General features: G+C 39.1%; 2 protein-coding genes across 2 annotated transcripts; both read right to left on the reverse strand.

Annotated features, from left to right (window-relative positions):
* Positions 1–35,673: 35,673 nt before the first annotated feature.
* On the reverse strand, positions 35,674–100,999 carry lrrc69 (leucine rich repeat containing 69). The gene is made up of 9 exons (XM_028817785.2): positions 100,777–100,999; positions 89,909–90,035; positions 81,343–81,415; positions 64,810–65,005; positions 59,913–59,984; positions 45,982–46,083; positions 44,976–45,155; positions 38,237–38,379; positions 35,674–36,762 (listed from the first exon to the last, which is right to left on the reverse strand). The coding sequence occupies exons 1-8, from the start codon at positions 100,954–100,956 to the stop codon at positions 38,269–38,271; spliced, it is 1,041 nt and encodes a 346-aa protein (XP_028673618.1). The 5' UTR covers positions 100,957–100,999; the 3' UTR covers positions 35,674–36,762; positions 38,237–38,268.
* Positions 101,000–109,685: 8,686 nt separating this feature from the next.
* otud6b (OTU deubiquitinase 6B) lies at positions 109,686–140,785 on the reverse strand. The gene is made up of 7 exons (XM_028817787.2): positions 140,611–140,785; positions 140,118–140,269; positions 135,282–135,380; positions 124,567–124,879; positions 123,091–123,152; positions 113,695–113,801; positions 109,686–111,666 (listed from the first exon to the last, which is right to left on the reverse strand). Exons 1-7 carry the CDS (start codon positions 140,678–140,680, stop codon positions 111,582–111,584), a joined length of 888 nt encoding a protein of 295 aa, XP_028673620.1. The 5' UTR covers positions 140,681–140,785; the 3' UTR covers positions 109,686–111,581.
* Between the last annotated feature and the right edge of the window lie 3,394 nt (positions 140,786–144,179).

Genomic DNA, 144,179 nt, shown 5'->3' on the forward strand with positions numbered 1-144,179 from the left:
TACATGCAAGTTATCGCAAATATACTAATAACCCAATTGTGCTTTACTCACTCAGAACATGGAACCAAATTAGAAAGCAATTTAAGATGGAAAATCTTCTATCTGTGGCACCCCTGCAAGAGAACCACCTCTTTCAACCCTCGCAAACATATCCAGTTTTTAATATCTGGAAAAGATTTGGGATTAAATTGCTCAGAGATCTTTATATAGACAACATCTTTGCATCCTTTGAACAATTACATTCCAAATTTAACCTTCCAGCTACACATTTCTTTCACTATCTTCAAATTAGAAACTTTGTCAAACAGAACCTGCCTGATTTTCCTCATCTCGTACCTTCCACCATGCTGGAAAAAATACTGCTTAACTTTGAGGACTTAGACACCATTTCTGCAATATATAAAATTTTATTGGAGTCCCTTCTTTTTAAAGATCCAAGAGGACAATGGGAAAAAGATCTCTTAATTAATATATCAGAAAAGGAGTGGAAGGTAGCAATGCAGAGAATTCACTCGAGTTCTATATGCACAAAGCATAGAATTATTCAATTAAAAATTATATATCGAGCTCATCTGTCTCACTTAAAACTGTCCAAAATGTTTCCAGGGCAAGATCCAACCTGCGAACGCTGCAACCAAGCTCCTGCCTCACTGGGTCACATGTTCTGGGCCTGCACCAAATTAACTTCATTTTGGACCAAAATTTTGAAGTGCCTTTCAGACAGCCTTGGTGTCACAATCCCTCCTAACCCATTAACAGCTGTGTTTGGTGTTCTTCCAGATGGATTTGAAATGGATAAGGACAAGCAAACTGTGATTGCATTCACTACACTTTTGGCACGCAGACTGATTTTGTTAAATTGGAAGAATCCTAATTCTCCTCTAATAAGTCAGTGGGAAACCGATGTTTTATATTATTTGAAATTGGAAAAAATCTAATTCTCAGTTAGGGGATTTGTACAGAATTGTTTCAAAACCTGGCAGGATTTAATCAATAATATTTTAGAATAAGAAGAATCTTCTTTTCCTTCTCCATTTATCTTTTTTTGCCCTATTAAACTCAATAATTTAGGCATGTTTACAAGCCTTAAGTATTACTCCTTTGGCCATGCTCTCCTTCTCAGGGGTGGGGTTTGATTTGCTTTCAATCCTATTTTTCGTAAAAATTGATCTATATGTACGGAATGATTACAATAAAATTAATTTAAAAAAAAACAAAAAACAATATCTAGTACACTGTCTATTAAAGCCTCTGAGACTTTTGACCCAGTGATAGACATACATTTATTTGCTGGTTTATCTTTTATCGCTCTATTACATTATAACCAAAGTGAACCCTGTCTCCATCAGAGCAAATATGGAATATATCATATGGCTTAAGATGGGCGGATTAGATATATGTTAATAGCGAGGACCTTTGTGAGGTATGGGTCTGTTGCCGTGATTTCTGGGAGGGTGCCATGGAAAAAGACGCGGATACACTCTTAAAAAAGAGCATGAAAAGGCAGGAAGAGAAGAAGAAAAGAACAGAGCCCAAGTTTTATGGCGGAGGGGACAGATGTGAGTTATCTGAAGCCAGGAATGAGATTGTTACATGTGGAGCACCGAAGTCCTGTACAGTTTGATGGTGGCCACCTCCAAGAAATTCTGATATACTCAATGAAGTGGACTGGCCAGTTGAAAGAATCGAGATCTGAGTGATCAAATAACAATGTTTAATTCTGGGATAGCACGTCTGAAGAATGGAAAACATTGTGGGATATTTTATCTTATAACGAAACAAATATCAGTGGACATTGTGTGATATTTTGGGCCCATGATTTTTATATTATTTGTATACTGTATATGTTGGAAAAGCAGGTGGGTGGAATCGGCACATGTCGGGGGAATTTGTGTGATTTGTATATATGCCATTAATTACATTTTGATTCTCTGCTCCGTTTGTCTAGGTTATTTTTGTATAAATCAGTTTTATTAGTTGATGTAACCTTTCGGCGCAACATGAAGGGGCCCAAAGGCAGTTTGGGGTTGACATGCAATCCGGAATTAACACATCACTATATACATGGTGAATCATAGCAGTTAGGACCGCTACAAAATTACACCTGACTTGGCTGATGAAGACTGCAGGTCTTGCCTACCTTAATGGCTTTGAAGTATTTTTTTTAATATAAAATACAATACAGAGACATGGAGTTAGATTTGACTGGCACTCCGCCTCAAACTAGCTATGGTATACTGAAAGGGAAATTAGACATATTTGAATGACTACTGTGTATATCAGAGACCTATTGCTGGTACCTACCTTGATGCAACAAAGTAGTGGCTCCAGTTTTTATAAATTTTATATTTGGAAATCTTTTACTTGACTGCCAACACCTCCCTTCTTCTCCATATTCCAAAATATAACTAAACGTTTTCTCCAAACAGCAAAAATAAAGAAAGAAAACACAGAGTGTACCATTCATACCAGTCACAAAGTTTAAGCTGCCAGGTTATTACTTAAATAAAGGAGTGATGTTCAAAAATTCAGATGATACTTTCCTGTATCATCCTGTCTGAAGAGACAGGGGGAACAAAAGAGACAAAGATGGGTGTTCTGTCTAAAAGTGCATAAAATTGAAATAAATATAAATTCTACTAGAACACTTTACCATTTATAGAGTAGACAAGGTAAAATATGCAAAGATTATTGAGGCTGAAATGTATTAATTATTGGAGTGAACCAAATTCTGTTAGCAGATGTATCTTTATATTGTCATTACTATATTAGAAAGGCACTACTAATGCATATTTTGAGCCATTAATCTCATAACCTTACATTAAAATAAAAATGATTTCTGAAATTGTGCCTCTCATATCCCATTTCACAAAGTATATTCAATGTCTAGATTATAAAATGATGTTTAGTTGCAAAAACAGAAGTGTAATTACTAAAGAAAAAACAGGTGTAATATTCTTGATGTTGCAATGGCAAGGATGTACCACAAGATGGTGGCGTACACTACAAATGTCCCTAGGCTAAAATGAAAAGGTTTGTAGTCTTAATGTTACTGAATGTACAGAAATATCTCTCATAAGGAGTTCTACATTTTAACTTTACAGAAACAAACTGTTATTATCTAAAGAAAATAGCAACAGTAAGCTGTTGTTACTTTTTTATATTATCTAACACAAAAAAATCTTCAATTTCTCTCTAGCACTGTGTCTATAGGCTCTTTAGACTTGTTTGGTCCATTATCAGTGACACTTTGATTTTTCCATTTAGATTCAGATGTCACTCCTTTAAAACCTGAGTGATCTATTCCGTTAACATCTCGACTGCTGTGGTGTTGTTAAAGATTGTGCCATTTATAGGAAGTCTGTGTGAGTCTGGGAATCTGCCTCCATTTTAGGTTGAAGTTACCAGGTTTCTAGCTCTTGAAAATGGACGGCCTGAGAAGATCACACACTATGGTGTCTGCAGCCCTTATTTACAAACTGATAACTGAGACACTGAGATAATGGCTAAGCACACATCCATTCTTTTTCAGGGTTTATTTTTTTCATTGTAAGATCTCAAGAAGTCAGAAGGATTTTTAAGCAACATAAGGTACACCAATCTCCAACAAGCCTGCTGTGCAAATGTTTTGGGTAAATGTACTGGAGAAAACACTACCTCACCACAGACTTCACACAGAAGCCCCTTCTCCTTCCGATCTTGAACAAAATAAAGGCCCAAGTATGGTAATGCTGTATACTTTACTAATGTGTCATCACTTACAGAGAGGCACTTTCTTTCTCTTTTTTAAATTGGGTTTTATAAGGCATTTATTGAAATGTTTTCTTTTTCTTTAATACTCCATCCAATCACTTTTTTCCATTTTACTTTCCCACTTGATCACCTTGGGATGATAAGAAAGTCTAACACAAAAGTTATGGATGAATGGCAGAAACTTACCTCTATATATAAAATCCAACGTCTGTCTGTATGTCTGTCTGCCTTTCATGAGAGAACTACTTAACGGATTTAGATTTCATCCATCCATTATCCAACCCACTATATCCTAACTACAGGGTCACGGGGGTCTGCTGGAGCCACTCCCAGCCAACATAGGGCACAAGGCAGGAAACAAACCCCGGGCAGGGCGCCAGCCCACCGCAGGGCACACACACACACCAAGCACACACTAGGAACAATTTAGGATCGCCAATGCACCTAACCTGCATGTCTTTGGACTGTGGGAGGAAACCAGAGCACCGAGAGGAAATTTAGATCGGGTTTTTTTTTTATATATATAATTTGCTTGAACATTCTCTCATTGTGCTAAGAATCATAGTTTGCTTGCAGGAGCGATAGATTCATGCTAATCCAAGGCAGAGGCTGCAGGTTGAGGGGAGGGGGAAGCATGACGTCAGGAGTAGGGAGCCGGGCATGGCCACCCTCACAGTCCTGTTTCACTACTACTGGGGGACAGCTAATCAAGAATAAAATAGAATTCTGTATTTTTCTTGCAATATAAAAGATCTTCAGAGAGAAACAGGGACGCTATGCAAATTATATAACATTAATAATATTACAATGCAGAGCAGTGAGTAAAACAGAAAGGATAAGACTCAAGAGACTCAAAAGTACCAAAGTACCACCTGCCAAGCGAAGGACAGAGAGCTGCAGAGACGGAGCAAAAAAGTATGACCTTGTATAGAGAAGAGCAGCTTGCTTATTGATCTCGTGTGTGATGATTCAAAAAGAAATCCACTTTAAGAGGAGCATTAATGCAGTTCAAGCACTGGGTGAGTGCTACTAGTGTTGCCAAACCAAGACTGGCTTAAAAAGCAATGACTGTCCACAGTGTGAGAGGCACTCACAATGAAATCACCAACAGTGGGAATGGGTGGTTTTAAGATGAGCCTGCCATGATGTTCAGTAGAGACTGAGTGGCTCAAAGGAAGAGGGCAGATCTTTAAGACGTCTACCTCAAAAGTTGAAATATTAATTGATAATGCATTGCTATAAAATTTGCAAAGCACCTATGTTCTAGACTATCATGTTCTAGACTTTTCTAGCACCTTCAACACCATCCAACCTCTGCTCCTTAGGGACAAGCTGACAGAGATGGGAGTAGATTCATACCTAGTGGCATGGATCGTGGACTATCTTAAAGACAGACCTCAGTATGTGCATCTCGGGAACTGCAGGTCTGACATTGCGGTCAGCAACACAGGAGCACCGCAGGGGACTGTACTTTCTCCGGTCCTGTTCAGCTTATATACATCGGACTTCCACTACAACTCCTACGATTCCTGCCACGTGCAAAAGTTCGCTGACGACACTGCTATCATGGGATCAGGAGTGGGCAGGAGGAGGAGTATAGGAACCTCATCAAGGACTTTGTTAAATGGTGCGACTCAAACCACCTACACCTGAACACCAGCAAAACCAAGGAGCTGGTGGTGGATTTTAGGAGGCCCAGGCCCCTCATGGACGCCGTGATCGTCAGAGGTGACTGTGTGCAGATGGTGCAGACCTATAAATACCTGGGAGTGCAGCTGGATGATAAATTGGACTGGACTGCCAATACTGATGCTCTGTGCAAGAGAGGACAGAGCTGGCTATACTTCCTTAGAAGACTGGCGTCCTTCAACATCTGCAATAAGATGCTGCAGATGTTCTATCAGATGGTTGTGGCGAGCGCCCTCTTCTACGTGGTGGTGTGCTGGGGAGGCAGCATTAAGAAGAAGGAAAGCAGGCTCTATTGTAGGCATGGAGCTGGACAGTTTGACATCTGTGGCAGGCGCTCAGCATCCTATCAATTATGGAGAATCCACTGCATCCACTAAACAGTGTCATCTCCAGACAGAGGAACAGCTTCAGTGACAGACTGCTGTCACTGTCCTGCTCCACTGACAGACTGAGAAGATCGTTCCTCCCCCAAACTATGCGACTCTTCAGTTCCACCCGGGGGGGGTAAACGTTAACATTATTCAAAATTATTGTCTGTTTTTACCTACATTTTTATTACTCTTTAATTTAATATTGTTTTTTGTATCAGTATGCTGCTGCTGGAGTATGTGAATTTCCCCTTGGGTTAATAAAGTATCTATCTATCTATCTATCTATCTATCTATCTATCTATCTATCTATCTATCTATCTATCTATCTATCTATCTATCTATCTATCTATCTATCTATCTATCTATCTATCTATGTTTTCATAATGTTGAAAATGTATATTTCCTTCCCTGGCTCCTTCATTACTTTTGGAGCAGTTGCTGCGAGAAGAAGCAGAAAGCAGGAAGCTCTTGGTCATCCTTCACCCATTTTAAGTAAAAGAATATCTGGTGTCACACACGTGCACTTGGGGGGAGGTTGATGGACTCAGATGATGTTATTTCTCAGCCAGACTGGGGCTTGACACAGTCATCTGGGGCCTCATGTATAACGCCGTGCGTAGAACTCACACTATAACATGGCGTAAGCACAAAAGCCGGAATGTGTGTACACACAGAAAAATCCAGATGTAGGAATCTGTGCGTATGCAAACTTTCACGTTCTTCCACTACATAAATCCTGATCAGCGTGAAAAGTCCTCACAGGTGGCGCAGTGGTAGTGCTGCTGCTTTGCAGTAAGGAGACTGTGGAAGATTGTGTGTTCGCTTCCTGGTTCCTCCCTGTGTGGATAGCGCTTTGAGTACTGAGAAAAGCTCCATATAAATGTAATGAATTATTATTAAAAGTAACGCATGTGCACGCACCTTCTGTCCCGCCTCAACTCCTCCCAGAATTATGCCTCTTTGAATATGCAAATCGATATAAATAGCCTTCTGTGAAAAGACAATGGGAAAAGCACGGGGGAAACTATAAGAATTTCAGCGAATACCAAGTGGAGGCAAAGGAAAAATGTACTATTTGTTGGTTTAAACAGTGGTATAATCAACAAAAGAAAGTTGATCGAGTGACATAGTGTCGGAGAAACTCGAAAGCTCAAGTTTACAAAGTCGCACAGTGCCCGAAATAAAAAGGAAGTTGTCAGATATCAAAGTCGGCGTGAAAAGGCAACTCGTAGCGGACCGTCTGAGTGTCATATGAAAGCTTATTAGGGTACAGAGAAAAAAAATAGGCACACAGTGGGGAAAAAGCACAAAATGTCAACTTTAATCTCGAAATTTCCACTTTAATCATGTAGTTTATTTTGTCATTAAAGTAGAACATCATAAACTTCATCTTAAAATCATTTATTTTACTAGTTTCTCAAATCCCATTGTAAGTAAAGTAGGACATTAAATGCTTTGTTCTGTATTTGATCTTCTATGTGCTCTATGTGTGTGAATCACTACGTGCTTCAATTCTTTCTCTTTGTCCGACAGGACACAGAATCCATTACATTCGTGATATTACAGCTCTCTGAATAATTAAAATACTGAGATGTATATGTGATATCTTTTTCATGATGATAGCATGTTATGTTTCATGATGAAAGCATGTTATTAAACATGGGAACACGGTGGCGCAGTGATTGTTCATATGTCACGCAAGAGGCTTGCTGCGCCATGTGCGACCTTCGATGAAATAATTTATTGTAGCAGTACTGTCTCTTTCAAATGTACTAACCTCCAATTCCCGTCCTTACTTTTCTTTCTCCGAATACCCAATCGCCACACAATCAGCTCTGTAACAGACGTTAAGCCATCTGTAAGCTTAGTACGCTGATTCTTCAAAACTTTTAAGGAACATTGAAATATCTTCGTAGTACATGTTTAATTATTCTATCCGCCTATCCTTCCAGTGTCGCGTCAGCACCAGCAATAATACAGCGCAAGGCAGGAGCTATCCGTGAACTAGGTGGCGCTGCGGCACCATGTCCTCACATGTTTATTTATTAACAATACTGATTATTTAAATGAAGTTAAAGTTTTATCTGCATGCTATAAGCAACATATTGTGCTGCATTTCATCTTAAAAATGATATCGTCATCATATGTAAATATGCGCTTTAAAAAGTGGCGCAGGTTGTGCAATATTATAACTGTAGTGCAAGTTTACAGTGAGGTAATTGTACTTATAAGTACAAACAGTTCTACAAGGAGCACTTGATGGACTGATTGAGTGCGTTTATAGTTCTTGGGATGAAACTGTTTCTGAAACGCGAGGTCCGTACAGGAAAGGCTTTGACGCTTTTTGCCGTGGCTAAGGTAGTGTGTGCTTCATGCTGTATACCGATAATTCTCTTTCCGATCAGCTGCTGCTGTGATTCCCCACTCAGATACAGTGATATAAATACTCCGAGTGGTGCAGTGAGAGTAATATGGAAAAAGATGATCCGCTGTGGCAACACCTAACGGGAGCAGCTGAAAGAAGAAGAAGATGCAGTGAGCATAACAACACTAAAGCAGTTATGGTATTTGGAATACTATGGCTATTCCCTGGACCATTATATTGCTACAGGTTAATTACAATCAGATGCATTACACTAATAAACAATATGCAGTTAATTTCAGTGTATTTATAAAGCCACGTCAGGAATGTGGGTCTAAGAAAGAAAGGGTGACCACACAGGAACAGTAGCACTGCTTTGACGCTGGGTGCAACCAGTCTGCAAAACCGAGTGGTGAAATTGTGTACGCCAGGGTATGAGGTACTGTGAAAATGTGCGTGGCTTTACGCCAAGTTTAGGTTTTATACATCGCGATTTGAGCGTGGAAACATTCATACGCAACATTTCTGTGTGTACGCACCGTTTATACATGAGGCCCCTGATCCTTTCTCCTTTTGCCCCTCTGCAGACCAGCAGAAGAACGAACCACACAATGACATTATGACCAACCCTCCCTCTGATGACATCACTTTCATCCCTCCTTGATGATGTATTCTTCTTCAGAACCCACCTACCAAAGGCATCACTTCCACTTCTGGCTACCCTGATCCATCCCCTTCCCTCCATCCATCCATCCATCCATTTTCCAACCCACTGAATCCGAACACAGAGTCACGGGGGGTCTGCTGGAGCCAATCCCAGCCAACACAAGGCACAAGGCAGGAACCAATCCTGGGCAGGGTGCCAACACACCGCAGGACACACACAAACACACCCACACACCAAGCACACACTAGGGACAATTTAGAATCGCCAATCCACCTAACCTGCATGTCTTTGGACTGTGGGAGGAAACCGGAGCACCCGGAGGAAACCCACGCAGACACGGGGAGAACATGCAAACTCCATGCAGGTAGGACCCGGGAAGCGAACCCAGGTCCCCAGGTCTCCCAACTGCGAGGCAGCAGCGCTACCCACTGCGCCACTGTGCAGCCCCCCTTCCCTTTTAAGCCAAATAAATGTCTCTGTATCAACCCTGTTACCTCAGTTCTGTTTTGAACTCCACTTTGTAAAAATGTATTTCTTTTGCTGGTTTCAGTATACAGGGTGGCCATTCCCAAACCTTTTTACATCTCCTGCTTTCCTTATTACACTGTGAATATCTGCTTGCTCTTTGCTGCCACACACATCCCATCCCATGTCACACATGTCTATGATTTCCTCTGCCAACAATGAGTGAAACATCTGTCACCAAGCCTGTGTAGTGTCTTGGTCCATCGAGTAGATGCTGTAGTTAATAATCAGCAGGCACGTAGCAAAGTGCTTACGACACTGGGGTCCCTTCTGCCCTGTCAGTATCAAACAGTTTGTATTGCAAGAAGCTGCAGCAAAAAGTAGATGGAAATTTTCAAGGATGCAAAACTAGCATTTCCTAGAGATAGTGTCAATTTGTATTTTTCAATAATAATATTATTAATCAAGGTGTCCAATGAGGCATAATCTCTGATAAAACTGAATGTTGACATTGTCATCTGAAAGGTTTCATGTCAAAGGTATCACTCTAATGATTTGTAGGCATCAGAAACCACCATCAGCAAGACAGCTAATCTGCATCTCTATGGAACTTAAAATGCAACATTTGAAATATTGAAATAGCATTTTAGAGTTTGCAAAGAATAGCAGCCCCTCCAGTGACAGTCCAAGCCAGGGGGAGTCTCTAGCACCCTAGTAATGGAAGAGTACATTCATAAAAACGATGGCTGCTATTATTCAGACAAAATTATGTATTTTTTGCTCTTAATTAACTTTGTTTCAAAGTCATTTTGGAAGGTTTTAAATGTCACAAAATCTCCCCTTATGATTATTTTTATAAATTACCATCTCTACACATAATTGTTAATTAATTATAGTGTTTGATTTACTGCAACGCCATTTTGTTTTTGCATTGGCACATGTTGTCATAGGTGAGACGCTTTAAAAGCCAGCACTGCATGCTCATTGACAACAGGAACTGCTGCTAGTAATTCCAGTTTGTTTACCTCTTTTTCAGATCTTCGGTTTAAGAATTATAGTGAGCCATTTCTGACAAAAAGTTTGATGAGCGTTTTTGTTATTGGTGCCTGCTTCACTTGATCTTGTGGTTTTGTTGCATTCAAGGCTATTCTTTATCTTCTGATCTCTTTTCTTCCAAATTCTTTTTGTAGCAGGGACATTTGGGTTTAAAAAAGCTGGTGGGCTTTGCCTATGCAGTGATGCAACTGAACTGTTAGCTCTTCATTTTGGCATTTATTTATTTTTTTCTGCCTTTTTTCCACTGTGGCAGTACAGATGTAAGTTAGTGAAAAAAACAGTAAAGTGTTCAACTCAGTTGATCGAGCTGCGCTGTGGGACATCCTGAGGCTTTGCGGGATCCCTTCAATGTTGCGGGATATCATGGCCGGCCTGTGCACTGGTAGTGTGAGTGCTGTGCAGAGTGGAGGCAGAACCTCTGCGTTTTTCCCAGTTGATACTGGGGTTCGTTAGGGTTGTGTTCTTGCTCCTACTCTGTTCAATGCTTGTATGAACTGAGTGTTAGGCAGGGTTGTGGGATGCAGTGACTGTGGGGCATCTGTTGGTGAAGAGAGATTCACTGATCGCGACTTTGCCGACGATGCTGTGATGTTCGCAGGGTCAATGGAGGCTCTGATTGGGGCTCTCAAGGGACTGAGCGAGGAGTCTGAGTGTCTGGGGTTAGGAGTGTCCTGGATAAAAAACCAAGATCCAGGCCTATAATGACCTCTTGGGCACAGCCATCAGCAGTGTGTCTGTCTGCAGAGAGAGTGTCGACCTTACCGAGAGGTTTACTTACCTTGGCAGTGACATTCATGTCTCTGGTGACTCTTCCTATGAAATCAATAGACGGTGTCACAGGTGGCTGGGTGTGCTCGGCATTCAGCTGCCTATAAAAGGGTCCGCCTCCCGACAATCCAGGCTGGAGTCGGGTGAGGAGGTGGACGAGGTCGGAGAAGGACGTGGGCGAAGATAGGCCTGAGAGTGTGTGAAGAGAGAGGAAGAAGAAATACTGGACTGTTGGGAGACTGTGGGGTGTTTGGTGGCGGTGCACATAGGACTTGTAAATAGTAGAGTTGTGAATAAACGTGTGGTGATGGACTTGAACGTGTCTTCCTGTCTGTGTCCGGGCTGTACCCTTTCACAACGGATTGGGAGAGCATGGGGGGTCATGAGGTCGCTGGAAAGGGGTGTGTATCTTTGTAAAAGGACGAAGGTCCAAGTCTTTACAGTCATGGTGCTTCCTGTCTTGCTATATAGTTGGGAGACATGGATGCTATCCAGTGACTTTAGACGAAGACTGGACTCGTTCGGTAATGTGTCTCTTCAGAGAATTCTTGGGTACCAATCGATTGACTTTGCTTATGGAGTCCCGAGTGAGGCACATTACCTGCATTGTGAGGGAGCATCAGTTATGTGGCACCATTCTCCAAGGGTGATCTGGCTCGCAGGAACTTCATTGTTGAGGACCCGAGCAGCTGGACAAGGCCAAGGGGACAACCACGAACACCGGACCGCAGCAGATAGATGGTCATTTCTGGAGGGTAGGACTGGACCTTGTGTCTGACTGGGGGGTTGCCAACCAGGACCTTGAGCTGTTCTGTCATGTAGTAGGTGCGGCAATGCACTGTTCCAGTGCATGCTCCCCAATCTGACCTGACCTCACCTGAAAAAACAGTATATACACCATAAGCCTACATTTAATCTAATATGAAATAAAATGTCTTATTATAAACCTCATATCTGATGACCAAAAATCAGACCTGTTCACTAATTCATGCATTTATCTCTAGTAGGATTGACTACTGCAATGCGGTGTTCACTGGATGTTCAAACTGTTCTTTATACAGCCTCCAGTTAATCCAAAATGCGGCTGCGAGAATTATTACAAGAACAAGAAAATACGAACACATAACTCCAGTTCTTAAATCCTTACACTGGCTCCCGGTTAAGTTTAGGGAAGATTTCAAAATCCTTCTTTTAACATATAAAGCATTAAATGGTCGAGGTCCGGCTTACTTGTCTGAACTTATCATGACTTACAAACCTGAGCGCACATTAAGATCTCAAGATGCCGGTCTGCTTATGATTCCAAGGATTAATAAAATAACAGTGGGGGGTCGAGCTTTTAGTTACAGGGCCCCTAAACTGTGGAATGGTCTGCCTGCTACTATAAGAGATGCCCCTTCGGTCTCAGCTTTTAAATCCCGGCTGAAGACTCACTACTTCAGTTTAGCATATCCTGACTAGAGCTGCTGATTAACTTTACAGACTGCATCTCTGTTGTTAGTCATTAGCACTTAAACATAAGTAACATGACAGTTATAATTGTATAATAACCCTCACTTATTCTGTTTTTCTTCTCGGTACTCAAATGTGGCACTTGGTGCTATGGCCCACCTGCCAAGTTGTTTTGCCTGCCTAAGGAAAAATCATCCCAGATGGAGGATCGCAGGAATCGTGGGAAAGAGGGGTCCTTTCATCGGATTGGCTGGCCCAGCACTGTTTCAGCCGTGGAATGGCCAAATGGGGGAGGCAGCATGAAGTATGAGGTCTCCAGGACTCTACACAAATCCAAATCTTATTATGGGATATATCATCTACTGTTAAATTCTGCTATGTAATTCTAAAATTTATATTTTTTATTTTTTAGTATATTGAGGAATGTTCTGTTCTGTGAACTGCATTGTATTGTATTGACCCCCTTCTTTTGACACCCACTGCACGCCCAGCCTACCTGGAAAGGGGTCTCTCTTTGAACTGCCTTTCCCAAGGTTTCTTCCATTTTTCCCTACAAGGTTTTTATGGGAGTTTTTCCTTGTCTTCTTAGAGAGTCAATGCTGGGGGGCTGTCAAGAGACAGGGCCTGTTAAAGCCCATTGCGGCACTTCCTGTGTGATTTTGGGCTATACAAAAATAAACTGTATTGTATTGTACTGTATTGTTGGGTTTCTTTGCACTTCAGAATAGCTGGGAGCTACAAGAGTTTAACACTATTAGCTGTGCCTAATAAAAAACACAAGAACAATTTCTTTTAGCATAACATATCTAATCAATTGTTATTCAGCTAGTGTATTTAATTTAAGATGTCAAAATGTGAAAGTGTCCAAAATAAGGAGCCAAGATCTAAAAGTCTCAGATGTGCTACTTTTAATTACACTACTAGACACAGCAAGAGCACCTCTGTCTGTGAAGAAATGTTTTCAAAGATATGTGTGGAAAGCCCTTAAGCAACTATGTTCTAATTGAACTACCTGTTAGACAAGAGCAAACTGGCTTCAAATACTTCATTTCATTTTTATGAAATATTGCACATTTCCAGGTATAACATTTATAAGGTAGTTGTCAGTGTGTTTTGCAATGGATCAGCACTCTCTGCAGGGTTGATTCCTGCTTTGTGGCTGATGCCGGTCAGATAATGCACTGGCCAGCTGTGACCCTGTACTGGAATAAATGTGATCATATAATAAATAAATGAATGAATTACTGAACAAGCTGTAGGTTTGAGATTAAACAAAATTTAGGTTTACTAAGAATAAGAAGTAGAAAGTAATACCTAATTATAACAGGCACTAGAAAAAAAAAAAGGACAGCAAAGCTATAGAGAACAAGTAAAACATAAGCCTCTAGTGTTACTGAGTGGATTCATTAACTTCTCACCATTAGATGCATTTTTCACACCATGATTCAAAAAACAAATTTCCTACCACTATACTTTCTTGAATGCTGAGTGTTCACAATGGTATTTTAATTTCTGGGGAAGCTACTGCTCTAACATGTAAGAATTGTGATGTCAATGAAACAGTTCTGGGCTATATTGTTCTTTCCCATTTCATTCTTCATACATCTTTAAGTCCAGGAAGATGACATCTTTGAGGGTCTATTTCTTCATTTTCTATCTCGTTTTTAGTCCACTTTATACAAAGAAACAGGACAGTCTTTCCATTTATTCTTTTATAATTGTTTTTCAATTTGATCTCCAGTATGTCATCAACAAATGTGGATGTTTTATATATGGTCCTTTTAGGGCACTGGCTCTCAAATACAGTCCTGGGGACCCCCATATGGCTTCAGATTTTTGGTCCAACCATTTTTACTCTAATTTATCTCATTTAATTAAGTTTTTTTATTTCTCTTATTCTGAATTCCGAAAAGCACAGCGGTATGTTTTTACCTTTGTAAGACATTTAGAATATCTGCATTTTTGCTATAGCTTTAAATGCTTAATTCTCTTTTTGATGTTTTCCTAAAAATGTGCCTTTCTTCTGTGTAATATTTAATGGCAGAGGGATGACACTAGAATTGACCATTTATTTGTATGCTGATTGGTGTAACTAAAATGCTTTCTAGATATTATATGTAAATGAGCTTAGCTGATTAAAGGAAGCTATTCTGTCTGCCATGTTGCACTGAACAAGAGCACCATTTGGTGTAAAAGAGTGTCCAATCTGGAGTTTGTTTATAATGATGGTTCAAGACTCATTTGTTTTCTACTAAGTATTTTTCACAACACACTTACTCCTGATACTGTTTCTTCCGTTCCTATTTTTTATGATACTTTGACTTTACAGAGATAGATAAGGTAAAAGAAGACTGTCAAAGTTGACCTTTTTTCCAGTTCAAACAATTTGTTGTCTATATGTGGTTCTGAAGGTTCCTTCCTGGTTTTCATATATTTCTTTATCAGCTAATGTTTTTTAGGGTGTACCATAGTCTGTGAGCATTTCAGTAAAACAGCTGTGGTAACACTTTAAGTATCCATTATAAGCTGGTACTAACAGTGTAAATGTTATAAAACATATTATAAGCCTTTTTTAATATTGTATAAAATAGTAACAAACTTCAAGAGTCCATATTATAAATGATTTATTATTATTAATAACATAATTAGTAAAATATTCATAGACTGTTTAGAGCTGGTTTATATTGACGCCTAAACTAAAGTATGACTACAATTGTTTACCTCTCTTTCTTTTCAGATATGTTAGCTGGTCATCTGTTCACTCGCTTTGCAACTCATTATTTTTTTGTTGGTTAATTATGAGAAAAAAATTAAGAATTATGAATCTTGAAAAGCAAGTCTATTAAAATCTAGGAAAAGAAGTCTGTAACACTGACCTGGACCATCTTCTTCTGTTTGAATATTGGCACAACTAGACCACAGAAGATACCATGTTGCTTGAGCCTTGTAATATCCTGGCACATCTGTCATACCAGAATCTTGTTCATAGACCAGAGCCCAGCATTAAGAACTGATGCACCATTAAAGATGATCACCAAATCTGTCACCTTGACACTTAAAGTCATTTTCTGCAGCTGCATTTTGGACCTCCTAATTAGCAGACATGGACAACATCAATTGTTAACAATGGCTGTGAATCCCAAAACTCCTCCAAATCCACTAATACTTTTGGAGGATAACATCATCATAGACTTGACCATTAAAAATGATGAGACCTACCGAGATAGTGGTGCCAGGACAACAATCTCACCCTTAATGTCAGTAAAACCGAGCTGGTACTCAAAGGCACAATACGACCTTTCAAAGATCAGGTCCGTTTGTCCTGATGGTTCAGAGTATTCATCAATTTGCTAATGACTTGTAAGACGTTCACCTGCTCAGCCTCACAGATGAAACGTTTTACTAGATAGTATTAAGGTCTACGTTAAAGCTCTGGTGGATAGGGTCACATGTTATGGCAAGTTGTTCATGGACAGATAACTTAATATTTTCTAGATGGTCTGCCAACACAACTGTGCTGATTTCAGCAGACTCCACGCAGTACATTTTTTGCTGAACTAGAAGGTTCATGTAATTAATGTAATTAATGTGATCCAGAACATGGGATGAGTAGAAAACACTTCAGATTTAAATTGTATTATTTGAGTGTTTCTAAAAGTAGATGGAGAAGAGGATACAGACAACAACAAATCAGGCATCCATCTATAACTGGAGGTCAATTAATTACTATGACATAAGACCTACAGTGCACCACTGCATGTATCAGCATTATAGATGAAAAAGTGGTGTTTGGTTTTTAGGGGTATATTCAGGACAATTGTCATTATTTAGGCCAGAATTGTTGATGGGAAGATAAAACATATGGAGCAACCAATACTAAAATGTGAAGCAAAAATCAAATTGCAGATCTCGACACAGAGGGCGGCACGGTGGTGCAGTGGTGGCGCTGCTGCCTCGCAGTTAGGAGACCTGGGTTTGCTTCCCGGGTCCTCCCTGTGTGGAGTTTGCATGTTCTCCCCGTGTCTGCGTGGGTTTCCTCCTGTTTGCTCCGGTTTCCTCTCACATTCCAAAGACATGCAGGTTAGGTGCATTGGGAATCCTAAATTGTCCCTAGTGTGTGTGCTTGGTGTGTGGATGTGTGTGTGCCCTGAGGTGGGCTGGTGCCCTGCCGGGGATTTGTTCCTGCCTTATGCCCTGTGCTGGTTGGGATTGGCTCCAGCAGACCCCCATGACCCTGAGTTAAGATATAGTGGGTTGGAAAATGATCTGACTGATGACTGACTTAGACACAGAACATGGAGTACTACCATCTTACATATTGCAAACAAAATGGTGTCACAAGTAATAACATAAATCATGTGATGGCTATCAGTACGACAACTGTAAGCAAGATAGCTGTGCCTATGTAAATAAAACAAAACGAAAGGGTTAAAACAGCAAACTACTGTTAAAAAATAATAAAAAACCTAAACAAACAGTAAAAATTAATGTTATAAGCCAGAAATACATGACAGTATCATTTTAGTGGAAGAGTGAGACAAGAGAAACAGAAAACCAAATCCAATCAAGTCATTAAACAGATACAGTCAGTTTCACTAACGTTCAAAATAATAAAATCACAGGGCAATTCAAGTTCTAAGTCTTTAAATAGACCAGGAAGCAAAAAAAAACGAGTAAACCAAACAAATTTTGAACCAAGCAAAAAGCACAACAAATCATAATTTTCAAGTGTTTACATGGAAAAAACAAAAAGTAGACTCCAAAAGAATCATGAACTCACATCAGACACAATGTCTTGCATTTGTAATTGATGCCAGCAGCTGCAAGTCGTCACACCTGTGCCATGTCCACATTTCAAAAGGGGAAGTATGAGTGCAAGAAAAAGGAAAGAGAAAAGGGAGAACAGAGGTTAAAGGAAGAAGGAAGCAGGAGGAGAAAAGAGCTGGTGGAAGTGAGCAAGCAAATGGGAACAGGCTCATGAGAGAGAAAGCGGTCAGCAGGGAAAAGACCCCCAGAGGAGAAGTGTGTGGCCGACACTCGGTTGCGGCAGTTGGAAGAGATTGCTCCAACTGAGCAGTTTGGAGAAGCTGGAGAGACCTGGAAGGTGAACGGCTCACCGCATAAGGCCAGGAATGCAGTAGGGGTGGAGGAGGCTTGGGAAGTGAGCCCCAGCATGAGCGCCCTGGCCATTGGGGACCCAGGTCTTGGTCCAGTGTGGGAGCCTGTACGTAGCCATGGGACAGAAGGCAACCAGACGTGCATCTGCTGATAGGGCAACTCCTCTGCTGCGAGGCCCATGAGAGATAAGCAGAGGAGCCGACAGATAAAAGGTGAAGGCACAGTTTTGTTTTTTTTTAATTCGTTTGATCCTGCCAGTTGATTTTAACCTTGTTTTTTCAAGGATTTGTTATTTAATTTTTAACCTCCACTGGATACTTTTTTAATGGACTATTTATTTATTTATGCACTGTTTTGAACAGTTGTTTTTGATTTGTTTTAACAAAAGCACCTAACACTTTTCCACCATCCTGTTGCTTGGAGTGTTTTGTCCCCATTTGCCATGCTCATCTGGTTATGTTATCGATGGTGACAGGTTCAAGAGGCTCCCGAATCTGGAAAAGGGGACATAGTGCAGGACCCACACCATCACACAGTTTCAATTGGATGCATTTTATAGCCAGATCAAGACAGAAGAGAAATGATTCAGCTCTCTCATCCATTAGACTTTATTGCCATAAAATTAGGAATTTGTATGGACAGTCAGCTCCACATTATTGAGAGCAGTCTTCAGTATAATTCATGACAGCTAGTTTCCTTATATGATTTATTAATTTGAAATTGCCATAATAGAAAATCATAACAGCTATTACAACTGTTCTCAGAATTTTATTTGATTTTAATACAGTTCAGAGGTAAGTGAATAAAGAAAATTTTCACATTACCCACTCAAGAGATTAATGCCATAAGCCTTTTTGAAGTACATACATTTAATTTGTAGTATTATATTATAAGTTGCCTGTTATTTTAATAAATGAACCTTTAAATATGTCTTTGATAAGCATGAATCAGATTTGAAAATGTGTCTTTCCTTTAGATTGATAATAAATCCTAGACTACTTGAGCACGCCGTTTCTCAAGGATGCAAGAGAAGATTTAATTGGGCAATGAGTTTTTGACCATCTAACACCAGGCCTGTAGCTACTAAGGCACCCTAGAGTATCATGAGATGTGCCCAATACTTTGGGATGATGCTGGAGTGAGCAGAATGCAAAAGTAAAGATCACTATGCATCACTGGGCCATCACAATCAATTTAAGCTTCATAGCCATACAGAACCAGCAAATATTACTCAGTTAAACCACAAAAAGCCAGGGGAAAGTTACAAATACAATATCTTCAATCTGTTCTTAGAAAATAGAGGTGACATGTTATATTTCAAAAACAGACAAAAACTGAATAGAATTAAGTGAAATAAAAATAAATGAAAACGTTAAATACAAAGAGAAAATCTTAAATGAAATGTAGAAGCCCATCGTCATATGAAAATAGTGGACTGATTGAAATAATGCACACAAGCATACAAAGAAATTCCCAAATTCTGGGAAATATTATTTTAAGATAAATTATATTTATCTATTTGGCAATTGCATTTTAAAAGGGTAAATATAATCTAAACACATCAGAGCGTAACAAAGGTAAAATTCATATTAACAGATTCCTCAGTAAAATAGAATTACTGCAGTTCAATAAACTGAGGAGCTGGACAAACCATTAAGACTCGTAAAAATTAGGACACACTTAGCCTCTTTGGGGATGACCGCTTAGTCAGGTGCTCTTCCCCAGTCACAATTTTATGTCAAATTTGTGCACACAATTAATAACCTAAAGGTGCTACTTTTTCAAAGGTTCATCTGCAAGTATAAATAATTATATAAATAAATATAAATATTTTCAAATTAGAAGTTTTTTGTCTTGCATTTACTGTTTTACAAAAGGGATAAAAGCAGCAAACCAAGGCTTACAAACTGGGTGACCTCTTGGACTGCAACCTCAAGAGCAGGTCTCAACCAAAAAGAATTAACAATTTGTTTCCTCCCTGATTTCAGAAGGATTACAGTGGCTAATCAAAAGGCTTGGTTACCTGTGGTGATGAAGGCCAAAGAAGCCAGTCTGCAATCCATCTTATTCTGCTCATCATTTCAAAGTTGAGCTTTGAGTCTGCACTCCAACTATAAGAATGAGGACATCTGTGCTATAAATCTCATTTCCTCTGATGTGTTTATCGGTTTGTTCCATATCTCCATTAAATGACTTTTTTGGAACGAGAGTATGTTAATTAAAGAAGAGTTTATAAAGGTTTATTACTTTTATTAATATTGTTAAGGGTATTTCTTCTGTAGGGCAGCATGGTGGAGCAGTGGGTAGCGCTGCTGCCACGCAGTTAGGAGACCTGGGTTCGCTTCCTGGGCCCTCCCTACGTGGAGTTTGTATGTTCTCCCCGTGTCTGCGTGGGTTTCCTCCGACAGTCCAAAGACATACAGGTTAGGTCGATTGGCGATTCTAAATTGGCCTTGGTGTGTGCGTGCGCGCCCTGCGGTGGGCTGGCGCCCTGCCCGGGGTTTGTTTCTTGCCTTGCACCCTGTGTTGGCTGGGATTGGCTGCAGCAGACCCCCGTGACCCTGTAGTTGGGATATAGTGGGTTGGATAATGGATGGATTTCTTCTGTATTGGTTCATTGTGCATTTAGTTTGCATCTTTGTAGTTTTAAGTAATTTTTTAAATGTATACTCATATTGTAACGCCGGACCTCTGATGAAACGACACAGGTGAAGTCCATACAGCAGCAGAGCTGTAACCAATGAGTGACATAAAAAAGATCCAATTGATTCCAGGACAGCTACCTGGAAGTGACTCTTGAAGGGCCTCTGCTATATTCCTGGTTACATCTACTGGGGGAGAAGCCGGGAATATTTGCAGCCAAGATCCAGACCATAGTAAGATGCTTCTATCCCCAGTTTTCCTGTATGGCCCAGTACGAGCTTGCTCCCTAGCTATCTGGTTATTACAATATTAAGGCTGAATATGTGTGTTGAGTTTTTTTTTTTGGATATGGTTGCTATTTATGAGTTAGTGGTTGTCTCACTGTATACTGGGATTGCTTTACCTGCAAAAGATCAAAAATTGGAACTGCAGAGAAAAACTCTTTGAACCTGGTTTATGCAGCCTGTGTTGATTGTCATTTCTCTATTTATATTGTTGTTTACTCTTCTTTATATTTCAGTCCCATACCTGGCCATTCCACATCCTAGTTTCATCCCAGTCCCAGCCACTCCTGACAGAGATCCTAGCTGTTTCCCAATGCATTGTCCCACTCCTACTCAAAGATCAATTCCACTCCCAACCGCATAACCACTCTCCCCACAAACACCGTAGTTGGGGTGACTAGGGTGACCAGGAGTTCTTGCAACTCAGTCTTGCATGTGTATCGTTAAAGCAGAACATAGAAACGTTCAGTACTGATTCAATTACGGATTCATTTACTATTTCATGTATAACTCTATATATTTTGTACTCATCTTTGACAAGTCCGATGGCTGCATCTGTCAGCAAGTTAGACCGAGTGATTAAAACCGATGTGCATGTGCCCTCTATACATGGGTACTGCAGTCTGAGCAAATCTCCATCACTCATCATATACACTGCTGCTACAGTATTTTTGGTGTTTCTTTTATTAAATAAAAAAAATATTAAAAACACTCCAACTTTCAAAACTGTTCCCACTATCCCAAATGTATCAAACAACTATATCATGTGTAAGTTTCCCAACTCATTAAAAAAATGCTAACAAAGCAATGTTTTCTGTCATTTAAATATATTAATAGTATTTGGTTTAAAAAAATACTTATTTTGCAACAATTACAATGAATAGAAAGGCAACTTTTTCTGTTTATTAATAATGATACATTTTATTCCTATAGCACCTTTAAATGTTTTAATAGTGACTTTTCTGACTTCTTGGCAGAATTTATGCCAAAATATGACCAAGTTTTAATTGTCGGGGATTTTAATATTCATGTCTGTTGTACTGAGAAACCTTTGGTGAAGGACTTTTTAGATTTAATGGATTCTTTTAGTCTAATTCAGTCTGTAACTGGTCCCACTCAGGAATGTGGGCATACGCTGGATCTTGTCTTTTCTCGCGGTGTATCTGTTCTTAATCTGGAAATTGGTGATGCCGTATTTTCAGACCATATGCCCGTTTTATTTGATTTTGTTCCTCTCTGTCAATTTACTAAACCGTATGCACCTGTTTGGCGCTGCCGTGCTCTTAAATTTTCCACTTCTGCTCAGTTTTCTGCTGTTTTTAATTATGAAGTGACCTCACAGCCCTCGGTGTCTTCCAATACTGAGGAGCTAACACTTCATTTTAATTCTGCTTGCCAAACTGCTTTGGACTTTGTGACTCCATTAAAAAACAGGAAACTAAAGCCCTGCTCCGAGCCGTGTTTAAATGCTAATACCCGTGCATATAGACGGGAGTGCAGGAGAACTGAGCGGAGGTGGAAAAAGGACAGGTTGGAGGTTTCTTTTGAAATATTGAGAGAAAGTTGGTTGTGTTATCAGAAAGTTTTGAAAGCTGCAAGATCAAAATTTTTTTCTGAAGTTATTGGGTCTAACTCTCACAACCCCCGTGTACTTTTTAACACATTGAGTTCTGCACTTAATGTTCATGAACCTGTCTTTCTGGAAGCCTCTAGGGAAACTTGTGATAAATTTCTTTACTTTTTTTTTGAAGAAGGTTGTAAGCACTAGGGCCCTCATTTCACCACCTTCTCATGATCCATTCATTTTAATACCCTGTTTGGCTGCGTTTGACCACTTCGAGCCTGTCACTTTGTCCTTTTTAAAGCAGCTGGTTTTCAGTATGAAGCCATCTGGCTCCCCCCTTGATGTTGTTCCTCCTCAACTTCTTAAGGAGGTCTTTTCTACCTTGGGTCCATCTATTCTTACTATTATTAATAGTAGTTTAACCTCTAGTGTGGTGCCTTAAAATTTTAAACATGCTGTCGTGCAACCACTGCTGAAAAAAACGGGTCTGGACCACTCTGTTATGTCTAACTTTAGGCCTATTTCCAAGCTACCTTTTTTGTCCAAACTCTTAGAAAAAGTCATCTATACCTAACTGAAGTCCTTTCTGGACGACCATGCAATTCTGGAAGTGTTCCAGTCTGGGTTTAAAACTCACCACAGCACTGAGTCCTCTCTGTTAAGGGTTTTTAATGATATTCTTTTGACAGTGGACTCTGGTGACTGTGTATTACTTATGCTTTTGGATTTAACAGCTGCATTTGACACGATAGACCATGAGATCCTCATCTCTAGGTTGGAGCAGTGGGTGGGCCTCACAGGTTTAGCTCTCCAATGGTTTAGGTCCTATCTTTCAGATAGAAGTTTTTGTGTCAGTATTGATGATTTTACTTCCACCTCTGTTGCCCTCCCCTGGGGGGTACCACAGGGCTCCATCCTGGGACCTCTTCTGTTCTCCTTGTACCTGCTGCCACTCGGCGCTATTTTTCGGAAACACGGTATTTCCTTTCATCTTTATGCAGATGACTGTCAGGTGTATTTCCCTCTGAAGCGCCAAGGTCCATGTTCTGTCCAGCCCCTGCTTGATTGCCTTATTGACATAAGGAGTTGGATGGCATTAAATTTTCTAAATTTTAATGAGAACAAAACAGAAGTCATGCTGTTTAGGCCCAATAGCACCAGTGGGACCCCCTGCATCGACCTTTCCACTGTGGCTCAATTTGAGAAATCCATGATCACAAATTTAGGTGTAAAAATGGATTCCACTTTAAAACTTGATAGCCATGTGAACGCAGTGGCAAACTCTTGCTTTTTCCAGTTGAGGCGGCTGTCAAAAATCAAGCCTGTGTTGTCTAAGCGCAACCTTGAAACAGTGATACATGCTTTTATAACATCTCGTCTAGATTACTGCAATGCACTTCTTTTTGGAATTAGCCAGGCCTCCATGGCTCGCCTACAGCTGGTGCAAAACGCTGCTGTTCGATTTTTAACTGGCACAAGAAAGCATGAGCATGTTACCCGAATTTTGGCTTCCCTCCACTGGCTTCCAATTCGTTTTCGAATCCATTTTAAGATCCTTGTATTTGTTTTTAAATCTTTTAATGGGTGTGCCCCTCTTTATTTGTCGGAACTGCTGCACCCTTACGTACCGTCTCGCTCTCTCAGGTCAGCAGACCAGATGCTTTTACGCGTTCCCAAGGCACGATGCAAACTCCGAGGTGATCGTGCTTTTTCAGTTGCAGCCCCAAAACTCTGGAACGATTTGCCGTTGCACGTTAGGCAGGCTCCTTCGCTAGCTGCCTTTAAATCCTATTTAAAAACACATTTTTACTCTCTGGCTTTTAACCCTGTATAGTATGTTGGCTATTTGTATACTTTTTATACTTTCTATTAAGAATCTCTTCAGTTCTTATGTATTTATGTGTTGTTTTTCTTTGTACAGCACTTTGGTCAGCCTTGAGGTTGTTTTTAAAGTGCTTTATAAATAAATTAAATAAATAAATAATAGTATTTGTGTTAATGTTAGTGAGATTTACTTTATATTGTAACTATATATTATAAACAATTTGTTATATAAGACTTGGGATCTGAATAAAATATGCAGAAGTATGGCTTTGACAGTTAAAAAAAATGGTATTATTTAGTATGGTTTGTTTGCAGGCTTAAATGTTAAATTCCACTCATATCTAAAAGGTTCATGAATTCAGCATGTATAGCACAAGTGGGCTCTTAAAATAGCAGACTCTACAAGGGGTAAAAAAACATATAAATTTGAGTAAATCTGTTTGTGACACTTATTTTGTATAATACAATCAGAATATATAACTCTGTATGACTTTTAAAACATTAAAATGCACAGTAAAATATAGTCTGCATGGAATTACAGTGGGGTAAGCAACATCTACCATTAATGAATGGCATTAGCAATATTATTTTTGTCTAAGATGTTACACAACAAGCTTCTGACAATTACAACTGAACCACAAGATATAACAAGATGAACTGTCCTAAGCTCAGCTATTCTATATCCCTAGATGAATAGTATGTTGTTCATGGTATTTGGCTTCAGCACGGAGCGTCTTTCTTCCAAATTCCTTCCACATATGCTGAACACTTTTTCACACAGAGTGCTTGAAGCTGGTATGGCTTAGACTGAGACTCAATCCAGAACATCATATGACATCTAATTTTTTTCAGAATGTAATTGTTTTTTTCTTGTTCTCAATACATCTCCCTGCACTACAGTGCAGCTATTTTAAATAAAACACTATCCTTGTATGCACTAGACAAGATGCAAGCTTGAACCTAGCTGAGAAGAACATCAGTCCAAAGCTCAACATGAACACGAAGGTAAGTTAATACATGTATGAAAAAAAACCCACAGTACCTCAAGCAGTAGTCACTAGTCTGCCTTTACCACCTACTATGCAAATCCTCCACAATGCATTTAATAATTCATTTGAATATTCAATTTAAAGAAAAAGACAGATGCCACTTGCGAGAGCTTTTACAGTGAAACAGCACTGATTAGAATATCAATTAAAAATCACAACAGTAACATGCTGATAATTTATTTTTCAGTTTTCTCATCAGTTTTTCTAACCACCCACTCATAACTTCATGAATACAGTATACTTGGAATGTCCTTTCACTAACTGTAAAAATTAGTACCACTCTACAAAATTAAGAGTTAGACCCTCAGTGATTTCTACTGGAGTGCAGTCCTCCAGCCTGAAGTGGACTATCACATCTTGTTTTAGGGCTGGATACAAAGGTCCCTCTTGGAGTTTCATTATATAGCAAGTGTTCTGTTTGTTGCTGCTGTAACTCTTAGTCTTTCATTTATGCTCTTTCTGTTATGACCGTAGATGATCTCAATATCGCTATCATTTTAACATGCATAGTTTAAACTCCCTGTGTTGTTGGTTGTGCTGAATATCAATATTGCTCTTTTGTACAAAACTCATAGGCATCAGCATGTGCTGAGGCTTACTAATTAAATGATATTACACTGTGGCAAGTTCATGTGCTGCTACCAAAACTTTTGATGTTGTGATTTTATTACAGTGTGATTTACCATTTAATGTTATTGTTAAACAAGGTGATGGAAAAGTTTGCTTTGCATAAATTCTCAATGAGCCCTGTGGAAGAAAAACACCTTCATTATGTGTTACTCACCAATCCCATTTGCCCAACCTTCTTCTCGTAACTCAGTAAAGATTTGCTACGATACTCCAATTACACAATCTGCTTGGTCATGGATGCAAATGTTACTACTGTATATATATATATATATATATATATATATATATATCTTATATATAAATGTCTATGCGGTCACTTCCAGTCCAGATGACATCACTTCCAGTTCTGGTTCTGGTCACGATGACGTTTAAAGCCGCCATCTTTACAGCCTTAAAATTGGTTCTGTTTTGGACTTGAACCTGAACATAACTCATCAACCAAGCCCATTTTGCAGCCAGGGCACAATATACAGGTAGCTACCCTAAACATTTTTCTTCTCATTAATCTTGTGACAATATATACTTTATATATCCCACACTTGATCACTGGACCATCCTCAACCTAAAACATATTCCTCCATCTTCTAAAGTTCTTATAGAATTTCTTAGCAGCTGGAGTGTAATTCACTGTTATTGTGCCATTAATTCCTCTGTAAAGTAATACTTAATGTGTCATACAGACATACTTCATTTTAGATTGTAACTTTCTCAGTCCATGTTTTCGATTGCCAACGGCTTTTGATTTCACTGTTAGATCATAAGAGCAACATGAATAACTTGCATCAATAGAGAATGAGAATCAATACAACATTGTTGCAAAATGTCCAGTTTTTATCTTTCTTAAAAACAAATTTAAAAGAGTTCATAAATTCGATAAGTATCAATTCCGACTCAACTCTCTCAGTTGTATGAAAGTAAACCAAGCAACTCATCAGTGCCAATTTAATCTTTTTTTTTGGCTGTCATGCTAATAAGACCATATTTAAAAATACAATACACCAGATCTAATTATGCAATTGTCATTATGCTATAACTTATTAAGTTTATTACATAGAGAATTCACAAGAAAATCTTTTTGTTGCCGATAGATGATATTTTGAACAATTCTTTTGTCTTGCATTGTTTTCCTGCATTGCATTAAAAGTTGCATAATTAGATCTGGACCACCCTATACAGCATCTTTGCCTTTAAAAATAATCTGTGGAATTTTAAAGAACTGCACTCTATAGTGCATGATCCAGAATTGGATTTCCAATCTCGTAGTTAAAAGTGAATTAAACTCCATATTAAAGAAACAAGCTGAATTCCAATTACATATAAACTTGAACAAAAATAATTTCAGCTTCATGTCCTTCATGCTACCTCACTTTGTGTCTACCCAAAATGAATTATGTACCACAACTTCTGTTAAAACAAATAAACTAAATATTTAACAGCATCATAAAGAAATCAATTCTGAAGAAGATATACAATAAATTAGATATGGAGAATGATATCAGTTAGGATATTCATGTGTTAAGTAGACAAATCTCATTTTGCACAGATACACAGTCTGCATGTGTAAACCATGCTGGCATCATACAGTTTCAGTGACATATATGCACTTAAACTGACTCTGTCAAACACCACTGTACCTCCACTGCAAGTGTTTCCCTCTAAGTGCTCTTTAAAGTGCAATCTGCACAATTCCACTGATTTCTGGGAACTGAAGTCTTCTTGGTAGCACTACTACAGGTCTATCCCATTAATGAGCTTATTTATAGAACAATATGCAACAATAATGCACTCTAAGAGCCTAACAAGGCTGATGATTTCACTTTGCCATTTTACAGGTCACAGAAAATGCCTTAAAAACTTATAGAACCTGGGAAGAAGATATGGCAGGCTTATACTGTACAGAAACCTGAACACTGTCAGTATCACGGTTACATTCTTCTTCATCACTGAGATGATACTCCATACAGGCAAGCACCAACAACCCTGTGGAGTACCAATTTATTACTTTTCCAAGAAAGCCTATGCCTTCCTTCTCAAACTCACCTGATTTACTGTATATGCTACTCAGACCTCTAGCCTCAAACCACCTACACCTGAACACCAGCAAAATCAAGGAGCTGGTGGTGGATTTTAGGAGGACCAGGCCCCTCATGGACCCCGTGATCATCAGAGGTGACTGTGTGCAGAGGGTGCACCTGGGAGTGCAGCTGGATGATAAATTGGACTGGACTGCCAATACTGATGCTCTGTGTAAGAAAGGACAGAGCTGACTATACTTCCTTAGAAGGCTGGTGTCCTTCAACATCTGCAATAAGATGCTACAGATGTTCTATCAGACGGTTGTGTCGAGCGCCCTCTTCTACATGGTGGTGTGCTGGGGAGGCAGCATAAAGAAGAGGGACGCCTCACGTCTGGACAAACTACTGAGGAAGGCAGGCTCTATTGTAGGCATGGAGCTGGACAGCTTGACATCTGTGGCAGAGCGACGGGTGCTGAGCAGGCTCCTATCAATTATGGAGAATCCACTGCATCCACTGAACAGTATCATCTCCAGACAAAGGAGCAGTTTCAGTGACAGACTGCTGTCAATGTCCTGCTCCACTGACAGACTGAGGAGATCGTTCCTCCCTCACACTATGCAACTCTGCAATTCCACCCAGGGGGGTAAACGTTAACATTATTCAAAGTTATTGAAAGTTACCTGCATTGTTATCACTCTTTAATTTAATATTTTCTTTATTAGTATGCTGCTTCTGGAGTATGTGAATTTCCCCTTGGGATTAATAAAGTATCTATCTATCTATCTATCTATTGTGATAGAACAGGGGTGGGCAAATTCATTCCTGGAGGGCCGCAGTGGCTGCGGGTTTTTGTTCCAACCCAGTTGCTTAATTAGAAAACAATCCTTGCCAATAATTACATTTCATGGCTTGTTGGTGCTTTAACTCTGCTAAGTCAAGTCATTCTCATATCCTAGATTTTTTTTTTCCATTCTAAGGATATCATCCAAATACTTTGAAGTGTAAAACGGATGGGTAATTCTCAGTCCTTCACTTTTTTCTCTTCTCTTTCCTTCCAAGTATTTAATTAAACCAAATAGTGCACGATAAATACACACAGGTGTAAAGGGTAACAAGCAAAATGGATAACTGCTGGTTTCTTTTGTCATTTGCATCTTATTGCTAATAAGGAGTAATTAAATACCAAGAATGCAGCTGTTTAAGACTTAAATAAGCAATAAGGGTTCATAATCTTAACGAGGGAGATAACTAAAATGAAGCAGAAGTGTTTCTAGAGCAATTAGTGCTTCTTATTAAGCAATTGGGTTGGAACAAAAACCTGCAGCCACTGCGGCCCTCCAGGAATAAATTTGCCCACCCCTGTGATAGAATGAGGTCTCCGTGACCCCTTGAACCCTCAGACCAGACGTCAGACACCAGATAAAAGTCCAAATAATGGTTTATTATTAGTAATAATAATAATAAATGTGCACAAAGCACCCTCCACTCCACAATACTCAATAATAATAATAATAACAACAATAATCAATAACCAATCCTCCACTCCCAGACGCGTTGCCACCCTTCCACCCAGCTCAGCTCGACATCTGGGATTTCCCATAGTCCTTTTATAGTCCTGATCCGGAAGTGTTTCGTCCTCTCTGTCCACGTGACTAGGAACACTTCCGGGTCATATAAAAACTCTTCTTCACCCCGGAGGCACGTCATTTCTTCCTGTCATGTGATCATGACGCACCTCCGGGTTATAGGGCACATAAGAGTCCGACAACCTCCCTACAGCGACTCCTGGAGGCCCCCATGGTATCCAGCAGGGCTGTGCATATAAACTACAGAGTCCATGATGCCCTGCTGGAATTCGGGGCACGTTTATGCTGTCGGGAGAGCTCCTCCTGGCGGCCTGGGGGTGAGGGCCGGAGTAGAAAGCCGGCAATCCTTCACACTATCTATCTAGCTTTGCCCTGCCTGTTGTTTCCTATCATCCAGCCTGTAAAGTGCTTGCAGATATTTAACTTCCAGGTCTGCCTATTGAGCTTTCTGCTACAATATTTTCTTGTAAGCCCTGTAATACACTGAGTAAATTAGAACATTATAACATTTTAAAAATTGCTTTTCATTGACTCCCCACAGTTTTGAACTTCAGGCTTCATCCAAGGTGTTTATTAGCAGCTCTCAGACTCGATGTGGCTGCAGGTTTGATAACTGAAGTTCTAACCTAAATAAGGAAGTTGTTATTTCCCATGTTTTGTGTTTTGGAGTCAATGTAAAAATGACAAAACTAAGTTTGGTATTTTTTTGTGCCAAGCATTTATGTATATTAGGATACTTTTGTATACTTTTTAAACTTGGTATTTAAGATTTTCATCATCAGCACAATTTTCATTCTTCTTCTGGTTATGTAATCCATTATTTTACTGGCTGAGCATATTAGAGGGTCTGACACGGAAGTAGTAAGCATTCAGTGTTGTTGGCTCTAGTACCTGCACTGCTTGTTGAAATTTCCATTATCAGGATGCAATTAAGGTAGTATATTGCACATAAAAAGGAAACTTAATAGCAAAGCAAAGTATGAGAGTTAACTACTTAAAATACAAACATTGTGAATGACTTATGAATGTAAAAATCAAATTGTTGTGATTTTCTGAATGAATAAAAGAAGAAAAAAACAATGAGATTACTCAATGATAAAATGACTTATTGATTATGAAACTGGCTGGAATAATAACAGCTACATGGCTTACCCAGTACTGAGCTAAATTGGGTTAAGTCAAATTGTAAGATGGGGCAACAAAACAACAAGGTGCCAATAGTCAAGTCTGATAGACCTATTAAATAAACACATTTTAAAGAAAGCAGAGTGTGTTCTCTTAAGGAAAATTCACCCCACCTGCCACTGTCCCCGGAGCAGGTTGCCCTGTGTCTGAAGAACTTTGGGTGCTTGACACCAGAAGCAAGATTCCTGCAGGGAAGGGAGGACGCAGGGTGATTGATTGGAGGATGGCATAAATCATGTGTAATGTTCTTGTTCATTGTTTCTGGCACTAAAAACTATTCTGAAGCACATCACTCAAAAGTGCAGTTCTGGAGTTAGGTCCTTACAATGGAAGGTAGAAAATACTAAAAGCTGAGACTGAGAGTGAAATAGCTTGTTCTATTGCATCAATCTGTTGTTATTACATTGTGGCTTAGCATTATATTTTACTTTTATAAATCAAAATTTTTGGTTTTCAAAATTGTTGAAAATTAATGGGTAGGCTAGGGTTCAAAGGTTTAATAGAAATGGATATCTTATATATCATGGGTGCCATGATTTTACAAGTCACATGCCACTGGGTCAGGCATAAAATGGTGGTGCTCTTAAATGTCCAAAAAAATAAAAGCACATGTGGTTAAATACAAGATGCTCTAACTATGATATTATGATACTGATTATTAAGTTTTAAAATTGTGTGTATACATAAACAATTACTTCTGCTGAACGATATGAACGTCAAATGGTTCAGACATGATCAGCCTGCTTATGATGCCCCATCTGTACTGCCATTTATATCCAGCCTGAAGACTCATCACTTTAGGCTAGAATACCTTGATTAGAGCTGCTGATTAGCAGTTCACATTACAGTTCTGTTTGTTAGTCATTTTCACAATAACACAAGACTGGCAATCATTATAAATAGTTACTGACCCTCATCTTTTTTATTTCTGTTCTTGGAATTCTGCTGTGGCAAGTGGTGCCATTGCTGTCTTACCAGTTTGACAGTCAGATCACCAGTACTACAACTTCCTGCATGGATACTCACAAGTTTATTTTCTCCAGAAATGATGACTAGAATTTATAATTACCTTTCCTCCATCACCGACTGGCTATACTTTAATTGTAATGTTAATGGGCTTGAATTATCATGATGTTTTATTGCTGCTCAAAGTAAAATTGCTATATTTTACTATGTGTGTAAACTCTTTTGTGTATTTGTGTATATAAATTATGATTGAATCCAGTTATTTGTATCATTGCATTATAGACAGTAACCTGTGCAAGCATTCTGAGGACATACTCAATGAAGAATGCAGAACTGAACTGTCACCTTCTGGACAGTCTGTCTCTTGCTTACAATAATAATTTTTTTTATTAATCCATTTTCTAACTTCTTGCCCTCATCAGGTTTGTGTGTTGTAAACTGGTGGTGCCACTCTCTGCAGCATTGGTGCAAGTTGGTAGCAACACTGGATGGGGTGACAGACAATAGTAGGGCATAACCACACACCTACACAGAGTAAAAGCAGAGTTGCAGAATTACCTAACTAGCATATTGCTTCAATGTGGAAGGAAAACCAGAGTATCTAGAAAAAAGGTCATGCAGACATGGGGAGGACATATAAATTCCCCAAAAGCAGTGCTCAGGCTTGACATTTGAACCAGATGTTTGAAGGTACCAGTACTAGCCTCTTCACCACTGAACTGTTTAATAATAATTATCATTATAATTTTCATTAAACACTGACATATATCTTTACAGTGGAGAACTTGTCCCTGGGGATTTCCCATAAAGTCACAGCGATTTGTATGCTGCTCATTGTCTTTACTGTATTGAAACAACTGAAAATTGCACATTTCTTGGTAACACTGTTCCTAACGACTTTATGTATCAGAACACCAAAATTTACATTTATGGTACATTTACTGAAGTCTTAAAAAGCATAACAGACAGATCCCTTGATATTTTGAGAATTCTTGTATACACAGTACTTTATAGAAGGCCACATTCACAGTCTTAAATTGATCTTTTCCATTTTAGCAAACATTATATTACATCTGTAAAAGACAGTAATATGAAATTCTATTGTAGAAATATTGAAATTCAAAGTGCTATTTTCCCATTTATTGCTTTGTCCTGTTTCTTCCTAATAGCCATTTCTACATATAGTAAAATATCCACTCTCTCTTAACTTACTGATGATGTTTGGGGGGCCATGGTTCTTCTAAATAGTGTACGGTATGTGCAATTTCAGTCACCACTTGACTTAATTTAAAAGAGCTTTATAATAGTCAACAATTCTACAAATAACACAATTTGTACCTCAGGCTGCTTACAATGAAGTGACTGTATGAGTCCCATTACTGCTGCATTCAGTATATGCACCCTGTAGTTATAAAAGCATTTTGTATTCATCCCCACATTCATAATATGCACTTTCCATTATGACAGAATCTTTTGCTATTATTACATTTATGTGTCACCCTTTTGCACACTGTGAAAAATTACAGTGCATGAATTCACAAGATGTAGCAAAGAAACTTCAAGTATAAAGGGTACAAATGGGCTAGTCATGAACACAACACAACATAACAAAATCTAACAAAATGATATGCAATTAATGTTAACTTCAAATACAAGAAAATCACAAATACAACAAGAAAGGTGACAACTGCTGTTGAGATGAAATTGCATAACTAACAGGAGGATGTTATAAAATTAAAGTGCTTTGTCGAATCTTAGTTGCAAAATCTCAAATTCCAAAGACTGGAATAAAATGCAAAATCGGTTAAAATTACACCTACCTATCTATCTTAATGTCCCGGAAAAGAGTAGCATCATAACACAGTTACAGGTCCAAAGCCTGGGTTTATATACTCTAGATGGAGTTTGCTAGTTCTCTATATGTCTATGTGGGTTCTTCTTGTGGTTTTCTCCAATAACTCAGTGATGTGCAGGTAAAGTGGATTGGTCTCTCTAATCCTCCCCTGTGAATGTACACGAGCCAAGTGTCCTTTCTGAGGTTGGTGTGATGAGTGGCTCATGGCACAGGACAACTTTTGATATAAATAATTGCATGCAAGGCTTCAAACAGATTCGGGTTTGTGCAGGCACACTTTGTTCCCCGGTTAATTGGAGTACCTGATGGACCGTGCCGAATGCACGTGCTGAGGTCGGCAGATCAGTCAGGTGCCTTAATTGCTCCTTGGGTGGAGTGACATGTCACACCTGCACCCAATTAAACTGGCCAGATAAAAGGAGCCTACATGAGACAGAAGGGAGAAATGGAGACAGCGAAAACAGCTGTGAGAGCAGTATCAGGTGGAGAGGCAAGGTCAATCAGTCACTGAAAGGCAGCATGGTCGTTGGCCCTGCAAAGGATCGGCGTTCCAGGGGCGATTCGTCCCCACTGCATTTTTGGTGGTGGAGTGGGTGCAAGTGAGGTGAAATCCTGCCCCAGGAATCCGAGGTATGACAAGGGAGTGTGAAGGACAAAGGGAGGATAACTGGCCCCTGGCAGGTGCCACTTGAGGCAGCTAAGATGGGGGTCAGGTGGTGTGGGCCTGCTGGTGTCCCCGCCATCTGAGCAAGCAATGGGTTAGCCAGGGAGACGAAGAAGGAACTGTGCTGGGCTTGTCTGATGAAACATTAAGGACCCAATGTCTTTGTTGGTTTTGCTCTCTTTTTAAAGTTGGATTTTAACTAGCGGACCATCACACAGATTATATGGATTATTTTTTTAAGGATGTACGTTGTGGAACACTGCACTATTTGACTTTTATTTTATTTTGATAATTTTAATAAAAGCACATGAGCACTGTTAACACTCTCATCTGCAAGGCTCATCCTATGTTTTGGTATTGACTGTGGTATGTTCAAGGGGTTCCTAGAATACAAAAGGAGCATGGAGTCGACCTGCATTGTCACAGAATGAACTGCCTGCGAAAAAGGGAGATTCACAGTGCCAGTTTCTGCTAAGCGTATAAATGTGTAGATATTAAAATAACAGGTAATGAAGACAGGAAGACTTTATTGTTTTATCTTAATGATTCTTTGATTTTTCCTGTTATCATCCCTTCCCCTTGCATTTTGGTTTAATTAAATCTCTTTTTATATAATTTTAAAATTGTTTTTAGCAATTTTATATAATTTAACAGAATGAGTTTCTAGGTCTGGGTACCTTTAATGCTATACCATAGTATTTAAGTTTTAAATACCATACCATATATATAAGTTTGAGATAGATAAGCTCTAATATTTATGAGACTGCAAAATAAAACTGCCAAGTAATACTTTCACAATAAAATTTATTAAAGTAAAGAAACAAATAGGAATGCATAATGAAAGTTCATCCATTCCATTTAATCCATTTAAGGGGTTGCATGGTTTAGAGTTTGTTCTGGTAGCATTGGGTGCAAGGTAGGAAGCATCTCTAGTTAAGGTGTATGCTAAAGATATGTGTCAATTCAGGAATTCACTATGTGCGTTCGCAGCTAAGCACTGCCTAGTACTGGTAAACCTGGGTCCTTTGGTTTACAGAGATTCTGTTGCATCTCGGTGTGCCATAAAGTGAGAACTGCCACTTGTTCCGAGGACTGGACAGCTTCTAAGCTGCAGCGGCACAATTCAGTGTGTACAACATCAAGCAGTATATGTAAATGTGATGTGCATTTATTAGACTTAGTTTCTCCAGTGTCTTTTGGCACATTGGGCAGCAAGCATTCAACAATGAGATTCACGTACTCTAACAGCTTCATTCCATTCAATATCAACGGCTCTGAGGTCTTCACAGCAGGTCTTGACTGGACGTCTTTGTCTCCTCTTCCCTTTCTTAGGCTTTCAGTTCATCGCAGTCTTCGGCATGCGGTTGTTGGTTTGTCTGAACATATGGTTCGGAGTGGTGGCTCTGAGGCTAGAGATCTGCACTGGCAATCGGAAGGTTACCGGTTCGAATCCCGTCAATGCCATTAGGGACTCTGCTCTGTTGGGCCCTTAAGCAAGGCCCTTAACCTGCAATTGCTGAGCGCTTTGAGTAGTGAGAAAAGCGCTATATAAATGCAAAAAATTATTATTATTATTATTAATTATTATTAAAAATTATTAGGTACAATCAACAGACACTGACTAGGTCTTACAGCTTTGGCGGGCCACTCTGTTGGAACACCTCATTTTTGGTAATACAGTATGATCATGGTCGAGTGTTCACCTTTAATGGAATACATTGAGACTTTGGGCTATACCCTTTCTCAATCCCCATGTGTAGGAACTGACACCACAACGCTGCTGTATAATTGAACTTTAGTCACGCGATTTATTAATGCCAACAACCAGATGTGCACTACCAGTAATAAAATTTCATTGAACTGAACTGTAATTAATATGTCTGTATCAATACTGTACCAGCAATCACCCTTTTCATACTGTAGTGTGTTATTACATGGCCTTCGAAGGGTCTGAAGTAATATCCTGTGACTGTGTAGTACATCTTCTTCCAGTAACTTAGCAAGTGTGACAAATTTAAACACTGTGTACCGCTAATACAGTGCCTTGATGCCTGAGAATTACAGAATACACAGGAAATAAAAACAAGAGATCCGAAGCACAGATTTGTCACAAGCGAGAACAAAACTTTGAATCAATAAACACGTATTACCTGTGAATGAGTTCACACATTTCTGAATTAAAAAGCTCAGGATCAGAATGCAAGTTATGTATATCTTGGAAAAAATTGTCTATATATTTTTTTTTAACTTTTCTATTTAACTGTAAAACACCAGTGCCAATAAATTAACATATTTGTTTAAAAATTCTTGACTATATAATATATCATCCATTCTTTGTATTTGAGTATCTAAATAGCTAATGCAAACATAAAAGTAAATGGCTGATACTGAGCATTTTTACAATATTAATAAAGAAAACATTCTATCTTTAACATAAAAAATACTTTAAGAATTACAAAAAGAGACTCATTTTGCGTTGGCTGCTGCAGTACCTTAGAAGCATAAATGGCAGACAATCAGCATCATTCCTTTTTGTGTACAGATTATGTTTAGCTGCATCTCTCCTCCACCCTACCTGATTCATTTAAAATACTCTCCCATCACTTTTGATGCAGCACATCTTTACAATGTTTCATGGGAACTATCAGCTTTGGACTGGAACAAGACTAACGACTAGACTACAAACTCTTTAAACATCCTGAACTGTTTCATAAAATAAGGCTCATGTGAACACCCCAGGGCCTTTTAGTGTGCATTAAACATCTCTTGTCCGATGGTCAGCAAGCTGCGTCACTGAAAAACAAGACATACACAAAATAAGCAAATTTTGTCAATTCATGGAGGAAAAAATGAAAAAGCAATTTTTTAAAATTCAAACACTGTAAATATTTAAATTATAATTAATACCAGTTTTATATTTTACATTAATACATTTACATTTTACATTAAGTTCAATGTATGGTTTTATAAGTTCAACCATAAAACTTATAAAATGTATTCTAGTCAACAAGAGCTGCAGTGGCTTCAGGATTTCACTATAGACAGACCAATAACTATGGTATTAATTTAAGTTAGTATGTGTCCCCTATTATATTATTGACAATATTTGGTGCACTTTCAGTCCTAGGCTGCTCAAGTGAGTAGGTATGGATATGTACTATTAGTATTCTTAGGACTGTAGTTTAAGAAAATGTTTACCACAGAATTACTAAGGTCTTAGAAATTGACATCTTAAAACTTTTCTGAATCTTAAATATAAAATCACCTATTCATAAATTTTCCAAGCCTGCTTTTTCAATTATGAGCTTGTAGATGGCGGAAATCTATCCTTAAAGCACCAGAGCTATGCAGAAACTCACCCATGCATACCATACACTTCAGAAACATTACTTAACCTAGCATACATATCTATTACAGTAAATCATCTAATCAATTTACTTCATTAATCAGTCAATCTCCTTAATCAATGAATTTAACATACATATGCCATCTACTTGGAGGAAAACCCATATAAACATGTGGACAATGTATAAAATTCATACACCAAGTCCTGAACAAAAATGAGATCCTTGAAGGAGTGAGGTATAAATGTTAGCCAATGCACCACCATATCCTATTTGAAAAAATAACTCTAATCTGAACCCACCTAATCCAACACTTTGGGATGTGGGAGAAGTCTGTTAACACCAAGAGAAACAACTTATGATCATATGGAGAACAAACAGCCTGAACACAGAAAGTGTCTGGACTAGAATTTAAAACAAATGTGTTGGATTTATGAAGCACCTGTACTACCCACTGTACCCGTGTACTGCCTCTGGACAAAATCAGCTTAAAAAAATAGAGAATCAGTCACACACAAACTAAACCAACTTTATAAAAGCATGTCTTTGGACTATATACTGTATGTGAAATCAGAAGAAATTCCTTTGAGGGAAAGTCATAAGAACACAGGGACTGCAATTCAAATTCTATACAGAAGGCGCCCTGGCCAGATTACAAGTGTTGGGAGGCAGAAATACTATGCAGTTACTAGAACATAACATGTATGGCTCCATCTTAATGATTGAATGGTTGACTGTAGTAAATGTATTGACTGTAATTGTTTAACTTCATGCTACAGGTGTGGTTTTCATGGCACATTTTGTGATTGAACAAAAAGATGAGCAATGTTTTTGATATTACAATACATATTAGATATATGCTTCGGTCAGTTATTATTTCAGAATAAACTGAATAAAAATCAAACTAAATTAAAATGTTTTACCATAAATGCCAGACACCGAATGCATTTTCTTTCTATAGTAATGCAACTCCGTAATAGCCATGGCCCTGCTGGTTAAAGCAGTTATAAGAGCAAAGAAGCACTCTGACAGGTATGACGTGGTTACGACTAAGAGCCACAAAATTCTGCAAAAAGAATACACAGATGAGTATTAATTGGAGTGATAATCAGAATACAATGAGTTGCAGCTGGAGATTGGATTTAGTGATCAAGTCCATTACTGTTCCACCTGTTAAAAAGGATGAGAGAACAATTTGATCAAGAGTGTGGATTTCACTATCAAGACAGATGAAGGCACACAAAGAGAGACCTTGAAAGAGAGTTGCACGATGTAGCAGCTATAAAACTTAAAGATTAATCTGCAAACATTTGTATAATCGTGTTTGATAGCAGTAAGAGCTGTAAATGTATGGTACTGTATTTCTAAAAGTTAGCTTTTTTTTCAGTTTTATTCTCTCAGTCACGTTCACGCTCTCCCTCGCCCCCTCATCTGATCTGACTCTAACTAACAGCGTCAGTATAAATTCACACCCAATCTGATGCTGTTTGTTTTCAAATAATATTCCATTAGTGCGACAACGTTTTCTGATTGGTACTATTCAGGTCATAAAATGATTTCTTCAAAATGTCACATATATTTGTCTGCTTCTTTTTTGCACAGTACTGCGTTGACATCTTGCACCAGAAGGCGTGAGCTTATTCAGTGCGAGCAGAAGCATGCAGGTGGCCGGTTGCTTAAGCTATAACACGCTTGACTTGACGGCGATCAACGCACATGTACTGTGCAAGGCATGCACGGGGGCCACTGAGAAAAGAAGAGTGTTCTTTGCTCACCTTGCAGAGGAACTTCGTCATCGCTTCTTACAAGGAAAGGCAATGGATAAAGCAAAAGAGGATGCAATATCGACAAGCTTCTGTTCCAAGACCCCCGCTTCCCCAGCCCCTTCAGTGTAATAGTAACCACAGCACAGTGAGAAGTGTGTACATTGCAACAGGTACACGTCGTAAATGTAGAAAGGACGGCCCTTAGTTGTGTGTGAACTGTTAACATTTGAATCTGATGATTGCCTATAGCGTGAACCTGACCTCTCTGTACTATTCTTTCCTCTGCATGTCCTGCAGTACAAAAGAAACACCCCAATGCACCCAAAAGTAGACACTGGCAAGATGAAGAAAAACAAAAACGCGGTCACTGATTACAGTAGCCTCCCGTTTAAGTACGCACCCGTTTAAGTACGCATCCCGGTTAAGTACGCATATTTTTCTCTAACATTCTGGGTTCAAGATTTATTAGTTAAACATGTCATGAATCATCATTTGGCGAAGGTTTTGAAGTTTCTTGCGTTTGGCTTTGAGGGAGACAGCCCGGATCTTGCTCTGAAATGATTCAAACGATTTCTTAAGATCATCGAATGTATCATCAGCTTCAATTTGAACTTCAGAGCAGAGCAGCTGATCCTCGATGTTGAGAACCTGCTTGTAAAGGGATTTGAACCCCTGAAATACAACTCCACTTTCTAAACCGGCACTCAGGTCTTGAGGATCAACGTTGTCATCATCATCATCCATCACTGTTTCAACAATTTTCATTGACTCCAAAAGCTCTTCAACATCTTCCAATACTGCGGCAGCATATTCTTCATTGTTCTCGTCATCAACGTGAACGAAGTCCTCCAGTTCTGATGGAGCGATAGATAAATTCAATGTTTCCAAAGCCTTCGCAACTTCAGTGCCCACATCTTCAACATTGCTATCAGCCTCCACTTCTGGTTCTAAAGTCATTAGTTCGGCCTTGATGAAAGCATTTTTGATCGAGCTTGGCAAAACAGAAACCCAGGCTTCTTTCACATAACTTGCAGCATCAAGTAAAAGACCCCTGCAGCACCTCGTCGCAATATTCGTCCCTGATCTTTCTTTCGACTTTTCGCCTCCTCGTCAAGTTCGTAAAAGTCAAGAACATCCTTGAGATACAAATATTTGTATCACTTTTTCAGAGCTGCGATTATTCCCATGTCACAAGGCTGTTTCCAGCTTGTACATTTCGGGGGAAAGAAAACTATCTGAATATTGTCACGTTCGAAGGCTTCAAAATGTCCCGGAGCGTTGTCCATCAGCAACAGAACGTGACGTCCGGTTTGCTTTTTCACTTCTGGAAAAAACACCTCATTGAACCACTTCCAACAGGTTTCTACATTCATCCAAGCTTTTGCTTGATTGAAATAAGGAACTGGCCAATGTCGGTCCTTAATACAAGCTGGTTCTTTGGGTTTTCCGATCAAAGCGCAAGGAATTTTGTGAGTTCTGGTTACGTTGGCGCAAACGATTAGAGAAACTCGATCTTTCGCTTTCTTTTTGCCTCTGGTGGTTGAGATATCCTCGTCTGGCATAAGAAGACTATATCTCGGAAGCAATCGAAAAAACAAGCCGGTCTCGTCCATGTTGTAGACATTTTCAGGGTCATATTTCGCGATAATCACGTAAAGGTTTTCTAAAGCAGCTAGCAATTCCGGATCGTTCTTGTTGACTTCTGCTCCCTCTCTGTGAAGGAGCATCTTCTGCAATCCACGCCGAACTCTGAATCGACTTTACCATTGCCAAGATGCCTTAAAATCTGATTCCAGAATTGACAGGCTGGAAGCAATGCTTTTTGCTTTGGCAATGGCGAGGGATGGCAATACAGGAAGGCTGGCACGACGCATGCTGTCAATCCAGACATAAAGTATGTCTTCAAGCTCCGTAAATCGTCCAACTGAAGCTCGAAAAGTCTTCTCCTTAGCCTCTTCAGTCAACAGGGCAGATCGTTCTTGGATCGCTTCACGATTCTCCCAAATCTTTCGGATAGCGCCTTCACTAACCTTGTACTCTCGCGCTATGGCCCTCTTACTGGGAGCAGACGTTTTGCTTAGCTTCGAGATGATTTTGCAGCATTGAAACTCATTGAGACACTTGCCGTTTGGTTTCTTTGACATCGTAGCGAAATGCAAGCTATTTGGGAGTGGCGGCTAAGTACGTGCAAACTTCGCAGGTTCAAGTTTTGTTTGGGAGTGGCCAACGTAAAGTACATACCTACCGGCTAAGTACGCACAAACTTTGCAGGTTCAAGTTGCGTACTTAAGCGGGAGACTACTGTACAAGCGCAAGACAGCGTGCGAATGAATATGAATAATGTGAATAATGTTGCATCAATGCCATGTTGTTTATCGAAATGTACTATACATGTCATAAAATGAGTTATTCCAAATATCACATATATCTATGTCTCTGTTTTTTTTGTCAGTGCAGCTTTGACATCATGGACCATAAGGGGCATGCTAATTCAGAGTGAGCAGGAACACTCAGTAAAACTGAATAAAAAAAAAATTCAAGTGACGGTGAGATACGAAGAAGGCAGATTCACCAACATTTGTGTGTCAGCTTTTAGCCGTCCAGATCAGAGAATTTCCAGTTTGATTGTCTCAAAACACCACTCACATCTACAGTTATTCTTAGTTTCAGATAAAAAGTAACCTCGTCAGATTTGGGGTGGGGGGTGGGTGCTGTATCGTGATTGTGACTGAGAGAATAAAAGTGAAAAAAAGCCGATAACTTTTACAAGTCCTATAAATTTACACTGGCTGTTACAGACACAAATAAAATGTATGTTTTTATTGTATAATATTAACAATAAGAGCAGCTCACTACTCAAAATAGTAAATTTTCCGGGGAGCTGGTTTCGAACTCACAACCTCCGTATTATAAGTTGGCAGTTCTAACCACAGCAACATGGAAACTGTCGTATTGTACTTGCACGTTTTGTGAAAGTGTTTATTTCATATTTGGCCATCAGCCTTCACACATTATACAGTTCATGTCTACATTTTGTTATTTATTACTAACACGTGAAAAACGTTTCTGTTTTAACAATGTGTTTACATAGATTGTTGTAGACACAAAACACACATGAAATTATTTCCCCTTACAATTCTGGGTAGCTCACTCCCAGATAATCAATCTAGGCAGAAACTGGGAGAACTTCTTGCCTGTTCTGAGGTGGTGGGGGGGATGGTATAGCAGGCTGCTTGCTGCTTGGGCTTATCGACACATTTAGAAGACAAAAGACACTGACGGAGAGGTGCGAAGGGATTTCAGGTGGGCCGGAGTTTTTTTGTTGGCTCTGGTAATTCTAGTGTTAAAGAGTAAGGTCTAAGTCAGAATCTAACAATATCATTCTAAATTTAGATAGATAGATAGATAGATAGATAGATAGATAGATAGATAGATAGATAGATAGATAGATAGATAGATAGATAGATAGATAGATAGATAGATAGATAGATACTTTATTAATCACAAGGGGAAATTCACATACTTCAGCAGCAGCATACTGATACAAAAAATAATATTAAATTAAAGAGTAATAAAAATGCAGGTAAAACCAGACAATAACTTTGAATAATGTTAACGTTTACCCCCCCTGGGTGGAACTGAAGACTCGCATAGTTAGGGGGAGGAACGATCTCCTCAGTCTGTCAGTGGAGCAGGACAGTGACAGCAGTCTGTCGCTGAAGCTGCTCCTCTGTCTGGAGATGACACTGTTTAGTGGATGCAGTGGATTCTCCATAATTGATAGGAGCCTGCTGAGCGCCCGTTGCTCCGCCACAGATGTCAAACTGTCCAGCTCCATGCCTACAATAGAGCCTGCTTTCCTTCTTCTTAATGCTGCCTCCCCAGCACACCACCGCGTAGAAGAGGGCGCCTGCCACAACCGTCGGATAGAACATCTGCAGCATCTTATTGCAGATGTTGAAGGACGCCAGTCTTCTAAGGAAGTATAGCCAGCTCTGTCCTCTCTTGCACAGAGAATCAGTATTGGCAGTCCATTGCAATTTATCATCCAGCTGCACTCCCAGGTATTTATAGGTCTGCACCATCTGCACACAGTCACCTCTGATGATCACGGGGTCCATGAGGGGCCTGGGCCTCCTAAAATCCACAACCAGCTCCTTGGTTTTGCTGGTGTTCAGGTGTAGGTGGTTTGAGTCGCACCATTTAACAAAGTCCTTGATGAGGTTCCTATACTCCTCCTCCTGCCCACTCCTGATGCAGCCCACGATAGCAATGTCGTCAGCGAACTTTTGCACGTGGCAGGACTCTGAGTTGTATTGGAAGTCCGATGTATATAAGCTGAACAGGACCAGAGAAAGTACAGTCCCCTGCGGCGCTCCTATGTTGCTGACCACAATGTTAGACCTGCAGTTCCCGAGACGCACATACTGAGGTCTGTTTGTAAGATAGTCCACGATCCATGCCATTAGGTATGAATCTACTCCCATCTCTGTCAGCTTGTCCCTAAGGAGCAGAGGTTGAATGGTGTTGAAGGCGCTGGAGAAGTCCAGAAACATAATTCTTACAGCACCACTGCTTCTATCCAAGTGGGAGAGGGTTCGCTGTAGCATATAGATGATGGCATCCTCCGCTCCCACCTTCTCCTGGTATGCAAACTGCAGAGGGTCGAGGGTGTGTTGGACCTGTGGCCTCAGGTGGTGAAGCAGCAGCCTCTCTATGGTCTTCATCACATGTGACATCAGAGCAACAGGCCGGAAGTCATTCAGCTCACTAGGATGTGATACCTTTGGGACTGGGGTGATGCAAGATGTTTTCCAAAGCCTCGGGACTCTCCCCTGTTCCAGAGTCAGGTTGAAGATGCACTGTAGAGGACTCCCCAGCTCCGACGCACAGACCTTCAGCAGTCGTGGCGATACTCCATCTGGACCCGCTGCTTTGCTGGCACGAAGTCTCCTCAACTCTCTGCTCACCTGCGCTGCTGTAATTGTGGGTGGGGATGTCTCTCCTATGCTGGTATCAGCAGAAGGATGGGTGGAGGGTTCAGTACTCCAAGGTGAGAGTGGGTTAGGGTGGTCAAACCTGTTAAAAGAAGTTGTTCATTTGGTTTGCTCTCTTCACGTCTCTCTTGATGGTGGCACCCCGCTTGTCAGCCAGTGATGATCTTCATCCCATCGCACACTTCCTTCATGCTGTTATTCTGCAACTTCTGCTCCAGCTTTCTCCAAAACTGCTCCTTCGCCGCCCTGAGCTGGACTCGGAGTTCCTTCTGCACGTGCTTGAGCTCATGCTGATCACCGCCTTTAAAAGCACTTTTCTTCTGGTTTAAAAGGCCCTTGATGTCATCTGTAATCCATGGCTTGTTGTTAGCAGCGTACAGTTCTTACTGGAACTACAATGTCCATACAGAAGTTGATGTAGTCAGTAGTGCAGTCAACAACCTCCTCAATGTTCTCACTATGTGATCCCTGCAGGATATCCCAGTCTGTAGTTCCAAAAGAGTCTCTCAGAGCCTGCTCTGCCTCAAGGGACCACTTCCGGAATGAGCGTGTGGTTATAGGTAGAATTTGAATTTGATACCACATGAAGAAAGATCATTAAAAAGATAACTGCAGCAGCATAATCGAGAATCAATAACATATAACAAAATACTATTAACTATAGAAGTAGGGCTAAACTCTGTCAATGGTTCACAGTTTTAAAAAATGACTGTGTCCAAGATGGGAAATTCAGAGCACAGAATACCATCAAGAACAACTACACTCAAGGAAGATCACTGAAGGTGAAAGGATAGGGGTGCTACAGCTTAAGATTATTTTTGTTGGTCAGTATCCAATAGATGGGCTTGCTCCTTCTGGCCTAAATCACTAGACTGGAGAAAAGTTGACCAACAAAATACCTTTTTCAGATTTTCAAACTTTACACATTCAAGCCAAATGTTCAGAAATCCTTGACCACACAGAGCACATCGACCTCCTTGCGAAAGCAAAGATTTCACCAGTGGGTACTGTGCAATTAAATCTCGAATGCAGGACTGCCGGTTTCTCAGTTCCTTCATAACAAACCTTGCAGCAATCTCCTAGCAATTAAACAGAAACACAAACATCTTAGAATGCAATATTGTCTATATCAATTAAAAACAGGCTATTTCAACCTAATGCTTTTTTCACTATTCAAACAAATACAGGTTTGCTGGATCTTGTCTAAAACCCAGATGAATTATTTTGAAATTAAAACACATTTGGAGCAACTGAGGCAAGTTTAAGTATTTATTATGGCACATCAAGTGTGTAGTTTTATATGCTGGCATACAATATATTACAGGTTCTAAATGAAATCCTCCAAATTTAATTTTCAATCAGGTGAATACCAATAATGTTTGACTTGTATAATTTGCTTATTGTACAGAATACAATATTATTTGCAATGAGATAATGCAAGTAATTTTGCTTCACCTTAAAATATTTCAAAATCTTAATAACCTTTTCAGCTAATGCTTTACTCCTTGTCAGCAACACACGGATAACCTTACTGTAATAGTCTGTTAACTATGATGGCAAATCCTTTAAACAAGATACCAATATTGTACCATATCTAATCTGATTCAAAAGTTTGTTATATCAAAAGCTTAACAGAGCAGCAACAAGAGTAAGATGAAAACCCACCCAACAGGGGATGCCAGTTCACTGCATGGCAAACTAAATTTCTGCAAACACATAAATAATAAAATTCACCCTTAAACCTTTGGACACTCCCTGAAGGAAAGCCAGTCAACTAATGGGAGCAAGACAATACCAGACAGCATTGGAAAACAAACCAAAGCACCACCATGTGCCTCCCTTCAGTAAATTACCTCAACAAAATAAGGAGAATTAACTAATATAGCACAACCAAAGCAGGCCTACCTTAAGAGATAGGACTTCCTCTTGTTGGATTGATTCAACAGGTTCTTTTTGAAGGAAAGGATTGTCTTCACAATATAACTCTTCAAGCATCAGTTCATTAAACTTCATTTTGGAAGGATAAAAAAAGCAAAAACACCAAAATTATCAGGATACATAAACATTTAAAACACATAACTTGCAGAATAAAGTAAATAAAATATTAAAAACATCACTAGGTGAATATATAAAAAGTAAAAAGGGTGAACCCTAACAACAGACACCCCAAAGGAAATAGCTGTAGTGGTTTGTCAGGTTAAATGAGATTTTGTTAATTTTAGATTTACTTAGTGATCACAAATTATACATGAACTGAGAGTGCCTTACAAAGTTCATAAAAAACATAATTTTTAAAGTGTTAATTAGACATTTTCACAGCAAATTTGCTGCATTTGTTGGTGACTTTGTTCGCCAAATTATTTTCCTAGAAATTTGCTGTGTGGCCAGCTTAAGCCAACATTTTTTTCTAAGCATCCCATGATGTTTTATAAGGAAAGTGTGACATCACAGAGCTGTAGTAGCAATGTGCAGAACTGCTTACTGTAAGATCTTTGCTGATGTGGCCATTGCTGGATCACAAGAACACAAAGCAAAAAAACAAAAAAATGCTGTATTTTGCTTGACAGTGCTGCACAATATTTTCCCCTTCTCTAACCACACTCATTCTAATAAAAACCCTGCTTTTGCAGTTGTGGGGATTTTGACCCCCCAGATTTCGATCCTGCATGTGTATAAATAAATTAAATAACCTGCAGTATTTTAATTTGAGGAGTACAAGAGCTAACTGTAATGAGAATATTATGAGTACTGCCACCAGACATACAACACTAATCCATGTGCAGCACCACATGGCTAATTCTGCATGCAAACTAGTCATGTTCCCAGCCACGATCCCAAAAAAGTCTCCCCTCCCTCTTCGTTCATCAGAAAACACAGGACACCGTGTGAAATAATAAAAACAAATGATTATTGCAATTTAAAAGCCATTTCTTTCTTTATGATGAAAGAATCTTCACAGATAAACTGGAAATAAAACAGATGTTCTTGCTATACCCAGAGCTATGTCAGACAATAGAACAGGCCAGTCTCATGGCACTGCTCGGCAAGTATGTGCCCCAAGGGTGGAACTCTGTGAGCACAATTATCAATATTTTATTTACTTATTGCTAGTGTGTGGCCATTTGATGCATTTTGCTTGTGGTATTCATTCCGTCTGTGTATTTGTTTGTTTGAGGCACAGTGGCCTAGTGGTTAGCACTGCTGCTTCACAGCTCATATCACATATTTGGAAGCCATAATCAGTTCAGCATAGTTGGCAGACTTTTCTCTAGACCTCAAGGACACTTAAAAGACCCTTGCACCATTATAATCCACTCAAAATTCCTCCTGTTTCTCCTTATGCATTGACTTTAATGCATTTCCAAAGAATACTCTGTTGGGTTCACTCATCACCATTAGACACAGAAAGAGCCAACACTAAACAGAAAAGGATGGCTGAACTATGATATTTGGACATGAGGTTACATAAAATGAATTAATTTAATCACTTTTTCCTAACAACCTATTCAGAGCCAAGTTATTTAGGGGTTGTACATTCCCTAGGTAAATACAACAATACCAGAAGTAATAGTCTTATTAGCTTTTATGTATAAAATGTCTATCTTAAATTTGCAGAAATAAGCAATTGCTGCAGCTGTTTTCAGGTTAAACCTTCAAACATGTTGTGTTATTACACTTAAACTGGCAGAAATATTGAGTTGTACAAGGCGATAAAATTCAGCATGATATAAACAAACGCAAGTACAAAGACAATGAATTTGTTTAGCATTTTCTCTTAGTATCTTTTTTTTTTTTTCTTTTTTTATTGACCTCTCAGTTATTGATTTTTGGCCCATTTTTGACATAGTTCATTTTGCTGGTCCCTTTTTTGTCTGCCATATACTCACACTCTGGAAGAAACTGATAGTTTGGGGAAGCCATGAAGAACCTCATTCATGGCTGTTTGCAACATGGAATGGATGGATGGATGCTACCCCAAGAGCAATTCTCTTGTATGTAATATAAAAAAGCATTTTGGTGATTTTGTTTTAACACCTGGAGATGTTTTTGTGTTAGGCTTGCCTTTTGTAGAACAAAACAAAGTCTAGAAATATCTTAAATGATTGTGTAACACATTCTGTCTATCTATCATATATAGAAATACAAAAAAAAATTGAGCTAATTACAGTACAAGTCCAAATTTGATGTACTTAAGACCACACATTTTAAATCCTAAAACATTTACACAGAAAACAGGATTGTTCATATTATACTTATATGTCAGTGTTCCATCTCATTTATGTCATTCCATGGGAAACTGACCTCTTCTTGTCACTCGTCCTTTCAAATCAGTTGACCATTTGGGCTTCAGTCAGTGTAAAAGGTTAAAAATAAACAACATGCAGTAAAAAAAAAAAAAAAGATAAGTATTAAGTTAATTGCATCACAGTTCATTGAATGTCAAATTCATGGTGCCTGGTGCTCTACTGTGAACACTGTGTCAAGGGAAATACCGGAAGCGGTCACTAGATGGTGCTATCGTTAGGGGGGAACCCTAAAACACCACAGAGGCAAGTGTGGCAGATTAAATCCTGCAGCCAAGCAGAACACAAGCTAAAGTTTGTGCCTCTTTGTTTCTAACTACAGGGTTTAGGAGTATACTCTCCCTGGCACTCACCAGGCCCGAAAGGGTAACATCAGCAAGAAAGACCTGTGCCACCATGAAGTCAGATTTGAAAGTATATCGAAAAGGTAGATGTAGTATATACAGTAGAGATACTATCAACAGGAAAAAAGTTAGAAAATCACTAACGTAAAGACATGGTCTGATGTAGACTACGGGTCAAGCAAAAACATACACACAAGGTGGATAATCATTGGAAAACTAAAGCCTGACACTATATGTATCAGAAATGAAATATAAAACTGTAAATGCAAGAAGTTAAAGAAAGAGGTCTAACAATCAAGTAGCGAACTGGTATATATTACCTGGTCAATTATAAAAGCAGAAGAGACCTCAAGTGGCTGTAGACTGATTACTGTTGCTGTGCAATATCAAGCAAGAGGCATGGCTATGGGAATGGAGGAGAAATGGAAAAATTATTTTAGTCTGAAGGGTTGCTGAGCTATGAATGACAGATCTCTAAATCTGGCAAGTGGAAGGAATGGACAAAACATCTGATTTCTAAAATTTTGTGATAACAACGCTTAATTTTTTCATATGATTGTATTAATGAGTGGTGAGACACTGGTATCCAAATGCTGGTCCATGTATCCCATGATCAACAGCTATGGTGTGAAAACATGAAGATTGCATTGGACACTGATAAGGCTAACCTTAAGGCAGCCATAACAATCGCATTAGTCAATGTTCATTGTTCTCTTGGTTTACTCCAGTGCTTTCCAGCCCAATCCTGGTAGACCACTGTGGCTGCAGGCTTTGTCCTGTTTTCACAGTTAGCGAATTTATTTCACCTTGAATGGATCTCAGAGTTTAATTAGTTTATTTCCCTTTTCTTAATATGCATGCAGTGAAAAAAAGTAATGTAAGAAAAATGAATGTTTTTAAGATTTTCATCATTATTATGATTTTCATTTTGCTCTTCCACGTGTTCTGGGTTATTTAAGCAATTGTTTTCTAATGAGATACAGTCTAACATTGAAGTAGCTGCTGCCTTTCATCATCTAATGCCATTTGCCTCTGTGCCTACTATATTTTATTATTTTAGCCTCCTTAACATTATGTTTAGCCCTAGAAAAATTAGTCAAAAACACTGACTTTTTTCCCCACAATAAAAAACATTATGTGCAACAGAAACATGCAAATACCAAAACATCAATACAAATACAGTAGGACAGGTATGCCAAGTGTCCACTGGTGTACTGATGCAAATTTAGCACATGTCCTTTGTGTGATATGCTTTAAAACAGTCAACAGCTTACAACCTGGTGTTGTGACAGAAGAAGTGCATTTCTTTGCACACTTTATATTTTTTTTGTTGCTTGCACATGAGAAGGTAGAATGTCAATGCCTGATCTGCACGATTTATGCACCCTTTGTGTTATTATACAAGTAGGCTACCACATTTGCCCGACACAAACATTGAATTGCTGCATTATGAACAGGGATTATTGCTTTAACATCTTTCTTGATGTTCTACTTGAATGCAATCATTTTGTCCCTTTTGCCACTTAGATACTGTACCGTGCTGCAACATCACATGACTGAAGTCACCATGCATATCTTGGCGGCTCAGCTGTACAGTGCCATATGCATCAGTTTCACCATCCGTATCAACGTTTGATGACCAATTCACACTGTCATCACTATCATTTGATTTAATTAGTGGTTCAGTTGCAGTTTGTTCTTAAACTGACTTTACAGCCTCTTGTTTACATGTGATTGTGTTTTGGTTAAAGGCTCCGCCCCATTCATGAATATTGATGAATTACCTTAGAGTTGCAAAACACATAGAAATATTCATGATTTTTTTGCCGCATGATGTCCGACTCGTGGTAAACCGTAATTACATAGAATTTCGAGCTTGAGTCATGCTTGGGGTTAATACCAAGGAGGTTAAAAGAGCAAGATAAACTAACAGGATAATGACTAAAGTGAAATAAGAACTTAAAACTATGAAAAAAATACAAATACAAATAAAAAAATCATATTTCTAAATTTATTATCAATGTTAAATCTAGCACTGCTATTTTAAACAGAGTAAGAAAAGAAAAAACAGACCAGGTAAATAATTAATAAGGTCAGTCAGAGGCAAAATGACTGACTGATTGTGAAACTGGTTGGAACAAAACCCTTTAGCAACAGTGGGCCCCTATGGCTGCCATTGGACACAACTGGCCCAGAGGACCTCCAGTGGTTGCTTGGTATCCTCTGTCTCTTTCTTTCATGATGGATTCCTCAGAAACATTACCTTTAACAACAGATCACACTGCCCAAAATTAACCTTGTGTCCATGGCATTGACTGGTCCTTCCCTTGCCCTATTTTACTCTGATGCCAATTTCCCCAATCAGCTCTGTACAACCCTTTGTCTGGGATATAGACAGAGAAATTTAAAGAGGACACACTTCTTTGTGTAGAATATATAAATGGTTATATTTCAGTACATGTATTTTTTCTTTAAATTATAACATTGGAATTTCTTAAGTCAATCTCTTCACAATTACAGTATATATTAATTGTGCTTTAAAGTGAAAATTAAAAAAAAATCCTTGTCTCTTCTTGTAGCCTACAGTGGGGCTAATGGATACACTGATCCACAGATGAATGAAAATGCCTTAAAACGTACCAAATTCATCCATTTTGTCAGCCAAGAATGTTAGTGAGTACTGAGCTGTGTCTTAGAAATGCACACATATTGCAAAACAGCACATCTATGTCATTTTAAGAAAGAAAAGAACGCAAAGTAAAACATTGTTCTGACATTCAGCCATTTGAAAAGGAGACAGTGCATTTCCTCCGCCGTCTTCTTCTGCAGAATCTTTAGTGTCAGTGGTGTGGATTCACTTCAGAAAATAATCAGTACTACAGTTGATATTGAATGCTGATGCTCTGATGTGAATTGCTGCCTGCCTTCTGTAGAGAACTAGGCAATAACACCTGAAAAAGGCACACTTATGATCGCTTATATTCTTCCACTATATGGAAGCTTATTTGTTGTTTTAGCATATGCTCCCACCATGCGGTGACATGCGCTCCCACCTCATTCTGCTCACCCAGGGTCAGAAGAAACCTGTATGCCATTGTTTCTCCCAAGTCCTCATCGGTGGGCATTGGGAAAAAACATAATGGACCGAGATGGGCTGGAAATGGCACAATGTTTAAGGCGTTTGTTGTTTACCCTGGTGCTTTAATTGCTAATCTTCTTATATAATATGCTACGTGGTTGTCTGTTTGTCTGTCCAGGATTTTAAAATCACCTGTTGCTCGCAAACTGTTTGACCTATTGACCTGAAATTTGGTACACATATACTACGTGACCTCTACTGTCCGCTTTTGTGGTGATGATTTTTATTACTCTTTTTATTTTTATTCTATTGCAGAATCAACTCTCGGCAGCAGGGTGGCCGTGTGGCGCATGTGTACGGGTACCGTTCTCATCTATACCACCTTCATATCTTAAATCATTCTTGAGGCAATTTGAACACTTAAGTGCCAGCTTAAGTGAAAAATTAAAAAAAAACATACTAAGTAATTGCAACACAAAAACTGACTTAATCAGTTTTAACGTGAAAAGATGCCAACGGAAGAAGAGTGGAGAAAACAAGAGCTGCTCATAAAGAAGCAAGCACATTAACTTCTGAGCAAATTAAACCTAAACGTACAGAGAAAGAGTATGAAAATTATAAGTCAAGTGTATTTGTGCATGTTATCGCGCAGTCCGCCATTACTGGTGTCTAAGTATTTTACACCAAGAATTTTATTTATTCCAATCTGATAAATTAATATATGGTGTATTTATAAACTCAATTCTGTGCTCTGATTTCTAATGAGGTTAAGGATGGTTTGGTTGCTGACAAATCTAAGGATTGTGCTGGTGATCTAGGAGATAAAATGCCTTACTAATATGCCTGTTACTGTATGTGCAGTGCGGTTCAAGGTGGGATTGAATGTTACGTTGACTTCTAAGCTTCTCAAAAGCTCACTGTAGGTAACTGAGGGCTTCAAGACAGCAGTTAACCTAGCAGTTGCAAAAAAGCACCTCCACCATGTGTCTAACTGCAACATCATGAATGACTCTCTGAAAGCTAGCCATAATCACACTTGAAAGCAGATTGCAAAATGAGAGCAAGACATAGGCAGAAATGGCCATGCTGTTTACAATGACAATGGTAGAGTACCCTTATGTTCCAGCGTAAGAAGAAAGGGTTGGCCAGGAGTGGATAGGTCTGTTGTGGTGTGAAATTTTGCGTATAAGTTGATAAATATTTTGTATGCCTTTATTTGTATGGTTAAGAATCCCCATTTCCTTTTAGGACTGTCTCTTTGTAATTTTACAATAGGGTTGGGGGAAGTGACTCAAACAAGTTTGGCAAGTGATTCTCTGCAGGACTTTCTCAGTCAACCCCCACAGGAAAGCCAGAATACCTAGTTGGCAAACATCAGCTCAACAAATGGTTTTGGGGGGCAGGTGTGAAAGCTGAAGTATGGCTGTTTGGGACTGACTTGAATCAGAGGCCATTCAGTACCACGACGCCCTATTGGTAGTAGGGTTTGGACAGACAGCCTATAAATTTCCTTGCTTTACCCCTCCCTCTCTCTCTTACAAACATCTGATGAAAGAGCACCTCACACACCATGAACTGAAAAGGACAACACAATGAACAGCTCAGCAGCCATATTGAGACAGGCATGTGGCCTGTTCTGAAGAAAGCTGACCACAAATGAGGACTTAACTGGAGACATTTTAAGTAACTAACAAGCCTGTGTGCAGCCTGAAACTACACATCTGCATTTATTAGGTTGTATGGTTGCCCATATAAACTTGTACTTTGCATATTGTTATTTATGAATAATATCAATAATACATTATTTAAATTGTAACTTAACTCTTGCTTGTCTTTTACTACACCTAATTCCCTGAGGTTATACATGTAGAAGGGAAGGTGGGGAGAAGTTATATGATACAATATCTTATAAACAGTGGTAAGTCTCTGAGATTTGAAGCATTCTGACAAAGGCTACATATTAATAATACAAAAGGGGAAAGTAGAGTAATATAGAACTGTACCAAGACAAAACAGACCCATCTTGCATGGAGCTCCACAGGCTGTCATACTAGATTTGGTGTATTGTTCTGAAACCACATGATGTAGTTATAGCTGATTTGTAGCCAAATTTTTTCAAAGTATGTTAAAAAAAATATTACAAGTGTAGATAGCAACCTTAACAATTGTATGTACCAGTTTTTTTTTTAAGTCTAAAATCTTAAAATGTCCGAAATGCAAGCAAATAATATTGTATTTAACAGTAATGGGAGCCTTGATTGAATTGGTGAGGTTTTGAGAAATTTAGGATTATGGGGCGGTAGCTGTGTTTGCTGTAAGTAACGTTACTTATTCATGTCATTTTGAAATGCCATTGAAGGCCATGCCAAAGGATATTTGAATATGGACAGCAAATTTCATATGAACAGGCTCAGTATTTCACTTGATTATCTACACTGCAAAACATTTTTTCTTAACAAGTAAAAATTTCTTATTTTAAGGTAATATATCTAATATTTTGCTCCAAGAGATTAAATATCTCAGGTTGCAGTGATACTTGCTAGATTATTTTGTTCAATTCAAGATAACAGGTCTTAAACTATCTGACTTAGATATAAAGTGTAATTCCAAGAACATTCTGACTTAAAAAAAGCACAACTGTGAGAGAAAAGCATGTTATCAACTATAGTGATGAGCATAGCAGGATATATATTCTTATTTCAAGAACCAAAACTTTCTAGGGTTATCTTGTTTTAAGAAATGAGTAAGACACAACCCCGAGACTTAAATTAAACTCTTTTTATTCCAGAAAGGTTTTAGAATTCAACCTTGATTTTGTTAACAACTACAACATTTCATGGGTGGTGGTCCCCCTCTTTAAGAAAGGGGACCGGAGGGTGTGTTCCATTTACAGAGGGATCACACTCCTCAGCCTCCCTGGAAAAGTCTATTCGGGGGTTCTGGAGAGGAGGGTCCGTCGGATATTCGAGCCTCGGATTCAGGAGGAACAGTGTGGTTTTTGTCCTGGTCGCGGAACAGTGGACCAGCTCTACACCCTTAGCAGAGTCCTGGAGGGTGCATGGGAGTTCGCCCAACCAGTCTACATGTGTTTTGTGGACTTGGAAAAGGCATTCGACCATGTCCCTCGGGGAATCCTGTGGGGGGTACTCCAAGAGTATGGGGTACCGGACCCCCTGATAAGGGCTGTTCGGTCCCTGTACGATTGGTGCCAGAGCTTGGTCCGCATTGCCGGCAGTAAGTCGAAACCGTTTCCAGTGAGAGCTGGACTCCACCAGGGCTGCCCTTTGTCACCAATTCTGTTCATAACTTTTATGGACAGAATTTCTAGGTGCAGCTAGGGCGTTGAGGGGGTCCGGTTTGGTGGACTCAGGATTGGGCCGCTGTTTTTTCCAGATGATGTTGTCCTGTTTGCTTCATCAGGCCGTGATCTTCAGCTCTCTCTGGATCAGTTTGCAGCTGAGTGTGAAGCGGCTGGGATGGGAATCAGCACCTCCAAATCCGAGACCATGGTCCTCAGCCGGAAAAGGACCTTGTTCACGAGTGAGGGAAGAATGGAGCGTGAGATCGACAGGCGGATCGGTGCGGCATAATGCGGGCTCTGCATCGGTCTGTCGTGGTGAAAAAGGAGCTGAGCCGCAAGGCGAAGCTCTCAATTTACCAGTCGATCTGTGTTCCTACCCTCACCTATGGCCATGAGCAATAGGTAGTGACCGAAAGAACGAGATTGCGAATACAAGCGGCTGAAATGAGTTTCCTCCATAGGGTGTCTGGGTTTTCCCTTAAAGATAGGGTGAGAAGCTCAGTCATCCAGGAGGGGCTCAGAGTAGAGCCGCTGCTCCTCTGCATCGAAAAGAGTCAGATGAGGTAGCTCGGGCATCTGATCAGGATGCCTCCTGGACGCCTCCCTGGTGAGGTGTTCTGGGCACATCTAACCGGGAGGAGGCCCAGGGGAAGACCCAGGACATGCTGGAGGGACTATGTCTCTCGGCTGGCCTGGGAATGCCTTGGGATTCCCCCGGAAGAGCTAGAAGAAGTGGCTGGGGAGAGGGAAGTCTGGGCATCTCTGCTCAAGCTGCTGCCCCCGCGACCTGACCTCGGATAAGCGGAAGAGAATGGATGGATGGATGGATACAACATTTCAGATTAACACTTGCCTAATTCAGTGGCCTTTCTCTGTAACTAGTATGATTTAACAGCTGGATTCCCTGCAAACAGTAGTACTTTATTATATTCAAATGGTAACACTTTTTCTTCAAATCAAAATGGTTTCCACATTTTAAAATAAATGACCCTTATATAAAAAAATGTGTCTGGTGGTTTGATGCAAGAGTTTTGTCACTGTGTCAAATAAATGGCTTAATCCAAACAGTGTTGCTGGAATTGATTAACATAAAAAGAAAAGTTCGAGAAATTAGGAATCTTTAAAAGTTTTATATAGTTCAATGATATCCCCATGGTAGTACATGAATATATATTTAGTTTTTCAGTCATATAGTCTCACAGGAATTAAAATTAACCAGCTTTATAGCATCAACAAAACGGGTGGACTTATCCAGGTTAGGGATTTTAATTTCAAATGACAAAACATCTCTATCAAAGAACACAGCATCATGAACTTGAAACTCCAAACAATATAATGTGTAGTGTTGATATGGCTCAAAAGGTGTTTAAAACGCAAAGCCACAAACGAGCAGCAAATAAAACGACGACAAATCACCTTTGTTTTAAACAGCAAAAGCACGAGTGCTGAGCGACTATAGCTTTATGTGGTGTAATATACAGGATCGTTCCATTATTTTAGCAAAAAAATGTATTTACGTCAAAGACATTGTTGAGTATATGAAATGCTAACGGTATAATTACAGTTTCTTTGCAGTGTCTAATTGTTTTTTTTGTTTTTTTTTTACAACTACGGTTATTTTTTTTTTTTCAAATATAATATCCAGCGCTGTTTTTGACCCCTTCTTTGGATGTAATGAAACATACCTTTCTTTGAGCATGCGTAAACACGTTCCCTGCGAAGTGTCCTTAGTGTTGGGATCAGAGCTTAAAATTACAGCCTGACATCCCGATCATACTGAATGTGGGATGTGGGTGGAGTTGTCGGTGTTGAGGGGTGGAGTTTTGAATATAGATTGTAAAAAGGAGGAAGTCTTGTGGTGTGTGTATTGTGTTGGCTTGTAGCTGGTCTCTCTCTTGGTGTGTTGGTCTCTGTTAACTTGAAAACAAGCACCTAATAAGTATTTTTAATAAAGTTAACTTTGGAGCCTTCAAGCCTTCTGTGTCGCTCCTTGTTGAAAATTAGGACAAGGGAACTCAGGGACAGGGTTTTTACCCCAGAGCACGTGGCTCTGGCCCTGGAGCTTCACACCACTGAACACGACGAAGGAGAAGCTCCCTTGCGTCACCCCGACCATGGTCCGGAGACAGGCAGGAAAGGTAACACTGGGGGCTCGTCCGGGATAATTCCTGCCGGCACTGGTGAGTGACACGAAGCTTGTAAGACTGAAAGAAACTTGGTGCATTCTCTCGGTGGAGTGTGTAACTAGAGGCTTTAAAATGGCGACAAAACTCGGGGTAGACACTGAACTGGAAGCAGAGTTTTCCAAAGCCACCTCGATTAGCATCAACCCTTTTAGGACATCACCCACGGAAGACGAAACTATGTACCATCGTTTTCCACTAGTAAACTGGGAGAAGAGTGTTAAGGATGGGACTGTCGGACGCGAACGTGATCGCCATTGTAACCCTTTTGTGCAGGCGGCACGGACTGATCTCTGAGAATGTCCGGACTCGGTTGCTATAAAGCCTGAACTGTTTTGGGAAGAGTATTACTCGGCGATTCGACCACATACTTCCGGAACCAATCCTTTTATTTCGTATGTGACTAACGAAGATACTTATGACAGCGGGATCGAGACTCAAGTTTTATACAGAGGACGCCATGCCCAAAATGAGAAAATAAGCCAATCCACTGTGGGCGTGTCTAACGTGCCTTGCACTACCGTGACTTGTGACGCTGCCTGTATTAACCCTTTCCTGTCTGACAGCTTCCAAAGTTTTACAGAGAGCACACCTGTGAACGCTATGCAGCACTGTTTATTAAAGAGCAGCACTAGGGGCCGGCATTTCACCTCGGGGGTGTCCTGGATGAATGATCACCCTGTGCTGCTGTGTGATTCAGTTGGCCAGGTACAGAACAACGTTCTTTTCTGTGAAGCCGATGGGTGTGAATATTCTCTACAGGGGCATGGGAAGCTTGCAACACGTAGCGAACCAGCACGACATGAGCAACATGATATTTTCTGTGATAGTGGGGAAGATGAAGTTTCTACTTCCATTGAAAGGATCCTAGTGCTGAGACCTGGACAGTTTGATGGTTCTGGCTCCTGGCGGGAGTTTTTGTGTCGATTTGAGAGCTGTTCTAAAGCTAATAATTGCTCAGGAAAAACAAAGCTTGGTCAACTCAAGTTCTGTTTAGTTGGAGCTGCTGGAGCAGCGCTACATAAAAATCCCCGATCAGCACAGTGGGATTATAAGTGCATTGTTGAGGAGCTGGAGGGCACTTATGGGCCGTCTTCAGGACATGCTGTGGCAATGGGAATTGAACTGAGACAAAAATGAAGACCATCCTAAAATGAGAGCACTGTGCTACTTTTACCTTATTCTTTTGTAGGTGGACTGAAATTTGTTGTATATATCATGCAAATATAGTTTAGTATGTGTTGAAATTAACTAATTTCAGGATTTTTTAAAAATCCAAGTCAATATATCTCACCCCATTGGCATGTAATTTTGCTTATTTCAAGCATTTATTTCTTAATAATCATATATTTTGTTCTTATTCTGTGATTTTTGTAAAATAATTTTCCTGTTTTAAGATATATGCTCTGAGATTAAATATTGGACTTCCTATTTCAAGATGAGCTAACTTGTTTCAGGGAACAAGACTTTCATTCTCCACTGGTATTAAGAATTTTCCACTTATATTAGTGATTTATTCTCTTGTTCCTTGGCCTTCATTTTTCAGTGTGCTAAAATTAAGAATGCAAAACAACTGAATTAAAAATTATTTTCTAATATTCAGTGTATTTCCACTATAGAAAGTCTAATCTCAAGTAATTTGTTCTAAAAAGCAGCATTTTCTACTTATTCTAAAGCTTTGAACACCTATCAGAGCTTTCTTATTTCTAGACTGGAACTAACTTATTTTAAGATGTCTTGACAAGTAAAATGATCTTGCTTCATGGACAGATAATTTCACTAATATTAAGTCATTTTCTCCTGAAATTCAGTGTTTATATCTAATTTCTTAGATAAGTTTTTCTGCAGCATAGTGTAGAGTTCAAGTTTAAGGATGGTAACTCTTTTCTCATTTTCTTGTTAATCCTGCTATAAATTATATATCTCTCCCGTATTTGACAATTAATTTTCCATTGCAGGATAGGCAGCCCTGGGGGGGCAGGAATTAATACTAGACATGTCTTGATCAACTGATATTTACTGCAGGCCAATTTAGAGACACCAGTTAACATATCAAGGGACTTGGATATGGGAAGATACCAATGATGCCACATATGGGCAGATACCAGAGAACATGGACATAGGGCAAGGAACATAAGAATGCCACAAAAACAGAAAGTGAGGAATCCAAGGAACTGTGAGTTTGCAGGATTAATCAAGGTGCCACTGTGCCTCTCCATTTGTTTAAGTAAAAGTTTCATCATTTCATAGCTGTATTTTTTCACAATATTCTCAAATCACTTTTTAAGAAATAACAGAGTTCGTTGTTCAAACACATTACAGCTCAGTAACAGCTCTGCCATGTCGTCTAAAACTTTCAACCAGCAGGCAGTCATTCCACTCAGTGAAAACAGTTTACTATGACAAAACTAAAACTATCTCATTCAGCGAACAGTGGAGATGTGTTCACTACTGAAGCATGTCTTGTCAGTGTGTGTGGTGAATATTTCATTCTCAGGTCTGAATAAAATATGTGCTCTCCAGAAATATGATTTTAATTTAGATGGCAGAACAAAGGTTCTCATTAAACAACACATGCATAGTATACAGTAGATATATAAAAATATTTTGCCATATTGTACTCACATTAACTGGAAAAACTTTGAGCAGATTCCCAGCCACATCTAGAATTCTTAATTTTCTTAATTTGTATAAACTCTGTTGGAAAATATAGCAACTGTTTGGATTAAAAAATATAGCAACTGTTTCAAGTAGACTTGCAGTAAATGCATGTTAAATTCTGTAGACAATCACGTACAGTCCTACAAACATAAATGGTGCTTTAAAACTGCACCAGCATGAAACAACTCCATTTACTGTAAGTACCAACTAATAGAATTGGATTTTGAGGGTTCTTTGCATCTCCAACATTTATAATTAGAAAACAATTTGTTCATGTTCATTAATAGATTTGGCCAACATGGGTTTTATTTTGATTTATTCAAAGCATGAACATATAGTATTAATAAAAAGTATTCACCCCCAGGGAGGTTTTCACATTTCATTGTTGTAGAACATTGAATCACAGTGGATTCAATTTGGCTTTTCTTATACACTAATCAACAGAAAGAAGACTCTTTAATATCAAAGTAAGAACAGATCTCTACAAAAACACAAAATAACTGATCGCAGAAGCATTCACTCTCTTAAAGTCAGCATTTAGTTAGTGCACCGTTGGCAGCCATGACAGCTTTGAGTCTGGGTGCACAGGTCTCTATCATCTTTGGACATCTGAACACTGTAATATTTCCCCATTCGTCTTTGCAAATCTGGTCAAGTTACATGGGGATGGTGAGTGAACAGCCTTTTTCAAGTCCGGCCTCAAATTCTCAATTGGATTGTGATCTACTGTAGACTCTGACTGGACACACCAGCAGCTTTGGCTTTATGCTTGGGGTTGCTGTTTTACTGGAAAACAAATCTTCTCCAAAGATGCAGATTTCTCACAGACTACCTCAGGTTTCCTTCCAGGACATTGCCTGTATTTTCTTATTCTCTGTAACATCTACTCTGATACAGAGAAGCATCCCCACAGCATGATGCTACCACAACCACGGTTCACAGTGGGGATGGTCATGTTTTTGATAATGTGCAGTCTCTGGCTTATGTCAAACATTGCATTTAGTGTATTTAGTCTGATGCCCAAAGAACATAATTTTAGCCCTTATCAGACCATAGAACCTTCGGAGTCCTCCATGTGCCTTCTGGCGAACTTTAGCCGTGATGTCATGTGTGTGTTTTTTGTTTTTAATTAACAATGGCCTTCTCTTTGCCTGTCATGAAGCAGTTGTTGTATGCACAACTTCACCAGTCCAATCCACTGTAATACAATTATTAAAAGTCTCTCTGTTGGCCTCCTTCACTAGTCTTCTTCTTGCGTGATCACTCAAGATTTTTTGGACGGCCTCCCTCTAGGTAGATTTAAAGGTGTGCCATACTCTTTCAATTTCTTAATGATTGATTTAACTTGACTTCAAGGGATATTCAGTGACTTGGATATTTGCTTGTTTCCATCCTCTGACATGTGCTTTTCAGTCACCATTTCATGGAGTTCTTGGAGTGTTCTCGCTGTCTTCGCTGTGTAGGTTACTCCACAATACTGATTTACTAGAATATGGACCTTCCAGAAAAGGTGCTTTTATATGACAATCAATTGAAACCCCTTGACTACAGACAGATGATCTCCATTGAATTCTTGATGCAACTTCTAAAACCAACTTGGTGCACCAGTGATGAATCAGATGTGTCATATTAAAGGGGTGGATACTTATACGATGAATTATTTTGTGTTTTATATTTGTAATTAATTTATACCACTTTGCAAAGATCTGTTTTCACTTTGAAATTAAATAGTTTTTCTCTGTCGATCAATGTCAGAAAAGCCAAATTAAATCCACTGTGATTGAACGCTGTGTAACAATCAAATATGAAAACTTCCAAAGAGGTGAATACTTTTTACGCAGTAGACAATGCGTAAAACCTCACAGTTACAGTGATCTAAAAAAGTATTTGCCCTTTCCTAATTTGCTCTATAATAAGTTTTTTTCATGCTAAATGTTTTCAGAGCTTCAACCCAAATCTAATAAACGATGACTAAGTGAATAAATAATATGTTATTTTTTTATAACATATTTGGCTAGTGAACAGATTTATCCAGCACCCACTGGTTCTGTGTAAAAAATGTTATTGTTCGCTAGTTATAGGCAAGCAACTAAAAGGAGTATTAATATCAGTTGACTTAACATATACCTGGGTTCGCTTCCTGGGTCCTCTCTGTGTGGAGTTTGCATGTTCTCCCAGTGTCTGCATGGGTTTCCTCCGGGTGCTCTGGTTTCCTCCCACAGTCCAAAGACATACAGGTTAGGTGCATTGGCGTTCCTAAATTGTCCCTGGTGTGTGCTTTATGTGTAGGTGTATGTGTGTGTGCCCTGCGGTGGGCTGGCGCCCTGCCCAGGGTTTGTTTCCTGCCTTGCGCCCTGTGTTGGCTGGGATTGGCTCCAGCAGACCCCCCGTGACCCTTTAGTTAGGATATAGCGGGTTGGGTAATAGATGGATGGATGAATGACTTAACACAGCCAGACCTCAATATACTGTAAACCTCTTATTTTGGTTGTTAATATTTTGATCTGTTAGCGATGGACTCCTAGCATAAAAGAAAAAATGACCCAATGGCAAGACAGTAACCAAGAAAACAAAATAAGGATCAAAACAAAAAAGTCAGAGAATCAAATGCTGAAGCCAAAACAGTATCAAATGTTATAGTCAAAATACACTGACTAAAGTTCTAAACCAGGAAAACAAGTTTCAAAATCAAGATTTTAATTCTAAAGTTTACCTGCAATCTCAGATATAGATTGACATGCCAGTGCTGCCCTTTTACCTGAACTAGCTTGGTACCTAGCAATGCTACAAAAAACACACCAAAAACTGTGTGAAATATGTATCAAAAACAAAAGACATTATGAAATTTCAATCCAAACCAGAAGAGTTAATATTAAGAAATATATAACGAGAAGCTAAAAAATTTTTTAAATAAATACGACTTCATAACATCATCAGAGTCCAGTTGATAGTATAAACGTTGCACAAGCACATAATGCCATAATTACAGGATATTAAGAAATCTTTATAACATATCTGATGGTCTATATAGAGATCCAAAGCAATTTCCACACTCTTAGAACTCCAATGAACCACAGAAAGAGGAGTAATCCCCAGATGGAAAACACTTGGAACAATAGTCAATCGTCTAAGAACTGGCCAGCCTGCCAAATTTGTACCATTGGCACAGCAAAAAATCACCCAGGAAGTCACAAAAGATTCTAAAACCATCCAGAGAACTGTAGCTTTCTCTTGCCTCTGCAAATGTCAGTGTTCATGAAGTCACTGGGCAAAATGGGCTTCACCTAGTGAGATGGAAGATAGGCACCACTGCTAACTAACAAGAACAAAAGGTAATCTCTCATTTAACAGAAAACTCTTGGAGGATCCCCAAGCCTTTTAGAGGAACTTTTAATGGACAAATGAAGAAAAAGTTCATCTTTTTGAAGGGCATGGGTCCCATTATATCACCATTATGGATAAAGCCAGCACAGAATTCCATGGGATGAACATCAAGAATAACAAAGATGGTGGTAGTGGTGTGTTGGTGTGGGGATACTTTGTTACATCATGACTTAGACATGCTGGCACAACTGAAGGAATCTCAATTAAATTCTGCTTTGAATCAGCAAGCTCTTAAGAAGAATGTCTGGTCAACTGTCCAGTCATCAAAAGTTGAAGCAAACCCAAATTCGAATGCCTGAAAAAAGTAAAATCAGTCAAAGTCTAGATCTAAAACTAAAAGAGATGCTGTGGGATGACTTGAAACTAACAGCTCTTGCTTGAAAACCTACCAGTATTTCTGGATTAAACGTGTTCTGCAAAAAACAATTGGCTACAACTCTTCCATGGCCATGTTAAAGACTGATATTGAATTGTAGGAAGTGTTCGGCTGGAGTAATTGGAACTAAATGACTCCAGTTATTAAGTGTAAAAGGACAATTACTTTTTTACACTGTGTCAGTTGGTGTTGGATAACTTTGTTTCTTTAATAAATGGCATAAGAATAAAAATGTTCAAGCAAAGGTGCCCTTTATTTAATCGATTTGCCTAAGACCTTTAAACATTCAATGTCAAAAAGTCAGGCAGCACTTTAGCTTTGGTACTATAAAAATGCATCTATTACTCATTTACTGTTATGTAACAAGACCTTAACAAAGGCTTCTTTGGTTTTCATAACACTTCTAAAACATCAGTAGACTGGTTATTCATCTCTGTGCAGTGTAGCATATTTATGTGATGGAAAAATTACTTGGTAATAGGAAAGATTCAGAGGTCTTATACAAAATATGTAAATATCAAGAGACTTGTGTCTCAGTTAAGCCACCTCAGACCACACCAAAGTGAAGTTTTGTTAACAGGTGACATTACTTAGTTGAGTAAACACTTTACTGATGCTTTGTAAGTGTTATGAAGACCCACATAACTGTTTCTTATGATCTTGTTACATAATAGTTAATGAGTAGATGATATATTTTTATAGTGCCTAAACTAAAGTGATACCAAATGTTGCAATGATAGAGGAAGTCATGAAGGGGTAAATATTTTTTATGGCAATGCATGCCTATAAACATTGCACAGGGCTATAGAAAGATTATTATAGCTCCTTTAATAAACAAAGAATGATAAGATTTATTTTGATGTTCAGTAGAATCAATAGAAATGTAGCTATATTACTTTTGCAAAAAAAGCCTGAATAAGATACCATAAAATGTTTTAAAGACTTGAATTATTAAAAATAGAATGGTTAGAATAATAAATAAAGAATAAAGAAATAAAATGGTGTTAACTGGCAGCATTTTATTACCTTACAGTATATAAAACACATAAAGCTCCTAAAACAACGTGTCCTAGTTGATAACAGAAATACCCAAGTTCCTACCTCTGGTAATTCTGAGATTTGATTCCGTGCCAAGTGAAGCTGGGTCAGGTTTGTTAAAAGTCTCAGCTCCTGAGGAATGGTGGTCAGTTTGTTACTGGTAAGATGGAGTTCAGAAAGTTTGCTCAGTGAGCAAAGTTCAACAGGAATGTTCTCTATCTTATTATTTCTTAAACCAAGGAATTCAAGGTTGGATAATCTGGGAGAGACAAAGTTAATTGTAAAAGAATAAATAGCAAGAAAAAGGCATAACTTTAGATTATTCACAGTATGTTACATAAAGTTAGAAACTCTAGAACCCACAGCATCCAAAAACAACTTGTAAAAGCACTAGTACAGTATAAAATGTCATGAGGTAGACTGTCCATGATGAACCACTAAAACATTCTGCTAAAGGTGAATAAAGTACTTAAGGGTCCTAACATCTGTTAAATGTTTAAAATTCTAGCATTTGGTTTAGGTAATGCAAGGAAGATGTTTAAAGATGTTAGGTAACTGTCAAGGAAGATGTTTAAAACATGGTGTGGACTACAAAGCTCAAATCAATATCTAGACATTTTGTCAGTCTTCATGGGGGTCTGCTTTGTTCGTTAAAAGATACTGTGCCTCACCTCTGTCCCTGGCCACACTGTTCGTTGTAAACGACATCTCATAGCATAGCAGTGGCTCACATTAAGACACTATTAATTAAACCTTAACGTTAACCAACATTTACTCACTAATTTCTAGTTCTAGAAGCAGATTACTAGCATATGTAATGAGACCTACCCCTGAATTATGGTACAGTAAAGGATATTAAAGTAATGAGTAAATAAACAATATCATTAATACTAGGGATGCACCGATACCGAAACGGGTATCTGGTATCGGCCTCGATACCACATTTTCTAAAGTACTCGTACTCGTTAAAAGTCCCCCGATACCGGGGACCGATACCACGGTCTGAGAAATGTCTGTGTTTGAGCGGCGTGTAAGGGGTTAATCACAGGCGCCGAGTGCCCGCCCCCAGGCCCCGGCTGCAGCTCAGAGCTGGGAGAAGGCGAGGCGAGACATGTCAGCCGTGTGGAACTATTTCAAAGTGAATGAAGACGACAAAACAAAGGTGGACTGCAAATTGTCCAGAGGAGGCTCAAAAGGTACCGCATTTAACACAAGTAATTTAATCAAGCACCTAAAATCCCAACACGACAGCGAGTACAAAGAGTTTACCCACGCTTCTAAACCAACACAACCCACGCTGCAGCAAACTCTTGCAAGACGAGAGAAAATGTCCAGAGACAATCCACGTGCTATGAAAATAACATAGGCAATTATCGAGTACATTGCATTGAGTGACCAGCCACTCTCGGAGGTAGAAAATGTGGGATTCCTGCGTCTCCTCCATGTTCTGGAGCCCAGATATGATGTCCCAAGCCGCCGCTACATGACTGACATGGAGCTGCCTAAACTACACGACTCCGTGAAAAAACATATCCACAGCCTACTGCAAGCCTCCTCTGCGTTTAGTTTCACCACGGATATTTGGACAAGCAGTGTTAGCCCCGTGTCGCTAATTAGCCTAACCTCCCAGTGGATAGACGAGAGTTTCTTGGTTTTTTTGTTAAATTATATGACTAAAGCTGTTACCTGTAAATTTAAATCATGTTTTTATTAAGTACTCGGTATCGGCAAGTACTCGGTATCGGCGAGTACTGAAATGCAAGTACTCGTACTCGTTTTCCAAAAAAGTGGTATCGGTTCATCCCTAATTAATACCATATGAATAAGAAATATCATTATTAACAAATTAACTAAATACACATCTAATATTATATGTTTTGTGTATGGTAACACTCAGTTATCCAATCCCACCTACATCTGACCCCGTCCCATACTGTAACCTGCAGTAACATGTACTTTCTTTTGCCATGATGCCTGGGGATCAAGAGTGAATAGCCTGTTTCAAGTTCAGCCACAAATTCTCAATTGGATTGTGATTTAGACTCTGACAGGGCCATTCCAGGACATTAAGATTATTGTTTTTAAGCCATTCCTGAGCAGCTTTAGTGTTATGCTTAGGGTTGCTGTTTCATTGGAAAAAAAAATCTCCCAAGTTGCAGGTTTCAGTATGGTAAATTGCCTGTATTTTCCTACTCTCTCTATAATCACTACCCTCATAAGTCTTCCAGGACCTGATACAGAGAAACATCCCCACAGCAAGATGCTGCTACCACCATTGATTCACAAAGGGGATAGTTGTGTTTTGGTAATGTGTCAAATGAGTAAAAAAGGAAAATGTAAAAAAGAAAGTTGAAGTAACTGCTCTCAATGTAAAACTTAAACAGAAAACTAATTTGTAGCTGAAGGGTGAAAAGAATGTTCCTCCAATTTAAGACTAACAAGTTTAAAAATTCTCCAATGCTTTTCAATGACAGGTATTGACATTTCAATAATGTGTACAGTGTGCTGTATTTAAAATATCTTAAAGAAAATTGTCATGTCCCATCAAATTTTTTAAACAGTAAGTGTGCCAAATTTCAACAAAATTGGTCCATTGGAAACAAAGCTGTTTCCTGCAGACAGACATGACTATCGCAATAGGTGCTTTTTATACAACAAATTAATCTTTTGCTGAGCATAGTTAGGGATAAGAAAACCAAGTTCCATTAATACTTTTGTTTTTGTTTTGGACTATGATTTTTCCTTTGCTTGTGTGGCTCTAACATTTATAGTAACTTATTATTTCTTTCTTGACATCTCGATCTAGTCTGTCCCAAATGTATGTTCAAATAATGGTACTGTACCAGATGATGCTCAAAAAAATGGGATCTGGATGGTTTTCTTTTGCATGAAAAATATTGTCTAGAGGTGTAGAGCATTGTGCTGCCACTGCCAAATGGACACAGCCAGTAAGACTTGTGGTCACCCCGTGAATCAGAGTACTAACCATGAGTCCTCTGAGATGTAATTTTGCGTAAGATGTTCTGCAGCATAACTTTTTGTGGAACTCTGGACTTCAGCTATCTAATTTATATATGGAGTACCAATAATTTCAGACTGGCACAAATCCAATGGTTCTAAAGTTAGGAGTTGGGCAGTTTGTCACTTATATGAGAAGGAATATAACTACTTGCTTATTTACTGTCCCTTATTCATCTGATGTTCATCCACAGCTGTCTGTCTTTAGCCATCGTCTCCAGTTTGCCGCAAGTATAGTTCATAGCTTTCATCTCCTACTCCACCATTTGTCATCAGGTTGTTCTTGATCTCCCATGTTTCCTATGTCCTTCTGATGCCCAGTGGAGTGCTGTTTTAATGATGATATCAGTATGTCTCCTCATCACATGGCCCAACAACTTCCAGCACTTCTTCATTATGATAGTACCCTTGTCTTCTTGTTGACACTGGATGAGGAGGTTGTGGTTGGAGATCTTTCTAGGCCAGAAAAAGCCCAATATGTTCTTCAGGCTTAAGCTGTGGAACGTTGACAGCTTGGTTAGGTCATTTGTTGTCATGCACCAGGCATTCTGACCCATACAGCAGTGTACACAGGACACAGCTTTTATAAAGTTTTAATTTGGTGTGGATGCTATTCTTTCCATGGTCTTGAAGGCATTCCTTGCTTTTCCCAATCTGCTCTTTATGTCCATACCTGTCTTACCATCCTGGTGGATGACACTGCCTAGGTAGTTGAACTTCTCTATCCTGGGTAGTTCAGCACCATATACTTTAATTGGTGCAGGGAAATCCATGTTCAATGTCATGATCTCTGTTTTTTTTTTTGGTTCACTCTCAGTCCCACCTGATCTCCAAAGAGGTATAGATGTTCAGTATATTCCTACATGTGTTGGTGTGTGTGGGACAATGATGCAAGGCCCTCTGCAAAGTCAAGGTCTTTCCAGTTATTGACAAGAGTGTAATACCACTCCTGTTGTTGCAATTAGTCACTCCACCTTTCTTGGGAATCTTAGCAATTATTCTTTTTGTCCATTCTTTTGGTATCTGCTCCTTCTCCCAAATTTCAATGAACAGTGGTTGCAGAATATTGGCTGCCATGCCTGGTTCGGCTTTAAATAATTCAGCATTCTTTCAAGTTGTCATTTATGGGGGCATTGCCATTACTGAGTAGTTTAATGGTGGCTCAATCTCGTCTCGCTCTGGTGGATCCGTGATAATCTTGATGTCTTCTTCTGCCTTTATAATATCTGGCATTTCATCTGGAGGTGGTCTGTTCAGGACTTCTTTAAAATATTCGGTCCATCTTGCCTCTTGATCCTTCTCTGTTGTTAACAGCTTGCTGCTCTTGTTATTCACTGGTCCAATGGTCCTTCTTCAAAACTTTTCTGTTATTTGGTGATTTTGAAAACCCTTCCCTAATTTCCTTGTTCAGCTGCTTCTTGTTATAATATGCTTGTTATAATATTAAGTTTAATTTCACTGTCTCTGTACACATTATTATGGATTCATTCATACAGGCAGAACAAGTATGGTACGCAGGGGCTCAGCATTTAGAATTGCCAAGCCAAGCACAGGATTAGATAGCCAAAAGACAACTGGAGAATTGAATAGTCAGCCTAAAGACAGACTAGTATATTTCTGTCCTCTGTCAGCACAAAATCCTCTTTCCTTGTTGGGAGAATGAGAACTGCACGTAGGCATTGTGCTATTCCTGTATTTTTGAAGGTGGGGTTTGAGTCCTTTCCTGTCCTTGTTTGGAGACCAGAAAGAGCCTGCACGTGGAGCAACCAGTATATAAGGATGGACCTATGGCCAATGCACTTTGAAGCTAAAGGACGGAAGATTATGTCCTCCGTCCAGAAAATCCTTTCAGCGTGGCGACGAAAGATGGCAGACTGTGTAGATCAAGACCCCCAAATGCCTGATAGAGTCTGTCATAAGCTTCCCATCTGTAATACCGCATTAAACCGTCAGTAAAGTAAGCTAAAGTATATCCTTTTTCGTTCATGTGATTATTTTGTGTACCGCCGTAATCACAATGGGAGGGATATCGCCTTGTATGTCATATTTCTATATTTGTTGGTTACTTAAAATGCCGCAATTTCAAAAGAACACATTTCCGGAGAGCTAATGCCTCTTAAGGAAACAAAATTGGCGTAGTCGGCAGGATTGTGGCTACATTAATAACTGTATATTATTTATCCATCCATCCATTTTCCAACCCGCTGAATCCGAACACAGGGTCACGGGGGTCTGCCGGAGCCAATTCCAGCCAACACAGGGCACAAGGCAGGGAACCAATCCCGGGCAGGGTGCCAACCCACCGCAGGACACACACAAACACACCCACACACCAAGCACACACTAGGGCCAATTTAGAATCACCAATCCACCTAACCTGCATGTCTTTGGACTGTGGGAGGAAACTGGAGCGCCCGGAGGAAACCCACGCAGACACGGGGAGAACATGCAAACTCCACGCAGGGAGGACCCGGGAAGCGAACCCGGGTCTCCTAACTGCGAGGCAGCAGCGCTACCACTGCGCCACCGTGCCGCCCGTATATTATTTATAATATAATATATATATATACAGTATATATATATATATATATATATATATATATATATAAAAAAAATATGCTTCTGATAATGATGGCAATGAAGGGTTCGGTCAAAATACTGAATATATTTTGGGATGGTCGCACGCTCAGACATGGACTCCCGTGACCGAGTTATACTGCCTTAAAGATGCCGGGCCCTAATTGGAATGGGGATATTAATTAATCCCGACAAAATACAAGAGGCAGTCTTATAACGGGCAATAGGGCATCAGGCAAGAAAGAAAAAGACAGCTGCCAATGACTTGTGGTAGCGTCTGCTAACTACACTATGCAGGTAGGAATTTTAAGTCCAAAGCATGAGTATAAATGTGGGAATAAACCAGACAAAATAAATAGAAAACAACAGTTTTAAACTTATAGCATGAGACTGGTTGTTGAGAATAAAATGAAACGACACCCGCATGGAAAACACAGATTAATTAACTGCCGTACGAAGTCCAAAACCTGCCTGAAAAGTAAATGCCTTGTTGGGGAACACTGTTCTTAAAATAAGTTGCATCGTTCAGCCATTAGAAACAATATATTGTAAAAGCAATAAAGAGCTGCGCGTTAAGATTTGATGCAGACAGGCATGCCGGCACTTACCTTGTTTGATGATTCAATCCCGCATCCAGAGGGTCTCAAAGTCAGTTACTTACAGATGAATAGCATAAATGCTGACAAAAATCCATAATGGCTCGATCGCGCTCGCTATAATAAATTGTAGAAACCTTTAATGGCATAATAGAAATCCAATGTACACGGTTCATCCACGTGTTAAAACGCAGTCGGTGAGCTGCGCAGTTGTTCCTTGTCATTCTGCCTAAAAGGCAACCCCCACCTATGATGGTACTGCTAAAAGAATCATGCCGTGTGTTTAAACACACAGAAATTATTGAAATCGCCTTTTAAATATAGATTACGAACCTACGTTATAAGCTAATGTTTACAAAGAAACTGTAATGCGAAGAGCTCTAACTAAAAACTGGAAAAAGAATAAATACATTTGGTTTTAAAACTTGCAACGAGAAATATGCCTCCTTTACCTTCCGGTGAGTACTGGCCATACTTTTTAAGAAGGGATTAATTGGATAAGTGTGAATAAAAAAATGAGACACTTTCTCACATAACAAAGAAAGATAATTATCGATTTGTGTAATTGGTTTAAAAGCAAATAAAATGTCTCCACTTTTGTTTAAAGCTTGTAAACGTGCAAAACATTTTTCCTTCCAAACCCTGATCAACTTTAAAGGAAAAATGATCTTTTAATAATACTAAATGAGAAGGGAGACAAGTTCTTGCGATAAGCAGAATGTGCCTGATTGTGCATGAATGAAGGTTGTGTATTTTAGGAACTATAAAGGAAGAGTATGGTGGCACAGTGGTCAGCACACTTGATACGAAATAAAGGTTCGAGCATGCATGTTTTCCTTGTTAAGTCAGGATGTTCTTTGTGACCGCGTAACTTTTGATGGGAATGCTTTCTTGTTGTGGAATTGTGCTGCGTGATTTCCTGAGTGGATTGTCCTTGATTTGTCACTGGAACTTGGATCACCACGGAAATGAGTGTTTCCTCGATTGTCGCAGAACCCGGTTTCGCCACGGACTTTTTCATGATCTGGAAAATAGCGCGTATAAAACTAAGGTAAGATGAATTCCTAATTTAATTAAAGTAATACCAGCTTGCGGCCTGAGAAGTTGTTTGTTTGAATAATAAGCATGAAGGAAAAGACGCGTTTAAGTGTGTTGCACGGTGAAACCTTATAGATAAACAAAAAAAGCACAACCTCGAGTGAGTTTATAGCATGTGTGATAGAGATCTATGTGAATGAAATACAATTGAAAGAAAACTTTATTCTATGTATGAAATGCAATTGTAAAAGAGAACGTGAGTATGTGAATATGTGAAGATATTTGAAAGAATGAAGCAATTGCCAAATACTGTATGCTGAATTGACTGAAACGAGTGAAGGCTGATTGTTTGTGAACAGTTGCTCTCCCCAGTGTGCTGAATGTTGTTAAAAGAACTTTCATTTTGCCAAGTAATTTTGCTTGGGCATGAAGTGAGATTTAGAATCTAGCAAAGAAAATAAAAGAAGAATAAATTATTCTTATTCAGAGGCTGGGGTGGCAGATGCCTGTTTATGTCATTAGTAAGTCTGTGTTTCTGTGTGTCAGCTGACTAATCAATAATGTGAAGTAAAACCCTAAAAGATGGGAGACGTCCCATATAATAATATAATAACATAACATTAATTGTTATAGTAATAGGGGATCATATTCAAATTTAATTGTATTAGCAATACATGTACTATCTAAAAATGTTAGCAAATAAAGTTGAACAGAGTGATCATGACTGGTGATTGATAATGCACACTGTGATTAGTTTAGTGAAGCCTGGGATGTTTTTTGAAGCCTACAAACAGATGTAGGGTTAAATATAAGATGACCTATGCCCTTGCAGGGCAAAAAGACAGCCAGTCACACGGTCAGTTAAAAGAGTTAAGAATTTAAAATCTGAATTTCAAGAAAAGTATTATAAGCATAAAATATAACTCAAGCCTATAGATGTTGTTTTTCCTACAGATTCATCAAAACCTGTGGCTAATGGATGAAACACAAATTATTTTTTCTATACAAGCTGCAAGAAATAGCTTAATAGCAAGTTTGGGCAGAGACATTAGAAATAATCTAATCAAAGGGTGGTGAATGAATGTTTATCAATCATAAATTAATGAACAGCAGATATTGGAATTATTTTCCTTGAATGCTGATTAGTGCAAGTGTAAGGGTATAACATCATGTATAATAAAAATGTTTAAATGATAATATAATGGTTAAAATGTTCCTATATTTAAAATTAGACTGATTTCTTTCTCTAGTCTTCATATAAAAACAGTATAAAGGGTTTACATATTTTGATGTATAGCAAATGATTATTATTATCACTTCAGTAATTGCGAAATGTATTAAAACTGAATACATATATTGATTTGTCTCTGTAAGTGATTACTTTTATGAAGATTTGCTATTATATCAATATATTAAGGTTAATGCTCAGTTATAATGCACATAGCTAAATAGAATGTTCAGTTATACATTAGAACCATTTAGCCTATATGAACTGTGCTGTTGTAATATTTTAAAAACTTTTAAAAGAATCGTCTCTTGATCTGATAAGCTACAGTTTGTTAAATGGTATAGATAAGATTTTTGTTCTATGAGAACACTCAAGTTAAAATATGTCATATCTTGTTATAATTCAAGACATATGTAATGTATAACTGATGTAATGTTTTAATTTTGATTAGTGTATTGTTTTACTGAAGAAACATTTTAATTAGCCTAGTTTAAATGTAATAATTTGCCGTATTTAATTTATTTCTAACTTTTATTTATGATATGAAACTGAGAACTGCGGGTCTAGACTTGTCATTAATAGTGCTGCATTGTATTATACATATGATTGATAAAGAATTGTTTTATGTTATGTATTTGCTCTATTTTTCACCCTTCTTTAGTTAGCCTAGCAAGTATTTTAGTGTTGGCCACTCAATTTTAGTGGTTGCCATAAGTCTCTCCAAGCCAGTGGTAAAAAGTTTTATCAATGACGAGAAGGTGGTGTATTACAAATGAAGATTTAAAAAGACTGTACTAATGACTCTTGATATGCTGCACATAAATGATAATAGCTGGTGAAGAAATGACTTGCTTTTCCAGAGTGGAAGAAGTGCAGAAGCGAAGAAAGATTGTAAGTCCAGCTGAGTAAATTTGAAGCCATGCTGTATGCAGACATTTTTGCTGAAAAACAAAGTATTACGGACTCTATAACAGAAACAGGTTGTAAACGCCACCGAAGTGAGATGACAGCTGTTGAAGGATCCCATGAATGACTACTGAATGCAGGGCAAGCCAAGGGGGAAGTGTTCCTCTGCTAAAAATGGACAGTCACCATGTGTGCATCTCATGAGCTCTCTAATGGCAACAGGACTGTTTAAATTTTCTATTTCCAGCAATAGCAAAAGACTTTAGTTTCCTGAAGTAGTCATACGTTTGTACAGAAGAATCTACAAAGCCACCAAGCAAAAGACTTTTATCTACAAACCACTGGGTTAGACAAGGCATAAATATAGAAAGCTTAGGAATAGACTTGAAAATGTTATAAGAGGGGCTCAAAGGTATGAGGATCTGCATAATTAACCACCAATAATGTTAAATTGTAAACTGAAAAGGGAATAGAACATCCAATAGTGACATTGGGAAGGATATAAATAATGTACAATTATGCAATAATACTAGTTTAAGAATAAGTAATAATCATAGCAATAGATCTAGAATAGCATCTGAGTTATGTTACAACTATTATAACTTATAAAAAGGGATCAGACACCAAAGGGTGGGGTACATATTGCAACATACTGAATTTAGAAATGTTATGAGTACCAAAAAATAGTGTAATCCATAAAGATGCTATATAGAATTATAATATCTGAGGCTACCACTAATGAGATATAATGATCACTATTTAGTAACACCATGTTAAATGTAACTGTTTGTCCAAATGTACTGTAACTTGTCATTGTTAATATTTGCGCTGGTATTAGATGAATGGTACAGAAGCTATAGTGGTACTACACCTCACATTTCCACAAATGATCTTGAAATGTCTACACTGTAAAGGGGGATCCAGTACCTTTTGGTTTGTGGATATAACTTTCATGCATTGTTTTTTGTCACAGATCCAGTGACAAAGGGTGGCTTGTTATAATATTAAGTTTAATAAGTTTAATGTCACGGTCTCTGTACACATTATTATGGATTCATTCATACAGGCAGACCAAGTATGGTACGCATTGAGAATTGCCAAGCCAAGCACAGGATTAGATAGCCAAAAGACAACTGGAGAATTGAATAGTCAGCCTAAAGACAGACTAGTATATTTCTGTCCTCTGTCAGCACAAAATCCTCTTTCCTTGTTGGGAGAACGAGAACTGCATGTAGGCATTGTGCTATTCCTGTATTTTTGAAGGTGGGGTTTGAGTCCTTTCCTGTCCTTGTTTGGAGACCAGAAAGAGCTGGCATGTGGAGCAACCAGTATATAAGGATGGACCTACGGCCAATACACTTTGAAGCTAATGGACGGAAGATTATGTCCTCCGTCCAGAAAATCCTTTCAGCATGGCGACGAAAGATGGCGGACTGCATAGATCAAGACCCCCACATGCTTGATAGAGTCTGTCATAAGCTTCCTGTCTGTAATACCGCGTTAAACCGTCAGTAAAGTAAGTTAAAGTACATCCTTTTCACTCATGTGATTATTTTGTGTACCGCCGTAATCACTATGGGAGGGATATCGCCTTGTATGTCATATTTCTATATTTGTTGGTTACTTAACATGCCACAATTTCAAAAGAACACATTTCCGGAGAGCTAATGCCTCTTAAGGAAACACTTCTACAGCCTCTTTTGTGAGTCTATCTATGTAGGATCTCTTGTCACTTCTTGCAGGTTTCTTAACTTTTCTGTTGGCCTCAGAGTAGTCTTATATTAATGGAGTTTATCCTTCGATCACATTGACTTTGCATTCAACATCCTCTTCTTGATTTTATGTCTTTCTTCTTTGGCTGACCATGTCTCTTGTTGTATCCATTCTTTGGTCTTCTTTCCCCTTCTAGGCTTGCTTTGCTACTCTGTTCATAGACTGTTGTGATATTCTTCCACATAGTGTCAATTCTGTCTGTTCCCGATGCTTTCTCATCGAGGTTCTGTAAAACTTGTAATCTGTTTTTCAGCTGTATGGTAAAAGTGAGTATTATATCATTGTTTCTCAGCTTCTCTACATCAAAGCATTTGTGTAGCTGTATTGTAGCTCCTGCCCTTCTCATCTTCAGTTTCACCACTGCTACCACTAGATCGTGGTCACTTCCTACATCTGCTCCTCTCTTAACTTTCACATCTTGTAGAGATCTTCTCTATGTGCTGTTATCTCGTCCATTGGGAGAGTACCGTGCCATTTTATGGATCTTGCGGTGTTGAAAGAGAGTCCTTACGATAACAACATTGTTCATGGCACAGAATTCTAGAAGTTCAACATTCAACATGCATGCATGTGTGCCCATAACTTTGGTGTTATTTTTATTGCTGCTTACAACCTTGGCCTTCAAGTCACCCATGACAACTGTCAGATCATGACGTGGAATCGTCTCAACTTCTGCTTGTAGTTGTTCATAAAACTGGTCTCTCATTTGTTGGTGCAGAACACTGAATTATTGTCATATTTTCTTACTTTTCTTTCAGCCTAATTCTCAAAAATGTATGTCACTGTTTCTCCAGTGACTGTTTTAACTTGCCTGATCCTGTCCATCTGCTTTCGCTGACACCAAATATGTGTAAGCTGTATCTCAGCATCTCTGCTGTTACCTATGCGAGTCTGCCTGTATAGTACATTGTACCAACATTTCACATTCCTATCCTGGACTTGGTTCCAGCGGTGTTCAGAGCTTCCTTTATTAGGTCAGTAGCTTCCTCATGGCTTTCATTTCTGCCAGTCATAAAAGCCTCACATGGAGACTCAGGAAGTCATTCGCACCCAGTGGTAAATTGTTTCTTTGTTGCTGTTTCCATAATGGGGGATTTTTTTTTTAACCAGTCAAGGTTGTTGGCCCCAAGCTGAACCCTCGAAACTGGAAGATCATTGGATTGTGATTGGTCTGGTCTCTACCCTTTGACCTATCTGACTTAGATAGCCCTACCAGGAGAAAAATCTCCCGCCAGCATAGGTCTCAGGGTCATTGAAACATACAACATACAAGGTTTTGGTCACCACATACAAATCCAACTAATTAACACATCCAGTTTATATTTGACATTGTTATACTTGTGGCCATTTATAACAGTAAATATTCTGGTTTCTAGCTGGAATGCAGTTAAACATATTTTAGGTATAGAAGCACCCATAACATGTTTCCATGTCACTGAAAGAATTCCTATATTAGCTGTGAAAATAAAGTTTAAAACAGTTTTTGCTACAGAGTGCCTGGAATGGCAATGTGAGTACCACATAAAATGGTGCAAAAATATAACAGAGAGTATATTCCTCAAAGTAATCTATTAATATTATATATTTTAAAAAAAAAACTTTGAACTATTTCTAACTGAACACAACTTATCAGACCCCTGGAGATTTCTAAACCCAAACTCAAGAACACATTCCTTCTACTCACCAGTACATCATTGCTACTCTAGAATTGATTATCTCTTTGTAGATAACCATTTCTTGCCTATGATTAAATCCTGCAAGTATGATGCTATTGTTATTTCCGACCATGCCCCTTTGATCTTGGAGATAAAATCATTATGCCCCACATACTCACCTCGCAGATGGCATCTTAACCCACTTTTATTAGCAGATGAGAACTTTACAGAATTTATATCAAAACAAATCAGTTTTTTTCTAGAGACAAATACATCCTCAGAGGTCTCTGCAGGAATACTCTAAGAAACCCTGAAGGCTTTCTTAACAGGACAGATTATCTGATATCTTTCCCACAGAAATAAATTGGAAACCAAACAGGTATCACAGCTAACCAGCGAAATTACTAGAATAGATGGAGAACATGCCAGGTGTCCAAGTGAGGCTCTTCATAGGAAAAGGCAGGGTCTGCATTCAGAACTCAACCTCTTGACAACTAAAGAAACTGAACAACTTATTTATAAATCAAGACATCATTACTATGAACATGGAGAAAAAAGCTAATAAGCTTTTAGCTCAACAAATCTACAAGCAAGAAGTTTGCAATCAATCCCAGCAATCACCAACACAAACGGAGACAAAAATCATTGACCATAAAAATATAATGCACACATTTAGAGACTACTATAAATCCTTATATTCTACTGAGTTTAAAGAAGACAAAACGCAATCTAATGCATTTCTGGATGCATTAGACATACCACAAATAGATACTCTTAGTGCAGAGGAATTAGATAAACTATTGGCACTATCAGAATTATTAGATGCTGTAAAACCACTTCAGAGTGGGAAAGCAGCAGGCCCTGATGGCTACCCTATAGAATTTTATAAGAAGTTCTCCACTCAGCTAGCTCCCCTCCTATTAGCAACATTCACAGAAGCTAGAGACAATAAAATTCTACCTCAAACTTTTCACCAAGGATTAATCACCATCTTTCCTAAACAAAATAAGGACGTATTACAATGTGCATCATACAGACCAATTTCACTTCTGAATAATGATGTTAAGATACTCTCCAAAGTCCTAGCTAGAAGAATGGAGAAAGTGCTGCCTTCGGTAATATCACAAGATCAAGCTGGATTTATTAAAGGCCGACACTTAGCGTCCAATCTTCAACGCCTGTTTAATGTAATATATTCACCCGCAAAGTCAAACATCCCAGAGATTTTATTATAGTTGGATGCAGAAAAAGCATTTGATATGATTGAATGGAACTACCTTTTCACTACACTGGAGAAATTTGGGTTTGGCCCGAACATTTGTGCATGAATCAAACTACTGTATACCAATCCAGAAGCTTCAGTTTGTATTAACAACATTTGTTCAGACTACTTTAAACTAGAACGTGGTACCAGACAAGGATGCCCCTTGTCACCACTACTTTTTGCAATTGCCATTGAGCCACTGGCAGTTCACTATCGAAATGCTTATGAGATAAAGGGGATTATCAGAGAAGGACTTAAACAGAAAATTTCTCAATATGCAGATGATATGGAACTGTATATATCAGACCCACAAAATACTGTGCCTGCAGTCCTAACAGCACTAACAGAATTTCAAAAGATTTATGGTCTCAGAATTAATTTGACTAAAAGTGTGGTCTTTCCAGTGAATTCTCAAGCACACAATATTAGATTGGACACCTTCCCTTTTAATCATTGCAGATCAGTTCAAATATCTTGGGGTAAACATCACAAGTAAACATAAAGCTCTTTATCAACAAAATTTCGCTGTCTGTATGGAAAAAATCAAGCAAGACTTGCATATATGGTCAACCCTTCATCTCACTTTAGCTGGAAGAATTAACATTGTTAAGATGAATATCCTCCCTAAGCTTCTCTTTTCATTTCAAAATATTCCAATATACATCAATAAATTGTTCTTTAAGAAATTAGAATCAACCATCACCACATTTATTTGGAATTCAAACATCCACGTATCCAAAGATCGACCCTACAAAGGCCAAAGGCAAAAGGTGGCATGGCTCTACCTAACTTTCAATTTTACTACTGGGCAGCAAACATACAACATATTAAAACCGGACATTGACACAAATAGATGAACATATGCAGGCTTGGTCTGCAATAGAAATAGAATCCTGCAGTTCATCTTTATATGCCTTGCTTTGCGCCCCAATAAATGCAAATTATCACCAATATACTAATAACCCAATAGTGCTTCACTCACTCAGAATATGGAACCAATGTAGGAAACATTTTAAGATTGAGAATCTTTTATCGGTGGCACCACTGCACGAGAATCACCTTTTTCAACCATCGCAAACATATGCAGTTTTAATGTCTGGAAAACATTTGGGATTAAATCACTTAGAGATCTGTATATAGACAACGTCTTTGCATCCTATGAACAATTACATTCTAAATTTAACTTTCCAGCAACACATTTCTTTTCACTATCTTCAAATTAGAAACTTTGTTAAACAGAACCTGGCCAATTTCACTCATATCCCATCTCCCACCTCCCTCTATGCTGGAAAATATATTCATCAGTTTCAAGGACTTAGACAGCATCTCTGCAATATATAAAACCATTTTACAGTCCCTCCCTTTCAAAGATCCAAGAGGACAATGGGAAAAGGATCTCTCCCTCAAGGAGTGGAAGGTAGCAATGCAGAGAATTCACTCGAGCTCCATATGTGCAAAGCATACAATTATTCAACTAAAAATTATATATTGAGCACATCTGTCTCGCTTAAAATTGTCCTAAATGTTTCCAGGGCAAGATCCAACCTGCGAACACTGCAATCAAGTTCAGCCTCACTGGGTCACATGTTTTGGGCCTGCACCAAATTAACATCATTCTGGACCAAGATTTTTAAATGCCTTTCAGACAGCCTTGGTGTCACAATCCCTCCTAATCCATTAACAGATGTGTTTGGTGTTCTTCCAGATGGGCTTAAAGTGGAGAAGGACACACAAACTGTAATTGCCTTTACTTCACTATTGGCACGTAGACTTAACTTGCTCAACTGGAAGAATCCTAACTCTCCCCTTTTAAGTCAATGGGTAACTGATGTTATACTGTATATTATTTGAAATTGAAAAAAATAAAATTCTCACTTAGAGGATCTGTGCAGAAATTTTTCCAAACCTGGCAGGATCTAATCAGTAACATTTTAGAATAAGCTTTTAAAGCACTGCGGAAGCAGATTCTCTTCCTATTCTTTTTTTTTTCTTTTTCTTCTCCATTTATCTATATTCACTTATTAATTTATCTATTTGCTTATTTCTTACTAGGTTTAAGTTTTATTCTGCTGCCCATGCTCTCTTTCTCATGGGTTGGGGTTGATTTGTTTTCAATCCTATTCTTGTAAAATTGATGTATTTGTATGGAATGTTGTGTGATTTCAATAAAAAAAATTTTTAAAAAGTGGCTTTCTTGACATGAGCTGTGGACCCGCTACACCACAAACATACTGCATATTTAAGAAAGGTCTATGCTGTACATACAGATTTACACATTTTAAACACTATATCAAGCATGTTATTCCCATAATTTAATTTTATTTATTAATTTATGTCTGTGCTGTAAGGCTGTAAGTATCCAAATATTCTAAAATAGAAATTATACATCCATCCATCCAGTTTCCAACCCGCTGAATCAGAACACAGGGTCACAGGGGTCTGCTGGAACCAATCCCAGCCAACACAGGGCACAAGGCAGGAACCAATCCCAGGCAGGGTGCCAACCCACCGCAAAATAGAAATTATTTACTTCCTAATTACCTTTCAATTTCTGGTGCAATAACTTGAATCATATTGTTGTTTAGATTCAGCAGGGCTAAGTTTGTCAGATTTTCTGGGAAAAAGAAAAGAGGAGAAAAATCATTTGATCTTATGCATATTGATGCCACAGTAAACAAAAGCAGGTCAGTTTTGAAAGATAATAGAAACAAGTGATACACGTCAGTCCACTCTTTAAATATATTATGCAAGTTACATAGATTGGTGACTTTACATTACCCTGTGGGAGAGTGCAGATGTAATCTGTGGTGGACCAGTCAACTGGATCATATCCTCTTCTCGATGTTGCCAAGGCAGGCTCCTAAACCTTTTCATATAGGGATGCACGATAATATCGGATTTATATCTGTATCGGCAGATAATTGGTTAAAATAATTTTATCGGCATCGGACCGATAACTAAATTGGACCGATAATTCGAACCGATATTGATGACACATTCACTGTGTTCCGGATGTGCCAGACATTTAGGCGACACTGGGCTACTGTGCGAAAATGTCTGTGGTGTGAAAGTTTTTCAAAGTGAGTGAGAGTGACATAAAATATGCCATTTGCAACACTTGTTCAACTTATGTTTTGCATGGAGGGACCAAAGTGCGAAATTTCAATACCACCAACTTAATTACACACTTGAAGACATGCCATCCTGACAAATATACAGAATTCCTCAGAGCAAAAGAGGAGAATCCTACGCCACCGCGCACAAAATGAAAAACTGCAGTTGCTCAACGTGTTGATCAGTTACTTGAAAAATCAAAGAAATTTGATAAAGATAACCCTAAAGCTCAAAGAATTAGTGCAAAAGTGATGGAATTTATTGCTCTGGACGATCAGCCATTTTCTGTTGTAGAAGATACGGGATTTCGAAGGTTGCTTGAGCATCTTAAGCCCCGTTACCAGATACCCAGTCGCCGTTATTTTTCTGACATAGCGCTTCCAGAGTTACATAAGATTGTGGAAAGTCATGTGCACACACTCCTTGCTGAAGATGTCACAGCCATAAGCTTTACCACTGATATATGGACATCTGATATGAGTGCTATTAGTATGCTTAGTTTAACTGCTCAGTGGATTGACCGCAAGTTTGAAGTGCAGAAAGCAATCTTGCACGTCCAAGAATGCTCCGGATCACACACGGGTGCTGCACTCTCTGTGGCGTTTAAAGAATGTTTGAAACATGGAAAATACCCAAAGAGAATGTTCATGTAGTATTATGAGACAATGCACGCAACGTTGCAAAGGCTATGGAGGAATGCGGGATCCCAAGTTTGCCATGTATGGCTCATACTTTACAGCTTGCCGTGAACTATCCCAGCGCAGCGTCTCAGATACAATAGCGATCGGCAGAAAAATAGTCGGTCACTTTAAGCATTCACAATTAGGCAACTCGCGTCTCAAAACTATACATAAACTGAACTTGGTATGTAGCTGAAAATGCTTCAGCAAGACATTTCGACTAGATGGAACAGCACATTCTATATGCTGCAAAGCTTGCTGGAGCAGAAAAGAGCCATTGGGGCTTATGCCTCCGATTTTGAGTTACCTGCAACTCTAGTGCCTAATCAGTGGGGTTTGATCAAGAACATAATCACACTCCTTGCTCCATTTAAACAACTGACAAAAGAAAATTGCCAGTCTAAAGCCTTGGCTTCTAACGTTATTCCCTCAGTTAATGCTTTAAAACGACTGTTGACTAAAAGCGCTCATATACTGACTTCGGAGTCAAAACCAGTAAAGGCGCTCTCTTGGAGGCTGTAAACAATCGTTTCATTGAGATTTACACAGAATCCATGTACTGTGCTGCCACTATTGTAGACCCGAGATACAAACACCGCTACTTCGATGCAGATATAAAATCACAGGCACTCAAAATGTTGCAAGCTCAGATGGAACTTGCATCGAACAAAATGCAAACAACTGAATCACAGATAGATGGTCCACAACAGAAAAGGGCCAATAGAAATGACGAGGTGGCATGCACGCTTTTCGAAGGTTCTATTCAATAAGGGCGCGCACAAAAAGGCGACCTTCAAAAGGGCGACCTCAATTGGGCGTGGAGAATAAAAGCGCACATAAATAAAAGTGATCTTCAAAAGGACGACCTCAATTGAGTGCCGAATAAATACGCGCGCAAATAAAGGAGCGCTTCAAAAGGATGACCTTCGGAGCGAATTAAATTAATTGTCCTTGATTATGCTAATAGACCGCATCTCGAATATCTACGTGGCGTTGCACATAATCTACAGCTTCAAGTGTAACTTATTTTCACCTTTTTATACATTCAGCGAAACGACGAAATATAAAGAGCTTTAGAAATAGTTCGTTAGAAGTAGTTCGTTAGAAGTTCATGCATTAATTAATTGGATGTTTTAATATTCTTGCTTTCACCTTTTTATACGTTCAATCATTGTCTTTATCTAATAAATTTTCTTTAATAATTTTGTTGCGTTTGCCTTTATTCGCTGCGCCCAATTGACGTCACCCTTTTGAAGCACTCCTTTATTTATGCGCGCAGTTATTCGGCGCTCAATTGAGGTCGTCCTTTTGAAGCTCGCCTTTATTTACGGGCGCCTTTATTCGGCGCTCAATTGAGGTCGCCCTTTTGAAGATCGCTTTTATTTATGTGCGCTTTTATTCGCCGCGCCCAATTGAGGTCGCCCTTTTGAAGGTCACCTTTATGTGCGCGCCCTTATTGACGGATACCCTTTTCGAAATGTACAATGAAATTCTTGAAGAAAACACATTGATACCTCAGGAAAACAGCCAGATGACAACAGAGGTGAGTAAAAAAAAAAAAAAAAAAGCTCTGTGGAGATCTTTACAACATTGTTTTAAGTAAATAACTAGGGCTGTCGGATCGAATATCACTATTCTAACATAATTCAAATGTATAAAAAATCTTGGAAGACAAGAAAGAAAAACGGCAATCGAATGTAAAAGAGCGGTTGTTGATTTTACCTGGCATTAACTTTGGCTTCATTTTACTTAAGACGTGCTGGACACTATTGTGGGATTTTACAGATCTGTTTTTGCACGTAACTTTTTAGGATCAGCCTATACGTGTTTCTAAATTGTTAACCCATATTGTTATTAGTCATTAGTTAAACGGTCGGCATCTTCTGTGTTAAACACACCCATTTAAAAAAAAATATATATATATGTATATTTTATATATATATATACAGTATATATTATATATATATATATATATATATATATATATATATATATATATATATATATATATATATATATATAGCATTTTTATTGTAGGTAGATCATTTCGACCTGGTCATTTTAAAAGTAGCTCGCAAGCCAATAAAGTGTGGGCACCCCTGATCTGCAGTGAAAAGCAAAAATATTAATAATAAAATGTTTCAAAAAACAGCAAATACAATACAGTCATGCATTCAATTCAAATGCCATTTACTTATTTTTATTGTAAGGATTCTAATCTTAATCTGACAGCCCTGGTAAAAGCCAAAATGCAGATATATCTTTTAGATATGAAAGATGACACAGAATATAATACTGTATACAGTATGTATGCAGGCTACTCAGCAGGTGCAGGGATTTCTTTCTGAAGCACCAATCCTGAGGAATGAAAATCCACTGAAATACTGGAACAACATCTGGAGTCGGTTTCCTACCATTGCTAAAGTAGCACGCAAGTTCCTGTCAGCCCCATGTACTAGCGTGGACAGTGAGAGATTATTCAGTTTGGCTTCTAATGTGATCAACGAAAAGAGAAACAGAATTTCCTGCGACAAGGCAGAGATGCTCTTGTTCGTTAAGAAAAATCTCCCCATCATGCTTAAAAAATAGAAAAGAATGGTAAGCCTCCAGAAAAAAAGTTATTTATTTCTTTACTGTTGTACGCTTTTCTGTTTTTTAAAATTATAGATTGGTTAGATTTATTCCATCAAAGAGAAAGAAAAAAAGTTATGTGGTATTTAATACTGCAGACTGTAAAACAAAGGGTCAGATAGCCAGCCAAATGTGGTTGAGCAGAAGCCATTTTAATGATTGTAAATAATCTGCAAAAGTTGTTATTCTTAAGTGGTACTGCTTATTTCATTGTCATTGTACATTGTACCATTTTTTTCAGTTTTCATTTTTTCGATTATTGTTGAATTTGTTGTATTTGTTCCATCAAAAAGAAAAAGAAAAGAGTTATTTAAAGCAACAATCTGCAAAACTGTTTCCCATATAACCAACAGGTAGCCAGCCAAATGTGGCAGATATCATTTGTTTTTAATGATTGAATGTGGTGTGCAAAATTGTTATACAAATAAATGTTCACTTTGTCTGTAATTCTTGTTCAGACAGATCAAGTCTCATTTTTCTCTGTATCTTATAAATATGTATATCGGCATCGGTAGATAAGTATATAGACATTATCGGATATCGGCATCGGCCCAAAATTCCCATATCAGTGCATCCCTACTTTTCAATTGGGGGATAATTGATAGATTGATTGCACTCCAGCTTGTATCTGTCTGGATTTCACCTAATAACGGTGTAAAATCAGAAGAGACCTGAAAGTCTTTCCATCTGTAGCCCTCTTGAGCCAGAAGGTGCAAAATGGACTCAAGCAAAAACAAAGAGGTATAATTCAAGGAATGACAACTAGGATGAACAGAAGAACTCACCTATTAGAAAACACTAATTTTCTAACTGGAAGGAACTTTAAACCAGTCATAAGATGATTAAACCATCTTTTAAAAACATATGCACCCTGACTCTCAAAAGAAGAAGAAAGAGAAACAAAAAGAAACTTGGGAGAATTGGAAATTGAACACTCACTGAAATTGTCTAGGGAATCCTAGAGAAATCTGGGATTTTTCCCAGGGGTACTCTGTGCACATTCTCCAAAATGACCTTCTAAAATTTTCTCACAAACTAACAAGATGTGAGCCATGCTTTCCATGAGGAGCTGAAAAGGTGAAATTCTCTTTTCTTTGTGGACCAGAAGCTGAAGCCCAGTCTGTCAAGCCAAAGCTGTGTACCAATAGTCTGACAAGGCTGAGAAGCGGCCATCACTTCAAGAAGGGAACTTCAGCATCCAAACTCTTGTGCCAGAATGAGTAACAGCCTGTCTCTATGAAGTGGCAAAAGACAGCAGAAGGCAAGCTGAGTAAACAGCAGCACAACACTGACAAGGCTCATGCAGCAAAGAGAAAGAGAGCACTCTAAAGCATAAAGAATCTTCCACTAGAACCCAGAGCAAAAACAAAGTACCAACTCCACACAACATTGTACATCATCCATAAAGACTTGTTATCATACTCTAAATACCAGTAAACAGCCAGCCAGCCTCTCTCTCTCTCTCTCTCTCTCTATATATATATATATATATATATGCATTTGGCATACTTCTGTAAATCTTGTGTTTATTAACAAGCCAGAGACATCCATCCTACAACAGAGAAAGGTAAGGTAAACAAAGTAGAAGCCTCACCAAATTATTTAATTAAGTACTGGGATTGCCAAAAGCAAATCTGATAATTAATTAACCAACCTAGACAGACAGATATCTGCAGGAAATGTATTTTTCCACATATCCACCAAGTCCGATTATGGTTCATTAGGGCATTTTCCATACAATTAAAATCACCTTCCACTAACCGAGTCTCCCCATTAATATAAGAATCCACTACCTTCCTCAAAAAATCAAAAAGACAAATCCTCACTCTCCCCCATTTGCGGGCTTTAGTCAGCACGAGGTCCTGATCTCCATCTTTAACTTGAACTACCAGCAGCTGTCCAACCAACACCTCACTAACATCCTAGAGCAGGACAACTTGAAGAGCTTTTTCCTCTAAATAGTCAAAAACTGTAGCCCTCTTTACACCCCACACTACAATTGTTTATGTTTTAAGCTCTCAATATGTAAGGACTGCATACAGAAGAAACAAAGGGAGCAATCAATAACTTACATAACACAAAGGAAAAAGAAAAGTGAAAATAAATCCATTATCACTGAAGCAGAGATTTACAAACCTTACTGATCATATTCTTTAACCTGACAAACTCCTTTTGGTCCATGCCCAGCTGCACTTCTTTGCACACAAGAAACGGCAGGACATCTGGGAAATGATCTTCTAGTTTGACACCCCTCCTGACTCAGTGAATTCTAAAAAATTCCTTATGCTAGCACTGTTACTGTATATCCACCTCTGAATGCGTACAATAATGAACACTCACTTCTCACTGAGGTATCAGTGTCACTGTCCTCACCCTCTTTGTTACCCACATTGCTGTTACTGCAACTTTTAAAAAGGTTGCTGTATTCTCTGGATGGCTCACTGGACACAAAGCTTTTCTTTGATGACTTTATATCTTTTGATTTGTTCTTTTGTTAATGACTTGGAACTTTGAAAGTCTCATCCCGTTCACTCACGCCTTCACTTCCACTCTCCACACTGAACACATCACTCATCTGCCTTTTAACAGTACGTGTTGAGCCTTGCTCTGGTAGGAAAGCGTCTGTAGTGGCCAGAACTTGTGCAGTTTTATCATTCACAGTGGAGACAACTAGAGCAAACGCTTCAATATTAGCATTCAATGTCATTTCCTGTTCCTCTACTTTCTTTATTTGCTGATCCTTCTACAGAATCCCATAGTGTATTATATTATTGGCCTCAGTTACCAAATCTTTGTCAACAAGAATCGCTCTCTTCACTGGAGCGACTTTAGACAATGAACTTGGGGGCACATCATGCACAGCACCAATTCCATCGAAAACACTTGTTGAACTCAGTCCCTTTATCTTCCATGCTGTCTACCTTGCTTTCATACTCAGTCCTACTGTTCCCATCGTTAGCACTGTAAGTATTCTCCTTGAGCAAAGACCCCACCAGCACTGAAGACTCAGTTTGCACTGCGCTGCCTTGTGTCCGGCTCTGCCAGAGTTAAAGTATTTCACCTAATCACGTGACAAATACTACATTGTCACTGCCATCTACCTTAAATCTGAGGGCTACATTGATGAGTTCGTCCATGTTATTTAATACCATAAATACTCGTCTCCTAAAGGAAACAGCATATTTGAATTCCTGCATTTTACAGCTGAGTGGTATCATAATCAAATCTGATATAATCTGCCCATAGCGTTACAGTTCATTCAACAAAATATTCTTTAAAAAAGGTGGAACATTTGAAACTATTACCTTCTTCACAGGCACTGGTGAGGCCTGAGCAGAAACTAATGCTCCATTAATATCAACAACTTCTTCTTGAAGCTTATTCATGACAAATTAATCATTTACAAAACCTGCCACTGATATATTCATTTTCAATGCAGACCGGTCATTTTTGTAACCAATCACTTTCCTACTGCTACCACACGCTTCAGCCAAAGCTGTGGGTCTACTGTACCAGGAACTTGGTACTATGATGGCAGGGAAAATTGTCAAACTTATGCAACAAGCCAAGCACTGTGCCTTTGCACACGGCCATGGCAAAAAGCTGCGACTTCTTATAAAAAATGAATAATAATTAATTATATGTTAAATCTGTAAGAATGAAACACTGAAAGAGTAAATAGAGAGAATAACAAACTTACAGAAGCACATCCACTCCAGCTGGCTCTCCACAACTCAAACAAGCCCACCCCAGACAGCACCAATCAAGCAACAAACAGAGAGCTAGCTAGCTAGTTAGGTAGCTAGATAATTACCGTAGATAGACATTTTTTGATCCTGGGGGTAAATTGATATTACAACTGTCCACTGAAGGGTAAAGATAAAAATAAATCAATATATCTATAGTATGTTTAAAATCAATAATGATAATTCTTTACATTTAAAGCACTTTTGTTGAGTGGGGAGCCATTTCAAAGCGTAATGTGTAGCATCCACCTGGGTGATGTGACGGCAGTCATTTTTGCGGCAGTACGCTCACCATGCCACACGTTGGCTGTTAAGTGGTGAAATGGTAAGAGAGATAGCCAACCGGAGACAGCGGATGATTAGGGGGCCAGAATGACTAGGCTGTGGAGGGCAATTTAGCCTGGACATCGGGATAGACCCTATTTTTTTTTATAAAGGATGCCCAAGGATTTTTGATGATCACAGAGAGTCAGAACCTCAGTTTTAGGTCTCATCTGGAGGATGGTGTCATTTTTACAGCACAGCGTCCCTGTCACTGCACTGGGGCATTGGGATCCACATTCAAGCCACAGGGGAAATGGCCTCACCAACACCTCTTCCAGTGGCAACCCAAGCTTTTTCTTGATGGTCTCCCATCCAACTACTGGCTGGGTCCAGACATGCTGAGCTTCAGGTGGATGATGTCTTCTGAAGTCCTACTACACTGGATATTAAACACAGCCTAGCCAGAGGATTTGCTACAAAATCTCACTACAGCCAATTGAAAAAGACTTTCAATAAAACACAGACATTCATTTTTTGTACATAACAAATATGACACTGCATTAGGGTAAGCAGGTTTAATAATTACATAGTTGGGAAATTAATTGTAGTAGGTGCTTAATTAAAGATATACTGTAAACTGCAACATTTTAACTCAATCAAAAAGTAGCTTACCATATAAACTGGGATGTATTTCTTGGATTCTATTTCCAAATAAGTGCAATTTTTTTAGAGCTTTAAGTTCTTTCAACACTTCTGGCACTTCTTCTAAGATGTTATTCCCAATGTTGAGCTCTGTCAGCTAGGAGGAAATGCACAGATTACATAGTAAATTAGTCAAAATGAAATGTACAGTTAAAATTATTATTTCAGGAAAGCAAACTGATTCAAAAGCTGGATGATGCCAGTTAGACAAAAGATTATTAGTAAACTGTCTAAATCTGATAACAAGAAAAAAAAACACATTATGACAGAATTAATCATACTCAGTCATTCAGTGTCCAACCCACTATATCCTAACACAGGGTCACAGGGGTCTGCTGGAGCCAATCCCAGCCAACACAGGGCACAGGGCACCTCCTGGGCAGGGTGCCAGCCCACCGCAGGGCACACCCACACACCAAGCACACACTAGGGACAATTTAGGATCGCCAATGCACCTAAACTACACGTCTTTGGACTGTGGGAGGAAACCCACGCAGACACGGGGAGAACAGGCAAACCCCACGCAGGGAGGACCCGGGAAGCAAACCCAGGTCTCCTTACTGTGAGGCAACAGCGTTACCACTGCACCACTGTGCCACCCAAATTAATACTACTACTATATTTTATTTATATAGCACCTTTCCTGTGCTCAAGATGCTCAATTGTATTCATCTTCAAACCTGAAGAGTTTTCTCCTTTTTCAAAGATAGTAGGACATGGCTATGCATACCATGGTCAAGAAGGAGTGAAATGACACAAGTCCTGCACAGGAGTGACACAGTTAATAAACTTTCTTTAAAATTGGGATTGTGTTTATTCTGCTTCATTGTACTTGAAACTAGTGACTCATGTCATGGTACCATAAGGATGCTCAAAACTCAAAACCTTTTTTTAATTAACATTACAGAAGACAAATCAATGATTAAGTAAATTAAGTCTGCTTGGCAATTGTTTAAAACTTTGCACAGTGTATTCGTGTGAATTGTCACTTTCTGATGCCCCTCAGTAGCTGGTGTATCCAGGGCCAGCTGTAGCCTTTTTGCTGCCCTAAACAAATCTGTAAATGGTACCCCTAAAAACCCTCTTGGCCAACTGTATGACCCTTTTTATGACATAAGGCTATTTTTGCCTTTGATAGTGTCGTTTGTATAACATGCTATTTGTAATCTTGTACTTTAAATGAAGTTTGAATTGATTTATATATTCACATTCAAGTATGTATTTTATGTGGACTATACAGTGCATCCGGAAAGTATTCACAGCACATCAGTTTTTACACATTTTGTTATGTTACAGCCTTATTCCAAAATGGATTAAATTCATTTTTTTCCTCAGAATTCTACACACAACACCCCATAATGACAACGTGATAAAAGTTTACTTGAGGTTTTTGCAAATTTATTAAAAATGAAAAAACTGAGAAATCACATGTACATAAGTATTCACAGCCTTTGCTCAATACTTTGTCGATGCACCTTTGGCAGCAATTACAGCCTCAAGTCTTGTTGAATATGATGCCATAAGCTTGGCACGCCTATCCTTGGCCAGTTTCGCCCATTTCCCTTTGCAGCACCTTTCAAGCTTCATCAGGTTGGATGGGAAGCGTCGGTGCACAGTCATTTTAAGATCTCTCCAGAGATGTTCAATCGGATTCAAGTCTGGGCTCTGGCTGGGCCACTCAAGGACATTCACAGAGTTGTCCTGAAGCCACTCCTTTGATATCTTGGCTGTGTGCTTAGGGTTGTTGTCCTGCTGAAAGATGAACCGTCGCCCCAGTCTGAGGTCAAGAGCGCTCTGGAGCAGGTTTTCATCCAGGATGTCTCCGTACATTGCTGCAGTCATCTTTCCCTTTATCCTGACTAGTCTCCCATTTCCTGCCACTGAAAAACATCCCCACAGCATGATGCTGCCACCACCATGCTTCACTGTAGGGATGGTATTGGCCTGGTGATGAGAGGTGCCTGGTTTCCTCCAAACGTGACGCCTGGCATTCACACCAAAGAGTTCAATCTTTGTCTCATCAGACCAGAGAATTTTCTTTCTCATGGTCTGAGAGTCCTTCAGGTGCCTTTTGGCAAACTCCAGGCGGGCTGCCATGTGCCTTTTACTAAGGAGTGGCTTCCGTCTGGCCACTCTACCATATAGGCCTGATTGGTGGATTGCTGCAGAGATGGTTGTTCTTCTGGAAGGTTCTCCTCTCTCCACAGAGGACCTCTGGAGCTCTGACAGAGTGACCATCGGGTTCTTGGTCACCTCCCTGACTAAGGCCCTTCTCCCCCGATCGCTCAGTTTAGATGGCTGGCCAGCTCTAGGAAGAGTACTGGTGGTTTCAAACTTCTTCCACTTACGGATGATGGAGGCCACCGTGCTCATTGGGACCTTCAAAGCAGCAGAAACTTTTCTGTAACCTTCCCCAGATTTGTGCCTCGAGACAATCCTGTCTCGGAGGTGTACAGACAATTCCTTTGACTTCATGCTTGGTTTGTGCTCTGACATGAACTGTCAACTGTGGGACCTTATATAGACAGGTGTGTGCATTTCCAAATCATGTCCGATCAACTGAATTTACCACAGGTGGACTCCAATTAAGCTGCAGAAACATCTCAAGGATGATCAGGGGAAACAGGATGCACCTGATCTCAATTTTGAGCTTCATGGCAAAGGCTGTGAATACTTATGTACATGTGCTTTCTCAATTTATTTATTTATTTTTAATAAATCTGCACAAATCTCAAGTAAACTTTTTTCATGTTGTCATTATGGGGTGTTGTGTGTAGAATTCTGAGGAAAAAAATGAATTGAATCCATTTTGGAATAAGGCTATAACATAACAAAATGTGGAAAAAGTGATGCGCTGTGAATACTTTCAGGATACACTGTAAGTATGCATTTGTTTTGATGAATTTTGCAATTCTTTGAAAAATGATGTCAAAGAAAATAAGCAGTTGACTACAAATATTAGGCAAATGAAGTGTGGCAAACAGCTGGGGCACTTTGCCAGCCGGGACGCTCCAACAATGGAAGGACCAGGGGAGACAGCTTTTTTCGGGACATTTTCTCCCCCAGATCGATAGAGGGCAGTCCCCTTGGCTTACAGCAGGGCCATGGGTTTGAGGCATGGAAGCTCAACCCTGCTGAGGCCCGGGGACCCTGGATGTGCTGCTAGAAGAAGGTCGTTGGACACCTGGAGTCCTTCCGGGTGTCCTATAAAAGGGGCAACTCATCATTACTCAACAGCTAGAGTCAGGAGGAAGAATGACAAAGCCTGTATGGAGGACTGGAGGCAAAGGGACTGCTGTAATTGTTAGCTTTCTACGTACTGTGCTGAGAAGTGGGAAGCAATAGAAAAGCGCATCCCCACAGAGGAATAAGACATGTACTGTGTGCTGAACTTGCGGCCTGCCTCTCTGTGTCGCATTAGGGCAGCTGTACGTGCCTGGGGCTTCACAGAATGTTTATTTGACTTAGTATTTTGGAACCAAGTACATTTTACTTACAAAATGTGTATTCATTACTATATCCAGAGCAGGGTCACGGGGTAGCTGAGGCTACCCCAATAATCACTGGATGAAAGGCAGAAACAAACGTGGACAGGGTGCCAGCCCAAAACAGCACTGCTAATCCATCTAAACTGCATGTCTTTGGACTGTGGGAGGAAACTGGAGAACCTGGAGGAAACTCATCCAGACAAAGAGAGGTCACGCAAACTCCATACTGGAAGTGCCCAGGATGTAAACCCATGTCTCCTTGGTGCAGGATAGCAGCACTACCAATGCTTGCAGCTAATGATAATCTAATAATAATAATAATAATATTTTATTCATATAGTTTCCCGGAGTCTCATAAAGAACAAAAAAAGTAAAATACTAAATTCAATACTAAAAGAAAAGCCTATCAAATAACATCACTTGTGACATAACACACAAATAAATTATACTGAGCAACTGGACAGAAAGGAAGACTGAAAGAGGAGGCAGAATGTCAAGTTAAGTTAAAGGCCTTCCTGATCTAAATAGTTTTAAGTTGTATCTTAAAAGAATGAATTGGAGTCAGCTGATCTATTTAATTTAGGGAGGTCATTCCAAAGTCTGGGCGCTGCACAGCTGAAGGCCCTGTCACCCATAGAGTGCAGGTTAGTGTTGGGCACAACAAGACTGAAAGAATCAGAGGACCTTAGTGGGCAAACAGAAGCATAGTAATGGAGGAGGTCACTGATGCAGTCCGTGTGAGGCCATTTAAAGCTTGGTAGGTTATTAATAGGCAAATTAAGGCAAATATTTTAGAAGTAGGATCGCAAGTTGCGAGGGGAGAGGCACGGGATGGGGTGTTGCCAATCACTCGGTGCTAAAGCTAATAGCGGGGACGAGGCGGAGCGGAGTTCACAAGCAAAGAGTATGAGGAGGTGGGCTTTCGAGAGGGGGGTGTACATGGTAATAGCGGGGGCGAAGCAGTTTAATTAAAGTAGCAAGGAGTAAGGAGAGGTGGGCAGGCGAGAGGAGGCTGTACATGCTAATAGCGGGAGCGAAGCGGCACTTCACAAGCAAAGAGGATGTGCAGATGGGCGGGCGAGAGGAGGACTGATAAAATAAAAAAAATAAAAGCCTATCAGATATCAGAAAAAGGACGTCAGGAAGTGACGTCTCTGTTCTCAGTGCAGTCTGTGTAGTGCTGCTTAGCTTATGTCGAGAATAAAGTTGACATTTCCATTTTATTCTCGCCGTTTATCTCGAGATTAAAGTCGACATGTTCACTTTATTTGTGTAGTTTGTCATTAAAGTAGAACATCGTAAACTAAACTTTATCTTAAAATGAATATTTAATTTACTAGATTTTCTCAAACCCTGTCATAAATTATGTAGCGCATGAAATGCTTTGTGTTATCATGTGGTAATTGGTCATGTGGAGAAAGAAAAAGGAAGGACAGGAATTGGGTTTTTGGTACATCAGATAGAGACAGCACGCATGCAATAAAGAAAGCCTGTTCAGAAGAACATCCATTGAATTCTGTGTTCGTCTCTCCGACCACCAGATCGCGAACCCAACATTTACACAATTTTTAAGTTAAACCTGTGCGATACCCATTCATACATCCAGTTTGTTGGAGCCTCGTCACACCTGCCATAAAGTTCTCTACACTGAACGTACACCTGGGGACCCCATACTGCGAGAGAGCAGCACTACTGCCACACTACCGTGCATGTTTAATACCTGCTTTAATGCATTTCACCATGAAAATGTTATCAAGTATGTATCTTAGCATTGTAAATGTTCAGAGAGCAGGATTGTCATGAAGTGACTGTATTCTGTGCGGTGATCCCTCCAGGTGCCTCCTCAGTGCAAGAGGAAATCCGTTTAAGAAGCGCGTAGTGATTAACAACTCGGTCGGGGAACACTTAACACAAAGCATTTAATGTACTACAATACCTTATGACGGGGTTTGAGAAAATCTAGTAAATTAAACATTGATTTTAAGATGAAGTTTAGTTTACAACATTCTACTTTAATGACAAAATAAACTATAAGAATAAAGTGGAAATGCCGAGAATAAAGTCAACATGTCGACTTTATTCTCGACATATAGTTTTTTTTTCTTCAATGTGCCGGTATTTTTTTTTCATTCACCGTGGCCCTTCCGTAGTTTTGTTAAAGTGACCCATCTGCCATTCCTTTTTTGTTCATATATTGCCCTGCCGTAGTGCAAGTGTGCATTGAATATCCAACAGACTCTCACTTTCCCACTCAAAAGTCTTATTCATAGGTACTTTTAATTTTTTCCAAACGTTTTACCAACATGAGCAAAAAAGGTTCAGAAAACAACATTGCTCAGTTATTTCAGAAAAGAGACGCCACGAACTAATCAAGGTGCAGCGTCAACTCCTCATGTGGCAATTTCAGACAAAGACATTGCAGAAGCTGGTCCATCGGGGGAAATCTCTTCAGCACACACTCTGCCAATTGATAAATCTAAGCACCGCTTATCCGGCATAAACAAACAATGGTTTAAAGATTTTGATTGGCTAATGGTCAAAGAAAATGGCATGTGGTGCTTACTGTGCATGAAATATTCAAAGCAAACACCCTCCAAGGTGGGAGTTACATTGGGTAAACGTGCCATGCACAAGAATTCGAAAAGAAAGCTTGCTGGACCATGAAAAAAGTAAAACACACATTGAGTCTTCTACTGACCTTTTAGGAAAGCGTGTACTAGAGCAAACTGGAATCGGTCAAACTGAAAGATCTGTATTCTGTATCTGTGTTAAATAACTTACAGAGAGATGCCTTTGTGGGAGCTTTAAGATCCATGTATTGGTTGGCAAAAAATGAGTTGCCACATACAATGTTGTTTGAAAAGCTGTTCGAACACTGTAAAGAAATGGGTTGTTCCTTTTCTAGGAAGAAAAGAATAATAAATATTTAACTGAAGACACCTTCTGCATATGCAAGTTGGCTCTGAAGAATATTTAATTTTTTTCATTGTTTTCACTTTTCTTCCCAACAGCGACAATACTAGTGCCTCTTGGTTTATGTCATAACAATTGTTATTTAAAATTTTTGTTAGGGTTGCAGGATCCTGAATTGGATACTTCTTAAATTTAATAAAAAATATTCTGGCACAAGTGTCAAACCTTAAAAAAGGAAGTCATATTGAGCATTGGAAAATAATTAATAATAATTAACTAATAAAACAGTGCACATTTCATTTTTCCCACCACCAAATTTCCCTGTCCCGCCCCACCCGGCTACTTTTTCATGCCACCCAGCTGGAAAAAATTTCTGGGGAGAACACTGCCCCTTACTCATGAACAAGACCCCGGTATACTTAAACTCTTCAACTTGAGGAAGCAGCTCACCTCCCACTCATTGAGGACAGTCCACTTTTTTCCTTCTTTACAAGTGTAAAATTACAAAGTGCAAATCACCATTCAAAACCGTTTTCTTGCTCACTTAATCATTTTTACAAACTTAAAATTTCCTTGAAGCCCATATATGTGTGTGTGTGTAGTACTGTATACACATATATCCTTATGTGTATGCAAACCACACAAATGACTGCTGCATTGGACGAAAGGGTCTGTAATTTTCAATAATTTAAAAAATGATTCATGTTAATGCTAATACAGAATAATAATAATAACAGTAGTATAAAAAAGTTATACATAATATTAAATATGCAATTGGAGAAATGCCAAGTTTGAAAAGCATTTGATGATCAGTTCATTGATTAAGCAGAACTCCTGCCTTGAGGTCTTTTTATATAAACCGTTTTTCTAAATCCACTAGAAAGACAATACACTATACTTGCAAAATAAAGGAAGAAACGTAAAGACAAGTACTGTATATGTATGTATCCAAAATCTACATCAACCCAATGCTGAAATAAAGATGGAAAATGATGTATGTAAAAGGGAAACAGTGCTAAAACAATAGTAAAACCACAAACCTGCAACCAAAGAAAGTAAAGAAAGAAGAATACTTAGTGTAAACAGTGCTGTGCATCCTAGGATTTGAAAAGCCACCAGTAAAGTGCTTCTGTAGCTTGTCAGATGTTGAGACCAAACACTGCTAGAAGGCAAAACCAATTTAAAACAATATTATTGGGTTAATGGGAGTCAGACAGTTGTACTGAGTCTATGTTTTTCAAGTAAGGTTCTGTATTGTTTAGAAAATGGTGCCCAGCACCTCCCTGGGTGCATCACTTAGCAAGCTAATTTTAAAACTATTTTTAGAGGACACTGTGGGTGCTAATTAAGCAAACATTTTGTGAGATCGGACTCAGTGGTACAGAAGCTGATAAAAGTTCTATAAAAAATTTGTCATTAGCTCTGCTGTGTAAATTGCCAAAGTCCTGAAACACTGGCGGGTTCTAATGGCTTAGTTCATTAAGCCACGATGGAGCTGGCACTGCACAGTGTACATCTATGTACTGTAAAAAGGCATCCCATCCAGGGTGAGTTTGTGCCTTAGGAGTGATGTTACTGACATATAATGTGACCCTGTGAAAAATGTAAATTGGGCTGGTGATAGGTTATTTGCACCCTATTTTGCAAATGTTTGGTAGCTAACCCCTGCGGCTGGGTCTCTTCAAACCCCCCCCCCCCAACCCCCTTATGATCTGTGCCCTAGGTGAATTCCTAATTCGCCTTAATGGTGGCGCTGGCCCTGGGTAAATGGACGGGTGGATGGCCAGATGTCTAGATTATGTGCACATGTAAACAGACATATACACCCAGCTACACACATCTATATATATAAAAATGGAATGGGTGGGTCGTCGGGTGGGCCTTTTTTTCATTCCGTCGTTTTTTCGACGTTTTGAAAATGTAGAATGATTATTTGATTTTTTTGTTTTTATTTGATCGTGTCTATGTAGCCGCCGTCGTAATAAAGTATCGCTAAAATCGTCATTTATTGTAATTTATTTTTGACGTATAACGTCGCCGTCGTCGAGGTCAGTGATACCACTGCAAAAAATCTGCTTACGGTTGAAAGACACGCCCTACTCACTGGACAGTTAAAAACACCAATCAAACTAACGATGACATCAAGTATTACCCAATCAAAAGTAGGAAAGGAGGCATCTTCATAAAATGCGTGTGGGATGATTTGCATGAGACGCTGCTTTAAAAAAAAAATTATAAAAAAAATACGGGATAAATCCCGTCCAGTATTGATTCAAAACGGGACGCGCAATTTAATTCTCAAACGCGGCACGATTCCGTATTTTAAAGGACGGGTGGCAACCCTACAGTGCCAGGTAACCACCCATACAATCACATTGTGATTCAGACTAGGAATGCAATGAATGTAATTACTCCGATCTACATACAAGGCGAAAGTCTTGCAACATTCAAAGATGATGGTTTGGGATAAGTACACCATACAACATAAAAGAGCTTATGAAGCCTTGAACCGAAAAAAGCAACATCTCAGAGATCGTAAAAAAAAAAATAGGAGCTAATGTCGTTTTACTCGCTGTAGATTTTAGTCAAACATTACCAGTTATTTCACGAGGGAGACCAGCACATCAACTCAACGCGTGTTTAAAATCCATGCTTCTCCCACGCTCGGTTATATGTCGCGTGTTCTCGGGTAGGTGCACCAAAAAATTTATACATTTAAGCATGTAATGGGCAAACAAAAAATGAGGTATACCCGAAGGCACAGCAGTAGTACTTAATGTAACTTTACTTCTTAAATGTTAATGTTTTACTGTTTAATAATTTATACGCTTCTTATATGTTGTTCAAATTCTTTTATCAAAATACCAGTGACAGCGCAATGCACGATAACATGGAGTGAATACACCATACGCATCCGCCCACGGCTGCCCTGCTGTGCGCAGATAGGACTTCATTGTACAATAAAATAAAATAAAGATAAAAAGACTAAAACAATCATCACCCATAAAGCGGATAGTAGACGTGACGTACTATATGTGTACCACATTTCAAGTGTATAGGTGCAACGGTTTGCGAGCTACAGGTCATTTAAAATCCTGGACAGACACACAAATTGCCACGGTAGCAAATTACAGAAGAACATTTTACTGTTTAATAATTTATATTTATATGAAACGAGCTGTATATACCCGGCGTTGCCCGGGGCAGAAGTAACCTAATCGGTCAAACACTTACATATATACCAAAGTAAACCTAATCGGTCAAACAGTTACATATATAAAAAAAGCGAACCTAATCGGATAAACAGCTTCATATATACAGAAGCGAACCTAATCGGACAAACAGCTAATCTATATACATAAGCAAACCTAATTGGTCAAACAGTTACATAAATACAAAAGCAAACCTAATCGATCAAACAGCTTTATATATACAGAAGCGAACCTAATTGGTCAAACAGTTATGCATGTGCAGAATGATTTTACAAACATTATGCGTGTTAACAATCATTAAAAAGAAAAGATTGAGGAACTGTTCTTCTATATGTGATGAAGCTGGATGACCGATTAGGTTTACTTTGGTATATATGTAAGTGTTTGACCGATTAGGTTACTTCTGCCCCGGGCAACGCCGGGTATATACAGCTCGTTTATGTATAAACTCGACTGTGGAAAATTCACTTATGTGGAGATCAGTTTTACAGCCCTCTGTAAGGCCACTAAAAGGGAGCTTCTGGTCAGCGTTGGCTCCAGCCCTTTGGTTTAATTCCAAGCCCTGAGACCAGGCAGTGGGCAGTCTGTGTGAAGTTTGCACGAATCTCTGCAAGTCTTCCAGTTTACAGTTAGTTGGACTGATGCTCCATCCGGCTCTGCCTCGACCGCAGTGTTAGAGGAACAGGCTGCAGCACCTGCTATCCTGAACTAGTTTAACGTTTCCATAATGGACGGACGGTACATATTGCGATGCTTCGTCCTCTGTCTTCATTCTTGCGTTTTCATTTTTTTCTTACCGTAAAGCGGAGACGACACTTGAAAGGATAACCACGCGGGGGCCTACTGACCACATTCACAGGAGACATTTAAGAACATAAGGTAAAACTTATATCTTTAGACTTTTAAAGAAAAATCAGTCAGGAAATACAGAAGTCATCGCAGCTTGGCATTTAAATTTATTTTAAATTAGCATGTTTTGTTTTGGGGCAACTGTACTTTTTTTTTTTTTGGAAATGGTGCTTTTCGTAGCGATGGCATTTACTTCCGATACTTTTTTTTTAGCAAGTCGTTTTTCTGCTTATTGGCTCTTACACGTGGCAAAAATTATAAGGCTGCGAAAACACCAATTAAGAAAACACTCGATATTCTCCGGACACGCCGTTCATTGTGCCTGTACGCTTAATAAACAGATCAGCTGATTGATTAGCAAGCAAATCAAACTCACATTGTTCAGGGCCTTCATTTCCACGGGTAACGTCGCTATATTGTTATTTTTCAGCTGTAGACTTAACAGAGAAGTTAGTTTCTCAAGCGACACGGGGACTTGTTTTAGCTTCTTCCCATTTAAGTTCAAGGATTTTGCATTTCCGCGTATCGCCCTCAGGACGAGGACAGAGTCGGCCATGCCTGCGAAACAGAAGCGTCCTTCGCCGGCAGGTCTCCGTGGCAACGCGACGCTCTTTCGTGAGCTACTCTCCATTGAGCTCTGCTGGGTTTCTTCAAAGAGCGTCTCGTTGTCATGGAGGTTTGCTGACCGATTTTTCTCTATTAAAGTCATTCTCTAACCCGAGACGTGATTTTTTTTTTACAGTATGTCTAGCTTTGTAGTACGTTGTGATTCAACACGTGATGAATAGTGGCAATTCTGATGGTATTATATACAGTACAATATCTACTTTTCCTTTGTACTCCAACTACAGAATCAACCTGGATTCAGTTTTTTGATTGTATTCTGTAAACTTGTCCCAGAGGCACTCTTTGATGAGCTTTGCCTAGAGAGCTGTATGTCAAAAAGTGCATTTTTTCTGGTGAAGAATTAAGGGGCTGCTGTAATGATTAGGGTACAAAGTTAATTAATTATTTTAGGAATATTTTGTACCTGAGGTTACTCATCTCCATCATAAACACAAATGAAAAGTAACAAAAAGTTAAGAGTTATGAGAAGGTTTGGGGGTAAAGATTTCATTTTCGAAAATATTTAGACTGCTATTACATGTCTGGATAATGGAGATGAGAAGGAGGAGTATAGAGAGTAAGTGTAGGACTTTGTCATGTGGTTCAGGGACAGTCATCTAAATATGAACATTACCAAGACAAGGAGTTGGGGGTTGGCTTTCCCTCACCCTTGAAAGAAACTTGGTAGAAGTGGCGCAGTCTTTCAAATATGTAGGAGCTCATCTGTACAGAAAACAACAGGGACCTACTGGAAAGAAGAAGAAAAAAAAAGCAGGATCTTCATTTTGATATTTGCACAACAAGCTGCTGGGGTGACGTTGCAGTCCATAGCTGCCAGTGAACTGTAAGATGTGGCCTGATAGGTGAGCTACGCCGACTAGTGGGGGTGTCAGAAGCCTCTATAATGAGATTTAAGGAAAGCCAGCTGCATTACAGGACTGACTGTAGACTAAAGAAAGTGACAAAAAATATTTGCCTAGGACTCTTTTTTGTTTTTACCACAGCCATTAATAAATAAAATGCCTCCCCCCTTCATGTCCATCTTCACCCTTTCCAGTTATGAGACAGTGGATCGGATACCATCAGAGTTGTGTTCCTGGACTGTCATTCACTTTCATCCAGCCTCTGACATCACAAAAGAGGAACTTTATGATCAAAGCACACAACCACACATTTTTAATCATTGATAAAAAAACAACAACCTGATAACTCTTTTTCGTGCAAGCTTGGAATATTTTACATATGGTTTGTGAATGAGAAAGGTCTTTTTTAAAATTAAACTCAGGATTTTGTATCCTTTTGCGCATGCTCTGCACATGTTTTCATTATGCACTTAACTCCATTCTGTATGATTACTGGATGATTAGTAGTGCACCTCTTGGTTTATTGATCTCAGAGGTTTAGCTTAAAGGTAATGACTGGCCTGGAATAACAGAAACCCAACATCCTAGAAGGAAACACTGTGAGGGTGACACACACAGAATGTAAACTGGGTATAATTAGGGTACGCTTTGAGGTTTTACAGTTCTTCAGCAAGTTGTATTTTGATTTACTGTTTTGCACTTTATGTTGTATTTGTTTCCTAGAGTAGGTGAATTTCCTCTCAGGCATCAATAAAGTACTGTCTATCTAAATGTGTACCGTACATTGCAATCCATCAAATGTACTTTGCCAACATGCTGACAACCCTCTTTTCCTGTCGTAATGCTCAATAATTGCCAGTGGACTTCAGGTTTAACAGCACCGCAGGAGTGTGGCACAAGAGGCGTTCAGAGCTGCAGGCAACATGCTGCTTGACTGCTAATTTGATGGTCTGGCTGCAATTACTAATAATCAATTATACCATCCACTTCAAATGATAGTGTAGGCATAAACTATAATCTATAAAAAAAAATATACACTTGTTCAGTTTTCTGAATCTACGTATTGTATGCAGGGTTGTGTTGAGCGTAGAACTTTGGATGGCATCCATACTTACACACAGCCATATTCAGACACACTGGGCAAGTGCTCTGATGGACACATTTCCCAATTACTTATCAACCTAAAGAGTTCAAATTTAAAGAGTGGAAGAAAGATCAGAGTACTGGGAGAAACCGAACATGATCAAGGGGAGAACACTAGAGTGCCGCAGCAGGGCTTAGAGAGTATCATGGGGCTGAACAACAGCACTGTTAATAAAAGAAATATCAATATGAATAAGCAAATCTGCTGGAAGTCCATTATTACATTTGATCCTAATTGTCTTCTAAAATAATGCTTCCCTGATAAAATATGGCATTACCAAAAGCAGCCTTCTACCAGGTACAATTTTTGTACAGTATTTTAAATACAAAAATTTTTATTTATGGTTGTATTTGCTTAAGTCTTATTTATTGAAGTTCTTTACATAAGAGTATGTCTTTGCTTTCAACTTGTAATTGACAATAAATTGAAGCACCTTTCTAAATCACCCCGAAGTAATGAATCGCCTTTCTGAAGTTTGAATCTATTTTGGAGTATAGCTGTTTTTTTTTTCTTGACAGTTAAAATGTTCAGAAATATCAGATGATTATAATGAGCATCTGACATTAATGAGGTTAAACTTTATAACCATAATTTCAACATGTAAAATGAATATCATAATCTTCTTGAATCCAAAAACGCACAAGTCTATAAAATGTTTATTATTACATTAATTAGTGTTACCGATAGCCAAATGACTTAAGGAGAGGGGCCAGACAAAGAACAATTCACTACTCATTCTCATGAATGTTCCAATTAAACTGAAGGAGCCTTACCTGACACAGGGACAGTGGTATCCACTCCTGGCAAGCATCAGGTGACCCCTGTAGTGCAAACAGGCTTAGTCTGGAAAAGATGACAGGAGCAGAAATAGGAGGTCACCACCCAGAAGGAGAAGGGTGAGGATCAGGCGCCATACCATTTTTTAAAAAAGCAAGAATCGAATGGACCTGGGCATACTAGATCTTGGCAGTGGAAACTGGGTCTTGGAACATTATGCATCTTACTTAGAAGGAGTTGGAACTTCTTAAAGTGAGGCTCACCTCTGTGTACAGCAGTGGATCTGGAACCAAATGTCTGGATTAAGGTTGGTCTACCGCTCTCAAGTTGACTCACTGGCAGGTCTAGGCATATACTTCTACAGTATACTGAAAGATAGAACTGATAAAGGATGGGTTGGCAAGAGTTTCATCTAACATGCTCACCAAGTAGAAAATTTAGATTAGTGTTACTCGACGTACTTGTTTTTTGAAAATTTTTAAGAAATAACTGTGCAGCTAAATAAAAAATAATCCAAACACCATATTAGGGATAAAATATTAGGCATACTCAGCCCTGGCTGGCTAAAGGAATTCACACTGGACTGTACATACTCTTGCAGGATAGCTACTGAGGAATAGTAGATTTAAACCATTGCAAAATCTGGAAAAAATACTAGCTGAAGCTATAAAACAAAAGGGGGGCAATTTATTTCCTTAAAGGTCCATTAAACAATTACGGTAGGCATTTTAAAAACTGCAGTTTATTGGTATTTCCTGTAAAAGGAAATTGAATCTCATGGAAGAAATCAGAAAGACAATCATGCAGAGAGAATATGAAAAGTCAGCACCCAGGGTGTCCCGGCTCAGAATCATACCACTGTTAAGATCTTCTGATGTGGAAAAGCCTCCTGCTGCATATTGTGTTGTTAAGCAGAGAATAACACACATGTATTTCAGATTATTCAAAATTCATCTCTTGAAAGACACTCATCCTGATCCCGATGTTGAGCTTGTGCCTCCTATTAACATGTAGACTTATTTATCCAGTATCCACTTTACAGTTTTTTTTAATTCATAGCATAAAAAGAGAAAGAAGCAAACATCAAGTTTGTCTTTACTCTTTGATAACAGGTCTGAGGACATAGAAACTGTGCTCAGTCATTGCCCTGGTGGATCACTGTTGCTACACGAGTCTACTGCTGCCAATCTCCGAACAAACTTTTATCTAAGTTTCTAAAGGTCAGAGGACCGTAACTCACAATCAGATCAAAGTAAGCAACCTAATTACCAATCACTTTTGTGTTTGTTCATTATAAATTGTGAGATTTTAAGAGCCTTATTTGAGAAAATACAAAAAGATGCACCAGCAATTCATATGGTAATACATTTCACAACTGAACCTGAATACAAAATTAGTGCAGATCTCCTGTTTATAAAGTAAGGATTTAAACTGAAAGTACTCCCTTCTCAATTAAGAAACTAGACAGAATGAGGATATGCCACTATGGCAGCAGCTCTCTGAGATCACATCAGGTCATGTCTTGTCAATGATAATAGCTATGAAAGAAAGGTGAAAAATTACCTGTTAATAACTGTAGAAATTAATTTTCCCATTTTCTTTCTCTTTCAGGATTGAGGAGGTGAGGCCATGACACACGACACATCCTCGCCTTCTAACTGGGCATAGAATGGATGCATCAGACTCTGCGTCACGCCATCATGTCTCTCACTAGCATTTGTCTGCACTCCAGTGCATTGTAAAGCGTTCAGGCAGGAGATGGATGTCCAGCTGCTAATGTGAAGAAGTGATTTCTACACAGCAGAGTTTTTTTTACTTCTTCTCAATCGAAATGTACTATAAGAGAATAATTAGAATTCTGAGAATATAGAACTTCACCGAAGACAGAAATTAAGAATCTACAGCACCCTCCACAATTATTGGCACCCCTGGTTAAGATGCGTTCTTAGGCTTCTAATAAATTCTTTTTTCCCCCCCCAAAAATATAGGCTCACAACACAAAAAAGAGAAAAAGCCAACCTTTAATTGAAGTACATTTATTCATTGGGAAAAAAATCCCACATTAAGAAATACATTTTTACATGAAATCACAATTATTGGCACCCCTAACAATTCATATAAAATAAATGTAATTGAAGCATTTTTGTAATTTCCTGTTTAGTTTTCAAAGTTGATCAGAGTAAACTGGAACTTTTAATTAGTAATTAATGACTTCCTGTGTCCCTGGGGTATAAATATAACGTGATACAGAGTCCTATTGCTCTTAGCCAGTCTTCAACATTAGAAAGACAAGAGAACATGGTGTTCAAGTAAGGCAGATGTGTGTCGACTTTCAAAAGTCAGGTAATGGCTACAAGAAAATAGTTACTCACCTAAACCTGCCTGTATCTACAGTCAAAGGAATAATAAAGAAGTGTAAAACAACGGGAACTGTGACAAACAAGGCTGGATGAGGACCCAAGTTTATCTTGCCACCACACACAGTGGGGAGGATGGTAAGAGAAGTAAAACATTCTCCAAAGCTCACCGTTAGAGAACTGCACCAAAGAGTGGGATCTTGGGGGTCACAAAGTCTCCATGACAACCATAAGACGCTATCTCCATGCCAACAAGCTGTTTGGGGACATGCAAGGGAAAAACCTTTTCTCACCTACAATCACAAACTTAAACATCTGGAGTTTGCTAAGCAGTACTGGGGCTTCAACTGGGACCGTGTGCTTTGGTCGGATGAGAATAAAATTGAGCTTTTTGGCAACAAACATTCTAAGTGGGTCTGTCACGAATCCAAGAATGAGTATGCGGAAAAGCACCTCATGCCCACTGTAAAGTATGGTGGAGGATCTGTGATGCTGTTTCTCTTCCAAAGGCCCTGGGAACCTTGTTAGGGTGCATGGCATCATGATCTCCTTGAAATACCAGGACATTTAAAATCAAAATCTGGTGGTCTCTGCCAGAAAGCTGAAGATGGGTCGTCATTGGGTCTTCTAGCAGGATAATGACCCTAAACATATGGCAAAATCTACACAAAAATGGCTCAGGAGACACAAAATCAAGCTCCTCCCATGGCCATCTCAGTCCCCAGACCTCAACCCCATTGAAAACCTGTGGGGTGAGCTGAAGAGGAGAGTGCATAAGAGAGGACCCAGGACTATGTGTTCAGTCACCATTTTTCATGTGTTGAGGTACACTGCATATACCACCTCTAGTGTGATTTAAACTACAATTATTCAAAACCTTACTTCAAACATTTCAATGAGGAAAAAAGCGTGTGACAGCTTACTATTTGCATCCATAAGAAGCATTTGACTAGTTGTGGTATATGTTCTCTATGACTAAGCAACTTAGTTAAAACTAAAAAAACAAATCCTAGCTCAGAAACAAAACGGATGGGTGGTTAAAGACAGCTAAAGCTAAAATCTAACAAAGCTACCTGCAGCAAGCCCGATACAGCCACTGAAACCAGTGTTTCTTCTGGGACCGAGTATAGTTTCTCAGCAGCTTGTTTCAATATTATCATAGAAAAAAAAATCTTATCAAACAGGTGACCTAGCAAAAACCAGCTTGTGAAACAGGTATAAATATAATGACAAATACAAATAGTTGTCACTTGTACCAGTATTGGAGAGAAGAGTGTGGTACTCTCCAATAGTATGAAACCATCGCTGCTAAAGAGAAACCTAGAAGCAAAGCATACACAATATAAGGATTATTTTATATTCATCCATTTCTCCCCTTCAGACTGTCTGCATGATGCTGATTGGCTCACACAGTTAGTTGACCTTTCTGTCGTTTTACCGACTTGGGTATCAGCCTTCAGGATTTACCCAGTAATATATTTGAAACACATAACAAAATCAAAGCAATGATTAAAAAGCTTGCATTTAACCTTGGTGTCTAGATAAGAACAATATATACAGTGGGTATGGAAAAGAATGACCCATATTCAAAATATTAATATTTTGTTGCTTTGCATTTTTGTTTGAAATGAAGACACACACAAAAAATAATTTTTCCAGCTGTATTTACTCAATGCAATTTCTAACAGCAAAGTGAAAGATAACAGCAAAAGTTCAGAGAATAAAAAAACAAAATCACTGAGATGGTTAAAAGGATCACCTCCATCCAAAAAATACTTGTAAACTCAATCAGGTGCAACTAATCTCCTTCTCTATTGTACAAGTATTGGCTTCCACCTATGATCAATTGTAATCATTCTGATTCATTCAGTGAAATCAAACTATTTGACTTCAATGTCAAACGGTATATCTGGCAGAGAGCCAATAAAGCTGACCATCCCAAGAAAACACCATACCTACTGTAAAGCATGCACATGGGGCAATCCTTTAACCATTTTAGTGATTCTGTTGTTTTTTTTCCCCTGAACTGTTGCTATTACAGTATAATTTTCACTTGGTTGTTATAAGTTGCATTCAATAAAAAAAGCTGGAAAAATATTTTTTTATCTGCGTCTTTATTTCAGGCTGCAAAGAAACAAAATGTGAGTATTCTGAAGGGGGTGACTCTTTTCTATATCCACTGTAGGTTTTTCCACTCCTGAACAAATGTTTGTCTGCAAATCAACTTGACCTGGCAGACTGTGTCAAACAAGACATCAATGAGCATCTCAAATATTATGTACGCATGTATGTAATTTCCTGCAACTGATGGTGCAAGGTTTTGGATTCACAATCCTTTCAATTGTTGCCCCAGTATCCCTACATCTATCTTACACTAAGTCAGCAAAAGAACTTAAATAGAGACTGCCAAGAATGGAGATAAGTGAAAATCAACACAAACTGCTGGTGGACATTTGGTTATGTTTACACAGTGAATACCCAGAGCTGTCAAATGTGACTGACGTTCCAGCTGCAATTTCTAACCACAAACTCTCCCTTTACACAAAAGGTTAATAAATAAAAAAATACAACACAATAAATTTAAAAACAAATAAAGATTTTAGTTATTATGTATAGTCTATATACTGTACGAAAATTGTTGGCACTAGTATGAACAACGCATTCTTAAGATTGTATGCAGATAATCTATGGAGTAGAACAGGGGTACCATGCCTTGAAAAGTTTGAGAACCACCGTATTAAGATGTGATGTTCTGGATTAACAGATGTCACACACGAGAGACTACGGGGCAGCTAAAGGACCCAACGAGCCACGCAAAACTGTAAGACAGGGGACTGGGACTGTGTACTAACCACTCTCTCTTTATTTCAACAGGAAAGATGAGCAACAAAAGAACACGGCAGCTTGAGTTCATCTCCAAAGCCCTATCCAGATGTCCGGGTTGCTTCTGGGTTCTTTAGTCACCTCCAGTCCCTTGCAGATGACATCACCACCATCCCAAGATCCTTCGTGTCATCTTTCCCAGCATTCCTACTTCCATTCCCACCTCATAAATATGTCCATGTTTCCTCCATTGGTTGTCACTTGGTGTATCCCACAAACTGACCGTTATTTTGCATTTCTGACTGTGGTTTACAGTATATGGGGACGGAAACCCCAACCCTTAAAACGTTGTCTCTCCGTTTTCTTCACACAGAGTATTACTTTATATTTAAAGACAGATATAGCTGTTACCTTGGAGTGTTTTTTCAATTAACCACTCTACTAAAAATCTGATGTATTTCACAGATTTGTTTCAATGACTTGTAATATCTACATTACATAAGTATACAGTTCAAGAATGTGTTTGCGTTTACAGATTATACAGAAATATGGTAGACTGTTTTAAATACAACATAAATGTAGTGTGGGTGTGGGAAAAGAAATCCTGATTAGTAAAAGCAATAAATAACCCTCACTGAAGGGGGAAAAAGATGTCACAGCATGTATTTAGATTGCCATTGAAATCACAATTATTGTTTTTAGATAGATAGATAGATACAAACATTTTCTCAGAATCCACTGATAATTCCAATAATTTATGACTGGTTTAACATCATTATTAGCACGTTCTTAATATGCAATGTCAAGAATCTGTTTGTAGAAGTAGATTGTTTTGTACTGTTAACTCTTAAACATGACTTTTTGTCACTAAATAAAAATCTGTGCTCTTTAATTCATATTGCTTTTAAAAATAAATTACTTATTACATTTTTCACATGTTTGAACTGTGTTAAACAGAAACATTTATAACTGCCCCAATCTTTTATACTGTATTATAGTACATTTTACTATGAACAGATTTTCTATGGATGTTTTTGGAACAAAAAGCAGACAGGCATTAAACAGTATACAGCAGAATTTGATTCTTTTATAACATGTACACTACATATGCACATAGTTGATTATTGAGTATGGATACCTAATTTTATAACTGTTTACTTGGCATTCAAAATCCATGTTACAAAACTGGAAAATATGCCAAAAACACATTTTCTCTCTACAAGTAACAACTTACCTGATGTGTAGCATTAAAAAGAAAAACTATGCAATTACAGTGGAACCTCGAGATACGATCACCTCTGTATACGAGAAATTCAAAATACGAGGAAAGTATGAGCGAAAAATTCAGATCTAAATACGAGCATTGGCTCACGTAACGAGCCGCGAGCCAGGCTGTGGGTATAGCTCGCGGCTTAGCGAGGGGGCGTGGTAGCTGTAGCGAGCCGCAGGGTGATCTGCGGTGTCTGCGTTTCTCACCTAAGTGCACAGGTGGGAAACTGCCCACATCCATGATTTGTCCTGTGGCTGATGGGCTGGGCAGGGTTGCCACCCGTCCTTTAAAATACGGAATCGTCCAGTATTTGAGAATGAAATTGCACGTCCCGTTTTGAATCAATACGTATGCGTCCCTTATTTTTTTGTATTAAAAGTGGTAACCCTAGCAGCTGCCATGTCTTCCCCGCATATATAGAGAAGCGCGAGCCGGTTAAGGGGGAGAAGAAGTTAAAGAAAAGAGAGGAGAGGAGAGAGAACGGAGGTTGCAGGAGGAGGCAGGAATCCGCAGCAGTAGGAAGTCGGTGCGAGAGAGTGAGCGAGTACAGGCTCGCGTGTAGCTGAACAGGCGAGCCAAACAGCTGAAGCAGGACGGTGTAGAGAAGGTCAGCTGCATTAAGTGTCTCGCCTGTTGCAGAGCCGGCATGGGAGAAGCAGGTGAGACGCTAACAGAGAAGAAGCACCGGGGATTGTCATCTGTTTTTTGAAGACTGCTTCCTGTTGACGTTTTAACCTTGTGTTAAAGGATTGTTATTCTTATGTACTTTAAACCTCCACTTCACAACTGTTTTAAGGATTAAAGATTTATTGAATGCTCTACTGCACTTTGGACACCTGTTTTGATTCTTTTAATAATCAGTTATATTATTTACCAGTGTTATTTATTAAAGGTAGACTACAGTATATATAATTTATCAGTGTTATTTGTTAGGAAAATTGATTTTTATGTTAATATATTTGGGATGCGGAACGGATTAACTGGATTTCCATTATTTTCAATGGGGACGTTTGTTCTAGATACGAGAAATTCGCTATACAAGCTCAGTGCTGGAACGAATTAAACTCGTATCTAGAGGTTCCACTGTACAAGGATTAAGGCTTTCATTTTTCTTGATATTTGTTTTCATATATATTAACACTAATTGTGTTTTTTCTTTCCAGTAGTTCACTACATAACCTACAGAACCAACAATAATGTTTCTCACTTTCAAAAATTACATATTAGTGTTAAAACACACACAAAACCAGAAAAAAAATCACCATATTTCCTGTTTACAGTGATTTTTAAAACACTTTCTTAATCACACCATGTAATACATTGCACTTAAGGAAAAAGGTGCTATGACTCTTCTTCAGGTAGAGTTTCCTTTAATGGTTCCACTGAATTGTAATGCTCCCCGAGTCCATATGCATGCCTCATATATCTAAGTAATTAAAATAAAAAGAAGAGATACACAGTGAATTATCATGAATATAAAACATTTTTATATTTTAGTTGAGGCATTAAAAACTCAATATCTAAAAGGCAAAATATTTTCTTTTTGAGAAATAAATACAAAAGAGAATTTTACTTCCCAAAGGCCAATTAAATTATTTTAAAATAGTGAATGTGCCACAAACACTAAAACCACATTTTCTACACAGACATTCTTAAACTTGGTCCTGGAGCTCAACTGTTGCTGATAATTTTTGATCCTGCAACCAATAAATTCTATCCTTTCTGTTCAAGTCATATTTAAAAAAAATTGCACTTTTCCTTCAATCATCCCAGTGTGATTACCTGAACCATTTTAATCCAGAGGAGCATATCCCAGAAGCACTCAATACAAATCAGGAACAAGTCGATTACAGGGAACACTCATTCATGCACACCAGTCCACTTTGAAGTACCCAAATAAATAAAGCAAACACATCTTTGGTGAGCAGAGGAAAATTGCATTACTAGAGACTAAAAAATAACTAAACAAATAATGGGGAGAACTGTCAAACTCCAAAAAGACAGTTGCGACTGGATATAAACTGAAAACTCAGGAGCAGTGGAGCAGTAGCAATAACCATTGCACCATTATTACAGCTGCATAATTCTGCTCAGAAAAAGCACAGAATGTGGAGTGTTGCTGTCATGCTATTCTAAGTATTGGTAAAAAATGCTATATTAAGTTCTCTTAAACAGTTTTAATTAAAATGACAGGCTCTCGAACAAATGACAGTGTGCCCCAAACAGCAGTTTTTATTTAATATGCATTCAAATGTCTGCATTCACTAGTAAACTGTTTTCAGAAATAAAAGATGAGGTATTCCCAATATACACACTCACTACCTGTTAGGGTATTTTGGGTCTGACCAACTGACACTTCGGCTGTCTGATACAACAGATAAACAGAGATAAACTGACAGTGTCCAAAACATGAAAGTTCAGATCACTGCAGTCTTGAGGAAATGTCTTTACGTTTTGAAGAGTTTGCTGTATGAGGCTACCGCTAGTGAGCCCAGTAGCGTCTGATTTAACTTTCGTTTTGGTAGCATTAGTTGCTAAAAATGTTGTGTATAATTCGTTATTGTAGTTGTTCATAATGGGTAATTAAATTTGTGGTACTGAAAGATTTAATTCTGCAGCCTCCTCGCATTATCTCATTTTTGCAGAAAGAGCAGGTAGCAACTCTGTTGTCTTCCTTTTTCTTAACAGAAAATATGACCACACGATTGCTCCTATCAGCAAAACTAGGAAACCCCATGTTTTTTTTGTTTTGCGCAAGGGGCTGTGCTTACATGCATGTTTTTCTGCAGCTTAATATTTGCTTCACCGAACAATAAAAGCAACATTTGATTATTTACTGAACAGAATGTTGACCAGCCCGAATTATATCAGTCGGCTGTATTGGTTAAAATGTACACATCTGTCCAATTTCGATGTCATCATTTTTAATGAACATCGGCCAATAACAATGCAGTTCCCGATATATCGTGCATCTCTAATCACAAGGAGTATACAAGACCCTGCAGAGAGTAAAGTTCCTTCAGTTTTTAGTGAGTGAAACATAATGAGAGTAAGTTTTGGATAGTTCTTTGTCTAGCCCCCAGACCAGTTTGCTAAGAATAACAAGACATCTGCCAACAGTCCTGACAGAATCTGTGAGAAATGCAAGCCTCTCTATCACACTAAAAAGGGAAAGATGACAGCATGACAACTAGCCTGTTTCTGGGAAAAACAAGCATTATTTCTAAAGTATTTAAGGTAGGATTTTGCATCTTTTAACAAAAGCCATCAGGCACAGTGGTGCTACAGGATCAATGCTGAGAAACAACAGGTTAACATTATAGCTATTTCAGAAGAAACACACTATTTGAGTTATGGCATATATGCTTGAAATTTCAGACATTTTAAACGATTTTAAACAAAGGTTAAAAATTCCTTTTATCTAAATAAAATAGTACACAAAAATAATACTTACATAAGTACAACAGGTTGATTTTCATATTCCTCACCAATAACTATTGAAGGTGCCTCAGCCTGGATTACTTCCATTGGTGTCTTAAGAATGTGTGAAAGTGCTCGTATCTGAAAACAAAAAAAGATGTAGTATGCACTTATCTACAAAAAATGTAGATTAAAGCTATATATTCTAAAAACAGCTTTATGTAATCTCATGAGTGGTAGCTTATTGTTGAATTTCTTCCTAACATGCCAATTCTATTTTTTTCTTTTTATAATCTTCATCAACTTTCTCAGGTGATTTTCCAAAATGCAACTTGCAACTAAAGGATAAATCAGGCATCACTTATATAGTATATACAATAAGGGAATATTAAGTGACTTTCTCAGGGTCACACAGTGGGATGGAGGTGGAAACTGAACCAGCAAAATTAAGTATGAAGTCTATCTTCCTAGCAACTATACCACAACACCTGTAAACTTACGCCAAATGAAAACTTTATTAGATACACATTAAGTAATAGCTAAAGTATCCTCATTTTCCTTCAATTATTGGGGCACTTACCATGTCACAGTTCCATGAAAGTTCTGATAGCATATCATATTGACCTTGGCTCACATAGCCTCCAATGAATTTCACAGTTTTTGCAAATTACCTAGGTGAGAATCTCTACTAAACATACTCAGTCTGACTGGGATCCAATGACTGTGATACCAGGGTTATTAAGCTCAATTCAGAGTCGTTCCTGGAACCATTCCAGAATCTTCCTAGCTACAGTAATCCCTCCTCCATCGCGGGGGTTGCGTTCCAGAGCCACCCGCGAAATAAGAAAATCCGCGAAGTAGAAACCATATGTTTATATGGTTATTTTTATATTGTCATGCTTGGGTCAGAGATTTGCGCAGAAACACAGGAGGTTGTAGAGAGACAGGAACGTTATTCAAACACTGCAAACAAACATTTGTCTCTTTTTCAAAAGTTTAAACTGTGCTCCATGACAAGACAGAGATGACAGTTCCATCTCACAATTAAAAGAATGCAAACATATCTTCCTCTTCAAAGGAGTGTGCATCAGGAGCACAGAATGTCACATAGATAGAGAAAAGCAAACAAATCAATAGGGCTGTTTGGCTTTTAAGTATGCGAAGCACCGCGGCACAAAGCTGTTGAAGGCGGCAGCTCACACCCCCTCCGTCAGGAGCAGAGAAAGAGAGAGAGAGAGAGAGAGAGAGAGAGAGAGAGAGAGAGAGAGAGAGAGAGATAGAGAGAGACAGAGTTTGTTTTTCAATCAAAAATCAATACGTGCCCTTCGAGCTTTTAAGTATGCGAAGCACCGTGCAGCATGTCGTTTCAGGAAGCAGCTGCACAAAAGATAGCAACGTGAAGATAATCTTTCAGCATTTTTAGACGAGCGTCCGTATCGTCTAGGTGTGCAAATAGCCCCCCTGCTCAATCCCCCTACGTCAGGATCAGAGAAAGTCAGCGCAAGAGAGAGAGAGAAAAGTAAGTTGGGTAGCTTCTCAGCCATCTGCCAGTAGCGTCCCTTGTATGAAATCAACTGGGCAAACCAACTGAGGAAGCATGTACCAGAAATTAAAAGACCCATTGTCCACAGAAATCCGCGAACCAGCAAAAAATCCGCGATATATATTTAAATATACTTACATATAAAATCCGCGATGGAGTGAAGCCGCGAAAGGCGAAGCGCGATATAGCGAGGGATCACTGTATATGTACTGGCCTCACTGAATCTCCTGTTCAATTATCCAGCAAGCTAAACACCTTCATGCAATAATTCCCGGAACCACAAAGTGATGTAGAGAATGTTTAATTACAAAAATGGTGTGAAACTGTAAATACAAATACAAACAAACACTAATAAGTACTTGTATAAGTAACAGAGTAAATACAGCAGCATTTATAACTAAGAGCTTAACAGCCAAAGGCTCAGTAAATTTATGTAATGAAATACAACATTTACTTTGACACTCCTTAACCAAAGTTACTTAAACAAAGACTATAAAACTAGAAAAAAGAGAACTTACAGGGAATGCCTTCACAAGGGCTAACTAAGCAGGATGGCGAAGGATTGTTTGAGAGTACAAACACAGAGGTAATAAACACACCATGCTTACTGCTGCTGCACTCACTTCCTACTTCCTGCCTCCTGTCACATGGCTTCCTGCTTGCAGCAGTAGCATTAGGATTTTTATATTAGGATTACAAAGGTTTGCAAAAACAATTAGAACCAGAACACTCCCCGTCTGGTATCTTTAAGATACCACCAAAAACTGAGCCAAATACTTTAATCTGGTGATAAAAGAAAAACCAGTTCTGAAATAGGCCTGTAAAGGATTTTTGTTGCTCCTTGCTGAACTATCTTTATCTCGGCCTTCCTTATTAATCCATCTTTGCTAGGAACAGCCTTCATTATTATTCCCATAGGCCACTCATTCCTCCTGACTTGCTTTTCCTTCAGAAGGACAACATCACCTTCTTTGATGTCAGGCCTTTTATTTAGCCATTTCTGTCGTGTCTGCAGAGTGCTGAGATATTCCGTTCTCCACCTGCTCCAGAATTCCTCAGCGAGGTATTGGACACGCTTCCATTGGTGTCTCAACATCTCACCTGTACCAAAGTTACTTTGAGACAGAAAAGGCGTGCCTATTTTTTGGGTGAGCAGCATGGAAGGTGTTAGGACATTAGGATGTTCAGGATCAGACGAAACAGGTACCAGGGGACGTGCATTAATTATGGTGATGACCTCTGCCATTAGCGTTGTTAACACTTCATGAGTAAGTCGTACACGACCAGACTGCAACAGCATGGAGTCTAATATGCGTCGTACCACTCCAATCATGCGTTCCCACACTCCCCCCATATGCGATGAATGAGGTGGGTTGAAAACCCAAGCACATCCTTGATCTTGTAGGTACTCCTGCACCTTCCCTTGCTTTGGAGCTTCCATTCCTAATTCTCTGCAGGCACCCACAAAATCTGTACCACAGTCAGAGATTAATTGTTTCGCTGGACCGCGCAGTGCAAAGAAACGCCTTAATGCATTAATGAAGCTGGAAGAGCTCATTTCTTCAACAACTTCTATGTGGACTGCTCGAGTACACAGACAAGTGAAGAGTACTGCCCATCTTTTACTGTTTGCATGACCTCCTCTTGTGCACCTTGTAGATACTTCCCATGGACCAAACAAATCTACACCCCCTTCCCTGGTGTTGTACCTTTTGGTGGTGATGCCTCACAAGAAGAGTTGCAACATGGTGGCTGCCAGGGATGATGAAAGGGTTAGTTTCTTTTGATTTAAGTCCGGACTGATTGAGGCGCCCACCAACTCGGAGGAGGTTGCTGCTGTCAATGATAGGATTCAGCTTGATGAGGGAGCTTTGTGAGGGAAGGTCCGATTTTGCCCTAATGCATCTGAGTTCTTTTGAATATACCTCATGCTGCACACTTCTGATGATTAAGCTTTCAGCCTTTACTAATGATCCATCTGAGATGCCTTTCTTACAAATATGCCAGCCAAGACAGCCTTCTGCTTGTTTTCGATTCCCAAAGCAGTCAGCAATGTGGCAGAGATGAGCCACAGCCTTGACTAGAGATGACCATCTAGAGAAACGTTCCCACCGTTTTGAGCTTAAGTGACTCTCAGAGGCATAAGTGGACAAAGAGTTCACTTCAGGTCGGATATCTACATCACTTTCTGGGTTGATGAGGTCAAATTTATTTTGTTCTTCTGGAATTTTCTTTAGTGGAAGGCGAAGGAAGGGAGGTCCAGTAATCCATGTTGAACTGGAAAGCTTGGAGGCTGAAATGGAGCGTGAACCATGATCAGCAGGATTTTGATCTGTTGGCACATAATGCCACTGTTCAGGTTTAGAAGACTGCCGGATTCGTTGCACCCGATTATTTACATAGACACTAAAGCGTCTGGATTGATTGTGAATATAACCCAAAACCACTTTACTATCTGTATAAAAACTAGTGGAGTTTAGCTGGAGATCTATTTCCTCACTGACGACTTCCGCAATCTCCACAGCTAGCACCGCAGCACATAGCTCCAGCCTGGGCACTGTAAGTTCAGGTCGGGGGGCAAGTCTTGCCTTGCCGAGGACAAAGCCCACATCTATTTGCTTGTCATGGCTTAGAAATTTGAGATAAGCCACAGCAGCAATGGCATTAACAGAGGCATCTGAAAAAATGCACAGCTCAATGTGCAGAGTATTAGAAGGTGGAATAGCAGAATATATACGGGGTATTTGAATGCCTCTGAGGCACTGCAGTGAACTCTGCCATTGCACCCATTGTTCATGCATGCCTTCTGGAAGGTTGGTGTCCCAATCACTGCCGTGTCTCGAGAGTTCTCTAAGTAGTAAGCGCCCCCGGATAGTCACTGGTGCCAGGAAACCCAGCGGGTCAAAAAGACTATTGACCGTGGAGAGTACTCCTCTGCGGGTATATGGTCTCTCAGTTTCAGGTGCATAAAATGTAAAAATGTCTGACATAATATTCCATCTTACCCCAAGACTTCGCTGATCAGGTAGGTCATCCACAAACAAGTCAAGATTTTGTAGATCCTTAGCTCGATCTTCCTTTAAGAACGCATCCATCACCTCAGCTTTGTTAGAGGCCACTTTGTGGAGCCTAAGATTTGAAGCTGCTAACATTTCCTGTGTTCTCTTAAGGAGATCAATTACTTCCTCCACAGTGGGGACAGACTTTAAAGCATCATCCATATAAAAGTCTCTTTGAATAAAGCGGCACACATCACTGCCATACTCTTTTTCTCCTTCTTGTGCAACTCGCCTTAGACCATAAATGGCCACAGCAGGTGAGGGACTATTACCAAAAACATGCACCCTCATTCTATGGTCAACAACCCTTTTGTCCTGGTCACTGTCCTCATACCATAGAAAGCGCAAAACATCCCTACAATCTTCTCGCACTAGAAAACAATGAAACATTTGCTGAATGTCAGCCGTAAGTGCAACGGGGTTCTTCCTAAATCTTATAAGGATACCCAACAGACTATTATTCAAGTCTGGCCCAGAGAGCAGCACATTGTTAAGGGAAACCCCTTCAAATTGAGCACTAGAATCAAAAACCACACGTATTTGGGTGGACTTTTGTGTGTGGTACACTCCGAAGAAGGGCAAATACCAGTACTCCTTACCTTCTTGAACCGGAGGTGCAAGCTCTGCATGACAGCTATCCAACATCCTTTTCATGAATTCTAGAAAATGAGCTTTCATCTCTGGATGTTTCTCAAGGGTGCGGCTTAGAGATCTAAAACGATTCATAGCATATACACGATTATTAGGCAATTGCCTACGTGCTTTGCGAAAAGGAAGTGGGGCCACCCAGCTGTTGCTGGAGTCTTGGAAGAATTCATTCAACATAGTTTTGAGAAACAAAAGATCTTCCATAGAAGGTGCAGGTTTGTGATCACTTTTTGTTTGGTAGAAAACCGATTGTCCAAGTTTCTCCCCATTTGCTCCAGTCAGATGGCTTTCACTGGGAATGCGGCAGAAGAGTTGGTGCTGCTCAGAAGGGATGAACCTCTCTTTGACCATCATATGGCTCTCGCATGGGTGAAAGAGACTTGGCCTGCCATTATCCAGGATGTAAGTTTTCATGCTAGTGACCTCTGAAGGCCTGTGTGTACCACCCAGGCACACATCACCAATTATTACCCAGCCCAAGTCCAATTTTTGGGCATATGCTGCATCATGGGGCCCATTGATCTGCTTACGGACTTTATGCACCCTTAACATGTCCCTTCCCAGCAACAGCAGAATTGCTGCTTCTCTATCACGAGGTGGTATTTCATTGGTGATTGCCTTGAGGTGATGGTGATTGTGAGCAGCTTCTGGAGTAGGAATTTCATCCCTGTTGTCAGGGATCATATCGCATTCTAGGAGTATGGGCAAAGGAAGACTTACTTTTTCATCTAATGACTCTATGATATAACCAACCGCTCGCCTGCCAGTAGTCTCAGCTATTCCAGAGCAGGTTTTCAATGTATATGCAGCTGAAGGTCCATCTATGTTGAAAATGTCAAAAAAATCTGGCCGAGCTAGGGACCTATTGCTTTGGTCATCCAGCATGGCATACATCCTCCTGCTTTTGCTGCGGTCACTGGCTGGATAAACATTCACAAGGCATATTTTTGCACAGGATTTCCCACTAAAGCCTTCACCACACACCTCAGTGCATTTGGACGTAATAGCGTCATCTGCTGCTTCTTTCTTCTCCCCGCCATGCTGTGCGAGGGGAGAAGGGGACTTGGACAGCCAAGGAGCTGGGCCTGGATGGAGGGCAGCTGAATGCCTGTCACTCTCACATTCAGAACATTTGACACTTGTTTCACAACATCTGGCAACATGTTTGGTTGATGCGCAGCATTTGAAACAGATGTTATGTGTTTTTAATATTCTTTTCCGTTCATCGAGCGGCATCTCTCTAAAGCCTCTGCACTTTCTCAGGGGGTGAGGTTTGCGATGAACTGGACATTGTCTATCTGGGTCATCATTGGCTGGGGAATTGGAACAGGGAGTAATATCTGTTTTGTGTACAGACACTGGCTTACGGGCATTACTGTGACTCTCGACGAATCTCTCTCTCGTTTGGGTTAACAGTGGAGGAGGGGAGAGTAAAGCTGGGGTCATTACGTGCCTTAGCTTCACCGCGTATGAACTGCAAAAAGAAGGAAAATGGGGGAAAGGTGACCTTGTGTTCTTGCTTATAGCGGAAGCCCTGCATCATCCACTTTTCCTGAAGCGCATATGGGAGCTTTTCTACTATTGGGTTAACACCTCTAGCAGTGTCCAAGTAGGAAAGCCCTGCTAAAAAACCATCTCGTTTTGCAGCCTCAACCTCAGACAGTAAATCACTCAGTTCCCTAAGCTTTTGGTGTTCTTTTGGTAATATTTTAGGAAAATTGTCCAGTTTTGCAAGCAGAGCACTTTCTATGGCTTCTGGCGACCCATAAATCTCCTCCAATCTCTCCCAAATGCGCTGCAGCCCAATAGACAAGTTCCGCACATTCGCTGACTTGATGCGACGCGCATGTTCTGCAGATTCTGTCCCAAGCCATTTATTCAATAAATCTATCTCTTCTCCCGCTGTAAGACCCAATGTCTCTATGGCATTAACGAATGTGAATTTCCAGGCCAAATAATTCTCGGGCCGGTCATCAAACTTATTTAGTCCAGATGATATCAATTGGCTTCGTACCAGATACCTTGCTAAATCTGATGAGGCATGGTCACGAGAGTGTCCAGCAGTTTCATCCATGTGGTGGTTATAACGACTGGGGCAAGGTGTTAGCACAGGCAGGCTCCGAGCACTGCTTGGCTGATTACTTAAAAGGGTAGGATGGCTCCTTTGCCTTAAAGGAGACTCTTTATTGTGTACAGTAGTATCTGCAGGATGACCTGATGCCAGATAGCTTGCTTCTTCTCTGGCTATATTTTCATCTGCTACCAGGTTGAGGACACACATGTCCGGAATGGGGCCATTATTCAAACATCCTTCCCTGAATGAATGCCTGCCGCTATGCTCATTTACATACTGTTCAGTACGCTGCTGTGGGCTCTGTGCTGGCAGTAACTGGGATCCGAGTTCAATTTCTGCGGCCTCTAAGTTTGCAACTGCAGCCTCCATCACAGCTGCTTCAGCCAGCGCAGCCTCTGCCTCTCTCTCTTTCTCCAGAGCATCTAACGTGGCTTCTAGACGGGCCTTTTCCATTCTAAGTTCAATCTCCTTCTTTGAAAAGGCAGCTCTAGCTTGGGCAGCTTCTGCCTTAGCACGTGCTTTGGCTGCTGCTACACTGACATTTGAAACAGCAGAAGATTTAGTCGAACGACAAGCAACAGATCTAACTTCCAATTCTTGAAGCTCCATTTTACATAGACAACTGGATAATGTAGTAACTAACTCCTCTAGCAATTCTTGAGCAAATTACTGCGCTGTTATTTCTGCCTTAATATGCCTTATAAGACAATGGAGTCAGAGCCACTGAGCAATCTTGCTTGTAGGTCTCCCTTTTCACTGTACTGGCCTCACTGAATCTCCTGTTCAATTATCCAGCAAGCTAAACACCTTCATGCAATAATTCCCGGAACCACGAAGTGATGTAGAGAATGTTTAATTACAAAAATGGTGTGAAACTGTAAATACAAATACAAACAAACACTAATAAGTACTTGTATAAGTAACAGAGTAAATACAGCAGCATTTATAACTAAGAGCTTAACAGCCAAAGGCTCAGTAAATTTATGTAATGAAATACAACATTTACTTTGACACTCCTTAACCAAAGTTACTTAAACAAAGACTATAAAACTAGAAAAAAGAGAACTTACAGGGAATGCCTTCACAAGGGCTAACTAAGCAGGATGGCGAAGGATTGTTTGAGAGTACAAACACAGAGGTAATAAACACACCATGCTTACTGCTGCTGCACTCACTTCCTACTTCCTGCCTCCTGTCACATGGCTTCCTGCTTGCAGCAGTAGCATTAGGATTTTTATATTAGGATTACAAAGGTTTGCAAAAACAATTAGAACCAGAACAGTATATGCCATGGAACATAGTCCTGATTAGCAAGTCAGTTCGTAAATGGCTACATGTATGGACATAAATTGCAATAAGTTTCTGATGACCTATGACATTCTAGTGTCATAAGAGACCCAACATGTGCCACACATCATTTCACTCCTACAAGACAGTACCGTTACAAATCTTTTCTCTCTCATCAGTACGAGTCAAGAATCAACAGGAAGCAGTGTTTGGTTTGCAACACCTTCTTGGTTTTCACCAACGGGGCGGAATTCAGTTAGGTCATTGGCTGCCATACCAATTGTAACAAAGTATGTTAAGCTACAAATTTTGATATACCTGTTTTAGCAGTACTGTTTTACTTCAGCAGTTAAACACTGTAACTTGCCCATGTCTGACCAGAGTACCAGTCTACATGTGTCACACTCATGATTGTATCTCTTGGGAAAATACCAATTAAAGCTCCTGTTACTCATGCATTTGGACACTTACAATCAAGATGTGAATAAAAATATCAAAGTCTTCAGTCTTGCCATTGTCCCTTTGAGTGACACATCTGGTATCTGAATATAAGATACTGCCAGCACTGACCACTAGTTAGGCAGGAAAGAGTGGTCTACCTAATAAAGTTACCAGACACCAAACAGTATTAAGCAAAAGGTATAAAAGCAAACCCCTGAAAAAAACAAGACGTCTAAGCAGCAAGCAAATTCATGGTCAAGAAGTATTTGGTTATAATTTAACATACTGAACATTAAAAAATTCATTTTGATAAAAAACACTTGTTTCTATAATCATATTGGTTAAAATTATAAGATTATGTATTTATTGATATTTTACCTCAAGCTGTCCTCCCCAGGCTGCTGTACTTCCTATTTCTGTGCAGTATTTTTCAAATTCATCTGTATAAATAGACACAAATGAATAATAAGACCAGATGATAAACACGTGAATAAGAAAAATAATGGGGACAACAAAACAAATCTAGATTTTTTACATAACTTTTCTAATTTATGAAACAAAGATTTTAACCACATTTAAAATAACTGCCTTCCTTTTACTAATTAAGTGCATTTTAAACAAAAACAATTAAACTACAAGGTTGTAAGCAACTTTGATTGATGCTAGGCTAAGTATATGCTATTATCTTTAAACACTGAACCTCTCAGAATACCTCTATTTTATGCAACCAATTACAGTCATACGGAGCAAGAAACTACTCCAGCAGCACTGCGGTACAAAGCTGGGACCATCTCTGTTTGAAGCACCAGTCCATCTAGGGGTATGCTCAGGCACGCACCTATAAACACCTTAGATTGGCCAATTAATCTAACATAAAAAACACCATAGATTGGCCAATTAATCTAACATAAATGTATCTGGAATATTAGGCATCAGCACAATTTCTATATGTAATAAGAATCTACATAAAAATGTTTTATTACACCAATTCTTCTTTTGTTGTCTTAAAACTTTACTTGCCTTAGTATTTGGTAATGTACAGCTCTCAAAAGACAATCCACCTTGATACATAGGTATGGGGGAATCTATTTTTGGGAATGGATAAAACATGACACTAAACTACAGCAAGCTGCAAGTGATACTGAAGGTCTTTAAGGAAAGTGGATCAAGACAGCAAGTGACAGCCCACATTACAATTAAATGTTTATATGGTGCATTCAAAAACACACACAACAAATGCCCATCTCTGGTGACGACAAGCTCAAAAATTCAAGAAAGAATACAAAGCAAGCAAGGACTGGCTCAGGATGTGATTTTCAGGTGAAGATTGATCTGCAGACGTTTGTTAAGATACGAAAATTCCATACAGCACTGATTCACGTATAACACTGTTGAAAATTTTGGACCTCATCAGGTATCTGACATTTATGAAGCATTAAATAAAACTCAACATGTTTAAACCTGCTTGTTCCAACTCAGAAGTATGACCAGCTGAAGTCCATACTGGTACCACTGGGTAAAAGTGGGGAAAAACTCTGAACAGGGCATCAGTATAACAGAGGGCCCAATCACACACATCCACCTTCACACAGGGCTGAACTGGAAGTCTCAAGTCGTCTAACTTGCCATGTTTTTGGGGATGTGGAAGAAAAATCCACAAGTGTAGGGAAACAGGTGTAGGATTCAAACCCAGAGCCCTGGAACTGTGAGGCAGCAGCACATACTACTACGCCACTGTGAAGTCCCTGCAAGGTTTTTTTTTTTTTTTTTTTTAAAAAGAAAAAAAAGAAAAAAGAGAGAGAGAGAGAGAGAAAAACACTCCCAATTCACATTATTTCACCTGCTCCATCCTACCTGATGTGTATACATCTCCTGTGCATGGGTTTGTTAAAAATGGGAGGAAATCTTCTGAATGGTCTCTCATATATTTAGCTGTCTGAGCTCTAAGCTCTTGGACATTCCAATTGAGGCCCTTGCATATCAGCTGGTCTTCAATAGCTCTGTACATGCAGTGGCCATCAGACGGAATTTGCTTGATCTGTAGATGTCGTTCAGCCAATCTCTGAGAAAGCTTCTGATATTCAAGATGCCGAGCTCCACTTAGGTTCTCTATCTCAGCTTCAGCTATTCTGTTTTCTCTCTCCTTTTCTATTGCAGCCTTTTTATCCTGAGAATAAATTAACAGGAACAATATTAATTTTACAGTATACAGTTTTAGTTTGGCTGTCAAATTTGTTAAAATTTTAAGAGAAAAGCCAAGCAAAATGACACCTTTTATTGGCTAACTAAAAGATTACAATATGCAAGCTTTCAAGGCAACTCAGGCCCCTTCTTCAGGCAAGATGTAAGAAGGGGCCTGAGTTGCCTCGAAAGCTTGCATATTGTAATCTTTTTAGTTAGCCAATAAAAGGTGTCATTTTGCTTGGCTTTTCTCTACATTCATAATGGCTAACATGGTACAACACCCTAGTACTACTTAAAATTTTAACTTATTTTGACATATTCCATCATGAGAGAATATTAAGTCAAAAAGAAAACCAAAAGAATAACCTGATATGATACATGGGCATACAAAAGTCTGATTTCTATTCTTTATTCTATTGTTTTAAAATTTTAGCATTTCCAGGGTCACAGGGAGCTGCACACTGCCCCTACAGAAAAAGGCTTAAGATAGGAAACCGTTCTATGCTAGAAAACTTCGGATTGCACACTCATAACCCCACTCAAAGCCAATTGGTTATAAATCCCTACCCTGGATTTTCAGGTAACAAAGAATATTACAATAAAAAATGTACTATGATTTTTATTATTAACATTACTTACATTATCTTTCCCTATTTGGTAAATTGCACACCCATGCACTAAATACAATATGTAATTAGACAAATAAGAGTTTGAAAATGAAAAACTAAAAAATTTCTAAGGTGCTTGACAAAGAAAAAAGTAATCCAAGAAAGCTTGTCATATACTGCAGAGTAGCTGTATATATATCTCAGCACATTACTAATGTTTGTATATGGCCAATCTCAGTTCCTAAATAGGCAAGTGGAATGTATGGAGTGCCACAGTCCTATGAGGAAGCCCAATAAAATATTAATAATTATTACTCTGATATTAATTATTGTTTATTGCCATTAACATCAGCAGTTTCATGGAACTTGACATAAAAACATCTAAATAAGTTGAATACTAATCATCAGTGGATGGCATGGTGGCACAGTGGTAGCGCTGCTGCCTTGCAGTAAAAAGAGACCTGGGTTCGCTTCCCAGGTCCTCCCTGCGTGGAGTTTTCACGTTCTCCGGGTGCTCCGGTTTCCTCCCACAGTCCAAAGACATGCAGGTTAGGTGCATTGGCGTCCCTAAATTGTCCTTAGTGTGTGCTGTGTGTGTGTGTGTCCTGCAGTGTGCTGGCGCCCTGCCCGGGATTTGTTCCTGCCTTGCGCCCTGTGCTGGCTGGGATTGGCTCCAGCAGACCCCCGTGACCCTGTATTAGACTAATCATCAATCCCAAAAACCCTCAACCAGTTTAATAAAAACACTTAGCATAATCTTCTGTACTTTTTTTTTTTACAAAAAGTCAAGATGTTAAGCTCATGTACAGTGCATCCGGTAAGTATTCACAGTGCATTACTTTTTCCACATTGTTATGTTACAGCCTTATTCCAAAATGGATTAAATTCATTTTTTCCCTCAGAATTCTACACACAACACCCCATAATGACAACGTGAAAAAAGTTTACTTGATGTTTTTGCAAATGTTTTAAAAATAAAAAAACTGAGAAATCCCATGTACATAAGTATTCACAGCCTTTGCTCAATACTTTGTCGATGAACCTTTGGCAGCAATTACAGCCTCAAGTCTTTTTGAATATGATGCCACAAGCTTGGCACACCTATCCTTGGCCAGTTTCGCCTATTCCTCTTTGCAGCACTTCTCACGCTCCATCAGGTTGGATGGGAAGCGTCGGTGCACAGCCATTTTAAGATCTCTCCAGAGACATTCAATCGGATTCAAGTCTGGGCTCTGGCTGGGCCACTCAAGGACATTCACAGAGTTGTCCTGAAGCCGCTCCTTTGATATCTTGGCTGTGTGCTTAGGGTCGTTGTCCTGCTGAAAGATGAACCGTCACCCCAGTCTGAGGTCAAGAGCGCTCTGGAGCAGGTTTTCCTCCAGGATGTCGCTGTACATTGCTGCAGTCATCTTTCCCTTTATCCTAACTAGTCTCCCAGTCCCTGCCGCTGAAAAACATCCCCACAGCATGATGCTGCCACCACCATGCTTCACTGTAGGGATGGTACTGGCCTGGTGATGAGCGGTGCCTGGTTTCCTCCAAACGTGATGCCTGGCATTCACACCAAAGAGTTCAATCTTTGTCTCATCAGACCAGAGAATTTTCTTTCTCATGGTCTGAGAGTCCTTCAGGTGCCTTTTGGCAAATTCCAGGCGGGCTGCCATGTGCCTTTTACTATGGAGTGGCTTCTGTCTGGCCACTCTACCATACAGACCTGATTGATGGATTGCTGCAGAGATGGTTGTCCTTCTGGAAGGTTCTCCTCTCTCTACAGAGGACCTCTGGAGCTCTGACAGAGTGAGCATCGGGTTCTTGGTCACCTCCCTGACTAAGGTACTTCTCCCCCAATCGCTCAGTTTAGATGGCCGGCCAGCTCTAGGAAGAGTCCTGGTGGTTTCGAACTTCTTCCACTTACGGATAATGGAGGCCACTGTGCTCATTGGGACCTTCAAAAGCAGCAGAAATTTTTCTGTAACCTTCCCCAGATTTGTGCCTCAAGACAATCCTGTCTTGGAGGTCTACAGACAATTCCTTTGACTTCATGCTCGGTTTGTGCTCTGACATGAACTGTCAACTGTGGGACCTTATATAGACAGGTGTGTGCATTTCCAAATCATGTCCAATCAACTGAATTTACCACAGGTGGATTCCAATTAAGCTGCAGAAACATCTCAAGGATGGTCAGGGGAAACAGGATGCACCTGAGCTCAATTTTGAGCTTCATGGCAAAGGCTGTGAATACATATGTACATGTGCTTTCTCAATTTTTTTATTTTTAATAAATTTGCAAAAACCTCAAGTAAATCATTTTTCACGTTGTCATTATGGGATGTTGTGTGTAGAATTCTGAGGAAAAAATGAATTTAATCCATTTTGGAATAAGGCTGTAACATAACAAAATGTGGAAGAAGTGATGCGCTGTGAATACTTTCCGGATGCACTGTATCACACAACATGAGCAGTGTTCTTGTCATGATAAGGTTTAGCTATTCACCAGACAGAATAGAAACTATTCCCTGTTACTTCTTAACTTTGTTTTGCAAGATTGGAGTAGGACTGTGCTTCAGGTCATTTTATGCAACAGACATCACCAGTGGCAGTCTGATGCATCCTCTAAGACCTTTAACACATCTAAACAAGATGCTGGCCTTTTTTTCTCATTTTCGTACTTAAACCTTTTCTCCTCATTCTTCCTTTTTTCCCCATTACTGAGCAATGCTTACAGCCTTGTTACTTTTTTTATACGGACTTCAATAGATAAATCATGAACACTGACTTTAGCTAAAACAAAACAGTCCTGCAAATCCCTACAGGTGTTTATATGCTTTGTGACTCTGTAGATTAAATATAATAAACTGATCTTTGAGAGATTATCCCTGGGCAGTAACAACTGAGAACCTTTCTCCATTTAGGCAATATCAAACTGACTGTGATTTGGTGAAGACCTAGAGCTTTGGGAATGGCTTTTTACCATTTTCCAAAATGATTACAACTTTTTCATGGATTTTTGGTAATCTCATTTGATTGTTAAATGATATGTCACTCACACTCATCGGTTGACAACTTCAGAAATGATGTTGGAAAGGTAACACTGTTTGGTTTTTTAATGAACTATCATTTTTATTGTTAGTCAAGCAATGAGAAGTCAAGCAAAATTACACATTTTATTGGATAACTAAAAAGATTAATAAGCATGATTTCGAAGCAGCTCTGGCCCTTTCTTCAAGAAAGATGATGAAGGGGCCTGAGCTGCCTTGAAAGCTTGCATACAAAAGGTGTCATTTTGCTTGACTTCTCATTGCATCCATTATGGCTATCAAGGTACATCACTAGAAGCAAATAATTAATGATAGATTTGGCAAGGCTGGTACTACATCTTTTCCCATCTTTCTTTTTTGGGTTTGGCTATTATACTTAAATGACAGCAACTGAACTAAAAATTCTCTAACACAAAGAAAAATACAAACTTTTTATTTTTTTTTAATTTAATCAAAAGGACTAAGGAGCGACAACAACAGAAATCATATAACACAGAAGCAGCTGGCCTCAGTTTTTCTTTAGGGTTTTCCAGGAAAAACAGAGAGGTTTACTTTCATGTTTAAATTTACTTATTTGGCTAATGTATTGTCCAAGGCAATTTACAACATTTGAGATAAAATTGGGCACATTTCTTTTGTTTTTTCCAGCTGCAGCACAGGTAATTGAAGTGAATTGTTCATGGTCATATGGTATCAGTAGCAGGATTTAAAGCCCAAAACCACTATGCTCCACTGCCCTACTGCTGATTTTACACTGCTTTTTCCAAGGTCAAAAAAAAACCAAAAAAAAAAAACACAGCTGTATTCTTTTTCCCCTTTTACAATACAGAAAAGTGCCATTGTTTTAAATATTTTCACAATGCACAGAAAAACAGAAAACTGAAAATGCAAGAGAGAAAAAAACTACTGTAGAAGTTCGAGTCGGGGTATCTATGACATGTTCACCAAACCAAAGATCAAGGACCAGAAACTACTATAGACTTCCCCATCACTTAACATGTTTTAACAGCCAAAATAAAAGTATTTCACCCTAATGCAATGGTATGTAGAGATCAGAGCCTGAACAAAGCAGTTAACATTATTTCAGTGCAATATCAACAAAAAATTTTTATGTATATGTTGGAGTGCTAACTCATGACTAAACTGAATTTCTTGACTTTTTCTGCTTATGTAAATTTTGTATGTCTTACTCTTCAGCTGTCCCTGTCTAATAGGCTCTTAATCTTGTGCTCTGTAGATATATAGGAAAGCATGACTGATCTTGTCTCTACCAGCTAGTGTGTAGAATATCATTCTCAATAGTTCAGTAATGCTTCACCAGAAGAGCGAGCATACATACAGTACATACACACACACAAACGCACAAAATGGTTGTATGGCAGTTCTTAAATTAAAAGGTGGTATATCCTCTTCTCCTTAACTAATTTCAGGCAGTTGTTAAAGAAAGTCAGCATAAAGGACAGAAGGTAGGAGTCAACAATAGTCAACATCAATGGGTAGAATGCCAAAAGCTGAAAAATCATCTTAGCATGTATTACTTAATTTTATCCACTAGATGGCAGCAAAAGACAGTAATATGAAGAGAGTTCAGCAGACTTCAGCTGTAAATTTGTCTTACAGCTCTTCAAACACCAGCAGTAGCTTACATCCCCAAAAATAAAAAACTATACAAAAGATGTGATATGTATCTTAACACTAGAATTACCAAAGCTTACGAAAAAACTCGTAAATCCAGCCCACCTTAAATCCGCTCGCACCTCTCCATCAGCATCTTTTGTCTTGTAAATGTGTTGATAAGCCCAAGCAGCCTACTATCCCATCCTCCCACCGCCGCAGAAAGTGCAAAAACCTCTCCCAGTTGGTTTACAAGGGGGTCAGGTACCTAGAGCTGTATAGGATAAAAAAACATTGTTATTTGGAACACATGCATTTCACATGTGTTCCGTGTCTACAAAGATCTATGTAAGTGTAGGATGACCGGAAATGCAAGAAATGTTGAACACGTACCTAACAGAATCTTTTTCCATGTTTTAGTATTAATGACAAAATTTTGACATGAAGTGTATAATGTGTGAAGACTGAAGTCCAAATAACAAATAAGCACTTTCACAAAAGGTACAACAGAACAAGTGTGCTTTCATTCAAGACTATAACCGAGGAAAAAGAAAATCGGGTTAGTGTGGTTCGTTGTAGCAACTTCTTTGATAGTACAGCGGTAAGAACTGCTGCCTCCTATTCAAAATGTCACCAGTTCGAGCCTCCCTGCGTCTCAAAATAAACGTTTTGAGTAGTGAGCTGCTCTTATTGTTACTATTATAGCAATAAAAACATACATTTGATTTGAGTATGTAACAGCCAGTGTAAATGTATGGCACTTGTAAGGTTGGCTTTTTTTTTTTTTTTTTATTCAGTTTAATTCTCTCAATCACGTTCGCCCCGATCTGACACTGTTAGTTTTCAAATAAAGACGTGCTATTACAGAGGTGAACTTAGATGAGGACAAGGGTTCTACATCGAAGAAAGAGAACAGAAGCACCAGTTCCCCCCACCCCATACGAAACGTCCACTCACATGTAAGAAAAACACAGCTGCACCAGGTGTAAAGGTGAAAGATGGCACCGTTAAGATGCACCAAGAGGTTGGGTGTCATCCTGCCATACACCTGTCCTCCAATGAAGCAGCACGGCTTACAGAGCTCACCAAGGTATCATGCAAAGTCCTGTTTGTGATTATGTTTTGTGATTGTCTTTACGTAAGAAACATTTATATGTTACTTATATAAAAGCCAGATCGAATGTTATTTACCTTGACTTATTTACTTATCTTCCTATAGCGTAGAGACTGCAGAGCTTTCTCTGTTTGATTGACAAGGGCATGCTCACAAATTACAAGTGTAATGCAACAAAAAATGCCTGCTGACACTTCAGTACGCGATCAATGATATGAGAATGCAGTCAGAATTGTTTTTTGAGCACATACACTGTCCAGATCTAAACACTAGCGTGGAGAGTCGCTCACATACTGAAGAGTCTATAGCTGCAGGTGGAAGCTGCCGTCAGACTTTTGTAGTCACTGTACCTTGAATATAAAAGTCAGATCGAATGTTATTTACCTTGAATTATTTACTTACCTTCCTAAAGCGTAAAGTCACAAGTAAGGTGCAGAGCTTCACACTGACACAGTACATGCGTACTGAAGTGACTTTAGCTGCAGGTGGAAGCTCCTGTCCTACCCTATGCAACTGTGCTTGTTTTTTTTCAGGAAAAGATCCCAGTCACCCCACAGGAGAAAGACATTCCGAGACTAAGGTCATAAAGCTTATGAAACCGTTTTTGGACAAAGTCAGAATCATAAAGACAGTTGCGTGGAGCTTCCACCTGCAAGTACACATGTACTTTGTGAGCATGCCCGTGTCTATCAAACATTGGAAGCTCTGCAGTCTACTTGTGACTTTACGCTGAAGGAAGATAAGTAAATAAATCAAGGTAAATAAACATTCGATCTGGCTTTTATATAAGTAACATATAAATGTTTCTTATGTAAAGACAATCACAAAACAATCACAAATAGGACTTTGTACGATACCTTGGCGAGCTCTGTAAGCTGCGCTGCTTCATTGGAGGACAGGTGTGTGGCAGACTGACTGGCAGGAAGACACCCGACCTCTTGGTGCATCCAAACGGTGCCATCTTTCGCCTTTACACCTGGTGTAGCTGCGTTCTTATATGTGACTGGACATTTCATGTGAGGGGTGCATATGTTCTCTTTCTTCGATGTAGAACTCTGGTCCTCATCTGAGTTCACCTCTGTTATAGCAAGTCTTTATTTGAAAACTAACACTGTCAGATCGGGGCGAGCATGAACACAACTGAGAAAATAAAACTAAAAAAAAAAAAAAACGCTAACCTTACAAGTGCCATACATTTACACTGGCTGTTACATACTCAAATCAAATGTATGTTTTTATTGTATAATAGTAACAACAAGAGCAGCTCACTAATCAAAAAGTTTATTTTGAGACGTGGTGAGGCTCGAACCGGTGACCTTTTCAATAGAAGGCAGCAGTTCTTACCGCTGTACTAACAAAGAAGTCGCTACAACGAACCACACTAACCCGATTTTCTTTTTCTTTGGTTATAGTCTTGAATAAAAACATACTTGTTCTGTTATATTTGTACCTTTTGTGAAAGTGCTTATTTGATATTTGGACTTCAGTCTTCACACATTATACACTTCATGTAAAAATTTTGTCGTTAGTACTAAAACATGGAAAAAGTTTGTCTTTTAGGTATTTGTTCAACATTTCTTGCATTTCCTGTCATCCTTCATTTACATAGATCTTTATAGACAAGGAACACACGTGAAATACATGTGTTCCAAATAACAAAATATTTTTTTAGTCTATACAGCTCTAGGTATCTGACTCCCTGATAAACCAACTGGTAGAGGTCTTTGCACTTTCTGCAGCGGTGGGAGGATGGGATAGTAGGCTGCATGCTGCTTGGGCTTATCAACATATTTACAAGACAAAAGACGCTGACAGAGAGGTGCATACAGATTTAAGGTGGTCCAGAATGACGAGTTTTTTCGTAAGCTTTGGTAATTCTGAAAAAGAAATGAATTTGGATGAATTTGGATTTTGCACTCTCTCCAGTCTACAGCTAAATGTAACTCAATTTTGATTTTTGGCCCATATCCAATTTTTGTTTGACTGTTCAAATTAACTTTACAAATTATTCAAATTCAGTACTAGAGTGTATAGATATCTAACCTGGATATGCCCTGTATGAATACACTTATAAAAAATACATTTTCCAAAAAAATAAAAAAAGATAGATGTGAACTACTAAACCACTATGAACACCAACAGCATGCTGGCTTGCTGCTTCATTTTCAGTGTAGGAAGTCTGAAAATTTAGCCAATGCAACTAAGGAAGAGATAAAGAAAAGATCACAGTTTCTGCTTTGAGAAGATTTATTACTGCTGTATCTGTGTGTACAAACCAGTAGCCAGGACTGAGGATGTGGAGAATTTTGATGTAAAACAGTAGTTTGCCAGGATCTGTATGTTGAGTTTAACATTCAATTACTTATATCAACATCTGTTTACAAGACTCTCTCAGAAATCATGCACTTATTGTACAAAGTGTTTAATAGGACCAACACATTGCTAATATTTCATCAGCACACTGTTTCTGTACTGAAATCCATCTCCTACTTTCAACATTGAGATATAATTAAAGTTGCAAAAACACTGACATAAAATTAATTGGGGAGTGTAAATATCAGGAAATTTTAATTCAAGCATTTAAATGCAAGTCATATATGGATTTGGTATCACACAAAAGTAGTATAAATCACATTTCAAAAGTTCTGATTCTGTGTGTGTGTGTTTTCTTTTTTGACTTTCACATTTTCTAAGAAAGATTGGATTTGTACCATAAAAGGGTTGAAAAATCTGAGGTGAAGTGCACTCACTTGATAACCTTTGCCAATGAAAGCATAGCATTGTTTTACATAAGAAACTTGACAAATTAGAGGAGACCATTCAGTTCATCAAGCTTGTTTGTTTAGCCAATAGCTAAACTGTTACAAGTTCCAAAGCAGAATGGTGTAATCAAAAAACTTCTACATTACTGAATTTATTCCTTTAAACATAGCCTCCTTGTACAGTTTCTGAAGAAATCCTAGAATAACAAGCTACTTAAGACAAAGCAGCCAGACCCACTAGTATGGTTCTTAAGAGACAAGTGTTTCTTAAGCAGAATTAAGATGCCAAGTGGGATAGGTCAGCTAAGAAAGATGTATTCATTGCCAAGGTACTTTAAACAGAGGCAACAAAAAAAAGTCATTTTCCAGCTACTGTCTCCAACTACAGCTAAATAAAACCAGAATTTAAAACTTCCGTTTTCTTACTAGTAACAAAAAGCTAATTACAGCACTATGTAAAACAAGCCACGATTCAGCTCAAAATGTAAAGGGAAGAGTCGGATGCACACTTGTCAAACTGCAGTTTTTCAAACTCTCTTTAGCCAAGGCTATTTGCTAGTTTTGCTGTCTTTTTTAGTTTAGGTGCTATAATGTGACAGAAGTGTATAAGTTACTTCTACTATTTAATGTGAAAAAAAAAAAACAAAAAAAAATTCAAATATTTAAAATCTGCAATGTCTAGAATGAACAACGGCCAATGTAACACCTGCTTTGAATTCTACAGTGCCCTTCCATTTTGAGCACCATTCTTTTTAGCCTGAGCTACAGAGGGTACTTGTCTTTAAGCATAAGTAAATAATGCTTAATATAAAGACACCAATGAAACATCAGTCAACTGTACTGTCATTTTTTCTTCTTTCAGCTGTTTGTCTCAAGGAAAGAAATAAACATTAAAAACAGACAACCTGTATCTTTTCTATAGTGCACTATACCATACTCTAAACATCTCTACTATGGCTACTAGTGAGGGATACTATTGGTTGCAATATGGCTGCAATTCTTAAACAACACATTACACACAGAGATGGGAACAACTGCTGGGTACACCTTCACAAGTGTCTCCGACTATTGTCCTTCAAAAAGTACTAGATCATGTATAAGGCACAACAATGTTTGTCACCATTACCAGTGCACATTTTTCTCCCTCCCTCCTCCATATCTTTCTGGGCTTTAGTGAGACTTTTCTCAATGCAAACGCTTGGTCTGCAGGACTCACAATAACACAGTATATAACAAAAAAAGTACATACCCTTCTCTTCTGGGCTTTAGAAATTCGACACGATTTCAGATTCTGTTGCTCTCCACTCTCCATGGATAAACACTCAATCCCATTTTCAAGTGGCTTAATCTGTGCATTAAATAACATACAAAGCTTTACTTTAGAACATTACTCTTTCCAAATAATAATAAATATATTCAGTATGCATGCTGATGGGTGTGCCAAGCTAATGGCATCATATTCAAAAAGACTTGAGGATGTAATTGCTGCTAAAGGTGCATCGAAAAAAGTATTGAGCAAAGGCTGTGAATATTTATGTACATGTGCTTTCTCAATTTTTGTATTTTTAATAAATTTGCAAAAATCACAAGTAAACTTTTTTCACGTTGTCATTATGGGGTGTTGTGTGTAGAATTCTGAGGAAAAAAATGAATTTAATCCATTTTGGAATAAGGCTGTAACATAACAAAATGTGGAAAAAGTGATGCGCTGTGAATACTTTCCGGATGAACTGTATTACACAACATGTGCAGTGTTCTTGTCATGATAAGGTTTAGCTATTTACCAGACAGAACAGAAACTGTTCCCTGTTACTTCTTAACTTTGTTTTGCAAGATTGGAGTAGGTCTGTGCTTCAGGTCATTTTATGCATATTATATATATATATATATATATATATATATATATACACACACACATACACACACATACATACACATACATACACACACACACACACACACACACACACACACACACACACACACACACACACACACACATATATACATACAGTAAACCCTCCTCCATCGCGGGGGTTGCGTTCCACATCCACCCGTGAAATAAGAAAATCCGCTAAGTAGAAACCATATGTTTATATGGTTATTTTTATATTGTCATGCTTGGGTCACAGATTTGCGCAGAAACACAGGAGGTTGTAGAGAGACAGGAACGTTATTCAAACACTGCAAACAAACATTTGTCTCTTTTTCAAAAGTTTAAACTGTGCTCCATGACAAGACAGAGATGACAGTTCCGTCTCACAATTAAAAGAATGCAAACGTATCTTCCTCTTCAAAGGAGTGCGCGTCAGGAGCAGATGTCAGAGAGATAGAGAAAAGCAAACAAATCAATAGGGCTGTTTGGCTTTTAAGTATGCGAAGCACCGCGGCACAAAGCTGTTGAAGGCGGCAGCTCACACCCCCTCCGTCAGGAGCAGAGAGAGAGAGACAGAGAAAAACAAAGAAGCACAAATCAATACGTGCCCTTCGAGCTTTTAAGTATGCAAAGCACCATGCAGCATGTCGCTTCAGGAAGCAGCTGCACAGAAGGTAGCAACGTGAAGATAATCTTTCAGCATTTTTAGACGAGCGTCCCTATCGTCTAGGTTTGCGAACAACCCCCCTGGCTCAATCCCCCTACGTCAGGATCAGAGAAATACCGCTTAGAATTAAGGCCAAAAAGTTCTATCTTGGTCTCATCAGACCAGAGAATCTTATTTCTCACCATCTCAGAGTCCTTCAGGTGTCTTTTAGCAAACTCCATGCGGGCTGTCATGTGTCTTGCACTGAGGTATGTGTGGAGACAACCAGGCACTGCTCATCACTTGTCCAATACAGTCCCCACAGTGAAGCATGGCGGTGGCAGCATCATGCTGTGGGGGTGTTTTTCAGCTGCAGGGACAGGACGACTGGTTGCAAACGAGGGAAAGATGAATGCGGCCAAGTACAGGGATATCCTGGACAAAAACCTTCTCCAGAGTGCTAAGGACCTCAGACTGGGCCGAAGGTTTACCTTCCAACAAGACAATGACCCTAAGCACACAGCTAAAATAACGAAGGAGTGGCTTCACAACAACTCTGTGACTGTTCTTGAATGGCCCAGCCAGAGCCCTGACTTAAACCCAATTAAGCATCTCTGGAGAGACCTAAAAATGGCTGTCCACCAACGTTTACCATCCAACCTGACAGAACTGGAGAGGATCTGCAAGGAGGAATGGCAGAGGATCCCCAAATCCAGGTGTGAAAAACTTGTTGCATCTTTCCCAAGAAGACTCATGGCTGTATTAGCTCAAAAGGGTGCTTCTACTAAATACTGAGCAAAGGGTCTGAATACTTAGAAAAACTGAAATATCACATGGTCCTTTTTTAATAAATCTGCAACAATTTAAAAAATTCTTTTTTTTGTCTGTCAATATGGGGTGCTGTGTGTACATTAATGAGGGAAAAAATTAATTTAAATGATTTTAGCAAATGGCTGCAATATGACAAAGAGTGAAAAATTGAAGGGGGTCTGAATACTTTCCGTACCCACTGTGTATATATATATATATATATATGCTGTCAAATAAACGGACCATACGCCGTGGTGCAACGTTAGGGGCATCGCCTCTGGCGCTGACGTCCGAGGTTCGATTCCCGAGAGGGAGTGCAGTGAAGTGTGTACACCTGATGAGCCCAGAATGAGGGCGAAACACGTGTCGTGTACTCTTTGCATTTATTTGACAGTAAACTATTTCAACCATTCTATGATCTGCTCCTCACAAACTGAGGGCACCATGGCGGATGTTAGTAGATTGCTGATCAACCACAAGCGTTACCTGGTAGGTAACCACCCATACAATCAGATTGTGACACAGACAACGAATGCCGTGAATATATATACACACACATATCAACATATATATACATATATACACATATCAACATATATATACACATATACACATATCAACATATATATACACATACATATACATAAACACACACACATACATCCATCCATCCATCCTCTTCATATATACATATATACATACATACATAGTGCGTTGTAACACGGGCTGTGATTGTTACATGGGAGGGAGACGACAAATCACAGCTTCCCGCTTTCTAATCGGGCCTGTGATTGGTGTTTTGACTGATGCCTAGATCCCACAGTATGTCCCCTTAGGAGAGGCGTTAGGCAAGTGTAATTGAATAGCGGTGCTGCAAGTTTAGCTTTACACCTGTTTTTAAGGCTTATTGACTGAAAGGGGCTTTCATGAAAAAACTTAGGGCTTTGCTACAGGATACACCCTCCACAAGTTAAGTAAAAACCGACATATCCAGGATCATGCTAAATCATCAACAATTACATCCAGCTAAACGAGTAATCCACGTACGAAAAATACCCCCCAGCTCTCTTACAGCACAATAGCACATTAATATTTACTAATATAGTGCCTCTAAAAACTGCCAATTAACCGAACATCCAGGTCTTCGGAAAGTGTGATGAAGCCGGAGTACAAACGCAAATAGGTAAATTAACTAAAATCCACACGGTAACTACTGTAGGCCGCAAACCAAAAAAGTCCCAGAATCTGTTAGGCAAAAGCCCTCTCCAAAATTCCACTCCATTTTTGAGATATCCAAGTGCCCAGTCTATAGAAACAAAGGCAAATGTTATTGAATTAGCAACAACTGCACAACCAAAAGTATTAAGTAACTTCAGACGGACGGCCTTAATTTCTCATATCATTAAATCCTAGTTTTAGTCAACAGACAACTACAAAACAAAACCCAGGCTTAACCTGGAAGCATCAAAAAACCACACAATATAGCCATTTACAAATTTTCCACATATTTTAATACAATCCAGAACCACATTTTATTTGACAAACTGACTGATAAATTATGTCCGGTAGGGTGGATTCTGGACATTTTACCTAACAGAACACAAAGCTGTTTTCTGCTAGTACTGAAACATTCATGGGGACACCAAGATTGCAGTTTGTCACCTCTTTTGTTTATCTTATACACCAACGATAAGAATATCATCTATTTTAACAACATTGTAAAATATAGCAGTAAAGTTATTGGTTTGCAGCAGACCTTTGTCACTAAGCTGTATTACAAACATGCCAGAATAGTATGACTAAATTCTCTCAGACAGTTGCCATTCTCATTTTTCTAAACTGTTAGCTATTGCCATCAGGCTGCACATTTAGGTTGCTGTGGGTAAAAAGCAACAGATTTAAAAATGCTTTTACTCTCTGTGCTATAAGCATTTTGAATTCTGTAACTTGTAGGGATGATTCTAAATTTTGAATTACTGTTTTATGTACTGTTAAAGAGGACTATTCTTCTTTGTAAAAATCCTGAGTGTGTATATACTATAACGCTGGTTGTCTGTTGTCAAGTCTTGACTTACATTCTTGATTCAGTGTAACAATACCTTATGCCTGGTACTTTCCTGCTGCAAACAAATTTAACCATTGGATAATAAAGTCTAATCACCCTAACAACTGCATCACTGTCTCATCCCTTCTCATTTAGTATGGCTTTGTTAAATATAGATATGGCCTGCACTTATTAATACATCTGTTGATCTTGACGCCAGTACTAGGCACATTCTGCTTCTGAGTACAGTATGCAAGTTCTACTGTTGTTTAAATGGGTTTTCTTCAAATAATCTTTTTTTTTTTTTTGTTCTTTATTTCGTCTTATACGATTTCTCGTATTAGAAATTTGTTAGTTTTCGCATACCCCTTGGGGTCAGAGCGCAGGGCCAGCCATTGTACAGCGCCCCTGGAGCAATTACAGGTTAAGGGTCTGGCTCAAGGGCCCAGCAGAGTAGGATCTCTTTTGGCAGTGACGGGGATTCGAACCGGCAACCTTCTGGATACCAGCGCAGGCTAAGCTTAAGTGTGAGTGTGGATGCGGATGTGAGTGGATTCAAGTGTGGGTCAGGATTATTAAATGTAAAGGTGTGACGTTAGGGTAGACAATGGCAAGCATGCTCCTTAAATGTACTTAAAGAGTGTAAGAACGTTAAAATGTTACGCAATATCAAAATAAGTTCTTAAAAATGTAAAGAAAACCATATTACCGTCTCTTCATCCACTTTGTTACTCAGTTGTTTCAACTCTTCCTCGTGTTTCTGATCCAACTCTGTTTCAAGCTTTGCAATTTCTTCTACTAATTGCTTTCTTCTCTTTTTATCGTTTTTGGGTACAGCATTTTTCATACTCTGAATTTTGGCTGAAAGCACGAAAATACACAAGTGTTTTTTTACCATTTGTTTCAGCAGTGCACATATCGTATACATTTCAAAGGACGACTATTTATAAATCGTGTTTTGCTGGCGAGAAGCAGAGTGCATCAATTAAACTACCCGCACATATAATGTTTACGTGAAATTTGACAAACCATAGTTTTTAACATTAACAACTAAATGCTAAAAACACGTACACGCATGATTACGACCAGTTTACATTTTCCAGGTAATAGTGAAAACAATCTAAGCCACTGTGTTGTTTGACGCATCGCACTATTGATTTCATGTGCAATACTTTGAAACAGTTTTCACCACTCGCACCTACCTTGCAAATCCTTCTTTTCTTTGCGGTGCCTCTTTATGAGCGATTCTTCGTCGGCTTTTATCTCTTCCATTATGCTAGTATATTGTCAATAAAAAAATAATTTTATATCTTCCTGGACAGTATATCTCTGAATATCAACCACGAGAATCTCTTAACCTTTCACCTTTAACAGTATTTCTTTTTCAACTGGATTGGATATCACAACAGGGTCAAACAGTACGCTGGAGCCAATGAAAGACGGGAAAGAATCACGCGGCAGATGCGCAAGGTCTTACTGGTATTGTAGTTTTTCTTCGGAATAAAAGTCTTCAAGCTGTAACGACCATAGACATAGAATTACCCATTCTCGAATTACTAGACGCCTCATGACCAGCAGCATCGTACGTCAACGTCGCGGCCATATTGCGAGTGGCATTGCTATGGAGTCAAGTGATGGATAAAGATGCCTCAAGCATGTACTTCTTGGGATTGTACAAACCGCTGTACGCTCCAAACCAGATCACAAGGAGTACATTTCATAGGTAAAGCTAAACAATTGTTTTGGTTATATTTGGCCATTAGAAAATCCCGTTTTATAATCTTAATTTTAGCTACGCCAGGCTAAACTAGCAAAGCTATGCATTTATGTGCTCAAGTGAGCCTCCAAACAACGTTTTGACTAAACGTATTTAGTCACTAACTATGTAGATTGTTGTTAGCTGTTAACATTTCTCAAACTTTGTAAGTTTCCCAAAGAAATCCACCTCAGGAAGCAGTGGGAGGTAGCCCTTAGACGGGATTTTGAGAAAGCTGTCCTGTGATGTGTGCCGTGCTAGTTTGGTAACAGGTGCTGTACTGGCATCATATGATCAAAGCTATCACTTGCTCACATTAAAAAACAAAGGAGGTTTGATGATTCCTTCTGAGGGTCCAGTCAAGGTGGTCAAAGTAGCTGAGCGTGTTGTCCGACAGTCGACATTAGGGCAAGCTGTCAGTGTATCTTTGATCAATCAGTTTGTTCGGGCTGAGATTGGTTCAGATGATGTGTTTTTTCTCAAGGAGCATATTGAGGAAACACAGTTTGAAATTGACGGCGTCAATCATTTTATGCTCATGTCTTTAGTTGTGTCTGTCTTCCACAAACTAAGGCTGCACCATATTGCCAGACTGAATACTCTCAAATTACAGAGTGGCAACACACGGAAAAAGCTATGTAAAAGTTCTGTTTCATGGATTTTAGATCCTATCCTGTATATATTAAAGTAACCACATTGTGTGTGTGTGTGCGCGTGTGTGTGAGAGAGAGAGAGAGATTGAGAGAGGAATGAGTGAAATGTTTTCAGAAATTATTAAGCCAATATGTATACAATAAAATTGTTTATTTTTGTCATTGAGTGTATCATTTCACTGTTAAAAGAAGACAAAGATAACTGGCAGTAATTCACAATTGGTATGCCAGTTTGAAAAGATAAGTTTTGAGGGTAGTTTTAAAATGTGTTATTGAATCGAGCTGACGTATATGAGAGGGAAGAGAATTTCAGAGTTGAGGAGCACAATGAGAGACGCTCGAGCTCCGACAGAACAGAGCTTGATGTGCGGTACAGAAAGTAACAACATTTATTTATATAGCACATTTTCATACAAAAAAGTAGCTCAAAGTGCTTTACATAATGAAGAAAAGAAAAATAAAAGACAAAGTAAGAAATTAAAATAAGACAACATTAGGCGGCACGGTGGCGCAGTGGGTAGCGCTGCTGCCTCGCAGTTGGGTGATCTGGGGACCTGGGTTCGCTTCCCGGGTCCTCCCTGCGTGGAGTTTGCATGTTCTCCCCGTGTCTGCGTGGGTTTCCTCCGGGCGCTCCGGTTTCCTCCCACAGTCCAAAGACATGCAGGTTAGGTGGATTGGCGATTCTAAATTGGCCCTAGTGTGTGCTTGGTGTGTGGGTGTGTTTGTGTGTGTCCTGCAGTGGGTTGGCACCCTGCCCAGGATTGTTTCCTGCCTTGTGCCCTGTGTTGGCTGGGATTGGCTCCAGCAGACCCCCGTGACCCTGTGTTCGGATTCAGCGGGTTGGAAAATGGATGGATGGATGGATGTTCAGTGGATTTAGAACAGCAGGTATTATCCTGGCAGCAGAATTTTGAAGAAGTTGTAAACGATGGATAAGTTTTTGTGGGATGCCAGATAGAATAGCATTACAGTAATCTATATGTGAGGTGACTAGGGCATTAACCAATACTTCAGTACTGTGTTGCATAAGAACAGGACAAAGTCTAGAAATGTTTCGGAGATGGAAGAAGGCAGTCCGAGAAATGTTACTTATATGGGAGGAATTATTTAATAATAATAATTATTATTATTTAATAATTGTCATTATTAGTGTATAAATGGATATAAATAATTGCATTTAAACGATTCGCCAAAATCTGTTGTATGTAAACGATACTGTTTTAAACGTTATTGTTTATTCATCAGAAAACCCGGTTTCCCACGTTTACCTGTATCAGTTTAAATGGCACTTTTGCCACTCGCAATAGGACGGACGCGCTAACGTATCATGTCGACTGGGCAACACAGTGAATGTGGCGTTTATATATGTATATGGTAACGACACTGTGTTTGAAATTAGGTGAGGTGAGGTGGCGCATCCACTAAACGACGAACCACCTGGATTTGGACCTGAGTGCAGCCGTGCAACGTGTGATACCTCAGCACCACACTGGAGATTTCGATTAATTTGTCACTTACACAGTTGTACAAAACAATGACAGTGGCAAACTCCGTCACTGAGCTAAACAAAATATAATTGAAGGAGAAAATGTAAGATTAAAAAGGGATTAGGGGTCAAAATAGACACGCATAATAGGTATGGTTGCATAGCGTACAACTTAAATGCAAAAGTTACAGTATGTTAAATGTAACGTAAGTGAAGTGTATATGCTGCATAAAGTGGGATTATTCGCGTAGTTTAAAGTCTGTATAGCCTGCGCAGCACAGAGGCAGAATAAAACAACAAGGATACAAATGAATGATTAGACATAGTTTAAAATTTGTATGACCTGAGAGGAAAAAACAAAAAAAATCCTCTACCTCTTAGTCCTGGCCTTATGGCATTTGACTGAATGCAGGCACTGGAAAGGTTTATGGCTTGGGTGAAAAATATTTTCCTGATTTGCCCTGGATCTGCCCTGATCAGTGTAGATGTCCTACAGGATTGGCAGTGTTATCTTGATGATTTCTTCAGCACACTGGACCACTCTTTGCGGGGCTTTGTGCTCCTGGGAGTTGCAGCTACCATACCAGGCAGTAATACACTCAAATAAGTATCAACCCTGCTATAGCGCTGTAGAATAGTTTCAGTATGGCAAGGAAGATTTTGATTTTCCTTATTTGCCTTAGGCGATACTGGTGCTGCCTTAGTTTCCGCACCAGAGTGAAGGTATGATTAGCCCATGTCAGGTCCTCTGAAATACGGTATGCGCAACAAGATACCTATAGCTGATGACTCTCTCCACTAGAGACCCATCGATCCTAAGTGGCTTGTAGCTGTCCTGCTGCTTCCTCCTGAAGTGTGCAATCATTACCTTGGTTT

The sequence above is a fragment of the Erpetoichthys calabaricus genome, chromosome 13, assembly GCF_900747795.2.
Source record: "Erpetoichthys calabaricus chromosome 13, fErpCal1.3, whole genome shotgun sequence".
NCBI classification, from domain to species: domain Eukaryota; kingdom Metazoa; phylum Chordata; class Cladistia; order Polypteriformes; family Polypteridae; genus Erpetoichthys; species Erpetoichthys calabaricus.

Coding starts and splice junctions, on each gene's coding strand:
- lrrc69 (XM_028817785.2), bottom strand. CDS start 100,956: ATGGCCGACTCTGTCCTCGTCCTGAGGGCGATACGCGGAAATGCAAAA. Junction 65,006..81,342: donor ATTGCACCAGAAATTGAAAG/GTAATTAGGAAG, acceptor TGTCTCTCCCAG/ATTATCCAACCTTGAATTCC. Junction 38,380..44,975: donor AGTTTGAAAATCTGAAAAAG/GTATTTTGTTGG, acceptor TTCTTTTTGCAG/AATTTTGTGGCTCTTAGTCG.
- otud6b (XM_028817787.2), bottom strand. CDS start 140,680: ATGGAAGAGATAAAAGCCGACGAAGAATCGCTCATAAAGAGGCACCGC. Junction 124,880..135,281: donor CTAAAGCCCAGAAGAGAAGG/GTATGTACTTTT, acceptor ATTTATTCTCAG/GATAAAAAGGCTGCAATAGA. Junction 123,153..124,566: donor AGGAGATGTATACACATCAG/GTAGGATGGAGC, acceptor CTATTTATACAG/ATGAATTTGAAAAATACTGC.